Source organism: Lepidochelys kempii, chromosome 14 (assembly GCF_965140265.1).
Source record: "Lepidochelys kempii isolate rLepKem1 chromosome 14, rLepKem1.hap2, whole genome shotgun sequence".
Taxonomy (NCBI): domain Eukaryota; kingdom Metazoa; phylum Chordata; order Testudines; family Cheloniidae; genus Lepidochelys; species Lepidochelys kempii.
Window position 1 is genome coordinate 39,084,714 of NC_133269.1, and position 142,349 is coordinate 39,227,062.

At 49.9% G+C, this 142,349-nt stretch overlaps 2 protein-coding genes and 1 pseudogene across 7 annotated transcripts; all 3 read left to right on the forward strand.

Moving 5' to 3' along the window:
* The first annotated feature begins 7,830 nt into the window (after positions 1 to 7,830).
* Positions 7,831 to 84,385, forward strand: LOC140897512 (zinc finger protein RFP-like; annotated as a pseudogene).
* On the forward strand, positions 50,968 to 65,405 carry LOC140898061 (butyrophilin subfamily 1 member A1-like). 2 transcript variants are annotated; one of them, XM_073311518.1, is made up of 9 exons: positions 50,968 to 51,289; positions 52,677 to 52,943; positions 54,257 to 54,361; positions 55,821 to 55,841; positions 56,360 to 56,380; positions 56,997 to 57,017; positions 59,090 to 59,116; positions 63,311 to 63,343; positions 64,885 to 65,405. In XM_073311518.1, the coding sequence occupies exons 1-9, from the start codon at positions 51,028 to 51,030 to the stop codon at positions 65,394 to 65,396; spliced, it is 1,269 nt and encodes a 422-aa protein (XP_073167619.1). In that variant the 5' UTR covers positions 50,968 to 51,027; the 3' UTR covers positions 65,397 to 65,405. The 2 variants fall into 2 exon arrangements, with proteins under 2 accessions (XP_073167619.1, XP_073167620.1); XM_073311519.1 differs by lacking the exon at positions 63,311 to 63,343.
* An 8,053-nt stretch (positions 84,386 to 92,438) lies between the features above and the next one.
* Positions 92,439 to 115,170, forward strand: LOC140898047 (butyrophilin subfamily 1 member A1-like). Of its 5 annotated transcripts, XM_073311476.1 has the most exons (16): positions 92,439 to 92,767; positions 94,963 to 95,082; positions 97,417 to 97,770; positions 99,741 to 100,022; positions 101,416 to 101,520; positions 102,508 to 102,528; positions 104,420 to 104,440; positions 104,886 to 104,906; positions 106,791 to 106,811; positions 107,257 to 107,277; positions 109,178 to 109,198; positions 109,646 to 109,666; positions 111,499 to 111,519; positions 111,952 to 111,972; positions 112,682 to 112,714; positions 114,381 to 115,170. In XM_073311476.1, the coding sequence occupies exons 2-16, from the start codon at positions 94,983 to 94,985 to the stop codon at positions 114,896 to 114,898; spliced, it is 1,581 nt and encodes a 526-aa protein (XP_073167577.1). In that variant the 5' UTR covers positions 92,439 to 92,767; positions 94,963 to 94,982; the 3' UTR covers positions 114,899 to 115,170. The 5 variants fall into 5 exon arrangements, with proteins under 5 accessions (XP_073167577.1, XP_073167578.1, XP_073167580.1 ...); XM_073311477.1 differs by lacking the exon at positions 102,508 to 102,528; XM_073311479.1 differs by lacking the exons at positions 107,257 to 107,277; positions 109,178 to 109,198.
* Positions 115,171 to 142,349: the final 27,179 nt, after the last annotated feature.

The following is a 142,349-nucleotide window of genomic DNA, read 5'->3' on the forward strand; positions in this document are numbered from 1 at the left end:
ACAGAGTGTTTTTTATTTGGAGTGTTTTGTAAATACTGGTTAAAGTTCATTGAAGAGTTTTCTTATTTCTTTCTATATTGGATGTGGTGGAAATGGCAGTTAAAGCAGGATTGCGTAATGGATGATTTTGGATTTGTAATAATAAAAATTATAATTAACATTTGTAATGCATTTTTATTTGAAATCGGACTGAAATATCATCTAGCTGTTGTGTACAAATCTGTTCTGAAAATTTCGTGTCTCTATTTTATCTGATCGCAGAAACATTGGTCAGACAGATGGACGGATGGACAAACTAAATAATTAAGCCTCTGTTTTAAAAAAAAATGCTTAAAAACATTAAAAAGAAAAAAGGGGCAAATGTTTCCCAGTTTACCAAAAACCTCAGCCTAGATCTGCGCTGGGGGTTTGGGGGTGGGGGCGCTGATTGCATGGTCTGCTTAGGGCACCAGTTGCTGGCAGCTAGTCTAGGGCCGCCCCTGCCTTTAGGTAGCATTATCCAGTGGGGCCATGTATATGCCCTGAGCCTCTGTGTGCTCCTGTGCAAGGGAATACAAGGGGGAGCGTTCCTGCCGTTCCCTCAGATCCCTCTGACCATCTGTGGAAGTAAGTCTCAAGCTAGTGGAGTCTGATCTGCTGAGCAATCTCCAGCATTCTAATTCCTCCTAAAAATATCTGAAAATTCAGAACTCCTCTAAATTACCCCCCTTCATCGGCATACACCCTGAAATCCTCATCTGCATGGAAAATCTGTGACCAAACCCCCTCTCTGGGGCTCCCTCTTTGTACGGGGGGAGGGGGAGGAGGTGTCTGTACATGTGATGGACTCTAAGATGGGCTTCAAGCTGTGCTATCATGGGTTGGTCTCATCCCACTGAAAGACAGACAGAGCAGATGTCTATTCTACCTGGGAGAATCTCACGTCTCAGACAGGTGCTCTGTCCGCCTCTCATTCTCCACCCAGACCAGAAAATCATGGGATGCCAGACTGAAGCTCTGTCTCCTGAAGCAGTCGCTGAAAGTAGCTTCAGACTCAGAACAAGTGGGCCCAAGTTCTCTGATAACACCGGAGCCATGGAGCAGGTGGGCGAAGCCTAAGATGACAATGGATAAATCAGCTCTGAGTTAGCCACCAACACCGGCAACAGCATTGCTCCCAGCGATGATTCTCTCTGTTTTTTGTGCTGAGAATGGCCTCCCAATCTGCAAAGCAGACTGATAGAGGGTGCCCAGAATTCTGGGGTCAAGGTTGGAGAAAAAGATCCATATCCCCACACACATAGACATGGGAAGGTCTTGAAAGAGAAATCTTTCAAATCTCACCTAGGTTGACCAGACAGCAAGAGTGAAAAATTGGGACAGTGGGTGTGGAGTAATAGGTGCCTATATAAGAAAAAGGCCCAAATATTGGGACTGTCCCTATAAAATAGGGACATCTGGTCACCCTAATCTCACCAGTGCACATTACCGAGCTGCAACCACATGGGCAGTGTGATTAAATATCTGTAACAGGGAGCTAGTTTCTCACTTTCAACCTCCAAACTGGCCAATGTATGATGATGCCAGCAACCAAAATGTGTGACAACTGTTCGCAATGTGGAACAACTGCAGTTTGTTACATGTCAGACCAGAGGCTACAGATTATAACAGTTTAACTATGGTCTAAATGAAATAAAGCATTGAAAAATCTCGGGGGAAAATTATGACTTGCAACCACAAAATCACCCTGTCTATTACTTGAGTTTCAGGAGTAATTGCTATTGTTTCTGTGGCTCAACCCCAGGGAGGGAGGACTGCTTGACACACATTCTGCAGCATATACAGAAAGAGGATGCTGACACCATGATCTTATGGTTTACTCTTTATGATTATGCTATCTGTTTAAATACAAAAATGATACATGCAAAGATATAAGTATCGTCTCTATATTGTCTGTATTCCAAACTTATGCTATGCTTCTGGGTGACACCCCAGACAAGTTGGTGTCAGCTCTGCCTAGCCTGCTTGATGGCCCATTAAGAACCATGAGCTATACAACTGACCCACTAAGAGAAGGCAGACACGCCTTGTGACTCAGCAAGGTATGCAGGGACCTGCCTGTGGACAGAACTCTGAGGTTTTTCCAGGCCAGGTGATGGACAGCTTGTCTTTCGGACAAAGAAAGACAGACCACATGGCAAGAGACTATAAAAAGCTGCAGCAGCTCCTCCATCTGGATCTGGGTTTGTCTGGACTGTGGCCGGGGGCAGGTGACATTTATCGATGCTGGTGCCGAGGCCCCGATCTTCACTTTCCCTCTCTAGTCTCACGACTCCTAGTCTCTATGACCTTGGAGGACTCCCATCTACCCAGCCCCTGGCCCCTCATCTCTATGGCCCCTGGAAGCTCCTCCCCCTCCCTCCCTGCAGATCCAGGAGGCAGAGGGGGAGGGGGAGGAACCCCTGGGGCTGCAGGAGGGGCAGAGGGGCCCTGAGGGGCAGAGGCGGGGGCTGGGCAGGGGGCAGAACTAACAGCCGGGCTGGGGGCAGGCAGAGGTGGGGACCCAGCATGAATCAATCAGGGTTTTGGGAGAAGCTGGAAGCTCTGCAGCAGCTGGGAGTATTTTGTGCAGATCTGTGGGATTAGATCTCGCTGGGGCAGCAAGAGGGGAAGGCAGAAAATCAGGGGAAAGAAGGGAGCAGCCAAGGGGGATGATCTGTGGGGGGGAGGAGAGTGGGAAAGACACAGGAAAATAAACAGGGATCACAAGTGAGGGCTAGAAAAATGCTGAGTAGAGAAGGAGAGTATGAAAGAAAAGGGAGAAGGAAAGGGAACCTGAGAGGGACAGAGGGATTTATGATGTGTTACTGAAAGTGAGACTGTAACTCATTAATTCCCTATATTAATTCCTGGGCATTGGTGCTATTTTAGTGCCATTAAGCAAACTGCTCTGAGTAGCTGTGGATCTCCTTACAATATGCTGTGGTCATTAAACTCTGTCTTAGCTCCTTTTCCTTTCCTGCTTTCCACCTACTTATTGTAAAATAAAAACACTACAAACAATTCTTGTTTCCTTCACCTTCATGTCCCAGCCGTAATTGTTGTGGGCAGCTCAAGAACGTGAGGTCCAACCTCAGGGCAGTTACAAAGCAGGGCACAAACCCCCCACTGGTTGTCTGTTCTGTATTTAGATTTCACTCACCAGGTATCAACCGTGAACCCCTCAAGCACTAAAACAGCCTTAAGACGGGTGGCGGGTGAAGCTTCCCCTGGGGGAGGCTAGTTCCCTGTCCCACCTCTTGCAACCCCATTCCACCCCCGTGCCCCCCCCAGGCCCTGTCCCCACTTCACCGCAGGCCCTGCCCAGCCACCACCATTCACTGCATCACTCTCCTGCCCATGTGAGGGCAGCGTTGATAAGGGATGCAGCAAGGGGGGAGGGCTCTTGAGGGGGAGGAGGGGTGAGGAAGGATGCGGAGCAGGTTGGGGGTCTTACGGGCAGGGGATGGGTGAGAGGAGGGACACGGCAACGTGGGGATCTCACGGGGCGATGGAGTAGAGGAGGGACATGAGTGAGGTATGGGGAGTCTCACGGGCAAGGAGATGGAGGAGAGGAGGGACACAGTGAGTGATGGGTAGAGGCATCTTGTGGGTAGGGGGGTGGATGAGAGGAGGGACAGGGTGCGCTGGGCAGTCTTGCGGGGAGGGTGGAGGAGAGGAGGGACACAGTGACCCGTGGGCTGGGAGATCTTGCAGGGGCTGGGGGATGAGGAGGGATGGGGCAAGTGGCAGTTGGCGGGGGGATTTTGTTGGGGGGGTGAAGAAAAGGAGGGTCATGGAGAGCAGTGGGGGAAGGATCTCACAGGGGATGGGGTGGAGGTGAGGAGGCACACGGTGAGCAGCAGGCAGGCGTTTCACGGGGGGGTGAGGAAGTATGTGGTGAGTGGCAGGCGGGGGGGGTGTGGTCTCGCGGGGGTGAGGAGGGATGTGGCAGGCAGGGCCCTCTGAATGAGACACCCATGTGGAAAGTTGGGGGTAGTTAATTCAGATAGGAAAGCAAGACGTGATATGGATAGTATCAGAAACCACCACTGGTAGCTAAACCTGATGGCTAAATTTGATGGGGCTGTTTTTCACACAACCCCTGGCAAAGAGCTATGAAAATTTTGCGGGCGGGGGAACCAAGGTTGGAGGGGCACCAGCAAATGATACCCCTGTTTGGAAGGGGAAAAAAGTAAACTTGTGAGAATGAAGGACAGCGAAGGCTTTGAAATAGGGTGGCCACCACTGAGGTACAAAAAATCAGGATGTCCTCAGGCCATAAGCCTGGCAGTATCTACTGATCACCTTACACATGTCCCAGGGCAGCTACCTCCAAAAAGCATATGCTTCAGTGTTCACAAAATGGGAGGATTAGTTACAGACATTAGGTTTATTATTTTTAATTAAAAGGTATAAAAAGTTCATAATATTGGAAGTCCAAAATGGTATTAATTGTCATAGGAACATAAAGCCATTTCAGATATATGGAACCTTTCAGAGCAGTAAGTCAATCAAAGGTTGCAATTTCAGCTTGCAAGGTACAGCCTGTATCCAGAAACATAATGTAACCGTGTCCTTAGCTGTATTCAGTGCAATTGTCATTGATACCAGTGTCATGTGTGTCTAGATAGCCAAATATATATCACCAGTGTTACCGACTCTTGCCATTTTACCAAGAGGGTGGCATTACCATTTGGTGTTTTTATTCTGAAAGCACAAGCTTCTGGAATCAAATGATTGCTTGAGAATCACAGTTTTCACTAAGTATACCAATAAAAAAATTTTAACTTGTGGTTTTGGAAAAAAAGTGAAAATGTGAATCTAATGCACCCCTAAAGGCTCAGAAACAAAAAATGAAAAGAACCCCAAACTTACTTGGTTTTAAATCATAATTCTTTGAGGCATGATGTACCATATGATTTCTTGGGGTTATCACTACTGTATATCTATGTTTAGTTAAAATTACAGTAGAAATTTGCCTCTGAGAGAGATTTCATACAAGAGTGTGTTATTAGGTTGACCCGAGTGGATGGCTGATGTTGAAGGCCCTGCGCACTGTTCTAGTTGAGAGCAGAATTTGATGATGAGTCTGGTATCTTTCATACAATCTAGTGTATTTACAAAGTATGTAGGAAGTTCTGTTTCCATTATCTAAGGAGGCACCAAACCATCCCACCCATCCAAAAAAAACCTCAGAAATCTTCCTTTGCTCACTGCTCCAAACTCTCTCAGTCAACTTGTGACTGGGTGCGCGTGTGGACGCACACACACACACATGCAACACAAAAATTCCAGAGTGGCCTCGGGTCTTCTCTTTGCTATTGTGTCTTGCTCTCATGTGTAACCGTTAACTTGGACAAAGGGAAGCTGCTACATTCATCCGTTTAAGGGGCTTTAAACCAACAATAGGCCAGTGCCCTTAGTGAACACGGGCGAAGTAAGTCAATCGTGAACCAGGTAGCACAAGGACATACCTCTACACAGTCTTACCCAAAGTGATGGTGAACTAAGAACAATGAGAGTAATAAAATAAATAATTAAAAGGGGTGAAACTGCATTTACCGGGGATTAGATAAAAGGGAGAGCAGCACAAGCCATCAAACACTGCTCAGGGGATTCTGTGCCCCTGCGTAGGCACAGAATTCATGTGCCATCCAGAATTTTCTTTTTCTCTGCAGAAAATACATTCTGCCAGAGACGTGCTGCAGTTACACCTTTCACCCACCAGGGGCCACTGGGGGGGCAAGGGGGTAATTGCCTAGGGGCCCAGGAGATTTCAAAGGGCCTGCGGACCCTGGCTGCCACCACTGCGGTGGTCCTGGTAGCGGTGGCCGGGAGCCCCAGGCCGTTTGAAATCACCCAGGCATGCTGCAGGGCTCCTATGCGCACAGGCTGGATGGGTGCAGTGGCAGATTAAGGGGAGGAGAAGCTCCAGACCCCAGCAGGAGATGCGCTGGGCAGGGTGGGGATAAAGGAGAAGCCCCGGACCTAAATTCCCTCTCAGCTATGCCCCTTCCCTGACCCCCACCAAGCCTAGCCTGGACCTGCTCTGGCTGGGGGACAGATGCCCCCAGCCGAGCCCCTGGAGATGCTGTGACCGTAGAGAGGCACCTCTCAAGTGGCCCCGAGCTGGAGCCGGTGAGAGAGGGCTGGGGGTAGTCCCAAGGGCAGCCAGCACCCCAAACCCTTCATCACCAGCCTGACCCCTAACCCCACATGCACAGCCAGAGCCCTCACCTGCCCCGCACTCGAACCCTATGCCCCAGCCCTGAGCCCCCCTGAGACCGCTTGGCCCCAGCCCTATCACACACCTCCATATTCGTGCACATAACAAAAGTCATTCCGCACATGGACATAAAAAATTACAGGGAACACTGCCACGGACCCCGGCAGAAGCCGCGCAGGGTGGGTGGGAGAAGCCCTGGACCCTGGGAGAAGATGTGGGGCTGAAGCCCCCAGTTCAGGACCCCCAGATGCCCTAGCGGCAGAAGCTGCAGGGCTAAAGCCCTGACCCCCCTCTATGCGGAGCTGGCCTGAGTCCCTCTCTCTCCCGTGCCCCCTGCAGGGAGCTGGCTCTCACTCTCAGGCTGTGGAGTAATTCAGCCCAAATCTGCTCACCTTGGTATCGCCATTTCTCCCATCACCACACAGCCATGAATGGATTCAGCCTAGGAGGCAGGGTCAGCATTAGCCCCATGTGGCAGGTGGGATCGAGGACACCCAGAGGTGACGTGAATTGCAGCCTTGGGAAACAACGGAGAGGGGCTGCCGCCGAATTGCCGCCGGGGCTGCTGCCGGAGTGCCGCCCCTTCAGCAGGGCCACCCCAGCCACCAGCTTGCTTTGCTGCGCCTGGTTCACGGCAGGGAGGTTGTTGGTGGGGGGGGCCGGGCGTTGTGGTTTGAGGGGGGGATAGCAGTACCTGCAGCAGGGCAGCATCGATTTAACCTGCCCTTGCCCTGCTGGCCTGGCAGTTGCAGTGCACCGGGGCGGGGGGGCTGTTGTGGGGCAGCTGGGGTCGGGGGGACACACAGGCTGTGTGGGGGAGGGGCAGGCGGAGGCTGCAGCAGGGTTTGCGTGAGTTGGGGGGGTTGGCACAGCTGGGCTGGGGGTGGCTCGACTGGGCTGGTGGGGGGAGGGGAGTGGCACCCACTGCCCTGTGCTAATTATTGGTCAGTCTTTGGTTATCTGGGGTGCACCAGCCTGGGAGGGGGTGTCTGTTGGGGATCTGCTCTGGGTGTGTACTGGCTGCACCTCGGGTCGGCTCCCCTGCTTTTTTTTTCTGTTTCTTTTTTTAAAAAAATATTAAAAGTTCTGCTCGGTGTGTTGGCCTGTCTTTCTCTTAGTGTTGGTTGGTGGGTCCTGGTGGGCACGCTGGACTGGTGGTATCGTGTGGGGGGGAGGGGGTAAGAGGGGCAAAGGGGACACTGGCTGTGTGGGTTTCTGGCGGGGCACAGAGAGGTGTTGCTTCAGGGGGTCCCCAGAGTGTATGGGGGGAGGGATTTGAATGCAGAACGAGTAGGGGGTGCTGGTATATACAGTGTGTGGGGGTGTATGGTGGAGGCCTTAGCATGGACAATGTGTGTGTGTGGGGGGGGGGGTTGCATGGGGCCCAGAGTGGGGTGGAGGCGTGGGGGTCTGGCTCTGGCATTGTGGGGGCCCTGGCTGGGGCAGTTGGGGGGCCAGGCTTTTGTTTTTTGTTTTTATTTGGATTTTTTTCACCATCAGTGCTGGTACAGCACCCCCACCCCCAGCCTGCCCCTCCCTTCCTGATCTCACGAAAGTGAAAGTAACCTTGTCCCACTGCCCAGAGAGAGGGAGCCATGGCTGCAGAGAGCCCCGTGGAAAGTCTCCAGGAGGAAGCGACATGTCCCGTCTGTCTGGAGTATTTCACAGACCCTGTCACTCTGGAGTGTGGGCACAATCTCTGCCGAGCCTGCATCGCCCAGTGCTGGGAGGGACCCGACACAGCCGCCTCCTGCCCTCAGTGCAGAGAAACTGTGCAACAGAGAAACCTCAGGCCCAACAGGCAGCTGGCAAATGTAGAAATAGCCAAAGGGGCTGACTTTTCAGGCAGCGAAAGGGGGCAGGGTGTGTGGGGAACACCAGGAGGCTCTGAAACTGTTCTGTGAAGAGGATCAAACCCCCATCTGTGTGGTGTGCGACAGATCCCAAGTGCACAGAGCTCACATGGTGGTTCCTACAGAGGAAGCTGCCCAGGAGTACAAGGTAGGGAGTTGCTGTCAAATGTAATGGTAATAACTTTGGTTACAAGGTTCATTTCACCGGAAGTTGCCTGTTGCAAGTGTATCTGCATCATTCAGCTCTCCAAAGCCTTCACTGAATGGGAGATACTACTGAAAAATAGATGATCTGGGAGAGTGGCAAGAAGGGCAAAAAATACTCTTTCAAGATACCTGACATGGGAGACTTTTATCTAAGAAGTGGAATCCTTATTAAAACCAGCTTCCCCTGGTGAAATAAGGGAACTTTTTTATTATAGGTGCCGACCGCGTGGGTCCTGCTGTCAGGCCCTGCTGATCAGTGCCTCTCCGTGCCTCCCGCCTGTCAAGCTCAGCTGTGGGGGCTATTGAGGGGAGAGGAGGAGGAGTAAGCATTGGCACCCTCCGGGGATGGGGCAGAATGGGGTGAGTAGAATTGGGGTGGGGCCTTGGGAAAAGGGGTGGAGTCGGGGTGGGGCCTGGGCAGAGCCAGGTGTCAAGTCCCCTCCCCCCAGCACATTGGAAAATTGCTTTTTACAGAACAGAAGCGGTTAAATGATCAGTGAGGCTTGACTCACAAGAGCTGCAGGCTGGTCTATGTGAGAATGCTGCCTTCAGGCTGGAGATGGGGAAGTTACAAGCTGTTGATCTTGTTCCTGATTTGTATCATAGAACTTATTATTAGTTTTATTTGGATCACAGCAGTCCCCACAGCCCCCAAATGAGATCTGGGCCCTGCATAAAACACAATGAGGGACAATGCCCACCTTGAACAGGTTGCAGACGAAGTAGACAAGAGGTGGGGAAGGGAAACTGAGGCACAGAGAGGGCAGTGACTTGTCCATGGTCATGCAGTAGGTCAGTGGCAGAATTGGGAATACAACCAAGATATCCGAAGGTCCAGTCCAGTGCCCAAACTGCTCGACCAGCCTGCCACCCCACAACAGCACTGAGCAGTGATGAAGCGCGGCCATTAGGAAGGAAAGACTCTTTGACAAACATCCCAGGCCCAGCAGGGAGATGAGGTTTCTCATTGGGATGAAGGGGTTAAACTCAGATGCCGGCACAGGAGGTGACTGTGCTAAATAATGCACGGACCTTCCCCCCCCCCCAGCACCTTGAATCCACACACAAAAGGGCTCCAGACAGCTCAGGGGTCCATGTCATTTACCACTGGGATTACACTGGATTGCAGCAAAACTAACCCCTGGGCTGTGCTGACCTGGGTCAGTCTGACCTGTTCTGTGGTGTACATGGGCAAGGACCAACCACAGCGGTTCCATGAGTCCCACAGTGCAGCATCTTCAAATCTCTCAGGATCCACTGCTTCGGTGATCTTTCTAGGGACTGGGACTGTAGAACCTACCCGGAAGGCATTGCTGCTGAGAGTGTTCAGGACAGCACTAGGGCAAAGCCCAACCATTCTAACAACAAATTAGCCTGTCTAATGGGGCTTGGCCCTAATGCTTCTTAGACCACGTCTGTCCAACCAGTGCAATCCCCAGGGCTTCAGGGCAGGAATTCAATGGGGACTTGGCTCCTGAGAAAATCCCAGCCCATATTTTGAGACTGATGTTTTCAATCTGGAATACCAGGATTTCAGGGCACATTGCCCCTCAATCAATTGCTTATAACATTTTCAACGAGCGGGTGAATTAAATTATATATTTTAGTTTTCTTTTTTTAATACCCCATGGAGCCCCTCAGTCCCCACTCCCACAGCAGCAGGATTTGTAACATGGCCTCCCCGGTCCCCCACCATTATTTCTGAGGCCAATCACTGTTGGGGGACTTGACACACTGTTCCATCAGGTACACAAATGCTTACGAGCCAGATTAGAGGTCAGAGTTCAAGGTTCTGTGCCTGGCTCTGTTGTGCAGTGGTGCTAACCAGATCATATCTATTTTATGCATTCAACCCAAAGGCAGTAGGAATGAGCGGCTAGCACCTGGGTTTTCCATATTGGAGAGCTGGGTTCTTTTCCCAGTTCCACCTGAAGTGACCTTGTGCAGCCTCTCAAATACTTTGTAATTGGGGGGAGAAAGTGTCTGATACTTCTCTGCTATCTCGGGCAGGGGATCTCGTGTTGTATTTGTGACACGAGTTGTGATGTGCATGGAAATATAAAGAACAAAAAAGAGAGGTGACATTTGAAGTCAAGGCTTCTAATGCTGACTTTGCTGCATGTTTGCTGGCAGAAGAGTCACACGTGTGTCTGTGAATACCTGTCTCCTTTTGAAGCACGACAGCAAAAGCAATGGAAAGCAGGGAAAATAGTGAATTTTCCACTAATCCAGTAATTTGGGAGCTCTGCTGGCCACATGATGCTGATCTTCCTTCTTGCCAGTTGGGAACTTGTAATTCAAAGGCAATTACAGTGTGGAAAATACATTGCTCATGTGACTCTGACAGACCAGCTCAGAGCAGAGCAATAGTTCCCTTGTGTCCAAATATCAAAGAAGGGTTAAGTGTATCGATGTGTATTCACGCCAATTCACTGGTGCAGACAGAGATCAAACCAGAGATGTTAAGGGTATTGTTTTTACTTGTCTAAATCTTGTTGTTTATTATTACATTACCTTTCCATTCTGTAGGCCTTGGTAATTAGATTAACACACACTTCAATTTAGGGTTGTGTTAAGATGAGAAGATGTCTGATGTGGAAACTTCATGAAAACTAATAAAGGCTGTTTGTTGTTATCTTACATGTAGATTGCATATACCCCTGTAATTACATTTCCATTGTATATTTCTTTGCAACTAAATAACCCATTAAATGTAGATGAAACCTTGTGGGATACAAATAAAGAAGCGGCCACCTTCCCTGCCAGGGGTGAACCCTGCAGAGCTGTGACCCAGACTTTGAAAACCGCTGATTTAAATCATGTCTCTTCAGATCCCCACCACACCACTTCAGCTCTGGGAATAATTGTTGGGCTGTGTGTGGGCCAGCTGCTGGAGGGAACATGACACAGGCTGTGCTAATGGCTTACACCAGTGTTTGCCAGTCATCAGCAGAACATTTGCGATCAGGGCTCTGGTCTCCTGTTGCTGGCTCTGGTGTGGTGTAACTGTTAGCAACAGGTGAGCCAATGAACAGATACTTGACACTTTCAGCCAAGGCCGTGGGGCTGAGTAGCTAAGACCTGGGATTCCATTTGGAGACCCTGATTCTGTTCCCCGCTTTGACTTCAGTGACCTTGTGCAATCTCTGTTCACTTATTAGCAAAATGAACTCATGGCCTCTAGCTTGTTTCACTTTCCCCCAGCCCTTGTTTTGTGTGTGTGTGTCCTTGTTGTTGGAGAGCATCCCCGCTCTCCCATCCCGCTGTTCCACTAAACAGTCTGGGAACTGTCCCATTGGCACAGTCAGCTGCAAGTGACATGGGATGAGGGATTCATCTTTCCAGCCTCCACCTCAGCCCCTGGAGGCCAAAAATAACTGCATGTCGCATGTGTCTGACTGATGACTGCAATTCTCAGGCAATACGTTCACCATAAACAAAAACCCAGCAGCAGTGAGATTCTCACCCTGAGCCCATGCACCAGAGCTGACAGCATCTGGATGCCATGAAGCAGCAAGGCTGGTTAGAAGCAAGTTTACAGCCATGTAACCAGTTTGCCTTACACAGGGGTAACAATGTATCTCATCACAATGTGAGTCAGGATCTGTAATAATATTGTATCTGGTTGCTCAGGAAGTAACCAGCTGCTTCCCCAGGATGCCTCTGCCCAGCTAGCCTTTCCCATCGCAGCTGCAGCTCCCGTTCTGGCTCCAGAAGGCCACTCCCCAGATTCCCTCTTGATCCTGATCTCAGATCCACTCTGCCACAGACGAGTTCTGGCTGCAGGGCCCAGCCACATGAAACAGCAGCAGTATGAAGGCGAGTGACTGATGGCTACAGATCTCCAGCCATGCATTCCCCAGCAAAACAAGGAGCAATGACAGCCTTCCCCTTAAGGAAAATAATTTCAGCTCACACCATCCAGCTGCAAGAACATACAAATTCCACAGTGTAGTGCATTAAATAGTGCAACATTGTATCCAACTTTACAGCAGCCCCGGTTAACAAGCCACATCTCTGGCAAGCTCTCCTTTCTCACCTCAGCTGGATTTCCATTTCTGGCTGGTGCATGTCCTCTCCACACTGGGCAATAAACTTACACTGGGGTGCAAGGCTGGGGAGCTGGGGGATATTGGCTGGTGCCTTTCTCTGTGTGATGTGTGAGTGGCTCTGGGAGCATTCAGGCAATCCAGCTGGGTGTGGGGTTCCACCTATTTTTGTGCTGAGTGATGACAGCTCCCAATGGGGTTTACTGCTTCAAAGCATTGTGAGAGACAGCCCAGGCTGGAGACGTAAGGGGCCACAGTGGTACCCCGGATCCAGTTTGCACGCGGGGGATCCTGTCACAAGGGGAGCACTACGTCAGCTGACCAGTCAGGACTTAGAACTAACAACTTACGCAGTTTGGTCCCTGTTTGATTTGTACCTGAGAACAGAGAGAGGTTGGGCTTTAACCTTCGACCTTACAGCAATAAAGACACTCCCTTCACCATAAACTCCAGTGTAGCGTACAAGGGCTGTTTATTACTGAAGTAATTAAAAGGGGAATTTTCATTTGGCGCAGGAGATGAAAAATATAATGGTTGTTATGACTGTATTAAACAGGGCCGGATTAGCTTTTTGTGAGCCCGGCGCCAAACATATTTGTGGGGCCCCCTGGGGAATGAAGGGGCCAGGGGTAAGAGCACAGTGGGCAGGGTGCATTTGATTTAAATCATGATTTAAATCACTAGTCAGGAAGTCTCGATTTAATCATGGTTTTCTATATAAATGTGCATTCTTGTTTGTTGTTACAACCTTAATACATATTCTTCACAACTCAGAGATCGATGTAGGTTTCATTTTTAGAAGGTACACACTATACATTTTTAAACAGTGATTTATTTTGAAAACTTTTCGGATTAGTTTTACAGCTATATTAGAAAATGAATGATTGGTTATTTCATTTACCAAAGGTAATTGAAGCAGATATTTATTGCCATTGGGAGGTGAATGATCTCCAATTCAATAGGTTAATCATTAATAATTGGAGGATTTTCTTGCCAGGCTGTATTAGGAGGAGAACATCACCAGACAGACATTTAAATTGTTTTATTTAACGAAAACAACGTTAAGTATTCTGGATTTTTTTCTTCAACAGCAAACATATAATATTTTAACAAAAAAGCATATGTCCCTCACTTCTCACATTTATCTCCAGACTTCTTCTCCTTGTCCAGATCTATTCTGCCCCCAACAGTCTTCTATTCATTGAACTTTTTGAAACTTTGCACTTTTAGAGAGAGGTACAAAGGGATTGACTCCATGTACACAAATTTGCAGAGGGACAATAGAGGTGAGGTCAGTTATTTTTCACCTTTACATATTATTTATTTATTTTAAAACATTTTTGCTGTTAACAAGCATGTTACCTCTGGAGACACAAATCCACAGTTTGAGAACTGAAAAATTAAGCATCTCTGATGGGATCTTCTAGACTGAGCACTGAGTCCCATTGGGTAGATAGAAAAATTAACCTAAATAATCTATACAGAAGCCTGTGGAACCCCATAAGATTGGGTCCCTAATCCATCAACTATTAGAACTCATTTACAAAACTTTTCTCAAACATTCCATGAATATATTGTCTCATACGATAGAAATATAATTTATCATCCCTATTCCATGATGAGCGATCTTTGAGCTATAACCTATCTTAATTAAAACTATCTTTAGATAGGTTTTTTTCTCAAAAAGCATTTTATCCAAAAAATCCAATTTTTTAATTTTTTTTAAATCATTGATTGTTATCCACCCTGACAGCGAGGGGGTGGGGGAGGATTGGTCCCCAGCTGGAGCGAGGCAGGGGCCAGGGGCAAGACGAGCACAGTGGGGCACGGAGGGAGGATTAGTCCCTGCTGACTGGAGCAAGGCAGGGGCTGGGGGCAAAAGCACAGCGGGGCGGGAGCTAGGGTTGGTCCCTGGAGCGAGGGAGGTGCCAGGAGTAAACTGCAGGCGCAGCAGGGCTGGGGAGGGGTAAACAGGATCCCTCCCCCTGCCCACTTTCTCCCTGGTCCTAGCGCTCCTCTCCGGGCCCCCACAGGCTGCTTGCCAGTGACGGGCGGGGGGGGGGGGGGTGGGGGGGTGGAGAGGCTACAGATTATAACAGTTTAACTATGGTCTAAATGAAATAAAGCATTGAAAAATCTCGGGGGAAAATTATGACTTGCAACCACAAAATCACCCTGTCTATTACTTGAGTTTCAGGAGTAATTGCTATTGTTTCTGTGGCTCAACCCCGGGGAGGGAGGGGTGCTTGACACACATTCTGCAGCATATACAGCTGTTTACTAGACAGCAGACTGGAGATCAGGATTCCTGGGTTCTCTCCTGGGCTCTGTTGTGGTGTTGTGGTTAGTGATAGGTAACCAAATACCATATAGACCATTCAGAAATCCTGATAGGCAGGTCTGTTGGGTGGCTATGCTGCTATGGGTTAGAACATAAGAACAGACGTACTGGGTCAGACCAAAGGTCCATCTAGCCCAGTGTCCTGTCTTCCAACAGTGGCCAATGCCAGGTGCCCCAGAGGGAACGAACAGAGCAGGCAATCATCAAGCGATCCATCCCCTGTCGCCCATTCCCAGCTTCTGGCAAACAGTGTTCAAAACAGTATTCTCTTCCTCCTGCAGTGACCTTGTGCAGCCACTTGTCACAGGTCTGGTTGAGTGTCCCCACCGACCAGAGTGCTAGGAGGGGAATCCAGCCCCTGGATCATGGGGTGTTTTAAAGCTTCCCTGGGTTTCAGCAGGACGCAGTATTTTGGCCTCCTTGGTATGTTTCCTGGGCAGTATGTCTCACTCTCTTACCCATTCATGGAAATGAAGCTCCTCAGCCCACCTGCCTTAGGCTACCGTCCACCACTGACCCCCAGGCTACCCCAGTAGCTGAAACACACCTTCTCCCAGCATCCCATCTGAGGGGTGAGCCTGCTGGGTTACAGGCTAACTCTTTCAGGGGCATGTGATAAGTGTAGCACATAACAGACTAACTTTGCACAGGACTCAAACACAGCATTGCCTTTTCACAGCAGAAGCATCACACAGACCTACACAAAACCAAACCCTACCCACATGTTTCCTCCCTACTCCAGAGCACTCTTTGGGCTGGGGTCAGAGTTCACCCAGCATCCTTCTGTTGCCATGCATCCCTTGTGTGCTGAAACCTGGAGGCTTCTCCCCCAGCTCTTCTACTCTGACCTTGGCCAGTCCTTACCACTTCTTCTCTCCTGCCCAATGCTTCCTGTTCTGTGTGGCTCTCTGGGAGTATTCTCCTGACCTACCCTGCTTCTGTGGTTTTTAAAAGCTAGCATCACACCTTGGATTTCTGCTCCGTAACATTCCATTCCTCCGACACCAGCCGCCTGTAGAGGACAGGTGGAAAACAGGTTTCCCTTAGGGTACAATTGCTAGGTAGCATAACAGTTGTGTGGTCAAAGCACGGACATTTAGGTTAAGCGCTTCCTATTGTCCTCTGTCTGGTGTGTATCAGATGAAGGTGCTGCCAGAAACAGTGGAATTCACAGACACGTTCAAAAATACATTAACAACCACTCACAACAGCAACCAGCATTCATAAGGTGTAAAGGCAGATTTCCCAAAATATCACACTTCCCCGCTACCTTAATGGTGAAGCACGGAGAGAACATGTCTAATGCTTAACTGCTTTTGAGGGGATATGAGGTTTTATCACTAACAAAGATTAGGATGTTCAGGACAATACAAGCACAAACCTGTAGAAATGAGATTCAAACCCTCACACTCGTGGCTTCTAGTGCAGTGGACTGCAGGGCACTTGATAGGGGTGTCTCCTTTCACAGGTGTCTGTGTCATGGCATCTGCCTTTGACATGCAACAGAAGGCGCCTGAATGAGGAACATTCCACAAACCCCAAGAATTTGGAAGCTCTGCAGGGCACATGGCGCTGAGCTTCCATCTTCTTTCGGGCTGATACATCACGTTCAAAGGCAGCTAGAATGGAATGAACTATAGATTTCTTCCCCACAGCAGCAATTCCAGCAGTGGCCTCAGGCATGTTAATGGCAGGGGAACTGCTGCAGGAGACCATCTCTCTCAGATAAGGGACAAACTGGGACAAAGTTGAAGCTCTTTCACTCCCAGTGGTATAAGGGGTGTGATTTGTATCTGTCTGCTCCTGGTTTAAATCACTAGGGCCTGGCATCTGGCTGCCAAGGAGCAGCAGGGCTCAGAGAAACATATTTACAGCAATGGAGCCAGTTCTCACTTCCCAGCTGCACCAATGTGTCCAATCACAGTGTGATTAAATAACAGTAACATTGGCCGAGAATGTGTGCAAGGAGCCAGACGTCTGCCAGAGCTGGAGAACTGTGTCAGAGCAGAGCTAGTCACTAAACCCAGAGCAGCCCCAGGGAGAGCCAATGTCTTCAGGAGACTGGTGCCAAATGGGGAAGGAGGAGGAGGCAGCAGCTTGAATTCCTCAGGCTCCTCAAGCTTTGACCTTTCTTATTTTTCTCGGATGGAGTTTCCAGCTCAGCAACTTCACCAGACATTGTTTGCTTTTCTCTTCCAGGCAGGGTTTTCTAGCTCTCCCCAGCACCTCCTGCCACTGCTGGGCAAGAGAAACTGAAAAGAGAAAGGATGAAGGAGGAGCTAGAAGAAACTAGCTGGAAAGATATAATATTTTAATGATGGGTTCAGATGTTAATGATAAAAGCGTATGTCATAAATATAAAGGGAAGGGTAACCACCTTTCTGTATACTGTGCTATAAAATCCCTCCTGGCCAGAGGCAAAACCCTTTCACCTGTAAAAGGTTAAGAAGCTAAGATAACCTCGCTGGCATCTGACCTAAATGACCAGTGAGGAGACAAGATACTTTCAAATCTGGACGGGGTGGGGGGTGGGGGAACAAAGGGTTTGTCTGTCTGTGTGATGCTTTTGCTGGGAACGGATCAGGAATGCAGCCTTACAACTGTTAGTTAGTACGTAATCTAGCTAGAAATGTGTTAGATTTCCTTTTGTTTAATGGCTGGTAAAATAAGCTGTGCTGGATGGAATGTATATTCCTGTTTTTTTGTGTCTTTTTGTAACTTAAGGTTTTGCCTAGAGGGATTCTCTATATTTGTTTATTTTTTCTGCCTCTTTCGCTCCCTCCATAGCTCTCTGGTGTGATTCCAGTGCAATGAACTGTAATCTGTTGGGGATCTTGGGGCAGTTGGCCTTTACATGCCCAGGCTCATTACATTTAAAACATCGTCCAGCTGATGGGTCACTGGGGCAAGGTGGGTTGCTGGAGAATGGTGTGGCGGGACGATAAGGTGTCTGGAGTGTTCCTTGGTGTGTAGCTGGGGTCTTGGGCTGCCCCCGGTAGTAGGGTGTGGTCTGAGGGTTCCCTTCTGGTATCCGCTCCAACTGTGACCAGGGTCGTTTCTCTCTCCTCCCTCCACCCATTTTGTTCCAGTTTGTCCCGCCTCTCTGGCAGTCTGGGACTGCTCGTATTGATCAGCATAAGAAGCAAGACTTTCTGCTGAGTCCATTTTCTTATCCCATAAACACTGTTTTATATCCTCCTTGGATATATTCAGGAATTGCTCCTGAGTCATCAAATCACACATTCCTTCAAAGCTAATTACACCCCTTCCTTTGACCCATTTATCTAACAGATCCTTCATCTGGTTTATATAAGCCACATTACTTAGTCCAGGTCCTCTCTTAAGGACTCTAAATTTTACTCTGTAAGTTTCAGGTGTAACTTGAAATTGCTTTAAAACCAAATCCTTGAATTTATTATAGTCAGAAGCCTCACCAATAGGCATCTTATTGACTATGTCCAGAGCTCTTCCAGTCAATTTTGCGACCAATGTGGTCATCTTGTGAGCTTCAGGAATTTGATGGAGTGTGCACAGTCTCTGAAAGGTGAGAAAATATTCAGCAATATCACTGGATTCATCATACTGTGGACATAGTTGTTCCCATTTGTGGATTGTTGGGGAAGGATTGTTAGGGTTATCCGGTATATTCTGCTGAGCCTTTGCCTTCTCTATCTCCAGTGCATGCTTCCTCTCTTTTCCCTTTGCCTCCATTTCTTTTTTGTCAAGGTTCCTTCCTCACTCTGAACTCTAGGGTACAGATGTGGGGACCTGCATGAAAGACCCCCGAAGCTTATTCTTACCAGCTTAGGTAAAAAACTTCCCCAAGGTACAAACTTTGCCTTGTCCTTGAACCTTATGCTGCCACCACCAAGCATGTTAAACAAAGAACAGGGAAAGAGTCCACTTGGAGATGTCTTCCCCCAAAATATCCCCACAAGCCCTACACTGCCTTTCCTGGGGAAGGCTTGATAAGAATCCTCACCAATTTGTACAGGTGAACACACACCCAAACCCTTGGATCTTAAGAACAATGAAAAAGCAATCAGGTTCTTAAAAGAAGAATTTTAATTAAAGAAAAGGTAAAAGAATCACCTCTGTAAAATCAGGATGGTAAATACCTTACAGGGTAATCAGATTCAAAACATAGAGAATCCCTCTAGGCAAAACCTTAAGTTACAAAAAGACACAAAAAGCAGGAATATGCATTCTATCCAGCACAGCTTATTTTACCAGCCATTAAACAAAAGGAAATCTAACGCATTTCTAGCTAGATTACTTACTAACTAACAGTTGTAAGGCTGCATTCCTGACTGTTCCCAGCAAAAGCATCACACAGACAGACAAACCCTTTGTTTCCCGCCCTCCCCTCCATATTTGAAAGTATCTTGTCTCCTCATTGGTCATTTTGGTCAGGTGCCAGCGAGGTTATCTTAGCTTCTCAACCCTTTACAGGTGACAGGGTGTTGCCTCTGGCCAGGAGGGATTTTATAGCACTGTGTACAGAAAGGTGGTGACCCTTCCCTTTATATTTATGACAGTGTAGCTAAAATATAATCATATTTACTTGTCCAGAGTCAGAGACAGCCCTGTGTGCAGTGGCACATTAGGGGTTTGTGGGGTCCTGGGCCAGAGCAAGTGGGGGCCTCTCCCCACCCCTTTTGCCTGCAGTCTCCCTCCCCTCTCCCCCATGCTCCCCGCCAGGAGCACCGGGCAGATGAGCGGGTCAGGGCATGGGAGCGCTTCCAGTGGTCCCCCAATTGGCTGTGGCCCCTGGCATAGGACCCATTGGTCCAGTGACTAATGTGCCACCCCCTATGTGTAGGGTTGCCAACTTTCCCGGACCGGACACCATTTTGCATCAACGGCATCCAGTCAGTCTAGTCTGAGAGAGTTGGCAACCCTACCTGTGTGTAACTGTCAATACTCTTTATTGAGAGGTATTATGTCTGTGATGTGGTTTAGTAAATATTAGTGTGACGGGTTGAACCCCACTCCTGGGCTGCCACCTCAGGCACTGCGCCAGGCCCGCCAGCCTTCCCCAGCACACACACAGGTAGGGCCACACCCAGCTGTAGAATCACACAGAGACTGCCATCAGCGCTGTGGGGGGAGCCTCTGCTCAGGGAGTTGCCCAGCACTCAAGTGCACAAAACCCTTCTGGAGTATGAACCCACAGTTATATTGTCTTGCGCTGTATAGGGAGCTACACAGCGTAAGCTCATGAAATTTGCTCCCTCCCTTAATGTGTGGGGAGAGATGCACAGCTCCTTTTCCCCCCCTTATGAATTTGTATGCAAATGTAACACTATCAGACTGGGTATGAATAGAGACTGGGAGTGGCTAGCTCACTACAAGAAGTAATTTTCCCTTTTGATATTCACACCTTCTCATCAACTATTAGGAGTAGGCCACATTCACTCTGATTGAATTGACCTTGTTAACACTGGTCCTCCGCATAGTAATGTAACACACCCATCTTTGCATGTGTATATATACCTGCCTGTGACGTTATTGACTTGAACTGGGGCCATATAGAACATTGTTGCAACCAAGGTCCTGTAGTGGCACCAAATCTTGTATAAAGGGGGTCATATAAGGTGTCTAAGACGAGGTTATGGTTTACTGGTTAGGATTATGCTATCTGTTTGCATGTATCATTTTTGTATTTAAAGATATAAGTATTGGCTCTGTACTGTCTGTATTTCAAACTTATGCTGTGCTTTTGGGTGATACCCCAGACAAGTTGGTGTCAGCTCTGCCTAGCCTGCTTGATGGCCCATTAAGGACCATCAGCTATACAACTGACCCACTGAGAGAAGGCAGACACACCTTGTGACTCAGCAAGGTATGCAGGGACCCGCCTATGGACAGAACTCTGAGGTTTTTCCAGGCCAGGTGATGGACAGCTTGTCTTTGGGACAAAGAAAAAAAAGACCATATGGCAAGAGACTATAAAAAGATGCTGCAGCTCCTCCATCTTGTCTTCAATCCTGCTTCTGAGCTCTGGAGGGACTTTGCTACACTGAAGCTTTGAACCAAGGACTGAAAGACCCATCCCAGCTGTGGATGTTCTCTAGAGACTTGATTTGAACCTGCAGTTTATTCTATCACTGCTGCAAGCCTGAACCAAGAACTTTGCCATTACTGTATGTAATTGACTCCATTTAACCAATTCTAGCTCTCATCTATATCGTTTTCCTTTTATGAATAAACCTTTAGATTTTAGATTCTAAAGGATTGGCAACAGTGTGATTTGTGGGGAAGAACTGATTTGTATATTGACTGGGGTCTGGTCCTTTGGGATCGAGAGAAGCTTTTTTCTTTTACTGGGGTATTGGTTTTCATAACCATTTGTCCTCATAAGGAGTGGCACTGGTGGTGATAGTGAGAACCTGGAGTGTCTAAGGGAATTGCTTGTGTGACTTGTGGTTAGCCAGTGGGGTAAAACCAAAGTCTTCTCTGTTTGGCTGGTTTGATTTGTCTTGGTGTGCACAGAAACCCCAGCCTTGGGCTGTAACTGACCTGCTTTAAGCAATTTGTCCTGAATTGGCACTCTCAGTTGGGTCTTGCCAGAACTAGCATCGTTACATTGCCAAACTAAAGTTTCCACTTCATGCATCTGATAAAGTGGGTTCCAGCCTACCAAAGCTTATGCCCAAATACATGTGTTAGTCTTTAAGGTGCCACAGGACTCCTCGTTGTTTAGATCAAAGCTGATTACTTAGCAAACAAACAAACAACTCCCACAATCTAAGCTTAATATACTAAAGAGGTTGGTTAAAAACAGTGGATTGTCATCTTAAGTGATGATGCATACAGGTTGGCAGATTCACAAGGCACAAGCTGCATTAGCTTCACAGCTTGGGTTTCCCAGGTGTTTCATTCACAGGCTAGAAATCCTTCTAACCTGCATTCAGCCCTTCTCCCCAGTTCAGTCCTTGTTTCTCAGGTGTTTCTAAGTGTTTCTTTGGGCGCAGAGACAGAGAAGAATCATTGATGGTGTCACTCCTTCCCCTATATAGCTTTAGTATATGGCAGGAATCCTTTGTCTCCTAGTCTGACCCACACCCATCCCAGTGGGAAAGTACCAGGTTAAGATGGTGGCCAGTGCCAGGTAACAGGATTACCTGACCTTGCAGTGTCAAAGGAGCCTCCTAGGAGACTTCTCAGGAAGGAGGGAGATTAGTATCTTCACAGCTCTATTGTCCTTCCTAATGGCCCATCCAGGTTGAGTGCTCACTGTCTAGTGGGCGTTTCCCAGGTGCAAACACAGTTGTAATTGCTATATAGTCAATATCTCTAACTTTAGATACAGAATTGATACATGCATACAGACAGGATAATCATATTCAGTCACCATAGTTTTCAGAGTAGCAGCCGTGTTCGTCTGTATTCCCAAAAAGACCAGGAGGACTTGTGGCACCTTAGAGACTAACCAATTTATTTGAGCATGAGCTTTCGTGAGCTACAGCTCACAACACTGGATGTATTCAGTACCTTTCCAAGGACATCTTACATGACCCATGTTGCATAAAACATATTTTAGTTACACCATAATCATATAATAATAACATTTCTATGAAGAATGCGGGGTGCAGTGTCACTATTAGTATTTCCAACCGATCACTTATTCCGGGACAGAACGTTGTTTGGTGTCCGGTCAGAACTCAGGATTCCTTAATGCTATTCTATTCTCTAACTTCTCTTTTCGGCCTCAGACTGAGTCTTGTCCCTACGGAGAGCCAGGGCTTCAATCTTCTGATGTTACAGTCATGAAGAATGAGGTTCACCCTCTACCCCAGTTTCGCACTGCAAAGGTATTGTTCATATTATTCCTAACTGTCCACAGGGGAATATTTATTCTGGTGACATAATGTAGAAGGTGATGATTATTTGTGACATTTACTACAGTTCACCCAAAAGCAAGAGCCAGTCTCTTCACAATCACTCCTGTATTCAGGTCATTTGGAGCCCCAGAAACTTTGACTCTTCCGGGCCGGCCAGTTCTGTCTCAGCAGCCACGTGGCTGTTTCTTTAAGAGGAGATTCTCAGATCCCACCCGGGGTTGCTGCCATTTCCGAGTCCCTCTGTTACTTTCGCTTTCACACTCAGTAGATGCTGCCGGCGGACAGTACGTTTATCCCTGTGGAACAAGAACAGGATTCTTTAAACACAATAAAATCAAAACGTTGGGCTGCAAACTCAGCAGCAATCAGTAAAGTTTCCTGGCCTGCTTGTTGTCGGTAGTTTTCGAGCTGTCTGTGGGGCTGAGTCCTTTTGCTTCTGATGTTTTAAAGGAAAAAACGTCCAGTTTTGCCCAGAATCAATGGAAACAAATTACTTTATTCATTTTGAGATCAGTGGGAATTAAGCATGTGCCTAAAGTGAAGCACCCTTTGAAATGTGCTGAATAGGAATGGACTTAATGACTAAATCTGGGCCAGAATCTTTAATGCAATTAGACAATGAGGGGATGTCACCACTTGTAGCTTGGTACTGGTCTTCTGTATGCGTGTCAAGGGATCCACAACAACCAGAGTGATCAGTTTGTACACATTGCATTGTTGTCCTGTGATAACTTAATGTTGCCTCCTGTCTTTGTGGCCACAGAGCTGTAGAAGGGTGGCTAGCAGGGGTGATTTTATGGTCCTGTGTTTAGGGAAGATTTGATGGCATAATGGCAAGAAAGGCCCACGTTACAAACTGTGAGACAGGTTATTCCCTGTGTGAAAAGCTGTCAGCGGGGAGAATTCATGAGGGTATCTCTGGGCACGATTATAAAAAGGGGAATTATTTTTTTCACCCCAAAAATTGCGTGATTTTTGTTTGATTGACTTGAAATGTTTATGGAACTTTCCATTGAAAAAAAAAACAGCTTGAAATAATTTGGAAAAAAATGAATGGACACAAACACTTTGATTTTGGGGGAGTGGGTTTCAGGACTTTCCCATTTTCTCGCCCTCACTCATTTTTTTTTTTAAAGAAATGATGCATGAGAAACATAATAGTAATAATAATAATAAATATTTTCATTCCTTTTAGTTTGAACTTGTCATTTGAAATCTACTCGAAATAACATTCATTTTGATTTTTTTTTTTAAATCAATCACAAGAAAGCTTTTGTGGTTATTTCTGCATTGTTCTGAACGCCATTTTTTCATTTATTGTTTAATGAAATATATTGAAATATATTCAAGTGGTGTCAATTCTCTCATAATTTTATCTTGAGTCTTGAAATATTTGATATTTTCCTTAAAACCCCAGCTGTTCTTGTCCTGTGATTATGAGAGAATTTCAGTTTTAATGTTTAAAGAAGTTTCTAGCCCTTGTGATTGCAGAAAAAAGCGAGAGAATATGACCTGAGTGTGACCTAAAATCTCAGATACCAAAAGGCAACTTTAAAAAAAACCCACATGTATTTTTTTGTGTGTGTGGAACAGTAGAGATCCATGAGTGAGGGGATCTCCTCCATGAGCAGAGATCTGGATTTTGTTACATGTTTTGTACAGTGCCTTGCTGAAAGGGGTCCTGATCAGTGACTGGTGCCTACATGCTTTGGCAATAAAAACAAACTATCATAACGTGTTCTGTTCCTATATATTTCCCACCTGCTATGTTTTTTATGTTCAGTGTATTCAACTTTACCTATTACATTCGCTAATTGTTTCCCATGATGGGAACAGAAAAATCTGTGTCGGGGGGGGGGGGGGGGCGTTATGGGATTGTTGTGAAGAAAAAATTCTAAAGCTGTCATTCTAATCACAAGAAGGAAATATGCTGACACCTACTATTTTAGGGTCAGATTATTTAAACCTCTCAGTATTGGTCTAACCTTGCTGCCCCTGTTAGTCATTTCAAGTTTTCTCATTAACTTCAGTGGGGCACAATTAGGCCAGTACTCAATGATTTTCAAAATCCTGCCCTTAATTCTCTTAATTCATATTCAGGGGAGTTCATTCTCTCTCTCTTTTTTTTCCCAGGTCATGGGACATTAATATCATTTTACACTGATCTGCTCTTTTTTGTGCAGACTATGGGATGACTGCTGTTACTGCATAATATGCAAACGAGTTCACCTACTATTTTAGGGTCAGATTATTTAAACCTCTCAGTATTGGTCTAACCTTGCTGCCCCTGTTAGTCATTTCAAGTTTTCCCATTAACTTCAGTGGGGCAGAATTAGGCCAGTACTCAATGATTTTCAAAATCCTGCTCTTAATTCTCTTAATTCATATTCAGGGGAGTGAGTTCCTTCTCTCTCTCTCTCTTTTTTTCCCTGGGTCATGGGACATTAATATCATTTTACACTGATCTGCTCTTTTTTGTGCAGACTATGGGACGACTGCTGTCACTGCATAATATGCAAACGAGTTCACATAACAATGCATTTATCCCTATTTTTATTTAATGTGTCCTTTGCAATCTTCCGTTCCTCAGACTCTAATATCCAGCTTGTCCTAATCACTGCAGCCTACTCATTAAGTTATACTGTTGTTGTGTTCTTTTTACTCTTCCTGTTGTCTGGATGACATTTCAATGAAGATGAAGGTTCTCTCATTCTGCCACAGCTCCGGATTCATCTCCTCTCTGCCTGGTTTTATTATTTATTTTCTACCTGTTTATGTTCAGAAGTTGGAACCAGGTAGGAATCCTCATGGCCTCTGCTGCTTCCTATAGTTTTTCGTTTAGGCCCCAGGCCTGCAGTGCCTTACAAATGGGCTGAAGTTTATGCACTGCGAGCAGTCCCATTGAAGTCAAGGGAAGTAATCCCAGTGTGTAAATGTAAGCACAGAGCAGGAGCGGGCCCTTACTTGTTGTTTTTTAGCTGTGTTTCTGTTGTTGCTGGACTATTTGATCTGACCTTGGGGTAATTTGCAGTCTGCTTGTTCATCCATGTCTTTTGTAAAGATTGCCAAGAGGGCCCAGCTCATTGGATGGATGTTCTTTTACTGCGGAGTAATACAAACCTAAACCATTAAAATGATTAGGTTTTATATTTATAAAAAGAGCCCATCACTCTCTCTTTAGTTGCAAATACAAAGGTGAAGGGACCAAGAGCAGGTTGGTTGGTTGGTTGGTTTTGTTTGGTTTGTTTTATAAACACCTTCCTGCCTCCCTAAGCCTTCAGGACTAATAACTCCCCAACACACTTTATCTCAGTTACATCCTCTTCCATCCATTCCCTTCCCGACAGAAAATGGACTCTAGATGTACCAGACCAATGGGGTGTTACAGCGCTGAAGATCCTTCACTGAAAGCTTCCCACCACCATTCTTCTCCCACTAAAACCAGTGAGACTGTAAGACTGAGCATCCCAGCTGCTCTCTGCCACCCTTGTATCACATGAGGAGAGAGGTGGTTGCCTGGTCCTAAACCATTCAGTGCTTCATGTGTCAAAAACCAAACACATTGAATTGCACCAGAAATATACTGGGAGCCAGAGCAGATCCCAGCGCTAGGGTCACAGAATCCTGTTTGAAGAGCACAGATAAGGAAACAGGAGGTGACAGTCTGCAGGAACTGCCAACTAGTCCTCAGGTGATAACGGGATTCCCACACTGGAAACCTGAGCGCACCGAAAGCTGGCAAGGCCCTGAGGTGCTGATCCAAATCCCATTGAAATCACTGGGATTCTTTCCATTGATGTCAGCAGGATTGGGATCAGGTTCCCAGCCACTTAAAATATCCTCCACTTTCCCTAATTTACCGGGCCTAATCCTACTCTCTAGGCAGAGCACGCTACTGCCAGTGGCAGCAGAACTGAGGGGGCAGATGTAAAATATTTTTTCTCTTTGAATGACTTTTCTTTTGTGTCCTGGTCAGGGCCGGATTTAGGGACAGGGGACTGCCTGGTGCGCCGGGCTTGGGGGGTGCCAGGCTCAGGGTGCTGTTTTTGTTGTTAGCGATAAAAGGGAAAATAGAATGTTTGAAGTATAATGCCCCTAAATGTGGCCCCGTTAACGTTCTAAATCTGTCACCTGCTGTCACACTGTTTAATACTTGTCCACCCAGTGTTGGTGCGCAGTTCAATTTCTTGATGTTAGTACATTTCGGTTATTCTTAAAACTAAGACGTTTCTATAAGATTTACAGATCCTAGTCTGCAAATGCATCATCTTATGTGAGAGAGAGAAATCGTGCATCAAAGTCATGAAATGAGCTACAAATGTGATTAAAACATAAAGTATTCAAAGGTTTAACAAATGGAGGGGGGTTGTCAAAGATGCTCCTCGCCTGAGGAGTCATTTGATGTGGGGCCAGCCCTGGTCTTGGTACCTCTAACAATGCAGGTTTCAGAGTAGCAGCCGTGTTCGTCTGTATCCGCAAAAAGAACAGGAGGACTTGTGGCACCTTAGAGACTAACCAATTTATTTGAGCATAAGCTTTCGTGAGCTACAGCTCACTTCATCGGAACTGCCCCCTGTCCCCTGACTGCCCCCTGGGACTTTCTGCCCCTTATCCAACCCTCCAGCCCCCTTACTATGCTGCTCAGAACAGCGTGCCTGGCAGCTGTGCCATCCGGCCAGAGCTAGACATGCTGCTGCTCTGCCCTGCAGGAGCGTGCAGCCCCGCCGCCCAGAGCGCTGCCCATGCAGCGGTGTGGCTGCGGGGGAGCGGGAACAGTGGGGGAGGGGCCGGGGGCTAGCCTCTCCAGCGGGGAGCTCAGGGGCCAGGAGGACGGTCCTGCAGGCTGTGTGTGGCCCGCGGGCCGTAGTTTGCCCACCTCTGATCTACATCCTTGGTTTCTTGTTATAATTTTGCACTGTTCATGAACTTCTTGAATGCAATGCGTTCGTCTTTGGTGGCTTCTCGTGTGTCCGGGTAACACCCTTGGACAGATTGGCGTCAGCACTGCCTAGCCTGTTGATGGTCCATCAAGGGGCATCAAGGGCTGTACAGTAAACCCATTGAAGGACCAGGGACTACACCTGATAAATCTGCGAGCCATGTAGGGTCATGTACAGTGAAGCTTGTATTTGGGACAAAGGAAGTACAAGCCTCATGGCAAAAGAACTTTATTAAGATGATTTTAAAATAAAAAGAAAACGGTACAGAGTTTAAGCATCGAAGTTTCTGGTTATCAGGGAATAACATACAGATTATCAAGGGGTGCGAAGTTCGGTTATGCCAATTTATTGTAAATATAATAAAATATAATCACACACTGCTATGTCACTACTTACTCCTTACTTATCTCTATATACATTCATACGTTCATTCATACAAGTTCTGCATAGCGGTTATAGTTACTAGCCTAGAAGTTGCCCGTGACAGAGCACTGGCCAGGTAGCCTGTACACGAGAGTGGAGCCGAGTCTGTGTCAGATGCGCATCCGATGCTCCTGGAGGGTGGTGGCAGAACCAGAGACTCAAAGTTCTCCATTCTTAGAGTCCATTTTTATAGGAATTTATTCCTATGCCAGTCCATGGAAATTGCTTTGTCATATTGTTAGTCATGACGGCTCCAGGATGGCTGTCAGGTGCTCATCAGCTTTCTTCATCCATTGAATCGGTCGGCTGGATTACAGTTTGCCCTCCTGGGGTTCTCTGGTTGTTTCCACCTGCGCCTTCTTCGGCCGATTGACACCGAATTCCTAGGCTGGCACTTCCCTGATTATTCAAAACCAATCATTCATTCACATACATTCTTTACTTTTAATAAAAACACATTGATCATTTCACTGAGTATTGTTATTTATTTGAGACTCCCTGTCTCTTAACATTCTTTTAACATTCCTGATACAAACTATAGAGGGTGGGAGTCTCTATACGATATTTCTATGAGCGCCGCGCCAATTAACGGCTCTCCTTGGTTGTTGTTACTTTATAATGGAGATTGACATTTTTTGTATCCGTTTACAAAGTAAAGTCAATTGAGCAGAAGCAATTGAGAGGGTAAAGTCAATTGACTAGTTTTCGTTGATAAGCATCATCTCAATTACAAGCAAGGGAAAGTATCAACTCAGAGAGAGTAGAGTCAATTGAGCGGTTTAGGTTTGTAAGCGCCAATCTTAATCACAAAGTATGGCTTAGAGGTAATTAACAGCTCACAGGGTACTTAGAGTCATTTGACAGTTTGCAAGCTTTAACACAGACACCATCAGCAGCTATGGACAGCTGCAAATTAATATTGCAGAATTACAATTATTTCAAATAGGAGAATTACAAATATTAAAAATATGCCGACATCATCTCCATTTTGTCTTCATTCCTGCTTCTTATCTCTGGAGCAACTTTGCTACAAACCAAGTTCTGAACAAAGGACTGAATGACCCATTTAAGCTGTGCATGTGGTCCAGAGGGACTTTCAAGCCAGAAAACTCACCAATACCGCTAAGAACGTGATATATGGATGTAAACAGGGTCCACGCTGCCCCCCTGGGTATTCTACCCCTTGGCCCCCCTCTTCACTGAGTCAGGAACACTTCAATCCGATGTAACACCCATGCTCTTTATTCTTGATAGGTTTCCCACCGCCAGTTCCCACCTATACACAGGCTTCACAGCTACTTTTCCTACAGTAACAGACTTGTCGGCGGCCATGGCCCCTCTTCTCTGGCTTCCTCCCAGCCTTTATAGCTCTAGGCTAATGAGGAGGGCAGGTGTTGCCAGTTACCCAGGCAGTCACAGGGCTATCACCAAGCCCCAATCCATTCCCCTTGACTGGGGCTGGAGTGGTAGAAGCTGATGAAGGGGTTCCCAACCAACACCCTGCCCCAATGGACTTTGAAGTATTTGGGTGCTTAACTAGTCTCTTCTTTTTCCTTTTTCCTTTTAGTTTTAGACACTAAAAGATTGGCTGGCAGTGAGGTATTATGGGTGAGATCCAAACTCATATTGAACTGGTAATGTGGCTGGCTCTTTGGGGTCAGAAGAACATTAATAAGTTCTCTCTGTACTAGACCTTGTGGCTGATTGGGAGCCAGGGAACTGGAATGCAATAAAGAGGCTGTATGATTCCTTTTTTGTTGCTTTGTGATAATCAGTGTGGGGGATGAGAAGCATAGTTTGTGACTCTTGGGGAGTTGAACTTCAGTGTTACACACTAGTCCTGTGAGTATTTGCTCTCCTTTTTGCAGCCTGCCCTGACCATGGTATTTCCGGTGAGGGCTACCCCAGGTGTTCCAGGTCACAAGTTGTACCTGAGGTCTCGCACCAAAGACAACACTTGTAGCCAATCCTATAGTAAATGATCTGAGGATTTATGAACTAAGAAAAGAAATTTGAGCATTTTTTACAAGGTTAAAGCAGGTAAACATGAGAGCACAAATGCGTCTAACAGAAGCTGCTGTAATATGCAAGCTCCATATGTCCTTTAGGGCTAACCCAGGCCAAGCCCTGGGGAACTCTTGCTTATGCTTAGAAATCTTCACCCCTCAGAGTTCAAGCATCCTAGAGACAACAGTTTCTTTTTGACAAGGATTTTATTCCTGTCCCCCCAGAGGTCAAGCTGATGGAGACGTGCACAAACCCTCGTCCCTCTTCATGGGTGTGCGGGGAGCAATCAACAAAGTCTTTTGTCCACTGATGTTCCATTATGGTTTGTCTGGTGTCTACAGGCCTTCTTTTGTTGGAGGGGAGATGACACCTCTTGTGGTAATCTAGTATTTCACCCTTGGTGATGCTTCCCTCCTCACTGGGTTTACAGTTTTACAGCAAATACTTTTATAGTTACTGAGCAAACACTTAACTATTACCATATAACGAGGGATACAGATATAAATGAGGTTAACGCAGGTAGCTACTCACAAGCATTTTGTAAAATCTAAACACGTTTTCATAAATTGAATCCCTATTTTAACAAAACTAACACACTGGGTTCCAGGCAGGCATTTTTCAGTGAGGCCTAGGGGTCTTGGTGTAAACCGGTGCTGGGTTTGCCAGCATCACACCTGCAAGGGAGAAAGTATTTGAACAAGAGTCCCGCACTTCTCAGGAGGGTGTGCTAACCACTAGGCCAGTGTTTCTCAAATTGGGAGGGCCTCACCCAAAAGGGGGTCAAAGGCTAGGAGGGGGGGGGGAGGGTTGAGAGAGCACAAAAAATATTGCAGTAACCAAGGCTACAAGTGGGTCCTGCAGGTCATGGATTCTGTGATTTTTACATGACCTCTGAGATTTCAGCCCTGTACAGCAGGACTTTGTGTTCAGCCCCAGGCATCAGGGCTTGTGCTATCAGCCCCACACAGCGGGGCTCCGGCTTCAACCCCACATGGCGGGGCTCAGGCTGTCAGCTCCAGGTGGCAGGAGTCAGGCTGTCAGCCCCGGGCAGAGAGGCTCCGACTCAGCTTTACACTTTTTGAAAGGTTTTAGCACTTTTGACTGCAGGGATAATGATTATGTTTCATTTAGCATGTATAATGGATCAGATACTGACTAGTAATAGACAAGCCAATGAATAGACATTATATAAGCAATGTTGGCCTGATTTAGTGGGGTCAAGAAGACCATTGATTAGCCCTTTTGGAAAGAAGTGCAAATGAAGCCCTCTTGACTTACTCAATATCCTTGCTATTCAGGGTTTGGAATGGCCCCAAATGGTCCTGATTTGGGTACAGAGCAAAGCAGAGGTCACTGTGACCTGCCAAACATGCTCAGGGTAAACAAGGAAAGTCCCTGTCAAATAATAAGATCAATAGCTTTTCTATCATTGGTAAGCAGATAAACATGTTATATAATCTAGTGTATGATGCGGAATTTCATATTTGGTCACAAATATTATTAATAGTTATACAACAAATCAGTGGAGGGGTGTCGACAAAATTAGGGGGTCAGCTTGGGTATAAAAAGAGTGCACTGAGATTTAAGGTTTTGCCTTTGTTTGTGTAACGCAGCCAATTCCCTGGATTGTTGCACCCCAATTGATCACTGGGGTGTGGCGCTCTGTGCCTGGGCTGAAATAAGCCTGTCCCTTGGATTTCAACTTGGAGTTAGCAGTGGTGTTTCTCTGCTACAGCAAGCAGTGCTTGTCTGCTTTGCTAGGGTTGTCAGGTAACCTGTGGGCCCAGTTGTTGGTCCTGAGATATCCTTACAGCTCCCTCTGCCTGGCTGAAGTGCCACCCTCACCCTTCCCTTCCCAAACGGGATCCCCCTTCCCTGGAGATGAGGGGAAGGACCCTTGGGCTAGGTCCCACCTTCACTCTAGACACCTGTCCCCACCCCCCATCTTCTCCAGCCCCTGGACTGGGTTCCCCCACTTACCTGGAGCTGTTCCCTGCAGGGCGAGTGTTGCTGGAAGCTGGTAACTCCTCCCCTCCCCTCATCCTCCACAGTGCTGGGTTCTGGGGGATCAAATACTGAGGAACCAGGAGGATGGGTTTGGGGGAGAAAACTGGGGATTGAATAGTTGGGGCTGGGAAGCAGGGGGAGCTGGGTGCTGGGCTATCGAGTGTTTGGGGATGATGGGATAAGAGGCGAGGGAGAGCACAGGGGTAGAGAGGTGCTGCCTCTCCTCACTCACCCCTCTGCCCCATCTCCCTGCCTCTGCTGCATTCAGAAAGCAAAATTAAGAGAGACTGATTTCTACTGATTTGTGGGAAGCCTGGAGATCCCGCCTCTGCTGAGTCAAAGTTCTGTCTATGGTAGGAAAAGTGGTTGGGATTAGTTAGGATGTCTCCTCTGGGATCCTCCACCATTTATCCTTGTCTAGACTAAGCCTGAGCATCTTATTTATTCTGATCCTCCCATGGGCAGAGTGATTGTTAGAGTCACAAGTTCTCCCTTTGGGCATTGATTGTCTCCTTCCCAGGTATTCTCACATTGCTCCACATAATGCTGAGAAGCGTTGCGTGTTTGTACATTTTCTCCCTTATAGACCAGAATTAAATAGAGTCAAAAAAAGTTGGAGTGGGGATAGTCAACTGTGGTGTTTTTAGCTTCTGTACTATTTGAGGGTGATGGGGTGAGTCTGAAGGATTCCTTCCTTCCCCCAGCACCATCACGCTCCATCCTTGACACAACAGCCTCTGTCCAAGCCTTGGAGAGTTTTATCCTCTCCTCATTCTACCCCTCCACCTCCCAAAGTGTCACTTGTTGCCATGTCCTTGGCTCTCCTGGCTTCAGAAATATTGCTTTGATTTGTTTGATCCTAAATCAGCCTCCTCAGGGCGGTCACAGACCTTGAGGGGGGATTCAAATGAACCCCAAAGCACAGTTTGAGCTTTCTGAGGCCAACTGTACATGAGGAATTTGGGTTGGTATAACTACATCACTCAGTGGTAGGAGAGTCCACACTCCCTGAGCGATGCAGTTTAACCAACTTAACCCCGCATTGTAGAGTGCTATGTCAACAGAACGGTTTCTCCCATCAACATAGCTACTGACTCTAGGGGAGGATGGAGTACCTACGTCAATGGGAGAAACCCTCCGTTGGCATAGGTAGTGTCTTCCCTGAAGCGCTACAGCGGTGGCCCTGCAGTGTTTTAAGTGTAGACCTGCCATGAGCTTAAATCCCAGTTTCCATCTATTGGTAAAGTGACTTCTGGGCTTTTTTCATCCGGCTCCAGATCACTTGTAGATGGGAACCTTTTATTTCTTTCTCTCATGATGATGATGCTAAACCTTCTGTAACTCATGACCAAATCGTGAGGTGCTGAGTAAAGCAGGGCTCAGGGGGGAAAAAGGTGAACTTTATTTCCTGATTTTGAGTCAGAAGGTTCTCTGAGATTTCACTTTATGAACGAGAAAGTATTTTACTTTCCCAGTTGTGACCCAGGGTGCCTGAGGTAGCCCACACTGGGGAGCTGCGGACCCCCCGCCTGCCCTGGGCAGGGGGCCCTGGGGGAAGGGACATTGGCTAGGGACTACTCGTGGGCCCCCACACACCGGGCAGGTGGAGGGCCTGGGACCCCCATTCCCACTTCCGCCTTGGCCGGGGGCAGGACCTCAGAGGGAAGGGGGCAGGGGCAGATCCATGTAGGGGGCAGGGCTCCCTTATCCCCCACTTTTGGGAAGGTTCCCCCACCCCTGCTCTAATAACTGTATCCATACAGTCATGGCTTCTGTTCTATTTCAAGTCATCGAATCATAGCAGATTAGGGTTGGAAGAGCCCTCAGGAGGTCATCTAGTCCAATCCCCTGCTCAAAGCAGGACCAACACCAACTAAATCATCCCAGCCAGGTCTTTCTCAAGCCAGGCCGCAAAAATCTCTAAGGAAGGAGATTACACCACCTCCCTAGGTAACCCGTTCCAGTGCTTCACCACCCTCCTAGTGAAATAGTGTTTCCTAATATCCAACCTAGAGCTCTCCCACTGCAACTTGAGACCATTGCTCCTTGTTCTGTCATCTGCCACCACTGAGAACAGCCGAGCTCCATCCTCTTTAGAACCCCCCTTCAGTTAATTGAAGGCTGCTATCAAATCCCCCCTCACTCTTCTCTTCTGCAGACTAAATAACCCCAGTTCTCTCAGCCTCTCCTTGTAAGTCATGTGCTCCAGCCCCCTAATCATTTTTGTTGCTCTCCGCTGGACTCTCTCCAGTTTGTCCACATCCTTTCTGTAGTGGGGGGACCAAAACTGGATGCAATACTCCAAGTGTCCTATTGTCTGCTGGCAATGCTCCTACTAATACAGCCCAATATGCCATTAGCCTTCTTGGCAACAAGGGCACACTGCTGACTTATGTCCAGTTTCTCATCCACTGTAATCCCCAGGTCCTTTTCTGCAGAACTGCCGCTTAGCCAGTCGGTCCCCAGCCTGTAACGGTGCATGGGATTCTTCTGTCCTAAGTGCAGGACTCTGCACTTGTCCTTGTTGAACCTCATCAGATTTCTTTTGGCCCAATCCTTCAATTTGTCTAGGTCACTCTGGACCCTGTCCCTACCCTCCAGTATATCTACCTCTCCCCCCAGTTTAGTGTCATCTGCGAACTTGCTGAGGGTGCAATCCATCCCATCATCCAGATCATTAATAAAGATGTTGAACAAAACCGGCCCCAGGACTGACCCCTGGGGCACTCCGCTTGATACCAGGTGCCAACTAGGCATTGAGCCATTGATCGCTACCCGTTAAGCCCGACAATCTAGCCAGCTTTATATCCATCTTATCGTCCATTCATCCAATCCATACTACTTTAACTTGCTGGCAAGAAAACTGTGGGAGACTGTATCAAAATCTTTGCTAAAGTCAAGGTATATCATATCCACCGCTTTCCCCATATCCACAGAGACAGTTATCTCATCACAGAAGGCCATCAGGTTGGTCAGGCATGACTTGCCCTTGGTGAATCCATGTTGACTGTTCCTGATCAACTTCCTCTCCTCCAAGTGCTTTAAAATGGATTCCTTGAGGACCTGCTCCATGATTTTTCCGGGGACTGAGGTGAGGCTGATGGGTCTGTAGTTCCCCATGTTCTCTTTCTTCTCTTTTTTAAATATGGGCACAATATTTGCCTTTTTCCAATCGTCCGGGACCTCCCCCAATCGCCACAAGTTTTCAAAGATTATGGCCAATGGCTCTGCAATCACAGCAGTCAACTCCCTCAGCACCCTTGGATGCATTAGATCTGGACCCATGGGCTTGTGCATGTCCAGCTTTTCTAAGTAGTCTTTAACCTGTTCTTTAACCACTGAGGGCTGCTCACCTTCTGTAATGATGCTGGCTTTGATGGGACCCAACTGAGAGTGCCAATTCAGGACAAATTGCTTAAAGCAGGGAAGTTACAGCCCAAGGCTGGGGTTCCTTTGCACACCAAGGCAAACCAAACCAGCCAAAGAGAGAAGACTTTGGTTTTACCTCACTGGCTAACCACAAGTCACACAAGCAATTCCCTTAGACACTCCAGTTCCCCAGTATCACCACCAGGGCCACTCGTTATGGGGACAAATGGTTATGAAAACCAATACCCCAGTAAAAGAAAAAAGGTTCTTTCGATCCCAAAGGACCAAGCCCCAGACCCAGGTCAATATACAAATCAGTTCTTACCCACAAATCATGCTGTTGCCAATTCTTTAGAATCTAAAATCTAAAGGTTTATTCATAAAAGGAAAAAGATATAGCTGACAGCTAGAATTGGTTAAATGGAATCAATTACATACAGTAACGGCAAAGTTCTTGGTTCAGGCTTGTAGCAGTTGTAGAATAAACTGCAGGTTCAGATCAGGTCTCTGGAGTATGTCCACAGCTGGGATGGGTCATTCAGTCCTTTGTTCAGAGCTTCAGTTTGTAGCAAAGTCCCTCCAGAGGTCAGAAGCAGGATTGAAGACAAGATGGAGGAGCTGCAGTAGCTTTTTATAGTCTCTTGTCATATGGCCTTTCTTTCTTTGTTCCAAAGACAATCATTCCAGCACATGGCAAGAAAAAGCCTTAGGGCTTGGCTACACTTACATTTTATAGCGCTCTAATTTGCTGGCTCAGGGGTGTGAAAAATCACCCCCCTGAGCGCAGCAAGTCTGAGCGCTTTAAAGCCGGGCTCCCAGTGCTTGGAGCTAATCCCCTCGTGGAGGTGGATGACCAGGAGCACTGGAAGAGCTCTCTCCCAGTGCTCACACGTGACCACACTCACACTTCAAAGTGCTGCTGCGGGAGCGTTCCCACAACAGTGCTTTAAAGTTTCCAGTGGAGCCAAGCCCTTAGACTTCTGTCCATAGGCAGGTCCCTGCATACCTTGCTGAGTCACAAGGTGAATCTGCCTCCTTTCAATGGGTCACTTGTACAGCTGATGGCCCTTGATGGGCCATCAAGCAGGCCAGGCAGTGCTGATACCAAACTGTCTGGGGTGTCACCCAGAAGCTTAGCACAAGTTTGAAATGCAGACCGTATAGAGCCAATACTTATAACTTTAAATAGAATAATGATACATGCACCCAGATAGCACAATCATAATCAGCAAACCATAACCTTGTCTTAGACACTTTATTTGACCTCCTTTATACAAGATTTGGTGCCACTACAGAACCTTGGTTGCAACAATGATCTATACGGTCCCAGTTTGTGTCAATAACATCACACCTTCTCCCCATACTGTGTTGCCCGGTGCAGCAGTCTGGGAGCTGACATTGGGTACGTCTACAGTCCAAAATTATTTCGAAATTATTCTATTCGAATTTTCAGAAGCGATTTTATACATTCGGTCTTGTGTGTCCCCACTAAAGCGTGTGAATTCGGCGGAGTGCGTCCACAGTACCAAGGCTAGCATGGAATGTCGGAGTGTTGCACTGTGGGTAGCTATCCCACAGTTCCCGCAGTCCCCGCCGCCCATTGGAATTCTGGGTTAAGCTCCCAGCGCATGATGGGGCAAAAACATTCTCACGGGTGTTTCTGGGTGTGTGTCGTCAGTCGCTCCTCCCGCCGTGAAAGCTACAGCAGACAATCCTTTTGTGTCTTTTTGGCGTGCAGACGCCATACTGCTTTCAGCAGACGGTGCAGTACGGTGCACCGCTTCTCTCCTGGTACTATGAATCCATCTCACATTTCCTCTCATCTTTCTATGTCATCTCTATAAGTATCTACTCTTTCTCTTCCTCATCAACTGCTTCCGCTGCCAACTCTGCTTGGCCATCGTGAACTGAGCGGCACAGCTTCTGCCGCCAACTCTGCTCTCCTACGTTTCGCTCCCTTTTTCCAGGATTACCCGTGCAGGCGCCATAGCGCGGCAAGCATGGAGCCCGCTCAGATCTCCGCTGCTATTTTGACCATTGTAAATACCTCACTCATTATCCAGCAGTATGTGTATACCTGCAAAACCGGGCGAGGGAGCGACGACAGAGCGATTACGATAGTGATGAGGACATGGAAACAGATGTTCCTAGAAGCACGGCATGTGGCGATTGGGAGATCATGGTGGCGCTGGGCCTGGAACACCGATTCTGGGCCTGGGAAATAAGCACAGACTGGTGGGACCGCATAGTGTTGCAGGTATGGGATGATTCCCAGTGGCTGCGAAACTTTCGTATGCAGAGGGCCACTTTCATGGAACTTTGTGACCAGTGATGAGCTGGAGCTGGTTCGCGAGAACCGGTTGTTAAATTTAGAAGCCCTGTTAGAACCAGTTGTTCCGTGAGGGAGAACCAGTTCTAAAAGGGCTTCTAAATTTAACTGGCCCAAAGTGGTGCCTTAGGCACCGACTCCATGGGTGCTCCAGCTTTGGAGCACCCACGGGGAAAATTTGGTGGGTGCAGAGCACCCACCAGCAGCTCCCCGCCCCACCCCCAGCCCCAGCTTACCTCCGCTCTGCCTCCGCCTCCTCCCCTGAATGCGCCGCCCCGCTCTGCTTCTCCGCCCCCCCCGGCTTCCCATGAATCAGCTGTTCGGTGGGAAGCCCGGGCAGGTTGAGAAGCAAGCGGTGGCTTCCCGCTCAGGCCCAGGGAGGCAGAGCGGAGGTGAGTTGGGGCGGGGGGGGGGGCGCGAGGAGGGCCGCCCGCTCCGCAGCAGATACCCTGTGCGCACCCCCCCAGGTTAACTGCTCCCCACCCCAGCTCACCTCCGCCACTCTCGGCCTGAGCGGGAAGCTGTGGCCTGCTTCTCAGCCCTCCCCGGCTTCCCGCCAAACAGCTGATTCTCGGGAAGCCGGGGGAAGGGGCGCGGAGAAGCAGAGCCGGGCAGTGGGTTCAGGGGAGGAGGCGGAGCGGAGGTGAGCTGGGGCCGGGTGCGGGGTGGGGAGCTGCCGGTGGGGGCTCTGCGCCCACCAAATTTTCCCCATGGGTGCTTCAGCCCCGGAGCACCCAGGGAGTTGGCACCTAGGGCGCCACTTTTGATGTGATCAATGGGGGAGCAGTCGCTCCCCCTGCTCCCCCCTAGCTACACTCCCCTGCCCCTAGGAGTCAGAGGGACCTGCCAGATGCTTCCTGGGAGCTGCCCCAGGTAAGCATCACCGGGCCTCCCCACCTCTCCCCCTGGCAGGTGCCTCTGGCTCTTAGGGGTGGGGTGGGCACCCACTATGGTGGCCCATGAGACCCTCCTGCCTGGTTCTGGGGGCAGTCAGGGGACAGGGGAGGGAGATGGATGGGGCAGGGATCCTGTGGGGGGGCATCAAGGAATGCGGGGGGGTTGGATGGGGCAGGAGTCCCGGGGGGCGGGGGTGGGCAACGACCCCCTCGTGGGGAGAGGAGGGAACCCATTGTTAAGATTTTGGCAGCTCATCGCTGTTTGTGACTTGCTATCACCTGCCCTGAAACGGAAACACACCAAGATGAGAGCAACCCTCACAGTTGAGAAGCGAGTGGCCATAGCCCTGTGGAAGCTTGCAATGCCCGACAGCTACCGGTCAGTTGGGAATCAGTTTGGAGTGGGCAAATCTACTGTGGGGACTGCTGTACTGCAAGTAGCCAACGCAATCATTGACCAACTGCTATTAAGGGTTGTGACTTTGGGAAATGTGCAGACCATTGTGGATGTCTTCAATGCGCTGGGGTTCCCTAACTGCGGCAGGGTGATAGACGGAACCCATATCCCTATCTTGGCCCTGGAACACCGGAGTGGCCAGTACATAAACCGCAAGGGGTACTTTTCCATGGTGCTGCAAGCTCTGATGGATCACAAGGGACATTTCACCGACATCACTGTGGGATGGCCAGGAAAAGCGCATGACGCTCGCATCTTCAGGAACTCTGGTCTGTTTGAACAGCTGCAGGAAGGGACTTACTTCCCAGAGCAGAAAATTACTGTTGGGGATGTTGAAATGCCTATAGTTATCCTCGGGGACCCAGCCTACCCCTTAGTGCCATGGCTCATGAAGCTGTACACAGGCACCCTGGACAGTAGTAAGGAGCAGTTCAACTATAGGCTGAGCAAGTGCAGAATGGTGGTAGAATGTGCTTTTGGATGTATGAAAGTGCGCTGGCGCAGTTTACTTACTCGGTTAGATCTCAGCACAACCAATGTTCCAATTGTAATTGCTGCTTGTTGTGTGCTCCACAACATCTGTGAGAGTAAGGGGGAGACGTTTATGGCGGGGTGGGAGGTTGAGGCAACTCTCCTGGTGGCCACTTTCGCACAGCCAGACAACAGGGTGATTAGAAGAGCGCAGCAGGGCTCACTGCACATCAGAGAAGCTTTGAAAGCCAGTTTCATGACTGGCCAGGGTATGGTGTGACAGTTGTGTTTGTTTCTCTTGAAGTTACCCGTCCCCTATATATATGAAAGGAAATAAAGTCACAATTGTTGAAAAAACGTTCTTTATTATTTGTTGCACAACACATTGAGAGAAATGAGAAGGTAGACTGGGGGAGGGGGAGGGTATTGGGTTGGAGGGGTGGAGGAGGAGGAAAGGACAAGTCCAGAAACCAAATCAAAATTTTGGATATGCCAGCTTTCTGCTGCTTGTGCAGTCCTCTGGGGTTGCGTGTGTGGGTCCCTGTAGGCCCCCCCCCCCCCGTGTTCTTGGGCGTCTGGGTGAGAAGGCTATAGAACTTGGGGAGGAGGGAAGGTGGTTATACAGGGGCTGCAGCGGCAGTCTGTGGTCTTGCTGCCTTTTTGCATTAGATCCACCATACAGCGGAGCATGTCAGTTTGCTCCCCCATGAGCCTGACCATAGCATCCTGCCTGCTCTCATTGCACGCATCCCTCCTCTCTTCGTGTTCATTTAACGCTTTATGGGACTCCACAATTGTTTGCCTCCATGCATTCAGCTGGGCCCTATCAGTGTGGGAGGACTACATGAGGCTGGCGAACAAGTTGTCCCGAGTTCGTTTTTTCCACCTTCTAATCTGGACCAGTCTCTAGGATGGAGTAGATAGGGGCTGTGTTGAAACATTTGCACCTGCTGGAGGAGAAAAAGGGAGGGTAGTATTTCAAAAGATACATTTTAGAGAACAAAGGGGATGCTCTTTGTCAGTGAAACAGGCAATTCATAGTACACAGCACATGTTCTTTCTGTACAAGGTCGCATTTTGCCTCTTATACTGAAGTGCCTGCGACTTTCGACTTTCATGTGAGTAAGCCATCACACGCTGCAGGGCAACAGAATTCAGCTGCAGGCAGCCATGGTAAGCACTAGGGGCACACGGGGTTCTGCTTCTTCCGCATTCATTTCAATGCTTTCAAACTGCCGGGCCCCCTTTCCCGTAGCAAGCAATGCCTGGTGGGTTTGCCATATAAAAGGAGGGCCTGCGGGCTCTCTGGGATGATCGCTTCACACAACACCCCCCCCCCACCCCACCCCCCTGCATCCACCGCATGGCTCCGATGAGGCTCTGAGCAGGGATGAGCCCTTTAAACTAAATGCGAACAGCTCAGCACGGCTGGGTTTCCTCCCACCCCCCACCGGGTGGCTCTGATCAGGCTCTCACTCACCAGAAGTGCCTTCTCCAGTGTCATGGTCTGGGAGCCCGCCTTGGGAGTGGGGGGAGGCTGTTGGCTCCGGTGTTAAGAATAGTTCCTGGCTGGGGGGGAAACTGATTACCCATTTGCTGCCTGTGCACTGTCCTCCTCCTCTTCATCCTCCAATAACTCATCCTCCTCGCTCTGTGCAACTCCCCCCTTGCAGGTATCCACGGACAGTGGTGGGGTAGTGGTGGCGTCACCCCCCATAATTGCATGCAGCTCACGGTAGAAACGGCATGTATGGGGCTGTGACCCAGAGCGCCCGATCACCTCCCTGGCTTTTTGGTACGCTTGCCTGAGCTCCTTGATTTTTGTACAACACTACTCTTGTCCCTGGAGTAGCCTCTTTCCATCATGGCCCTGGAGACTTTAGCGTACGTATTTGCGTTTCTTTTTTTGGAACGTAGTTCTGCCATAACAGATTCATCTCCTCAATATGCAATGAGATCTAGTACCTCCCATTCGGACCATGCTGGAGCTTGTCTGCGAATCCGGGACTGTGTGGTCTCTTATGATGGTGGACTCTGCAATGGTTGTTCTAACTCCGTAATATAAAAGAGGTCACTTAATAATGTATTTATTCCTTTTTTATTTACTGTGTCCTCTTTAATGCTTGACTTTAATGATTTAATGTTAATTGGTGTTATGCTCACTATGATACTTTTCTTTCCTCCTTCTTCCTGTTGTCTAGATCAAGTGACAGTGAAGAAGATGAAGATTCTCTTATTCTGCCACAGCTCCCGAGCCAGCTCCCCTCTCCCTGGTTTTATTGTTTTCTTCCTTATTTGTTATGTTCACAAGATGGAATCAGGTAGGAATCCGCCCTGTGTCTGCTGTTTCTTAGAGGATTTATTTAAGCCCCTAAAGTGTCTGAACAAAATACTTAACTCAAGTCAGTGGAACTACTCACAATGTGTAAATTTAAACACACAGCAAAATCAGTGTAAGTGGGGAAATGGTCCCACTATTGTGGGGAACTTTCCTGGCTTCTACACGACCCCGGTGAAATGGGCTAGTGAAAGGATCTGAGTCCTCGCTCCCACTCCCTTCACCCACAGGCCTGCCTGACCTCGAGGGCTCCACTTCCACTCTCCTGTCTGGCAGAGTCCTCATAACCCCAACAAAGCTGGGCCCAGGATTCTGCGGGGGGCTTGACCCCCAACCTTGTTGTGGTCACTTAGAGCAGCGGCTAGGGTGTCCCTACTCTGGGGGGCTCTCTCTGCACTGGACACTTCCCTAACCCACTGATCATTACATACAGTTTAAAGCAAATACAATTTATTAGACAGCAATCAGTTTTGAAAACATAAGGAAAAATGGGAAAGGTTAAAGGAAAGCACATAACCCTGCTCTGTGGCAAGGAACATCACAACCAGCCATCTCTGGAATGGAAGGGACGTTCACAATCTGTTCCTCACGCGTCCCAGACCTCCTTCTCAGGCCCTGGCTGTGCTGCAGGGATGCTGCGGGTTGGACACTTGCTCTGGCGGCAGCCACACACCTTCAGGCTCTAGGTGGCAGGACCCTTCTTCCCAGCATCAGCCCACCCCCATAGGGGTTATGACCCCCCTCCCAGTCTGGCCTGCAGGGACCCTTGACTGATGGAGTCTCCCTGGGTGGGCCCTCTGCCCAGGGTCCCCTCTTCCCCTGCTAGCCCTAGCTGCTCACTGCACCCGACACCAGACTACACGAGCCCCCAGCTTCATTCTCCTCTGTGCTGTTGCTGCTCTGCCTCCAACCCCCTGGGCTGCTTCTCTGGATTCTCTGGCTCTGGTTGCTGAAGCTCTCCTCCCAGGACAGGTCTGCTCTGCGGGCTGCTTCTGTGACTCTGCCCCCAGCACTGACCTGCTCCCTGGCTGGTTCTCTGGCTCCCCAGGTCAGCTTGGGCCCCTGCTCTCTCCTTAGCACAGCCCCACTCTGTCTGTCCAAGGCGATTTCAGCTCACACGGAGGATGGGACCCCCTTGGCCACCTGACTCGCTCCTTAGCCTGCCCGCCCTGTCAGTCAGGCTGACCTGGAGCATTGGCCTTTCCCCATTGCTCCTGGGGACTGTCAGTGTCAGGGTCCTGATTTCCCATCAACCCTTCCCTTCCTTTTGATACTGGGAGCTAGCCAACCAAAAACCCTCACTGAGTTTTAGTAATGGGCCAACAATCCTCTTACATTCCCCCTTGCTAAAATTCTGCCACTACAGCCACAATATTCACACCGGTACATCAAGGCCCCATGTTTGCAACGTACTGTATACCAGCATCATGTCATATACAAAATTAACAAAAGAACATTCAACATATTTAACATTCGATGTCTACTTCTTCCTACTATACAGGATAATTTTCATTAAAACACTACATAGAACCAATAACAGAATTATCTCTAAATTTAACAGGCAGTACACCCTTAGTAGTTCTCTGGGACCTTCTTCAGACTGATGGTTCATTACCGACAATTTCTATTTCTCTGTCCCTGGTAACACCAGGTCAATTTGAGGGATCTGGCCATTCTCGTTAGGGTTTGGGTTTGCCTCGATATTCAGTTTGTGGGACTAGAACCATCCCCCAACTGATTTCAGTCTCCTCAGGGCACACTGATCTATGCTTCCTGTGGTCCCCGACTGGACTAAGAAGGCAATGTTCTAGCTGGTCCCTATGCACTACACTTTCAGGACCTCCTCATTCAGGCCGGATGGCGTCAACTGGCAGCTCAGGATTGTTCTGAGCGACTACAATGTGGGGATTCGACTCCCACTTCTGTATTTTATTAAGCCCTCGGTATCTATGGTTATGAACTGGTGCACAGTCACTAGGTCTGATGAGAGCTCCATTGTACTTGCAATCATAAGTCCTTTTCCTACTTTGGGCTGTGTCTTTAGTTGTGCTGAGAGCAGCTTCGCCAGCTGTCTTTGGGCTGTCATGGACACCTTTGACCCAGTCATGGAAATTGGTCACCTCAGCCTTAGAAAAGAGTTCTTGATGCTTCTCTGGCAACGCCCTTAAGTTAGCCACTTGTGCAGGAACCAGCTCCTTGAGCGCTGCTTGAACTGGAACTGGCAGTCTCCCACCACATCTTTCTTGACGAAGGGTAACTTGTTCTCCTTTCTCCCTCCTTGTCACCTGCAGCTCATTTTTATTCTTCTCAAATGTTGCCTTCACCTGAGGGATCAGCTCCTCAGGCTGGTGTACCTCTGCTGTTCCGTTCCGAGGATTCAACTCCAGAGCCTTCACGCTTGAGTTTAGAAGACTCACTGGTACTCTTCCTTTGATGGCACTAGTCAGAACATTAGCTGACTGGACTCCATGAGGTAGGCATGACCCAGATGTAGGCTCTACCAGCACTCGATATTTGTTGAACCCAGCAGCATTCATCAAGGATCTTCCATCTCCAAGGAGGGAATAGTGGTCTTCCCTTTTCTGCCCACTTTAACATTTCCAATCTTCATTGTGGGGATCAGGGAACGATTCTGCCTCTCCACTGGAGCCAGTAGTCTACTCAGAACAGCATTCTTCGTAGAGTGCTCATGACGGTTCATCCTCCTGGTTCCTTCTCCTGGCAAGAGCAGCTCCTTCAGCTTACTAATGTTCATTCCTAGAATCCCTGGGACTCCTTCTTCCATATGGCTCTCTTCAGAGGCTTTGTCTTTCAGGATGAAGATGAATTTCCCTGGCAGTGTCTGGCCCATGTACTCTGTCTGCTTCGAGGCACCCCACCACTGGGATTGCCACTCCATTAACTGCTGTTAGACATACAAACTGTGTGCTGTGCATGGTCAGCTTTGTCCTTCAAATATTTTTGAAAATGTGACTCAGTAATGGTGGTGACTTCTGAGCCAGCATCTAACAAACATCTGGTCTTCACTCCTACTATACATACTTCAGCAGTTAGACAGTCTCCAAATGCTCGCTTACAGAAGTTGCTAGATATGCTGGCACTGCCCACATTCCTCTCAACACTGCATGCAGAGTGATTTTCCACAAGGACAGGCCTAGGAATCCTTCTGCCACTGCTTGGCCTTCTACTGTAGATGGACCACTCACTCCTGGTGCCCCATTGGTTTTGAGTGGCTGGGACTCTGCTCTCCTTCTCAGTGGACATTCTTGGCTAGTATGCCCTGGCCTTTCACAAGTGTAACAGTTGTACCTTCCCAGCTCATCCTTCAGTGGGGATCTCGGGATCCCGATGTCCTTGGATACTTTGGCATACTAATGGGATTTTTTTCTTTCATCAACTCGGTCATCACTTGCAGCATCTCCTCCTGTTGGACCGCTAGTTTTTCTACATCTTCACTTAAACTTCCCAATGTTAATTGTGTTTTGGGGCAGGACCTTTTCCCCATTAGTTGCATTCACTTCTTGTACAGGGGTTTGGCATGAGTTCATGGAACTTCTTACCAGGCTCTTCCTTAAACCTCCTTTTCATTTCACGGCGGAGGGAATCATCCCGGAGCCCCAGCACCAATTGCTCTTTCAGAACCATATCTGGGTCTGGAACTCGTCAAGGTTCTTGCCACTTTGCTCATTCTCTCCTGGAGATCATATGCATATTATGCCCAGTTTCACCAGGCTCCTGCTTTCACTCAAAGAACTCCTTTAGTCGGGTTCCAACAGTATCTGAGTGTGATGTGGTATGGAATATGGGTGACCATTTTAAAATATCATTGACACCAATATTACAAAATCACAATAAATCATATACAAGATATGCCATGTAAGGCATCAGTAGCAATGTTATAATTTGCTAAATATGATCATCATGTTTACAGGTGTGTATCATCTTTGTATCATAAGCTATAGATATGTGTGGTATATTTGTGTCTCAAAATTGTGCTGTGCATCTGGGTGACACTCCCAGGCAGACCAGCATCAGCACTATCCAGCCTGCTTGGTGGCCCATCAAGGGCAATAAGCTGTACAATGAACCATTGAGAGAAGCCAGGGGCTCTGCCTATGAGTCAGCAGGACATGTAGGGACATGCCTGTGGACAGGGGACTCCAAATACCTTTCCATGCCCATGTGCTGGGAGCTTGTGTTTGGGACAATGGATGTACAAGTCACATGGCAAAGGATATAAAAAGGCAGCTATATCTTCCCCATTTTGTCTTCAATACTGCTTCTCACCTCTGGAGTAAATTCTCTACAAACGGATGCTTTGAACAAAGGACTGATAGACCCATCCAAGGTGTGGATGTGTTCCAGAGGGACTTTACAAGCTAGCGAACTCACCAGTGTTGCTAAAAACCTTATATGTGGAGTATGTATGTATGTATCTGATTGCTTTCACCATTTAACAACTCTCTTCTCTTTCATTTCTTTTCTTTTCTAATAAAACTTTAATTTTAGATACTAAAGGATTCATAGAATCATAGAATCATAGAATATCAGGGTTGGAAGGTGTCACGGAGTCCCTGGGCGATGCTCTGGAACTGCTCCCCATGAAGCCAGTCAGGACTCTGGGGTAGTCGCCTTTCTGTGAGCAGCCTGTCTTCAGGACACACAGCTCACACTGCTTCCACCTTCCTGGGTCTGACCTCGGAGCATTCAGCATCCTCTGCCCCTCCGTGCGCTTCCCCCAGCGAGTCCACTCAGGCGGGGCTCCTGGGGAAGCCAGAGGGTCCTGCACCCCAAATCCGCAGTCAGACGGGACTCTCAGCCAGCCAGTAAAACAGAAGGTTTATTAGACGACAGGAACATGGTCTAAAACAGAGCTTGCAGGTGCAGAGAACGGGACCCCTCAGCTGGGTCCATTTTGGAGGGCAGGGAGCCAGACAACCACGTCTGCACTTCACTCCATGTCCCAGCCAGCCCCAAACTGAAACTCCCCCCAGCCCCTCCTCCTCTGGGCTTTGTTCCTTTCCCGGGCCAGGTGGTCACCTGATTCCTTTGTTCTCCAACCCTTTAGCTCTCACCTCGCAGGGGGGAAGGGCCCAGGCCATCAGTTGCCAGGAAACAGGGTGTCGGCCATTCTCTCTGTCCAGACTCCTGCACACACCGGCCCTCTAGGGCTCTGCAATGATCATACACCCTTACCCCACCCCCTAGATACTTAAGAACTGCCTAGGGGAAACTGAGGCACCCCCATACTATTCAGAGGAAACATTAAGAAGAGTCCCACTTCGTCACATCTCTCCCCCCTTCGAGATCGAACTGAGCGGGGTCACTTTAGCCGGTGACCTGGGGAAGTTCGAAGCCACCAACGTTCCCATGGATGCCCCAGCCTTCCTTGGTGGGAGTTACACCAGGCCCTTCCAGTTTCACGCCCTCCCTTAGGTCAGGGGTGGTCGATAGCACTCGCAGGCCGCATGTGGGAAGGTTTATGCAGCCCATGCCCTTTGGCCACCCCAAGAATGTCTCCCCATTGACCATCACATTCTGCTCCCACTGGAGATCCGAGGGGCCTGGCCCCAGGAAACTCCACACAGACATACAGGTTGGGACCAGGAGTGGGAGCCTGTCCACAGCCCCAACCATCTGGCTGACGGAGTCTATGGCCTTGGGACCCAGCAAGGGAGCTAGACACTGGGGCTTTTCCGCAGGGTCCCCTTGGTTCAAATCGCCAGCCTGCTCAAAGGCAGTGAGGTGGGCATCCACATCCCCCCACTCCTTAACCTGGGGCAGCAATTTAGTCTCGAGGTTCCCTGCGGAACTGGCACCCCAGTGTCTAACCCCACTCACCCCGGGGAGGTCCCCTAGGCCTCTCCACCCCACCACCGCCAGTTCATGCTGCTGCTGCTTCTGCAGCTCTTTCTCGGGCTCTCGCTGTCTCCCACAGTCCTCTTGCTCCCTCGGACTCAGCTCCAATCCCGTCCATCTCCGATCCCCTGATGGGGAACCCGATCGTGAAGACCCTCGTCTGGTTGGGGACTGGAGTCTTGGGGATGCCGGCTACCACTCCAGCTGCTCCCAGATCCTGCTATAGCCCCATTTGGGGTCAGGAGTCTGTTCCTTCGAGCGGTCATCCTCCTCCAGCTGCACAATTAACTGTGCTTTGGTGAACTTTCCAATGCGGAACCCTCTCTTTCTGCACAGGGTTACAATGTCCTTCTTAAGGAGACGGTGACAGGCCATCACTCCGCTCTTCCCAAGTTGTTGTGGACTCACAGGCCTGTGTACTCTCAGCTCCCCACGGTTTCCAGGGAGAACCCCTAGTGTGCCAGCCCTTCTCGAGGTCACCACCTCTTTGCCAGGGTCGAGCTGCAGACTCCTCTGCCCCTGGGACCGCTCACTGCAATCCCCAGGGGAACCCTGTTACTGCAAAAGTCCTTCTCTCTCCCCGGGCCAAGCTGCAGGCTCCTCCGCCCCTGAGACTGCTCACTGCAGTCCCTAGGGGGACCCCATTACTGCACAGTCCTTCTCGCTGGTCACACACTCCCAGGGGTTAACCGCCCCCCGAAACCGCTCCTCTCTGAACCTTCAGCAGGCCTGGTCCTCGGCAATCCCCCTTCGTGTTACTGCTCCCCAGTCACTTACTGCAGGAAGTGCCATCCACGGGGTGCAGTAGATCCCACCGCTACCACCAGTTGTCACGGAGTCCCTGGGCGATGCTCTGGAACTGCTCCCCATGAAGCCAGTCAGGACTCTGGGGTAGTCGCCTTTCTGTGAGCAGCCTGTCTTCAGGACACACAGCTCACACAACTTCCACCTTCCTGGGTCTGACCTCGGAGCATTCAGCATCCTCTGCCCCTCCGTGCGCTTCCCCCCACGAGTCCACTCAGGCGGGGCTCCTGGGGAAGCCAGAGGGTCCTGCACCCCAACTCCGCAGTCAGACGGGACTCTCAGCCAGCCAGTAAAACAGAAGGTTTATTAGACGACAGGAACATGGTCTAAAACAGAGCTTGCAGGTGCAGAGAACGGGACCCCTCAGCTGGGTCCATTTTGGGGGGCAGGAAGCCAGACAACCACGTCTGCACTTCACTCCATGTCCCAGCCAGCCCCAAACTGAAACTCCCCCCAGCCCCTCCTCCTCTGGGCTTTGTTCCTTTCCCGGGCCAGGTGGTCACCTGATTCCTTTGTTCTCCAACCCTTTAGCTCTCACCTCGCAGGGGGGAAGGGCCCAGGCCATCAGTTGCCAGGAAACAGGGTGTCGGCCATTCTCTGTGTCCAGACTCCTGCACACACCGGCCCTCTAGGGCTCTGCAATGATCATACACCCTTACCCCACCCCCTAGATACTTAAGAACTGCCTAGGGGAAACTGAGGCACCCCCATACTATTCAGAGGAAACATTAAGAAGAGTCCCACTTCGTCACAGAAGGGACCCCAGAAGGTCATCTAGTCCAACCCCCTGCTCGAAGCAGGACCAATTCCCAGTTAAATCATCCCAGCCAGGGCTTTGTCAAGCCTGACCTTAAAAACCTCTAAGGAAGGAGATTCTACCACCTCCCTAGGTAACGCATTCCAGTGTTTCACCACCCTCTTAGTGAAAAAGTTTTTCCTAATATCCAATCTAAACCTCCCCCACTGCAACTTGAGACCATTACTCCTCGTTCTCTCATCTGCTACCATTGAGAACAGTCTAGACCCATCCTCTTTGGAACCCCCTTTCAGGTAGTTGAAAGCAGCTATCAAATCCCCCCTCATTCTTCTCTTCTGCAGGCTAAACAATCCCAGCTCCCTCAGCCTCTCCTCATAAGTCATGTGTTCTAGACCCCTAATAATTTTTGTTGCCCTTCGCTGGACTCTCTCCAATTTATCCACATTCTTCTTGTAGTGTGGGGCCCAAAACTGGACACAGTACTCCAGATGAGGCCTCACCAATGTCGAATAGAGGGGAACGATCACGTCCCTCGATCTGCTCGCTATGCCCCTACTTATACATCCCAAAATGCCATTGGCCTTCTTGGCAACAAGGGCACACTGCTGACTCATATCCAGCTTCTCGTCCACTGTCACCCCTAGGTCCTTTTCCGCAGAAAAAGCCCCCTTTTATTGGCTGGCAGCGTGGTCTTTTGGGTAAGATTCAAACGAGTATTGATCTGGTAAGGTGGCTGGTCTTTTGCGGGAATCAGAAGAACATTTTGTAAAGTGAACAGAGTTTTAAGTAACTTCTCACTGTACTGAACCTGTTCACTGATTGGGAGCCAGAGACTGGAATGCAGTAAAGGGGGCTGTGATTTTTTTTTTTTAGCTTCTTGATAACCAGTGTGGGGGATCAGGAACAGTGTTTTTTGACTGGTTGGTGAATCTAATTATAATGTAAACCACTGCTTTTGGGGAGAATCTGCTCTCCGTTTTGCAGCCTGCCCTGCCCTTGGCATTTCCAGTGTGGGCTGCCCTAGGCACCTTGGGTCACACTGAACATCCTACTTTACATGCTTGCATCCTCTGTGACCCAATCCTTTCTCAAACACCAAGGGAGCCTGGCCTGAAGCTGAAGAGATTTTGGCTCAGTGAGGCCAAGGCAAAAACCGAGTCCCAGAGTTGGAGACTCTTTACTGAAAATGTCCCAGCCATGACTCAGGCCCACTAAAATCAGCAGGAGGGGGGCAGAGGAGGAAAATTGTGTCATAGAAGGTGAGAGGTGATGTCCAAAGAGGCTGGATCCTAAAACACAAGGGTGATATCCGAAGAGATCTCTATTGACTTCAGTGGAGTCAGGTTTTCATCTTTTCATCCTTCTCATATTAAAACCAACAATGAGAATTACATCAGAAATAAAGTGAAAGCCGGAAGAGATCACAGAGCTCAGGTACACAGTGTATATACTCTGGTCACCCTGCCTGTTCATAGGGCACTAAAATGGCTCTATGGCATATCAAATTAATATAAAGGGAGTTGTCACTGACACCCATACCTGAGCTGGCCTGCCACTTTCTACTATAAATGCCTTTTTCGCTTGCTTGTAACTTTGTCAAATTTCAAATATTCAGGTTGAAAATCTGCATGCCAGGTGTCTGCCTCACGCTGAATTTTGGAAAGTTTAAACCTATTGAATCAGTCATGAATATATTTTTTTCCCCGTCTAAGCTTGTTCTCTTTTTGCTTTGGTGTATTTCACAGCCCAATTCAGCGTGACCTGGTCACCCTGTCACTGCCATTGTGGGTGAGACCATTGTGTTACCCTGTCACCTGACCCCCAGGATGAGCGCTGAGAACATGGAGGTGAGATGGTTCCGATCTAAGTTCACTTCAGTTGTGCACCTGTATCAGTATGGGAAGGATCAATATGGGCAGCAGATGCCAGAATATCGTGGAAGGACGGAGCTTTTGAAAACTGGCATCACGGATGGGAATGTTTCCTTGCAGATTGTTAATATCAGAAGCTCAGATGAAGGACAATACAACTGTTTTGTTCAAGATGGTCCTTTTGATGAAGAAGCCATATTGGAACTGAAGGTAGCAGGTCATCAGCTCTTGTCTGTATTATCTCAGCCTGGGCTGCAGTTTTTGTTCTTTTCTACTGCAACAACTGTGACTAGCAACTTCTGAATTATTTCTGAGTAACACAGTGTGACTAGATTTCAGCACACGACCACATTCAGACACTTTGGAAAATATGCTGAAAACTTTCCCAACATTTTATTAAAGACATTTTCAGAATGGTCAAGAGACTTCCTTGCCCAAAAGATGTTCTTGATTGACTTCAAAAGGAGGGAGAGAAAGGAGGGAAAAGACTTTTCTAGGCAAATATATGCGTGGTTTACACTAGAAAAGTAGGTCAGCTTAACTATGTCGCTCAGGGATTTGAAAAATACACGCCCCATGAGCGACAAAACTAAGCTGATGTAAGTCCCCATGCAGGTAGGGCTGGGTCAACAGAAGAATTCTTCTGTCAACCTAGCTCCTGCCTCTCAGAGAGGGGTATTACCTGGGACACCAGGAGAAGTCCTGCCCTTGGTGTAAGTAGTGTCTACACCAGGGGTGGGCAAACTACGGCCCACGGGCCACATCCGGCCTGCAGGCCCGTCCTGCCCAGCCCCTGAGCTCCCAGCTGGGGAGGCTAGCCCCTCCCCTGCTGTCCTCCCCCCTCCCCTGGAGCCACGCCGCCACGCAGGCAGCTCTGGGGGGCGGGGCGGCGCGCTCCAATCGGGCCGCGCGATTCCCAGACACGCTGCTCTGAGCGGCGGGGTAAGGGCAGGGCCGGCTCCAGGCACCAGGGTTCCAGGCAGGTGCCTGGGGCGGCTGTTAGAAAGGGGCGGCGCTGTTCCCCTGGCGGCGGCAATTCGGCCTTCTGACATGGTCACTAGTGGTGGTTATTTAGGGGTGTAGTCAAAATCAGTTGCAGCTTTCTCATTGGCTGAGGCCTCATAAAGGTGGGGTGGGGGGGGAGGAAGAAGTTATGTATTTACCGCTAGCAGATGAGGCTGAGCGTTTGTCCCCTGCTGCTCTGACACAGGAACCATGGAGCCAGTTAGATTTATTTATTTATTTTAAAAGAGAACAAACAAAATGTTTATCCAATATACTAAAAAATGTCTTTTTGAAAAATTCATATCCCATTAGGTATTTAAATGAAGTGGCCAGATTTCCAAAGGTGTTCAATGCTCCCTTGCTCTTGGGTGGAGAGGACAATATCTCGCACTTATTCAGTGAAATTATTTTAAATATTTGTTCACATGTTTTCCTGTGTCCATGCATATTGGGAATTCTGAAATTCCAGTGTTCATTTATCCCTTCTGTATGAGCAAGTGATCTCGAGTGGGAGTAATAGATCCACAATGTATCACTCATCCTTTTAACTTTCAAGTTACCCCATTGGTTTATCACACATTTATGTAATTTTCCTCTAGGTTTGGGCTCCAATCCTCTCATCTCTGTGGAGAGTCACCAGGATGGAGGGATCCGGATGGTTTGTCAATCAGCTGGTTGGTATCCAGAGCCCAAGGTTCTATGGCGAGATCTCAGTGGGCAAGAATTACCATCACTTTCTGAAGCAAAATCCCTTTTTGAAACAGAAAATTCTATTATTATAAAAGAACGTTCAAACCAGAACCTGTCCTGTTTGATCAGGAACACCGTTCTCAATCAAGAAAAGGAATCAACGGTTTATATAGCAGGTCAGTTACCAGCTAAACCCACACACTGAAATCACCTCCATCAGAAACAAAACAAACCATAGGAAACAAAGAACTGAAGCATGTGTGGTGCATATTTTACAACCTACCTAAAAACAAAGAAGTTCAGAAACGGGAACCTTAACAGGGTCACAACTCGGGCAATCTGATTGCCTTAATTTTGCACATTCAGAGTTATCAGAGTTTTGGATTTCATGTAAATTTAATCTTAACTCTGATACTCCTGAAACTCTTTCTTTAAAAAAAAAGAGAGAGAGACTGATTTTTTAGAAGAAATATTCACCAAACCTTGAAAGAGTTTGTTCCTAAAAACTTAACTTCCCCTCAGTGATTTTTTTGAATGTAGCAATTTTTATACTATGGTTTGTTTGCTACCTTTTCTATAAGTGAAATGCCACCAAATGATGTGGGCTTGTTTCTGTTGACATTCAATAGGACTTGTGCTCATAACTCACTTTGCCTTTGTCTACACACAAAAGCTGCCCTGATTATCTCCTGAGTTATTGATGAAACCCCTTGTTTGAATGCTCTTATTTCAGATTGAATGTCCTACATATTTAGCGTAAGTCAGTTCCTTACTGATTTATACTAAATGGATAAAGGACACTATTAAGCTGATTGACAAAACCTTAAATTGTAAATCAGTTTAGTTAAATTGGGGCAATCCTCTTACATGTTCAGCTGTGGAACCAATGTAAGAATGACTGAATGAGTTATACCAATTTCACGAAACCAGTGCACAAACCCTGTGTGGAGAAGGCCTTAGGCATGTTTGAAATGCCCACCCTGGCTAGATGATGTAAATGCTGTAAACACAAGAACAGCAAAAGAAGATGAATCAATTTGTAGCACTTAATGTTTGGTTTAATTGCAATTATGATTCATCGAAATAATTGGGGAAATGATTAGTGACGCACCAAAATATTCTAATGACTTCTGCAATTTCTGAATGTTGCTGAACAGTGAGGACCAAATTGTTTGCTGGCATAATTCCACTGAAGTCAATGCGGTTTTGTGAGAAGAGAATTTGCCCCTGAACTCAATAAAGCTCTGAAAAGCATGAATCAAACCAGGCCTGTTCATTCACTGGTTAATCAGTGCTAAAGCTGTGTTGGTTGGAGTAATTTTTAAAATCAGGTCTTGGTCTTTTATGCAGCATTGGGGGGTCATGTTTTCACTCTTATCTCACATACGTCCTGCTGGGAACTATTTATGTATTTACGTGCAATAGGAAAAACATTAGTTTTGTCCCTGCTTCCAAACTAATGCAAATCCTGGTGGGGTGTATTTTTCAGATTCCTTTTTCCCGAGGGTGAATCCATGGATGGTGGCTCTGAGTGTGATTCTCCTGGTTTTGTTTGGTTTCATTGGCCTCACTGTTTATCTATTTAAAATAAAAGGTAAATGTCACAGGTAATTTAGTGAAATTAACAAGAAATTTTCTTCTAATAAATGGAAAAAGGGAAGAATGAAATTTTACACTGGGCCAAGCAGGGGAAGCACGGACCTACCCTGTGCTTCCCTCAGCAGCACAGGGAAGAAAATGTTACTAAGATTCCCATTTGCTCTAGGGGGCAGTGATCTTCATCAGCCCTTTACAGGCACAGAATATTTCTCCCCCAGAACTGCCTCAGTTAAGCTGAATGGAGCACTTGGGGAAGATTGATCCAAAACCTTCTCCACTCCTCACTCTTTTCTGCCCACTTTCCACCCAACTGTGCAGTTATTCCTCCTCAATCCCCATGGACTTTGGGAATTAGTTAATGTCTTTTTCCCTCCTCTAATAAGTAAATATTTTGTACAGAGTTGGGTCCCCATAAAGATTGTGTGTTGTTTTATTTTGGGAGCAGTTGTCTGTGATTTCATTTACTGTTAAAAAGAAATTGGAATGAGACAAAGCCTGGCAAATTTCATCCCAATAGATAATATTAAAAAAATATACACAGTAGAAAAGAGGGTTCTGAATAGACATGAGCTCCGAGCCTTAACCTGAGTTCTGACTATGGTGAGAAACAAGAAGTCAGAGATGGAGAAGGGAAACCTTTTTCTCCTGGTGTAGAGAACATGAAACCCCTCAAAGGCTCATGAATTGTATAATCACTGTGCAACTTTCACGAAATGCAGACAACTGTATAACCAAGGCAAAAATGCTCCTAATAATTTATATTTATTTCTGTTTATTTTTAATGGAACGGGGTGTAGAAATCTGTAAATGTTGTGCTCTTTCCTCCAACAAGTAAAACTTTTGTCCAAATTTGTCTCTTCATAAGGGTATTTCTTTGTTTATCTGTGAATTTTTGGGGTGGAGTTTTTTTAACCAGAAAAAGATGAAAGCCCAGATACTGCGTCACTAACATCAGTTAGATCTTTGCCATTGACTTCAATGAGTGGAGGATTAAGCACTGAAAGCACAAGTCATATCGTTAAAAAATAATGGTGATAATTTGAGGGCCAGAAATTCCAGTCCGCAACCCCAGAGCTCCCAGCACAGTCAATGGGAATGTGAGAGAGAATACAAGGAAGCAGGATTGGGCTCTAATGGCTAGATTTTTAAAGGTATTTGGTCAGTTAACTCTCACTGAAATCAATGAGAGATAGGCTCCTCAATGCCTTGAAAAATCAGACCCTAATTCCATAAGAAATTCAAAACTTTCAGAATTGTAAATCCTTGAAAATAGTCAGTTACTGTTGGACACTGAACTCTAGTGTGGCCACATGGTTAGTAAAACATGAATGAAATGTTTGGTATTTAGGGGCCAGGCGTTCATATCATCAAAACACTCCTTGAAATCCCCATTAACTGGAAATCTTCTTAAATAACTTGTATTTAAATCTGTTTGCTTTATTTCATTTCTTCAGGGAAACATCTTGGAGAAATCAGTAAGTTCAATTTTTCTCCACATAGAACCTTTTCCATTAAGTAGTTTGCTGTTTATTATTTATGATGATAATTATTAAAGAGAAATCAATTTGAAAATCACATGAAATATCAGGGATAATATTTTGATAATTATTCAGTATGTGGGTAAGAGAAAACCAGAAAGAAAATGTTCTTTGAAATGTATCTTCTCTGAGGGTGAAATCCACATGGTGCTGGAGGCACCATGACATGGGGGACCAGGAGGACTCTGTGCCCTCAAATGTCCTCTTGCCTCATCTGACAAGTAAATAATTTGGTCCAATGTGGATCTTGTGTGTAATTATATTGGAGGAGGAGTTGTTCATTTTTTCATTTAATGTTAAAAGGAAATTGGGATGAGATTAACCCTGATCAATTTCACCCCAAGTGGTAATATGAAAAGTGAGGCACGATGTTCAACTTTCACAAAACTCAGACAACCGTATATCCATGAGAAAAATGCTCCTAACAATAATTTATATTTATTTCTGTTTTTTAGGGAAACGTGATACAAAAATCAGTAAGTGTTGTGCCCTTTTCTCCAACAAGGAAAACTTTGTACTAATTTGTTTATTCGTGTTTTATTTTTTAAAGGAGAAAAACATGAATGCCCTGATGCTGCACCACTAACATCACTTAGAGCTGTGCCTTTGATTTCAACGAGTGTAGGATCCAACACTAAATGCACAAGTTACATCACTAGAAGAATAATGTTGATAATTTTAGGGCCCAATATTACATTCCGTGCACATCTAACGCTCCCAGCAAAGTGAATGGGAACATGTAATATGCAAGGCAGCGGGAATGGGCTCTAAGGGTAGCTTTTTAAAGGTATTTGGACACCTAATGCCAATTGAAATCAGTGGGAGTTAGGAACCTAAATACCTTTAAAAATCTGGCCCTAATTCCCTAGGGAATTCAAAACTTTCAGAACTGTAAATCCATGCAGATAATGAGTTATTTTTTGATACTTTACTCTAGTGTATACACAAAATGAGCCCAAATGTCCACACCCCAATTTTCCAGGCCCCCAGCCCATGTCTTGTGAGCCTAGTTAGCTGCCATGGGTCAGTTGGGGGTATTCAGCTGCTTTGTAGCCACACTCTATGGGGCTTCGCAGGTGCTCCGTGTCCTAGATGATCTTCAACGTGAACTTGGTAAGTGTTTCTATTACTCGAATGCAGCCTTTTCCGTGCTATTGAAACTATCTCTGGATCTATCAATCTCTCACCCTTCTGCCAGGTGGAGTCGGCAGCACCAAGGACTGGGTGCAGTGTGAAGGGTTCCTCTTAGCAATACAAAGCAGAAAAACCTTAAGACCCCACCCAATAATCTGGGCAAATTTCACTCCTGAGCCTCTATAATGGCCCCTTTAAGGCTTATAGCGGCACAGCCGTACCCCTGCAGCTGCCCTGCAATGGGCTCTCCCGTGTAGCCGCTCTATGCTGACCTCCCACCAGCATAATTTAATCACCCCCAACGAGCGGCAGTAGCTATGTCGGTGGGAGAGTGTCTCCCGCCCACATAGCACTGTCCACACCGGTGCTTTTGTCGGTGAAACTTTTGTCAGTCAGGGACATGCTAGTGTAGATACAGGATAAGAGACAAAACTTCCCACTCACCCGCCCTGAGTATAACAAAAGAAAACTTTTATTACAAGGCAAAGGGAACCCAGCATTGTTTTGGGGAAACACCACAGCCATGATTCAAAAGCATGTGACCCTAAGCAAACACCGCTGGGCACAATACATTGGTCAGTGTCCTTTGCCTCAGTTTCCTACCTTGCCGTGTGAAAATCCAATGAGCGAATGACCTGTAACACACCACTCCCCTCTCCTGCCGCTGCAGCCCACTCACAGATGGTTGTTCTTAATCAGCCAAGACCCAGAGTTCAGAGGTGCCCTCACATGGATTCACCTCCCACCTCTGAAAGGCATCTGTGTGTGTGTGTGTGTGTGTGTGTGTGTGTGTGTGGTGCTGGGGGGGACATTGAGCAAGGTGTCTGCTGCTGCCTGCACCTCTGCAACTGGCTTGCTGCTGCTGCTCTCGCTGTCACCACTGGCCATAGGTGCCGACAGCCCTGGAGCACCCACAAGGAAAAATTAGCGGGTGCTCTGCACCCACCCACAGCCAAGCTCCCCCCTCCCCCCAGTGCCCAGTGGCGGCCTCGCTGACCAACTCTTCCCCTTCCCTCCCAGTGCCTCCTACCTGCCGCAAAACAGCTGTTTCACGGCACTCAGGATGCTTTGGGAAGGAAGGGGAGGAGCGGGGATGTGACATGCTTTGGAGGGAGGAGGGGAAGAGGCAGGGTGGGGCTGGGGACTTCAGGAAGGGGGTGGAATGAGGTGGGGTGGGGGCGGAGCAGGGGCCTCTGTAGCCTCCTACCTGGATGGCTCACAAACAGCCTCCACTGGGGCTGGATTCTTTAATTGATTTGCAGATTAAAACCAAGGCCTTAGACTGGCATCAGAAGGGGACTGGGAGCCAGTGAAGGGACTGGAACATGGGCCTGATGGGTTCACTGTGGCCTAAGCCCTGGAGAAGGCCGGCAGCTGCATTCGGTACCAGCTGGAGCCTTCACACTCAGCTGTGGATTCAGTGATCGACAGTAACCCGGCCTGGCGGTGGCAGAGGCAGGGATCACTGGCCAGATTCTTGCTCCCAGGAAGAGGCAGAGTTTCCTAGGGCAGATTGGTGGGTAGCGATTGATATATCGGGGGGTCACTTTATCCCATCTAGTGTAGACACGATACATTGATCCCCGAGCGCTCTCCCGTCAACTCCAGTTCTCCACTGCTGCGAGAGGCGCAAGCGGAGTCGATGGGGGAGCAGCAGCGATCGACTCGCCACCGTGAGGACGCCGAAGTAAGTCGACCTGAATACATCAACTTCAGCTACGCTATTCCTGTAGCTGAAGTTGTGCATCTTAGGTCAATCTCCCCCCCTTCCCACCACAGTGTAGACCTGGGCCTAGTGAGCTGGGATGTTTAGACACTGATGCTACCTGGTCACCTAGTCTTTGCACCTCGACTTTGGTGAATGGGGGCTGTACAGATTCAATGAAATGAAGGGCAGAGTCTCATCTCGTTCTTCAAAATGTGTCCTTTCTTCTCATTCACTTTGCTCTTGCCCGGGTTCAGCTTAAGCCAGCTGCTCTTCATCCCAGAGCCCTGGTGTTCCTGCATTCGCTCAGCTGAGTTCTCATCCCTCTCTCTGTGTTTGGTTTCAGACTGGAGAAGAAACATCGTCTGCCCAGGTAACTACAGCTCCTATTGCATCGATATCCAAAGCTTCCCTGCCCTGAGACTTCCAGTCCCCTTTTGTCATACAGTTAATATTTTACACTAGCTCTTTGGGGCAGGGATGGCTCTGTACTAAGGTGAAAAGACTCAAAGATTTGTGTGGCCAACGTTGTGATTTTGGGCGCCTAAGGAGCTCTTTTGTGCCCACTGGAAGCTCAGAGGATTCTCAGCGAGATGCTGTTAGAGTCCCTGATGGGGCTGGAGGCTCAGGGCGGGAGGGGTGGAAAAAGGGCTTAGCCGGGGCCAGGTTAATGTCTAGGCTGCTCATTTCAATTTTCAGAAGCCCTAACAGGGTTGCATGTGCCCAGACAGCTGCTGCTGCTGCTCTAGCCGTGGCACAGGTACATGGCAGCCAGCAGGGCGTAGCACATTCACTGCACACAGACCCCCATAGGTCACACACAGAGATACCGAGACCCCATCACACACTGACTGCAACCCCCCAGACACACGGCAGGATCCAAGCTGCATGAGAAGCCAGTAAGGGCACAGAGAGAGCCAGTGTGCGCTCTGGAATTCCTTGGGGAAGATGCGGCAGGAGAGGAGTGGTCTGGGGAGGGGTGAGGTTAGGGAGTGGGAGAGGAATAGAGGGATGCACAGGGGATTTCGGGAGTGGCCCTGTGAGGAATGATTCTTCTTCCAGGGGCCACAGCTGAGGTTGGCTAGTCAAGTCCAGTGAAGGCTGTGAGGTGGTTCGGAGGGACCTCTCTCCTGCCAAGCTGTGTGAAAGGGAAACCTGGTGGGATATGAAGTGCCCTGGTGATAAATGAACATATCATGGAGGGAAAAAATTGAGCGACTCATTCACATTACAGGGTTTGAAAATAAGTGCATCAGCAGCTCAGGGCTTGGCTACACTGGCAGCTGTAGAGCGTTTTGGGTTAAACCAGCCTTCGGAGAGCGCAGTAGGGGAAGCGCCGCAGTCTGTCCACACTGAGAGCTGACAGCGCAGGGGCGTGGCCACATTGGCGGCGGCATCGGGAGCGGTGCATTATGGGCAGTTATCCCAGCATTCAAGTGGCTGCAGCGTGCTTTTCAAATGGGCGTGGGGTGGGGTGGAGTGTGTTGTGTGTATGTGGGGGGAGAGAGAGTGGGTTTTGGGGTGCTGAGAGTGTGTCAGCACGCTGTCTGTAAGTTCAGACCCCGCCTCTCTCTCCAGTTACTCAAAGCAAAGAGCAGCTGTTTGTTTTTTTTCTCCGAGCTGATAATCAGCCGGCTCCGAAATGGAGCTTCGAAAGGGCCACTTCCGCATTCCAGCTGGAGTTCTCAACAAAGACAAGAGCGGTCACTTCAGTTAATGGGATGATGGGACGTTTCCGGAGGGCAATCAGAGCGCTGTAATGTTACTCCTCGTCCACACTGACGCTGCAGAGTCTCACCCAATACGCAGCAAACCTTATCCCTGCCGGGGAGGTGGAGGACCAGCCGCGCTCTAGCCAGGGAGTCGGAGCGCTCTTCGTGCCTTGCCAGTGTGGACGGGGAGTGAGGGAGAGCGCTCTGGGCGGCTCTATTGCGCTATAACGTGCAGGTGTAGCCAAGGCCTCAGTCATGCAACCTGGAATTCACTGTGGCCAGCTTGACAAAACCCTCTGCTCACTGCGCAGCTCTGGGGAAAAGGTCAAACAAAATCTGAGAATCCATAAAAGGGGGATGGTGAACAACATGGAGATATTATACAGCCGTTATAGAAATCAGTGTTTTGCCCTCATCGGGAGTACTGTGTTGGGTACTTCTCACCCCACCTCAGAAAGGGTACCGAAGAAGAAAAGGGGGCTCAGAGAAAGGCAATGAGAATCAGCACAAGGAGAGATTGAGAAAACAGGGGATTTTTACCTTTAAAAGAGAGGCACAAGAAGGGACATGATACAAGTACAGAATATTGCACAACCCCCCTGAACAGAAGATGATTTAGGTTGAAATGTAAAACACTTGGTAGTTAGGAAATGCCAGTTTTATGCTGCCCTGTACGCCCTTAATTCTCACCCCTTGTGCATCCATCCTGGGCAGTGAAAGAATGAGGCAGGGGTCCTGTGGCAAAAACAGTGTGTGATCATGGAATTGGAGATTGTATCATAAAACACACACACGGGACACCGGCTAATGGGCCAACCCCAGGGACACAATATGTTGCCAGAGAACAGCAGGGTAGCGGGAGTGGAGAAAGGAGCTTTACAGGTAATAACAGCAGAGGTGAAAGGAAGCCGATACGCCCTGGTACGGCCCTACTGGCAAGCCGCAGCGGTGAGTTATATGGGCTCATGGCTCCAGCAATATTGAGGGCCCGGGGGCCCGGCTCCACCAACGTTCGGGGCCAGGTCTCCCCCCCGGCCCCACCTGCCTCCCCCCCCCATGCCTCCCGCGAGTGTCCCCCGGCCCCCCCTTGTTGCCCCCCTTGCACCTCCCTGGGCCCCAGAGCAGAGTGTCCCTGTCTCTCCCCTGCAGCTCCTTGCTACCTCCCTGCATCATCTGCTGCCGCAGGGTCCTAGTGCCCCCATTTCACTAGTGGCAGGGCAGGCTGCCCTTCCCCTGCCCTTCCCGCTCAGACCCTTTCATTTCCCGGCGGGACCCTCCACCAGCACAGGCCATCCCTGCCCCCAATCACCGCTCCTGCCCCATGCTGGGCAAGGGCTGAGTGAGTGAGGGGTGTGTGTGTCTGTTAATATGTGTCTGCTGAGTTAGTCTGGTCTTTGCCAGAGTCAGACAGGAAGATGAACCATCCAGCTTTGGAAATTAACAAGAGAGCAGAGGAATATGAGCCAAAGAAATGGACACACGTTATTTGCTTTTGCTCATTTTTGCACCACAAACCACATGCTTGCCAGAGGGTTTTCTTTATCTTTTGCTTGTGCTAAGAATCAGTGGACTAAAAGAGACATCTGTGCTGGCCACACACCCAACTCCTAAACTATACAGCACAGGCTGGGACGGGACAGATGGGTCAGTGAAGGAGGTAAAAGCCTGAGCAGTAGATCAGGGTCCACAGGCTCGGGAAGGGTAACATGGACATGAGTTTGGTGGTGGGGAGAGAAGACTGGACTGAGACTCCCAGGATCCTTTGGGAAATGGGGCCTTGGCACTTTGGGGATTTTGAAAATTGTACTCCAAGCCAACAAGCTCATGCTCATTCTCGATCTTTAGTTAAGGAGGGTGACCCCTGACCCCAGTAGACTGTCTGCAGGGACAAAAACCTGTTACAGTGGACAACTCGGAAGGGAAAATATCAAATCTTCTCCTATGCCCCAGCCTTTATATCATATTCACAGGAGCCAAAAGAAAACCTTTTTCTCCTATCCAGGGCTGCCGACGGGGGCGAAGGGGAGACAAAAGGGGCAACTGCCCTGGGGGCTGGAGATTATTAAGGGACCGTGGCAGTGGCCAGAGCTCCGGGCCCTTTAAATCACCGCCAGAGTCCTGGATGGCAGGCCAGTCAGCACTGAAGGGCTGGGTGACGGAAACTATCCCTCAATTCTGTTGGCAGCTCTGCTCCCATCCCTTTTAAAATTCCCCTTCATGCTTCAGGCCTACTCCCATTGAATTCCAGGGGAGATTGGCCAGCCACATGAATGGCAGCTGGACCAGGTCTTTGTTAGCAGGCTTGCAGTGTCACTTCAGAGTGTCAGAAGGGAAAGTCTAATTTATGATTATTAATAATTATAAAAGTGATAGAAATCCTGCTAAGGAAAAAAAGAGTCTGTTAAAATTGTAGCCACTGACAGAGAACTGCTCACACGTGTATTTGGGAATTGTTTACTTTATGATGAACTCTACAACTTAGCTTTTTCCCAGTGTAACATTTTATACGCATAAGGGGCCACTCAGTCATTCCCAGAACGCTGGACATTTCCAGACTGTCGGGATTGGTTTGGGCCCACCCGTGTCACCCCATCCTCATTGGCGTGATGGTGCATGTGAGGTTATGCCACATGGGGGACACCATTTTTCAGAGATGGAGGGGGCGGAGTGATGTCCCCCATCCAACACTGGACAAAAGCAGATCCATTTTAGACCCTGTGCTGGATAGCGGACAAACCTCTCAAACAGAGGCCTGGCCATTTTAATCCCAGATGAGTGGCCTCCCTCTATACAACACTAATTTCTGTTCATATGCTTGTTCAGATGAGCACTCATCTCTGATTCTGTGTTTTCAGGGCTGGGAAGTTCTGCACCACCTGTACAAGAAGGTAACTGAAGTTCAGATTCTATCAATGTCCCAAATGTTAGAACGTTTTGCTTCTTTCCCCTGACGGTGGCCGTGGGAGGGGAGTTCATTGCTCAGGGCAGAGCTCACAAGCGTCCTGCATTTCACAGCACGTCGGGAGGGGAGGGAGGTTGTGTAGCCATGGCCTGACATACAGCAGTAAATCCAGACACTATTGTGTCTACTCCTCCTGTCCCTCCTCTGCCTTCATGTGCAGTGCGACGTACAGAGCTTGCTGGGCTCACTGCCCAGCCTGGCTGCAGAGCCACTGACATGTCCTAGCCCCTATCACGGGGCCAAAGACACAGCTCCTTCTACCCGCCAGCTCAACAGGGCTGTTTTTGCTCACATCCCCCTCCCTGCATGGGGGCCAGAGCCATGGTCTGTGGAACAGGAGCAGACTGAATTATGGGTCTGTTCTTAAATGCCCAGCAACTGAGGATTAAAAATTCAGAGTTTGGAAAGAGAGGAAATGAAGTGTAAATGCTAAAATTCAGAGATTAGAGAGAGAAACAAGATATTTCAAGTGACAAAATGGGGAGGGGAGGAAACAAAATATGCCCAGTTATGAGAACCCTTGTGCTAGAGTACAGGGAGAGCACAGTGGGAAATCATGAGAGTGCAAAGAGGGAGACACATCGGGATTGGGAAGGGCCCAGAGATTGAGGGATGGGGCAGCATGTGGAAGGGTCTGGAGGACAGGCAGTGCCTGGCAGGAACAGGAGGGTGGGGAGAGCAGCAGGCCGTCAGCTGAATGGGGCTGGTGGGGAGGCAGTAGGAGTGGGGCAGGTGGAAGGGCCTGGAGGTTTGGTGATGGTGGCTCCTTGGAGGGAACAGGCTGGTGAGTTGCTGTTTTCACACTCCCAGCAAACTCTCTCTAACCTTTCACTTCCTGATGCCCTGGGCCTCTCCTGCCCCATCTCCTCCTCATCCAATATGGTTTTCTCTCCCCTCTGGGATCCCTTCCTTCATGTCTCCATTCACCTCTCTGCTTGCTCTCCCTCCTTCCCCTGCTGCTCCTTCTCCCCCAGCACTCCCCTTGCTCTCACGTAGGCTGAGGGTGCAGGGATGGGAGGCATCTACTCTCTCCCCATAGCAATGATCTCTCTCATCTGGGAACGTGGGGTTTAAGATGGGAAACTGCATGGAGAGGTGAGGCGTGTCAGTGAGCACTCAGGAGAGGGAGCTCAGTTTCTCAACATTCTGTGGGCCCCCCCATGACACCTCGGTCTCTAGTCCCCTCCCTGGAGAGATGTGGAGCAGGACAGGAAAGAGCCTGAGTCCCAGACCTGGCTCAAGTGACCCTTTGGCTGCATGGCTGGTCCACCTCTGCCAGGGGCGTGACTCTCCGCTGCACTGTGCTGACCTCTCAGAGCTGCTCCCCATTCAGAGCTGAGGGGTAAATCCTGGAGGAAGGAGATTCCCTGAGTCACTCCCCAGCTGGGGCAGATTCTGTCACTGACGCCATCAAACCATCCCCCAGAGCCGAGCTCTGCCCCTCACACTCTGATTCTCTCTCCCCAGCGAATGTGACTCTGGATCCAGACATGGCTCATCCCAAACTCGTCCTGTTTGAGGATGGGAAAAGTGTGAGATGTGGAGACACAGAGGAGGATGTGCCCAACAAGCTTGAGAGATTTGACTATTGGGAATGTGTGCTGGGCTGTGAGGGATTCACCTCGGGGAGACATTGCTGGGAGGTGGAGGTGGGGGGTGAGGGATACTGGGCTGTGGGGGTGGCCAGAGAGTCAGTGGGGAGGAAGGGAGAGATCAGCCGTAGCCCTTATGGGGGGATCTGGGCTGTGGAGCAGTGCAGGGATCAGTTCCAGGCTCTCACCTCTCCTGTGACCCTCCTGCCCCTGAGCCGGGCCCCCAGCGGGATCCGGGTTTGTCTGGACTGTGACCGGGGGCAGGTGACATTTATCAATGCTGGTGATGAGGCCCCGATCTTCACTTTCCCGCCGGGCTCTGTCCGTGGGGAGAGAATCCGACCCTGGCTCCAGGTGGGGGGATCCCAGCTCCGTCTGTGTCCCTGAGACCCACAGCAGAGGGGTTTCAGAGTAACAGCCGTGTTACTCTGTATTCGCAAAAAGAAAAGGAGTACTTGTGGCACCTTAGAGACTAACCAATTTATTTGAGCATAAGCTTTCGTGAGCTACAGCTCACTTCATCGGATTCCTACTGTGGAAAGTACAGAAGATATTTTTATACACACAAAGCATGAAAAAATACCTCCACCCACCTCACTCTCCTGCTGGTAATAGCTCATCTAAAGTGATCACTCTCCTTACAATGTGTATGATAATCAAGTTGGGCCATTTCCAGCACAAATCCAGGATTTCTGCCCCCCCCCCCCCAACCCACTCTCCTTACAATGTGTATGATTGCCCTAAAGAAAACTGTTCTCAGTAGCTGGGGATCTCCTGGGCAGGCTCCTGCGGTCATTAAAGCTCCTTCTCTGCTCCTTTTACTTTGCTATTTTGCAGCTACTTACTGTAAATAAACCATTACAAACAATTCTTGTTTCTTCCACTTTAATGTCCCACCTGCAGGTGCTGGGGGCAGCGTCATGGGATTTGCTTCCAAACTTGGTTGTGTCCCCGCAACCCCCACAGGGAATATTGTGCCCCTAGGAAGAGACTTTGGGTTTTACTGGGATGAGACACTCTCCAGCCTGTGCTGGGTCTCTGTCCTGTGCACACCCGTGTCAATCAGGAATTGCTCAGCTGCGCTCTGCAGAGAGGTGGCTGGTTGCACAGGGGACAAGCCATGAAGGGACTCGGGTGTTGCAATGCTGAGCATCACAGTTAGTAACTTTTAGGCAGCGAGACAATCACAGGAACAGCAGCACTGTGACCCTCAGAGCTGAGTCAGGGGCCTGAACTCCCGAGATAATGCATGGGCAACACAGGCCCCTTTCCATGCTATTCACAAAAGCCAGCTCAGTAGGCGGGGAGCCATGTAAGCTAACCAATGGGAGATGCCGACAAGGGGGGAAGGGGTGTCCTAAACCACAACCATCTCACAGATAGGTGCCTAAATCTGGGCTGCTGAGGGGTGTCTGTCTCTGCTTGGCAACCCACAAACAGGAACCCACCCCCTGACATCCGGGGCCTCCAGTCGCGGCTGTTGCCAGTGCCTGGTAGTGCTGGCAGCGGCTGGGAGCCCTGGGCCCTTTGAAATCGCCCCAGCAGGCTGCAGGGCTCCTCGGCGCACGCGCTGGAAGGGTGCAGTGGAACATTAGAGGAAGGAGAAGCCCCGGAGATCAGCAGGAGCTGCACTGGGAGGGAGAGAAGAAGCCCATGACCCCGGCAGAAAATGTGGGGCTGAAGCCCCGACCCCCATGTTTGCGTAGCTGGTTTGAACCCCTCTCTCACGCTCAGGCTGTGGAGAATTTCAGTCCAAATCTACTCACCTTGGTATCTCCATTTCCCCCATCACCACACAGCCATGAAGGGATTCAGCCTAGGAGGCAGGGTCAGCATTAGCCCCATTTGGTAGATGGGATCTAGGACACCCAGAGGTGAAGTGACTGTCCCAAGACTAAGCAGGGAGTCAGTGGCAGAGCAGAGAACCAAACACAGAACACCTGAGCCCCAAGCCTGTGTCTTAGCCACTGGGCCACCCTTCCTACCCACTAGACAGAGCCACCAGGAGGTGGGGAGCAGAGAGAGATGAGAAAAAGGACAAGGGTGAGAAGCAAGAAGGGGGAAACATCAGGAAGGAAAGCAAGGACTTAGAGAAGAAACAAGAGGGAGGGAAAGGGGCAGGGTGAGCGATAGGAAGGGAGAGGAGAAAAGAAGAAGGGAGAGGGGAAAGACTCCCCACTGCTTGTGCCTCCCATCCACCTTCTTCCCACGGTCATCAGTGTCCCTCAGGTCCCAAACAAGCCCTACGCCGGGGTAAAGCACAGAGTGAACACAGTGTCTTTACTCAGGGGTGTTAGTGAAGACAGCGTGTAGCTGAGTACAATGATTTTAACATGCTGTAATTCATGGGAATGTAATGCTGTCGTTCATTACTATTTTAATAATGATGGCATTGTTAGGATACTAATGATTGACACACATTCAATAACTAGAATATGACCAAAGTGTATAAATATGCTGAAAATTGTCAGTTTGGGGGGGAGGCTGAGCCCCCCCCCACCCCCAAACACACACACCTCACCCTTAAGGCAGGAGTGGCAGAAAGGAGTGAGCAGTGGGTGGAGGCACTCAGGGGAGGGGACGTAGGGGGAGGGGGCAGAGCGGGGGCAGGAAGAGGTGGAGTGGGGCACAGTGAGGGCTTGGCCTTGGGGAAGGGGGTGGAGCCAGAGTGGGGCACCCACCGGCCAAACCAAAAGCCAGCACCTACGGTGCGTGGGGTGGTTCCAGCGGTGGTGGCGAAGGCAGGCGGGTGGGCATGCGGAAGCCCTGGCCGTGCCGGAAGAGCGCCCCCCGCAGGGCAGCCGGCAGCTCGCTGGGCACCAGCCAGCGCAGGCGCAGCACCGCCCAAATGTCCGGCGGACGGAGTCCACGGGGGCGCGGCTTGTGCATGCGGGCACCAGCGGGGGCCCTTTGACTGTTCTGCCCTGGGGCCCGGAATTGCTTTGGCAGGACTGGGGGGGACTGTGCTCATGTCCTGCTTGGGGCCCACAGCCCGGCTCCGTGTGCGTTCCCATAGCTTGCCCTCTCGGTCCATTTCCCTTTCTGTTCACTCTGCTGTGTTAGATCAATGATGACACCCATTTAGGGGGCTTCCCTTGGGTAACTGATAGATTTACTGTCTGAATTCTCACTGGCACACCACTGCCAACCCCAGGCATTTAAACATCTTTAGTCAGGCCAGCCCCTGAAATCATGAGATTTAATAATAGTAAATAGTAGCAGTCTCTTATTTGCCTTTTGGTTTCTCAGAGCTTTAGATTGCACTCAGGGCCCCCACATTGGGGGCGGGGGGGGAGGGTACACTTTACTGTGGCTGGGAGACCATGGGGGGGCCCAGTCCAGGCTGCAACCCCCTGACCATGTGTGGGAGGGGGCCCAACTTACAAGTTTATACTGGGCCCGAAAAAATTACTTCCTTTGTTTAGAAGTTGCAGTGCAGCAGGGAGAGGGCAGGGGAGGGCGGACACACAGGCTGTGTGGGGGAGGGACAGGCGGAGGCTGCAGCAGGGTTTGGGGGAGTTTGGGGGGATTGGCACAGCTGGGCTGGAGATGCGGGGGGGGGGGTGGCTCCACCAGGCTGGTGGGGGTAGGGAAGTGGAACCGACTATCCTGTAATAATTATTGGTCAGTTTTGGGGCCTCTGGGGTGCACCAGGCAGGGGTGGGGTCTGATGGGGGTCTGCTGCTGGAGTGTAATGGCTGTACCTCAGGTCGGCCCGGGGCTGCGTGCTTTTTATTATTAATTATTATTATTTATTATTGTTAAAAGCTCAGCTCTGTGTGTGTTCGGTCAGTTCAGAGTAGGGATGCTTTATAAATATGAAAGCAGGAAATCTGTCCCCCAGCCCCCACAGGGAATATTGTGCCCTAGGAGGAGAGTTTGGGGTGTACTGCGATGTGTCACTCTCCACACACAGTGAGTGCGGGAGGGGAGGGGGCAGGGAGAGGAGCGAGGTGGTTCTGGGATGTCACCTGCCTTATAACTTTTACCCGCAGGATTAGAGCCCTGAGCTGGCATGTGGGAGACCCACGTTCAATCCCCCTGTCCAGCTGTCTAGAGTTGCTCAGGAACATGAGGACCAATCTCAGGGCAGGTACAAATCAGGGCACAAACCCCACACTGGTTGTGAGTTCTGTATTTAGATTTCATGTATCAAGTGTGAACCTCTCAAGCACCATAACAGCCTGAACATGGAGTCACAGACAGTCCCCTTGGGTTCTCCGGTTTATCTTGCTGCTTTTCTGCCTCCTCCCCTGCTCCATCTCCCCGCTCCCCCTGCCGGGGCTGCCACATTCCCAGCAGCAGAGTCGGGGCAGCTCCTGGCCACAGGTGTTTCTGGTTAAAGCAACCAGCTGCTCCATCCTGCCCACAGAGAATGGTGGAAGACGTGGAACAGCAGACAGCCTCTCCCCAGCCCAGGAAGAACCATTAATAGAAACCTTCCCACCCCAAGGCAAAGGGAGTGGGACGTGGCAGCACTGGAGGGAGAGACTCTCCCTAATCCAGAAACAGGGAGAAGCATCCAGGAAAGAGCCCCCTTCAGCCGAAGGGAAAACCCCGAGGGGGAGACCTCTCCCTTCATGTTTCTGATTTTAATATTTCAGATATGTAGAAATATTCACCAGCACCCACCTGGTCAGAGTTAAGGGTATTTGCATGCTGGGCAGTGAGAAGGTTTCTGTTTACTGGTGTGTGCATCCCAGACTGCAGTAAGGGGAACCCAAGCTTCTGATCCCCAATATCCCCAAATAATTCAAGCATCTAGGACCAGAACAGAGCCCATGCACTGCTCCAATCGTGGGGTCCTTAGGCACATTCTTGGGGGGCTCTCTAGCCTGCTACCTGAGCTGTGAAACCCGCTGCCTAACCCCCTGGAGTAGAGCTGACCCTCCAGACTCCTGCATGCCGAAACGCACCATCTCCCAGAACTCCACACCAAGGTGAGAGCCCGCTGGTTTCAGCTGAATTCTCTCTGGAGGCGCGCAGTGGTTGTGAAGCATTTGGCTCTGTCTACACTGGACAGTTCAAAGCACTGCCTGGGGACCGCTCCCACGGCCGTGCTTTGATCTGCCTGTGTGGTCACCCGGGAGCGCTGGGGAAAGAGCTCTCCCAGTGCTCCTGGTAAACCAGGTCAACGCGGGGAATAGCTCCGAGCGCTGGGAGCTTGGAGTTCAACAGAAAACCAGAAAGCATTGAACACACACACAGACTCTTTGCACACGTCCAACACATTATTGCTCTTTCACTTAACCAAATAAAGCACCAGAGAGTTCAGATCATGTAGCACAAAACAACCAGCCTAACTCCAGTGCCCGTCACTAGCTCACCCTTCCCATGGGAGTCCTGGGCTCAGGAAAAGCAGGCAGGCACCCCTGCCTCATGAGGCTGCTGCACGCTGGGAGATTTTGCTCTCTCCTTTTGAGTTGGAGACAAAGAGCGGGATCCAGGAAGGGACTCAGGTATTGCAATGCTGAATATCGCTGAATCTAAATCGCAGCTGCCTAGAAAATCACGGGAATGACCCTAAGCCACAAAGCCTGAGTTATGGGGAGATGTAAGTGCCTTAGAATGGGACCCACAAAAGTGAGCCTACTAGGCAGGGAGCTGCCTAAGGTAGCCATTGGGAGATGCTGAGCAGAGGGGTACTGTATAGTCTTTTTGAAGTGGGGGCCACTTTGGCAAGAAGTCTTCAATGTGAGAACCACATCAACTCTCACATTGAAGGGGATTTGGGTTTGGGAGGGGGTGAGGGGTGGAAGCTGTGGAATGGGGGTCAGGACTGGCACAGGTGGTAGGGGGTGTAGGAGAGGGTATGGGATGCAGGAGGCGGTATGAGGGGCTGGCTCTGGGAGGGGGCTCAGGACTGGGGGTGCAGGAGGGAGTATGGGGTGCAGAAGGAGTCAGCACTTACCTCGGGTGGCCCCAGCCCTACACCACTCCCGGAAGGGGCCAACGTGCCCCTGTAGCCCCTGGGGCGGGGAGGAAAATGTGGTTCCATGTAGCTGTGAAGAGACTCTGATCTGAGCTTGGAGAGATCATAAGGTTTGCATTGAAAACCGTTTTAGCCACAGTTCCCCGTTCCCGGCCAATGGGATCTGTGGGGGTGGTGCTTGCAAGCACGAGCAGCGTGCAGATTCCTCTGTTCCCCGACCCCTACCACCCTCTCAAGGAGGTGGGGGCATGCTGGCCACTTCCGGGAGCAGCATGGCTCCGGGGCAAGCAGGGAGCCTGCCTTAGCGGCAGCCCCACTCCACCACCGGAGATCACGATAGACAGGGAGCCACCACTGGCTAGGCACCTCCCTGTCTCTTGATGCATTTTGTTACTAATGTAAAATTCCCAAAATACAGAAAAATCAGATGCAACTTTTCTTAGGATCAAATTTGGAGCTGTTTGGGGAGTTTCTAAGAAAGAGGGAGATGAGAATATGGTGTTTAACCAGAGTGGGGAGAAGGAAAATCCAGGAACTGCTGGTAAGTGCCATTGTTACTCACTAATAAATCTGCACAGGGATGTTATCAGTGCTCAGATCTCTGTGAGTAACGGGAGAGTTACAGTGAGTAACATGCTCCCCCCTGTGAGAGGCTATTTGTTGTTTCCTCTGTGCAAAGTAATTTCTGTTCTGGCTTAATGGAAACTAAACAGGAGAAAGGAGAATGGAGGAAATTATATTTACTTACTGAATAATCCAAATAGTTTTCTTTAAAACGTGAACAATTTGAACCATCTTTATGAGAAATCTCAATTCCTCTTCAGCTAAATCACTCTATAATTATAGCCAGTTGACATTTTTCACACAGAAATGTCTCTCACCTGAAAGTGAGGCTTCAGCAAAATCACGGTTTCCCTGGAAATGTTGCTTTTTACGACATGACTCTAGATTCTGATCAGGAGAATCAAAATGTAATTGCAAACAGTTGAATCATTTCATTTTCAGTCTAAAATGTCCATCCACATTTTTTGTTTCCACATTTCTGCAGGAAAACATTTCAGAATAGTTCGTTTCAAGAACATTTTCAATATGCTGACATTTCAGTCTGATTGGGAGAGGGAAGTAACTGCGAAAAGTCTAAATTTCACACAACAAGAAAATTCTGTTTTCTGACAAACTCTGCCAGCATGGTGCAGTTATCAGTCACAGTGCCAACTTCTCCTTGAGTCTCTCCGAGATCATCCCAGCAGGAGAGCGTGTGCAGCTCCCTGCCCTCCCGCAAGTGACCTACCCCAGTGACCGTTCTAGGCACTGATCCGATGGTGACCCTGTGCCTGGTCGTACTCTGCTGCTCCCCCTGGTGTTGGGCGCTGGGAGTGCTCCGGAAGCAGCATCTACAGGGGACTCTCGCGACTGAGCCTAGGTCACAACCCAAAGAAAGGTCAAAGTTGAACCCACTGGTTTGCAATGAAACGCTCCCTCCTGCAGAAAAGGGACGATAATTAACTAGCCATTGGAGCAGGGTCCTGCATCCTGCATCTTCTACCTCCCAGTGCCCTGACCCCCAAGACTAGAGTCCTTGTCACCCTCTCGCTCTGACCCAGGGACTATTTAATTATTTAGCCAGAGTGGAGCAGTTTGATCAGAAGCGATTGTGGGGGATCCTCACATCAGAATATCCCAGATCCCCGTGGTTAGGGCAGTCACCTGAGCTGTGGGAGACCTGTGTTCAAACCCTTCCCCCCCGTCAGGCAGAGCAGGGAGTAGAACCTGAGTCTCCCGTATGCCAGGCGAGTGCTATAAAGGAGCCTCTGCCAGCACCTCCCCTGAGTTTTGTCTGATCCCTGATCCAAAAGGGGTGCTCAGCGCACTGCTACAGGATTGGGCCCCTCAGGCAAGAGAGGCTTTCCACTGCCGGCCTTCTGCTTGGAGGATCCTTCTGGGGTTTAGGTGAGAGGCAGGTGTCTGGACACCGAGAAGGAGGCAGCAATGCCCAGGCCCAGAAGCAGAAATTTAGGAACCTTGGGAAATTTTACCATTGAAATGTTGGTGCTGAGTGAATTTAGGCCCCTGCAGAGTTAGGGGCAGCCAGGCAGAGGTTTTCTGGATTTCAGTGGCACCTAATTCTGTGAGTCAGGGGTTGAAACCTGGACTTTAGCCACCTAAGTCCCACTGGGGATCTGGCTCGTCACTGCTCCGTGCATCTGTTTCCCATCCGTGAAATGGGGAGAATGTCACTTACCTTCACTGTAAAGTGCTTGAGCTCTACAGATGAACAGGGGAGGATGAGGGTGATGAAATGGCCCTTAAGTCTCTACGTGTCCATGACCTGCCATCACAGGGAAAGACAGAAGCTTAGAGGCAGGAAATGGTTTCTCATTTTGACTCTCTGGGCTGGTGTGTCCAGGACCAAGAGCAATTCCTGCTGGCCAAGCTGGGGGAACTGGACAGGGAGACTGGGAAGAAATTAAGTGAAAATGCCACCAACTTTTCCGAGCCAATATCTCATCTCAACAAGCTGATCAGTGAGCTGGAGGGGCAGGGCCATCAGCCAGCAAGTGAATTCCTGCAGGTGAGACTGTTCCAGCCACCCAGACTCCTGCACAGAGACAGGACAGCTCCTGAATCCTGGGCCCTGGAGTCCAGCACTGAGAGATCACAGCGTAACTCGGTGTGTGCATGGCAGAGACAGGAATTATTACTGTTCTTTGCAGAATTATAGACCTGCAGAAGTTAGAGGTGAAAAGCCTCATTTCCTCAGGAGAATCGATGGCTTTGGGGCCAGGGCAGGGCCTCTATTTCCAGTGTTTGTAAAATCCCTTCTGATCCCTGTTGACGCCTGGTGGTTACCGTTTCACTGGTTAGCTAGTTTTGCCATATTTTTTTCCCTGCAGACTTTACTGTCCCTGAATAGTCTTGTTTCTTTGGCTGCCTCCCACATTCCATTCCCAGGACAGGTTGGTTTATCCTCAGACCTCGGGGCAACCCCCAAGGGAACTACTGCCTGATTCTCATTCCTGCACTCAGCGTTGTCAGGGCCGTCACAGGCTGGTGCTGGCCTTGAGTTCAGTGGGCCAGACCCAACCATCCATTTTTCAGCAGAACTCCCCAGTGTGGTGAGAGCTGCATGGATAACACATCATGCTGGTCCTGCCATGAGTGCAGGGAACTGGACTTGACGACCTCTCCAGGTCCCTTCCAGTCCTATGATTCTATGTAGCCATGTGGTCTGCTGGGCTGGGGCCTTTCACGGATTTTATTCCGCAACTGCCAGCACATGGTTTGCTGAAATCTCATCCCCTGATGCTGCTGCAAACTCTACTCGCTTCCCTCACTCTGCATTTGCTGAAAGGAGGATGTAACTTACCAGGCACAGAGCCATCGCCCTGTATCCCAGAGTCCAACAGCCCCACCCCACTGTGAGACACATTAGACCGAGCGCTCTTCTCTCTCCTTTTTCCCTCTAGGACGTCAGAGGCACCTCGACAAGGCACGTGGCTCCTTCTCACTCCCCCTCACACTTCTTGAGCCTGGGCAGGGGCTTGGCCACTAGGTGAAAGCCACGTCTCCCCAGGGCACCTCAGCACAGTGTGGACAGGAGCCACATTTCCGCTACTTTCACTTTGTTCAAGTTAACCTTGAGGTTCTCGCCCTGTGAACAAAACGGTGGATTTACCCATCCTGTGGGAAAGATTATGAACTTGTTACATCCCTGGGGGCCTGTAGACACTGGGGATATAATATGGGCCTTACACTGCTAGCTCTCTGCTTACCATAGGCGCTGACTTTTATTTTTCCCTGGGGGTGCTTCACCCCTGCTCTGCCCTGAGGCCACACCCCCACTATGCCCCTCCCCTAAGGCCCTGCCCTCACTCCGCCTCTTCCCACCCCCACTCTGCCTCCTCCCCTAAGGCCTTGCCCTGTCTGCCTCTTCCCACCCCTGCTCCAACCCCTCCCCGAAGCCGCAGCCAATCTGCAGCTCGCTGCTCTCCGCCCTCCCCCAGGCACCTCCCCTACCCACCAAACAGCTCATTGGCAGCCCCGCAGAACAGCTGTGGCTGGTGGGTGCTGAGCTGCCCTTGTATTTTTTCCGTGGGTGTTTGAGCTCCGGAGCACCCCTGGGGTCAGCCCCTCTGTTGCTTCCAATCATGGGACTGAGCAGTGACCAAGTATAAACAGCAACTTACAGTGAGACTTAGCCCATGTCCTGCTGTTAAAGGGCAAGTCAGTGAGGCCAAAATTTACAGCAGTGGCCTGATTTTGGGGTGTCTGGGTTTCTCTCCTCGAAACACAGGACTTCAGGGCTCATGTTCCACCCGCATTCGCAGCTGCAGCCGGAGTCAGTGGGTGCTGCCGGTGCCCAGCCCCTTGGAGAACCAGCCCCTCAGCACTTAGCTCAGTCCCCAGATTTGGACCCTGAATCAAAAGACATTCTTGACATTTGGACCCAGCCCGTCATTGTGCTCTGGCTCCTGTGCCGGCGAGTGTGGCTGTTTGTGCCTCCTCCCCAGCAGCTGCAGGCACAGGGAGTGCTCCTGGGAGGGGCGGGAGGGAGTGGGGATGGGGCATGGACAGGCTGGAGGAGGAAAGGGTGGAAAGGGACAGAGGGGTGTGGCCAGGGTGAAGCTGCACCTCTTGTACTCTGCACCCTGGCAAAGCGCCTTAGGACCATTAAACCAGGGATGCAGCTCTGGCTGGAGCTTAGGACTTGCCTAGGTGCTGCTAAGGTCTGCATTGGCCCTTGTAGCCACTGAATAGGGGGCCTATTGAATCAACCCACTCCCTGCCTCAGTTTCCCCATCTATACAATGCCTGTGTGTCTCTTTGCATTATAGTCTATGGAGGATGAGGGTCCCATGGTGCTGAGCGCTGAGCAGACCCGAAAAGCTTTCAATTCAGTGTCCCAATCTTGAAAGGTAGCGTCCCAATGATGCCAAAGGGACTAGCGTGGGTAAAGTTACAGTCACAATTTACTGAGAAAGGGGCAGAGCACAAAAAGGCCACCCCAGCTGTCTACCTAAATCTCTCTAAGTAACCAGCTGCACACAGTACATCCGACAACCAGGGGAGAGAAATTACAGGTACTATATGTACCATGCCAGTCTCTTTCCTTTCCGTAACCCTGTACCAAAGCACTGAATCTGCTCTGCTCTGCAACGCTGAGTGAAGACTCAGGTACCTAAGACAGCAGCAGGGGAAAGGTGTTTGAATGATGCTTGCAAATCTCAAGCCATGAGGAGACCAGCAAAAGGTCAGCACTTCACTCCGCTGAGCTGCAACGTCTAGTAAGCACGTTGTTAACCTGCTGCAGCGCTGGACCCGGGTAACCAGCTGAATCCACAGCAGCATCTCTGCGCAGCACGGCTTCCCCGCCACAGCTGAGTTCCCTCTCTGTGTCCCCGATGGCGGCTTCCCAGACTGCCCCAGGCCTCCTCCGTCTGTCCCCACATCCCCTCCTGCAGCCGCAATGGGCAAGTGGCCTGAGAGGTCTCTGTTTATCCCACACCACGTACCCTGCAGGCCCCTAGTGCGAGCTCCCCTCACACCAGCTGCCCTCGGCCATTGGGCCCCATCCCTCACCTGGGGGACAGGAGCTTGGTCTCCCTGCAGTCCCTGGTCTCTCTGCCGGGACTGACAAACTGGGAGAAAATGGGAGCAGGCCTTGCTGGGCGTGGTTGTGTGACAGGGTCACCTGCCCCCTAGGGCCCAGGCTGAGATCCCAGCACATTCCACAGGCCCCTGAGCCGCCAGCAGATGGACTCTCAGCCTCCGTCCCTGTGGTGGTGGGGGAGGCTCTGGGTCATTGCTCTGGGGGAGCTGCTGGGGGAGGGAGGAGATTTAGCTCCTCACAGACAATTTTAACAGTTCTAAAGCTTCAACTTTTTGAATCTCAGTGTCTAGTGTCATTGAATAGTTCTGGTCTGACCACAATATTGTCTGATCCGCCCCATAATTTCCCATAACCGTGAACATTGTAATTGGAATGAAATGCTTAAACCCCAGATTGTTGTGCAACTGTGAGGTTTAAATCAATAAATATAAAAATTGCTTAAAATAAACATTATCTGTCACAATTATAGATTATAAAAAAAAATTCTGCCAAGCCTGACTATCATGCCTTAGACACACAGCTCCTGCTCCTCTAGGTTCATCCTCACAGGGGGCTGCCTCAGTGACCCTCCCCACCAGCACAGGGGCTGATTGGAGGCCGGGAGCCCTTTGCGGTTTTAATTACAGGCTAATTTCACTGAAAGTTACCTGTCAGGGGTGTGATTCATCATTCAGCTCTGTAAAGTCTTCATTGTGAGGGACATACTATCACAAAATTAATGATCTGGAAACAAAGAGGCAAAATATCAAGTCTTGAAAGCAGGATCTACCCCACTCCTTTCCCGAGGCCCCACCCCTTCTATACCTACCTCTCTCCATTGCTCGCTCTCCTGCGCCCTCGCTCACTTTCACCGGTCTGGGACAGGAGGATGGGGTTCAGGCAGGGGTGCAGACTCTGGACTGAGGCTGAGGGGTTTGCAGTGTGGGAGGGGGCTCTGTGCTGAGCTTAGGGCAGGGGGTTGGGGTGCAGGAGGGGTCAGAGTGTTGGGGTGTAGGAATGGGTACGGGGTGCTGGCTCTGGGAGAAGGGTCAGGGCTGGGGCAGGGGGTATGGGGTGCAGGAGGTGGTATGGGGTGCTGGGTGAAGGGGGGGTATGGGGAGCTGACTCCAGCCGGGAGGCACTGATTTACCTCAGGCGGTCAGTGATGCAGCGGGGCTAAGGCAGGCTCCCTGCCGGCCCTGGCCCTTCACCATTCCCGGAAGGGTCCAATACACCCCTGTGGCCCCTGGGGCAGACGTGGCTCTGCGCACTGCCCCTCTCTGCAGGCACTGCTCCCGCACCTCCCATTGGCCACAGTTCCCCATTCCCGGTCAATGGGAGCTGCGGGGGCAGTGGTTGCAGGCAGGAGCCACGTGCAGAGAACCCTGCCCTCATCTCAGGCTGTGGGGGCATGCTGGCCACTTCTGGGAGTGCCGTATGGCTGGGGCAGGCAGGGAGCCTGCCTTAGCAGCAGCAGGCAACCCCGCTGCACCACCGGAGATCACGATCAACTGGGAAGGTCTCCAGGATCGACTTGTCGATCACAATCGACGGGTAGCTGACCACTGGTCTAGCTAGACAAAAGGCAGGGAAGGGAAACTGAGGTACAAAGTGGGGCAGTGAGTTGCCCACAGTCACCCAGCATGTCAGTGACAGAGCTTAGCATAGAACCCAGATCTACCCAGACCCAGGCCAAGACCTGAACCACTTTGCCATGCTGCCATCTTAGCCTCAGCCCCACCCAGGAATGAAGTGTGTCCGTTCGGAGGGAAAGATGCCTTGATAAAGGTCCCAGGCCCAGCAGGGAGAGGAGGTTTCTCCCGGGGATTCTGAACTCCCGTGCTGCTCCATGAGGGGTTAAACTCAGATGCTGCCAGCCTGCACCAGAGGAGATCACTGGGCTGAACACTGTGTGGGACCCCGAGCACCTTCAGTCCGCACACAACAGGGCTCCAGACAGCTCAGGTCGACGCCAAGTCCCACTGGGATTACACTGGGTTGTAGCCAAACTAACCCCAGGCTGGAGCTGACCGGTGCCAGTCTGACCTGTTCTGTTGTGTACGTGGGCAAGGCCCAGCCAGAGTGGTTCCATGAGTCCCACCAAGCAGCCTTTTGAAATCTCCCAGAATCCACTGCTTCCGGGATCTTTACCAGGGAATGGGACCGTGGGGTACCTGCCCAGGGGGATTGCCACAGAAAGGGGTCAGGACAGCACTGGGGCAAACCCCAACCCGTTCTTCATACAAATCTGCATCATGTGTAATTAGGGTGATCACCGAGGCATCCCCAGAACATAGGACATGCCCAGGCCTGCCTGTCTGGGCCCGTCCTCACCAGTATCAGTCGCCCTGTGTGGGCCCCACCACCCCCTTTTTCAGCGTGCCGCCCACCTGCATCATTGTGCATGGAGGTGCCACCCCCAGCCCCGCCCCCACCCTCACAGGTGTCCTGCATCCTCAGTCTCCTCCTCTCTCTCTTTTGCACCAGACAAAGCCACGTCCAGTGCTGGGTCCCTGCCGGGCAGGGATAGGGCTCCACCAAACTGGGACCGCGCAGCTTCAAACCAGACGAGTGGCCTCCCGACGTCTCATGGGGTTTGCCCTGGTGCTTGGACCAGCTCTGCCCAACCAGTGCCGTTCCTAGGGCTGCAGGGCTGAAATCCCAGCCCATATTGAAACCCTGGTGGCTTCTGGGATTTGTATCACTTGGTTCGTTAAACCTTCTACAAAACAGGTTTATTGATTCACCCCCATGTGATTCCAGTGCCCTGTTATGCCCTGTCCCACTAATCAATTCCGTAAAGCTTGGTTATAATTGAGCTCTCTCTCTAATTACTAAAAAAGACTGAATCTGAATAGGTAACAAGTCTGAATGTGACACACTCCCAGGCTCCATTTATGAGGTTTCATCTCCTTGGTGGCCCTGATGTCACAAAGTGATTAGAACCACAGTCATCTTGGGTTTCGGGTGCAATAACACCCACTTCCAAGCACCTCTCAATTTTCCAGATGAAACCTCCCAAAACATTTCTGTTTCTTCAGGAAAGAATCCAGGCCCATTTGAAGACTCTGAGGGAAGAGAGAGAAAAGCTCCTGGGATTGAAAGCGACTGGAGAGGGGAAAAGCCTGGAGTATCTGGTAAGGTGCCTGTTGTTATTAACTGGCAGGGACTGGCCGTGAGAGGTCTGTTTGGAGGCAGACTCCTGTGTGGCCTTGGGGAACATGAGCTTGTGTGTGTTTCTCCCTGATCATGGATTGCTGGGTTAGATTCACATGTAGAGAAGCCCTAAGCTTCCATTGCAGTTGATGAGTTAATGTCTAGCCCTTAATGACAGGTTTCAGAGTAACAGCCGTGTTAGTCTGTATTCGCAAAAAGAAAAGGAGTACTTGTGGCACCTTAGAGACTAACCAATTTATTTGAGCATGAGCTTTCGTGAGCTACAGCTCACTTCATCGGATGCATGCCGTGGAAACTGTAGCAGACTTTATATATACACAGAGAATATGAAAAAATACCTCCTCCCACCCCACTGTCCAGCTGGTAATAGCTCATCTAAAGTGATCACCAGGTGGGCCATTTCCAGCACAAATCCAGGTTTTCTCACCCTCCACCCCCCCCCACAGATTCACTCTCCTGCTGGTGATAGCCCATCCAAAGTGACAACTCTTTACACAATGTGCATGATAATAAAGTTGGGCCATTTCCTGCACAAATCCAGGTTCCCTCACCCCCCTCCCAAAAACCACACACACAAACTCACTATCCTGCTGGTAATAGCTCATCCAAAGTGACCATTCTCCCTACAATGTGCATAATTAAGGTGGGCCATTTCCAGCACAAATCCAGGTTTTCTCACATCCCCCCCACCCCCATACACACACAAACTCACTCTCCTGCTGGTAAAACCCCTTCAAAACTGACCACTCTCCAAGTTTAAATCCAAGTTAAACCAGAACATCGGGGGGGGGGGGGGGGAGAGAATAGGAAAAAACAAGAGGAAATAGGCTACCTTGCATAATGACTTAGCCACTCCCAGTCTCTATTTAAGCCTAAATTAATAGTATCCAATTTGCAAATGAATTCCAATTCAGCAATTCCAATTCAATTGGAATTCATTTGCAAATTGGATACTATTAATTTAGGCTTAAATAGAGACTGGGAGTGGCTAAGTCATTATGCAAGGTAGCCTGTTTCCTCTTGTTTTTTCCTACCCCCCCCCCCCCCCCCCCATGTTCTGGTTTAACTTGGATTTAAACTTGGAGAGTGGTCAGTTTTGAAGGGGTTTTACCAGCAGGAGAGTGAGTTTGTGTGTGTATGGGGGTGGGGGGGATGTGAGAAAACCTGGATTTGTGCTGGAAATGGCCCACCTTAATTATGCACATTGTAGGGAGAATGGTCACTTTGGATGAGCTATTACCAGCAGGATAGTGAGTTTGTGTGTGTGGTTTTTGGGAGGGGGGTGAGGGGGTGAGAGAACCTGGATTTGTGCAGGAAATGGCCCAACTTTATTATCATGCACATTGTGTAAAGAGTTGTCACTTTGGATGGGCTATCACCAGCAGGAGAGTGAATCTGTGTGGGGGGGGTGGAGGCTGAGAAAACCTGGATTTGTGCTGGAAATGGCCCACCTGGTGATCACTTTAGATGAGCTATTACCAGCTGGACAGTGGGGTGAGAGGAGGTATTTTTTCATATTCTCTGTGTATATATAAAGTCTGCTACAGTTTCCACGGCATGCATCCGATGAAGTGAGCTGTAGCTCACGAAAGCTCATGCTCAAATAAATTGGTTAGTCTCTAAGGTGCCACACGTACTCCTTTTCTTTTTGTCTAGCCCTTGTGGCTCTCCCAGAAATCCTCCCCAAGTGAACTGAATGTCCCCGTGAGGTGCTGTCCACTGTGTCTGGTCATTTTGTGCATTTTTTAAATGTTTGTTTCTTTTAACTCCCCAGGTGTCTCTGTCAGTGTAGTGCTGAGTCCTGCCTCCTGCTGCTCTGGGTCTGAATTTCCAGAGACCATAAATAACAGAATAAGCTGACCATGACAGGCATGGAAACGTCCCTTTCAGAGGGATACCGGGGCCAAAGGGGAAGGTGTGAGAGAATCCCCTGCCTAGTACACACAGGGTAGAGTCACATGTCAGAAATCTTCGGATTTTCAAAGGAATTCAGCCTCCTGCACACTCAGCTCTCCATGGAACAGCCCCGGGCTCCATCCATGTCCCTGATCAGCCCTTGCCCTATTTTCATACAGAAACACACACAAACGGAGAGGCAGAAGATTGTGTCTGAATTTCAGCAACTGTGGCGGCTCCTGGGGGAACAAGAGCGACTCCTGCTGGAGAAACTGGACAAGGAGATTGTGAGGATCCAGAGTGAAAATGCCAGTAAACTCTCCGAGCAGATTTCCCGCCTCAGTGAGCTGATCAGTGAGCTGGAGGGGAAGTGTCAGAAGCCAGCGAGTGAATTCCTGCAGGTCAGACTGAATGAGAAACACAGGTGGGTGCTCCAGGGCAGCCAGCTCCCCCACTCAGTGCTGCCCGCCGGCAACCCTGCCAATCAACTCCTCCCCCTCCCTCCAGCACCACCCACTTGCTGCGATCAGCTGTTCCACTGTATGCAGGAGAGGCTGGGAGGGACTGGGAGGGAGTGTGCTCACAAGAGGAGGCAGGGAAAAGGCAGGATGGAGGTGGAGTGGGAGTGGGAAGAGTTGGTCTGGGGTGTGGCATTGTGGGAAGGGGTGGAGTGGGGCATGGGGTTGAGCACTGCCAGGGACAACTGGAAACCGGCACCTGTCATTAGAAACAGGCCAGATGCTCACACAGGGAAGGGAGGGCTCCTGAATCCTAAGCACTGGAGTCCAGCAGTTCAAGATCTTGGTGCAACTCGGCATGTGCATTGCTGACACGTGACTAACTATTATTCTTTGCAGAGTCACAGACACAAAGATATGAGAGATGGAAAAGCCCCATTAGCTGAGGAATCCATGGCCCTGGGCAGGGCCTCTCTTCCCCCATACTTCCTAAATCCTTTCCCTGGAATCCCCTGTGTGTTTGTCAGAGGGGACTGCAAGTCTTTCGTCTCTCTCTCCTCTAGGATATCAGAAGCACCTTGAGTAGGTACGTGGCTCTCTGTAACACTCCCTCACACTTCACAACACTGGGACAGAGCTTGGGGATGATGTTAGAGCCACATCTCCCCAAGGCTCTCCAGCAAAATGTGTGGGAAGATCACATGTTGGATATGAAGCTCTCTGATCAACTTCATCCTGGGGTGCTCATTCTTGTACAGAAGACTCTGGAATTATCTATTCAGTGGGAAAGACTGACCTCAAGTATTTCCTAGAGATGTCACATCCCTGCGGACTGGCTGCGTCAGGACTATGAGGATGGAATATGGCCTGTCATTGATAGGGCATTGGTCACCGTTCAGCCCCCCAAGGCAGTAGTGGTTAAGAGTCTTTCCCATCTGAGGACTGTTTGGAGTCCTGTGTGGAATGAGCTCAGGAGGGGGGAGTTGGTGTCGGTCTAGTTCCTAGTGGACAGATTTCTACAGCACTTCAGCTGGGGAAGCTCCTGTTGCTCAGAATATGGAGGCCAAGGAGTGAATTGGCCATGGAGACTTGCTCCCCTTTTGTCCCCAGAGCTGATCTCTCCAGACCAGAGTTTAAGAACATTAAGGAGTCCTTTGAAAGGAAGGTTGTACGGCCATGGGCTGTGTTGCACTTGCTCTGAGGCTGGGAGAAGTCAAGAAATTCTAACTCCAGGCCCATTAGAGCAGCGACTCACTAGCCAGAACTTATAATGAGCCACACAATGAAATATAATCACGGGAAATTGTTTCTCTCCAGGTGGGAGAAGGGGAAGTTCCAGCAGCCAGAGGAGATTTCTCCTGAACTGGAAGAGCGAGTCAGTGGTTTCTCCCAGAAAACGATTGCGCTATTCGAGATTCTGGGGAAGTTCAAAGGTACCCAGAAGGGATCTAGGAATGGAAATTGGGAAGAGCCTCTGAGACTGTGGGAAGAGAATGGTGCTGGTCAGTTGGTTCACACTTAGAGGATGCTTCTATTTAATTGTTGAGTGAGAAGGCCAGACATTTGGGTCCAAGACACTCAGATTGATTAATTTGAACGTATATTTCTACCAAAAGCATGCTTTGCCATTACAATTACTGTTAAGGTAAGAAATGACTCCAAAACTTTAAGGCCAGAAGGGACCATCACAATCATCCAGTCTGACCTCCTGCACATTGCAGGCCACAGAATCTTGCTCACCCACTCCTGCAATTGACCCCTAATCTCCAGCCATGTTACTAAAGTCCTCAAATCATGATTTAAAGACTTCAAGTGTAACAGGTTGAGCACTCACCAGTACAGCACCTCCTGCTGGTCAATCCAGGAATTCGCTCTCCAGCTCCGGAGCACCCCCTGCTAGATGATGTCTCTCCTGCCTCAGGCCCCCCATGTCCCTCGTGGACCCCAGTGCCCCTTACCTTGGGGTTCTGCCCACAGCAGTACCCCCACACTCTGGGTCTCCCCTCCCAGGGGAACCTCAACTCCCTATACCCACCTTGCCTCAGTGGCTACTGCCAGTCATCATCTAGCCCCTTTTCTCTGGGACTGATTGCAGTCTGCAATGGCCACTCATCATTAGCAAGGGGGTTTGACCTGCTGCCTTCCTAGCCCCACCTGCCTTCCGGCAGCCCTAGTACCATCCCTGGCCCTTAGCAAAGCCTCAGCCTGGGGACTTGCCAGGCCAGAGCTCCCCAGGTCTGCCTGCCCTTCTCCAGCACTGCTCTGTCTAAGGTACCCTGTGCTCCCTACCAGTCTGATCCTTCTCACTCCAGCCCTGCAGTGAGACTCTTGCCTGCTTAGCTCCCAGCCCTTTTCTCAGGGCCAGCTGTGGCCTAATTGGGTGTGGCCCCAGCTGTGGCAGCTAGTCTGGGCCAAATGGGCTGCAGGGAAGGAGAAAGCCCCTCCCCCATGGTCAGGGATTCCTCCAGCACAGAAGCCCCTGGTGCCTCCTCCCCAGCAGCTGCAGGCACAAGGCAGGTTCCTGAGAGGGCCGGGAATGGGGTGGGTTGGTGAGGGTGGGGTGGAAGAGGGAGGGGGTGGTGTTAGCAGATGTGCCCGTTACTTTGGGGTACGCTCATTGATTAGGGTTACTCTCCTGGGGGGGCGGGTTCTGTAATTCTATTAATGAACTGCTTGTGTCACTTGTGTTTTTATATAGAGCTCTATTTCTCCCTTCTGCAAGTCCCCTCCCAGTGGAACTCTCCTGCAGGACCTAGGTTCCCCAGGGCTGGCTTCCGCCAGCTCCAGAATCAGATGAACACACACACATTTTAACAGAGCAAGTCTGAGTGGACCAGTTCAATCAGCACTCTCAAGCTGACCCCTTATATGTCCCTGGACTCAGTGGGCTGGGTCAAACAGGATTTCCAAGCTGCCCTCCCTTGTATACCCCTGGGCTTAATGGGCTGGGCCAAGTAGCACTTCCAAGCTGCCACCCTTATACGCCACAGGTACTGCACCGGAATAGAGGAAGCCTGAGCCGGCTGGGTTGAACAGTCCTTCCAGGCTGCCACCCTGATATGCCCCTGGACTCAGTGATCGGGGTCAAGCAGCACTTCCAAGCTGCCACCCTTCTATGCCCCTGGACTCAGTAGTCTGGGACGAGAAGCACTTCCAAGCTGCCACCCTCGTATGTCACAGGTTTAGCACAATTGTACTGGTAGGAAGCCACCTGATGAGCAAACCCCACAGTATTTTTGGGCACTGCAGGGATCTTTAGCTTAAGTAAGAGGAGCGTTGCTGCAGAGTAAATGGGGAAGCCAAAAACACAAAAGAGTCAAGTTCAGAGAGAGAGAGAGGGAGGGGAGCAACCAGCTTAACCATAAAAGTTATTTATTGAATAATAGTGATAACCACACAAGGAGAGCCTAAACAAACACAACAGTTACATTATTAAAGATTACAAAAGTCATACACCTCTACCCCGATATAATGCGGTCCTCAGGAGCCCAAAAAATCTTACCGCATTATAGGTGAAACCGCTTTATATCTAACTTGCTTTGGCCTCGAACATTTTGGTTATTAATAGTCACTTCCCACCCCCTGACTGACCCCTCAGAACCCCCGACCCATCCAACCTCCTCCCCGCTCCCTCTTCCCTGACTGCCCCGACCCCTATCCACACCCCCGCCCCCTGACAGGCCCCCCAGGACTCCCACACCCTGTCAAAAGCCCTCGTTCCCCATCCCCTGACCGACCCGCCCCCAGAACCTCCAAACCATCCAACCCCCCTCCCGCTCCCTGTCCCCTGACCGCCCCTCAAGACCCTCTGCCCCTTATCCAACCCCTCAGCACTGGCCCAGCACCCTTAACACGCCACTCAGAGGAGCCAGACACTGACGCGCTGATCCACTGAAGCACACAGCTCCGCCCCACAGAGCGCTGCTTTACCGTGTTATATCCGAATTCGTGTTGTATCGGGTCACATTATATCGGGGTAGAGGTGTATATAGAAAACTATACCTGATCAAACAAGTCAGGGTTAAAAAGTTGTACCTGAGGTAGAAAAGAAAACAGAGAGAGAGAGGTGGGGTCTCACCACTCCATGAAGCTTGGACTGGTCGGGCTTCCCAGGTGATGGGGGTAGCTCAGGGTCCTGAGTGCTGGAGACAGGCAGAGCCCCCAGCACGACCAGTCAGGAGAAGATGAATTCCCAGTGGAACTGATGCAGATTTTGGAACCAGGCATCAGAACACTTACTTGAGTGTGGGTTGGGGTTTTTGTAGGGAAACAACAATGATTCAAGGGAGAACACTAGATTTGTTTCTGGGTAAACTGATGACTCAAGGGTTTTCTTTAGGCTAGACAACAGGAACTGATCATTCCTGGCTATGGGTGGTGTTCCTTCAAGGGAGCTCACAATGCAACTAGGCTGCTTCAGTATTTTGGATATCAGTCAAGGATTCATTACTAGAATTTGTCTGATAACTGCTGAGCTGGGTGTGTGCCGGCGTAGGTTCATTAACATCTGGAGCAGAGATCCCCTAGGATGCAGGGCTTCCCTGCTTTTCTGCTCCCAGAGTTCAGTGCGGAAATCTCTGTTCTCCATTCTGTATGCCAATGCCGATGCCTCCCTGTCCCGTCTTTGATGCAGATGAGGCTAGGGGAGTTGCCTTAATCTTGTCACTCTTGTCAGGAGGGGTATAGGTGTGTCTCCCACCGCCTTTTCATTGCTTTCTGTAAGTCTTTCCTCTGATCGGTTTTGGTTCAAGCAGAGGCTGGGGGTTGGGGGGGCAGGGGGAGGATGTCCTTCATGAGTCAGACAGGCTGGATACTTCGCCCTGGTTTCCCAAGAACACAGAGCTGACTGGTATCAGTGGACAAGGGATAGAGGGATGTGGGCAGTGTAAAGCTGGGCCTCTGACACTCTGCCCACTGGCCAAGACACACGGGGCCCATTGTCAGAGGGAGGTAGCTCTGGCTGGCTTCAGAACTTCCTCAGCCTGGGCCAAAGTCTGCACCGGCCTCTGCAGCCACTGAATAGCAGAGTCTCAAATGGCCCCTCCCCTCTCTCCTTTTGTTGGTAAAGGGGTGAATCTGTCCCATTGAGTCAACCTTCCCCTGCCTCAATTTCCACATTTATAAAATGGTTTTACTATTATTTCTATTTCTGCCTATGGAGGATGAGGCCCCGTCGTGCTGCTCTCTGTAGAGACGCTGAGGAAACAGACCCAACAGCTGACATTTAGCACCAGAATTTCATAAACTCTCAACATTGCGTTAGTGTCAAAGGGACCAAAGTGGGTAAAGTTACTTTTATGCCAAAGTCTTTGTATGATCTGGGTCTAGGCTGTGACAAAAGGCAGTAAGTGAACGAGACAAACCAACTGGAGTCTGAGGGGTGAGAAGGGATGACGAGGGAAAAGTAAATCTCACTTACAGATTGTGTGTCCTCGGATAGTTGTGAGGCTGCAAGGATGCTGGCTCCACTGCTGAGAGGTGCGTGATTCAGAGGGGGAATAGGTTTCAGGTTTCAGACCTTTTTATATGAAATACCTGAGTGTGTCTCTGTGCCTCTCTGCTGTTATAAATATGACAGTCTAAAATCTCACCTCTCTTATCCTTTCTCCCTCCAGACACTCTGCTATCTGACTTGAAGAGAAAAAGGGGAGAATCGTTTGGAGCACACAGACAGGATGAGTTTGCAGATGAAGATTGTCTTTAAATTATGAGAAAATGCCAGAGAAAACATCTTCATGACATTGTAGCTAGAGTTTCCAACCAAACTGACAGCAACCATGACACTCATAGCCCTAAAAATAACATATTAAACGGGAAGGAGATCCAGGGGCCCATGTCTCCACACATACACTTTTAAAAATGAGATGACCAGGACAGTTTTCAACATGGGCATAGTTTGGGGGAAGGGGGCCACGTTTCCCCACACACACTGCAAGTCTTGGGCAGGCGTGGAGCATCGCAGGCAGTGTCTGTGCTTTGGGCAGGGCAGCTGATCAGCTCCTCTCTGTGTAGCGCAGCCCCTGTCCGCGGCACCAACCTCTTCCTGGTGCTGGCCTCTTGCAGTGGCCCCACCCCTGCTCCTGTTTCCTGAGGCGCTGCCCCCTGGCCAGGCCAGAAGCCAGAACCGGGCCACCACCCAGGGAGCCCAGGCTGCACTAGGGAGCCCTGGACCCTCCACCTGCCCGGGGTGGTGTACCCCAGGGAGTGGGGACGTGGGCCGGGGGCTGGTCTCAGAAGCCCCTGGACCCATGTCCAGGGCAGGTGGAGTGTCAGCGACTCTCCATAGCGAGCAAATCTCCCCGCCTGGCCAGGGGGCAGGGCCTTGGGCAGGGCCATGGAGTGGGCAGGGCCACACAAACAGTCCTGACACCAACCTTAGTGCTGAGTTCAGACCTGTTCTGATGAACAGAAACATTCTTAACTGAGTCGCACCCGAACACAGCTCTCTGACACATCCCTCTGCTTTACCCTGGTGCAGGGAGTCTCCCCATCACTCGTCTCCAACATCCTGCCTTTCCTTTGGACGGGGCTGGGCTCTTCCATTGGAGCTGCTCCCCGCTTCCTGGATTGGGAAGATGCTCTTCCTGTGACGCTGGCAGCTCCTCCCTTCTCTCTGGGCTAGGGATGGGGCTACCTCACCCAATGCCACCTCCTACTCTCTGGTTTTAAGCAGCTCTTCCTCACTGCTGCACCTTCCTCTCTGTTCCCTGGCTTGGGAGTGGAGGCTGCATTAGGGGAGGGAGCTTCCCTCTGGGCTTTAAAGCTGGTACCTGCCTCCTCTGCTCCCTCCTCAGTAAAAGCTTCTGACACTTCCTGGCTGTGTCTGTGGCGCTGGGAATGGGGCAGCACGAGCAGCGGGAGCTGGGAGCTGAAGCCTGTGAGATAAATGAGAAACTAATGAAGTGGGACCCGTTACAAAGACTGAGGAGCTGCAGTGACATCTCTGCTCAGACTCAGGTGCCCAGGACAGAGGCAGCTCCCTGGGATCCAGGCCTGTCCCAGCCAGGACGGGTCTGCTGGGGAGTGTAAGAAATGGCCCCAGACTCCCCTAGGGCTGAGCTCGGCCCCTCACGCTCTGATTCTTTCTCTCTCTCTCCAGCGAATGTGACTCTGGATCCAGACACGGCGCATCCCCAACTCGTCCTGTCTGAGGATGGGGAAAAGTGTGAGATGGGGAGACACATGACAGCGACAGCCCAACAACCCTGAGAGATTTGACACTGAGCCCTGGGTGCTGGGTGTGAGGGATTCACCGCAGGGAGACATTGCTGGGAGGTGGAGGTGGGATGTGGGGGTGGCCAGAGAGTCTGTGGGGAGGAAGGGAGGGATCAGCCGTAGCCCTGAGGGGGGGATATAGGCTGTGCAGCGGTGGGGGGATCAGTTCCGGGCTTTCACCTCCCCTGTGACCCCCCTGCCCCTGAGGTGGGCCCCCAGCAGGATTCGAGTTTGTCTGGACTGTGACCGGGATAGGTGACATTTATCGATGTTGGTGACGAGGCCCCAATCTTCACTTTACCGCCGGTCTCCGTCCCTGGGGAGAGAATCCGACCCAGGCTCCAGGTGGGGGGATCCCAGCTCTGACTGTGTCCCTGAGACACACAGCAGAGGGAGGAACCGGAAATCAGCCTCTCTAGCCTCATGGACTCCTGTACACACCCATGTCAATCTGGAATTGCTCAGCTGTGCTCTGCGGAGAGGTGACTGGTTGCACAGAGGACAATCCATGAAGGGACTTGGTGTTGCAATGCTGATGCAATGTCAAAGGGCCTAGTTTGTAGGCAACCAGAAAATCACATTCTGCAAAGCTGAGTCAGGGGCCTGACCCCCCTAGACAATGCAAGTGGGCATCAGAGGCACCTCACAGTGCGATTCACAAAAGCCAGCTCACTCGGCGGGGAGCCATCTACGCTAGACAAGGGGACATGCTGACAAGGGGGGAGGGGTGTCCTAAGCTCTGCCCCCTCTCACAGATAGGTGCCTAAATCGGGGCTGCAGGGGGGCGTCGGTCTCTGCTTAGCAACCCACAGACGGGAACCCAGCACCTGATGTTCAGTGGCTCTGGCACCTGAGGCGTTTCTTGCTGGAATGAGTCAGGCACCTGCCTCGCTCCACACACAATGTGAGTGTGGGGGTGGGGAGAAGGTGGAGGTGGGTTTTGTGATGTCACCTGCCTGATAACTTTTACCCCCATGGTGAGAGCACTCAGCTGGCATGTGGGAGACCCAGGTTCGACTCCACTGTCTAGCATAGCTCACGAATGTGAGTACCAACCTCAGGGCAAACAGTTACAAACCAGGGTACAAACCCCACGCTAGGTATCAAATGTGAACCCCTCAAGCACTAGAACAGCCTGAACATGGAGTCACAGACAGTCCCCTTGGGTTCTCCGGTCCATCTTGCTGCTTTTCTGCCTCCTCCCCTGCTCCATCTCCCCGCTCCCCCTGCCGGGGCTGCCACATTCCCAGCAGCAGAGTTGCGGGAGCTCCTGGCTACAGGTGTCTCTGGTTAAAGTCACCAGCTGCTCTATCCTGGCCACAGAGAACGGTGGTGTTAAGGAAAAGTTAGCACATGTGACTTCATTTTGGTTTGGGGCCCACCATTGTTTAAATGCCAGCACATCATACACCAGGAGGAGTAATCCTTAGATATTGAATCCCTGTGAAAATCCTCCTCCTTGTCTCCAGCCTGCCTTGACTCCCAGTATCTGATTTTTGTCAGTCTCTAACTCCCTGTCTCTTGGCCTTGATGTGAGCCCTTCTATCCTGATAATAAAAGTTACTGATGCATAGCTTTAGGACCATGCTGTGTAATTAACATACTGATATAGCAGGAGGAATGCACCAAGCAGGGATAGGTGGTAGATAAGACAAGGGTTTGTTTATTGGCTAAGGTTTCCGATGCACGAGGGCAACATGCTTTGCTAAAAGGTATATAACCTTTGTATAATCTGCATTCAGGGTCCCCTCCTGGCTAACAGGGGGGCACCACGCTCGAGCATAATAAACTTAGTGTTTTTTGGGAACTCTGCAGTTGTGGACTTTATTTCTGTGCCTCAGCCTAGATTCGAACTGTGCGTGACCTATCAGGTATAATTCGCAGCACTGGTGTGCATGTCCTATCAGGTATAATTCGCAGCATTTGTGTGCGTGTCCTACAAGGTGTAATTCGTAACAGTGAAGATGTGTAACAGGAGACAGCCTCTTCTCAGCTCCGGAAGAACCATTAATAGAAACCTTCCCACCCCAAGGCAAAGGGAGCAGGAGCTGGCTGCCCTGGAGGGAGAGACTCTCCCTAATCCAGAAACAGGGAGAAGCATCCAGGAAAGAGCCCCCCTCAGTCCAAGGCAAAGGGATGTGGCAGCCCTGAGGGGGAGACCTCTCCTTTCATGTCTCCAGAACCCACCTGGTCAGAGTTAAGGGGTTTGGATGCTGGGCACTGAGAAGGTTTCTGTTTACTGGTGTGTGAGTCTGTATCTCAGACCTGGTGAGGTGCCACCGAACGGCAGTAAGGGGAACCCAAGCATCTGAGCCCCAGGATCCCCAGATAATTCAAGCCTCTGGGACCGGAACAGAGCCCATCCACTGCTCCAGTCTTGGGGTCCCTAGGCACATTCTTTGGGGACTCTCCCCCTATCTGAGGTGTGAAACCCGCTGCCTGATCCCCTCGTGTAGAGCTGACCCTCCAGACTCCCGCGTGCTTAAACACACCATCCCCCAGAACTCCACGCCAAGGTGAGAGCCTGCTGGTTTCAGCAGAATTCCCTCCGGAGGCGCGCAGTGGTTGTGAAGCATTTGGCTCTGTCTACACTAGACAGCAAAGCACTGCCTGTGTGGTCACCCATGAGCGCTGGGGAGAGAGATCTCCCAGCTCTCTTGGTAAACCAGGTCGACGCTCAGAGCCTGTCTACACTGGGGCTTTACAGCGCTCAAACTTGCTGCGCTCGGGGTGTGTGCATGATTTATCACACCCCTGAGCCAGCCATTTACTGCGCTGAGAATTGCCAGTGTAGACAGGCCCCTTCACACACACAGAGACTCTTTGCTCACGTCCAACACACTATTGCTCTTTCTCTTAACCAGATAAAGCCCAAGAGCGTTCAAATCACATCGCACAAATGACCAACCTAACTGCAGTGCCCGTCACTAGCTCACCCTTCACTTGGGAGTCCTGGGGGCCATCTGGGCTCAGAAAAAGCAGAGTCCGTTGTTCAGGTGACCCAGTTACCTGAATCCAGGCCTGATTTCAGAGAGAATCTGCTTCCTGCTTTTGCTGAGTCTAGTCAACTAAATAGCAACAACCCACGCCCCCCACACCACCACCAACAAAGCCCCTTTTGTAAACACAAAGTTCTGGTCCCCCCCCAACTGGCGGCCCCGCGGGCCTGGGGCTGTGTCTTTAAGAGGAGACTCTCCCCTCCCCCCGGGACAGGGGTTGGACTGAGGCAATTTCCAGTTTTACTTTCACTGTCCCCGGGCGAAGGTTGCGAGCCCAGCGCACGTTTATCGATCGGAGCAAACCCCCGTTTCTGTTCACAACCTTCCCCGGAGAATCCCTGAGACAAAACTGCAGCTCCTCGATCGCCAGAGTGAGCTGAGCCGCCTCCGTGACCGACGGGAACAGCCACCGAGCATGGGACTGTCCCAGCCAGAGGAGCCAAGTCTGGCCACACCCGGGAGATGTTAAACTTCTCAGAAGACCCAACCAGGTGGGTTAATTTGCTCCAGAAGGACTGTTTCTAACGTCTAATGCACCAGCCTTATTGCTGGGACAGATTATTCAAAACACAAGGAGTAAATAATCCTGTGAGAATTTGTTTCTCTCTTTCTGGGAACTTGACAGTACATCTACGTTCAAAGTGAGGGACTGTCACATACATTGCGGATTGTTTTCACAGCAATGTAACACGAGACTTTTACAGCTTGTTGAATTCGTCATTTCTTTGTTTTCCTGAATTTTATTCAAGAGCAGTGGGCCCAAGACTGTTCTTGGGGGAGATCTGTAACTTTCTCTATTTTGAATACAGAAAATTTCCTGCACCAAACCCAGCGGCCATCAGTCTAGTTTTCTGCCTCTTGACTGCGGGGAGGGGGTGAATCCTTTTGTTCTTGTAAAAAATACAATTATGCTCACAATCAATCGAAGCAGAAAACTGCCTCCTTTTCTCCTCCTGAACTCAGTGGGAAGTGAGCATGTGCCTCAAGTTGATCCTGTATTCAGGAGTGTCACTGAGTAGGGACTTCAGGCCATACTAAACAAGGGAAATGTATACATTGTGTAACAGATTATCTCCTCCTGTGTGAAAAGCCATTCAAGGGGCAATATCATGAAGAAATCTGTTGGGGTACAGCTATTTACCAATTATGTTTTTGTTTAAAACAATTTGCTTATTTTTCAAATTTCAATCACGTATTATTGAACAAAAAATTAGATTTTAGTTTTTCTTTTTTCCGTTTTCATTTTTGCTCCCTTTCCTCCTTTGAGACAGGATAAGGGATGGGCGAATAAAATGTTTTTATTCCGTTTGATTAGGGTTTCTCATTTTGAATCAATTTGAAATATTTTTTTTTCATTTAGCATCATTTCATTGAAAAATTAGAAACATTAAAATAATAGGAAATCATCAGTTTTTTAAAAAAAGTCTAAAAGCCATTTTCTATTGAAAAAATCATTTTTGTTCAAACATTCTTGACCAGCTGCAGTGTTGTCAACTCTCATAACTTTTTGTGATTTTTATTTTAAGTCTCACAGTATTCGGTAATTTTCTGAAAGCCCGAATGCTCTAGTTATGAGTTGATGTGAGCATCTCAAATTTCATTTAAAGTAAAAATGAATTTCTAGCTTTTATGGTTGGAGGGCAAAGTTTAAGATTAAGACCTGAGTGCACAGTCAGGGTTCAGAAACCAAATGGCAAAAAATAGGAACTCAAAATGTATTTTTTAAAATATTGATTTTTTTAAGTCAATCACTTATATTTTTTGACCCAATTGTGATTTTTTTCAATTATGTGTGTGCATGATGGTGGGTGGGGGAGAAGAAGGGAGGAGAGGATTTTTTTGGATTGATTTTCATAAGGAAACAAACATGATAAAGCACAAAACAACCACAACAATGTACAACTTGCATATGTTCCCAAATACCACATTTTTCATGGATGCTCTAATAAAATTAAGCAATTATACAGTTTTACAGCTTATCAAAGGTACAAGACCAGACAGTCATAGGCATGGGAAGCAGGGGCGTGGGGGGTACTACAGCATCCCCAGGTTTTACATGGGGCTCCACTCCCGGTCCCGTGCCTGGGGCTCCCTTCCTGGCCCCGCATGTGGGGAATCCACTCCTGGCCCCATGTCCGCCACCTGCCTCAGCCCCTTGACCCCTGTCTGTGTCCCTGCACTCCTGGAGACACAGCCCTGGTCCCAGCCCCAGCTCTGAGGGGAGGGGGTGGAGGCCATGGAGAGGGGTAAGGGAGGCATGAGGTGAAAAGTGTGGTCGGCAGTTTCACTGGCTTTCAGCACCCACACTTTAAAAACTGTTCAAGTGCCACTGCAGACAACACAAGACAACACAAGAATCTTTCTCTCTCACACACACACACTTTCTCATTCCTTAAAACTTTTTTCTCCATTCATGGAATTACTGCCAACTTCACCACTGCTATGACTTTTTTTTTTTAGTGTGGGTTTTGTACAGATGGGAAAAAATCAGACCCATAAAGGAAACACATTTTCAATTTTAATGCAATGGCTGTTCTCACTCCAAATATGAAAGAGTTCACTTAACAATGCATTTGTCCCTTTTTTATTCACTGTGCCCTCTTTGATGTTTGACTTTAATAATTTAATGTTAGTCAGTGTAATGCTCACTATGGAAAGTTTTTTCCTCCTTCTTCCTGTTTTCTAGATCAAGTTCCAGTGAAGAAGATGAAGGTTCTCTCATTCTGCCACAGCTCCAGAGCCAGCTCCCCTCTCCCTGGGTTTATTGTTTTCTTCCTTACTTCTTATGTTCACAAGATGGAATCAGGTAGGAATCCGCACTGTGTCTGCTGTATCTTAGGGGATTAATTTAGGCCCCTGAAGTGCCTTAACAACATGCTTCACTCAAAGTCAATGTAACTACTCACAGTGTATAAACTTCACCCCACAGCAAGATCAGCACTTTCATTATTCAATTTTTGCCCTGATTGTGTTGCTCCTGGGTGATTTTATTTGCTCCTGGGATAGTGCCCAGGTCTGTTTCTTCACACAAGTATTTTTAAAAGATTGTCAAAGATGCCCAGGGATTTTGATGGACACTTACTGAAGAGTTTAATAATAACAATAAGAAATAAGAAAATCAAATAACTTAGTGGGTTTCAGATGTAAAAAAAAAAAAAAATAAGAGCCATAATTTGAGACTAATGTGTACAAAAACAAAAGAAAAACCAGAATATAATGATGTTGTGTGACTTTTTTTAATTGGGCCTGTTAGCTAATCCATATATGTTAGGTGTCGTGTACACTGTATTATTAGGCATTATATGCATGGTAGTCCCATAATATACATATGTAACCCTTCTGCCCGTCAGAGTTGGCAGCAACAAGGGCCGGGTTCAATATCTAGGGGTTCCATTCCAATAACACAATGCAAACCGGCTCGAGCCCCCACCCAGTGACCTGGGACCAATATATACCACCCCCGCTGGGCGCCTCCAAGAGGCAATACTTCCCCTCTCGCAAGCACATAGTCTGAGTGTAGCAAAAGTCTTTTAATAACAGAGAGAAACAATGTGGCATTATGTTGGGGAAACACCACCAACAGGATTCATAACACAACCCATGAGCAAAAACAACCCCACCCCAGGCAAATTGGGGCATGCCCTTTTCCCTTTGGTTCTTGAGTCCAGCAACCCCAAATCACCCAAAGTCCCAAAAGTCCAATGCCCCAAAAGTCTCTGTCCCTGGTCAGGGCAGCCCCAGAGTTCGAAAGTTTATCGGCGGAGCTTTACCTCCCAATCTGGGTGGAAATGGGACAGGGGTAAGAGGCACCTTACGTGATCTGAAGCTGACCGCCCCATAGCTCCATAGCGGCGCTCCGCTCCGCCAGCCGCCCCACGAACTCCTTCGCTCAGCTGCGCTCCGCTCCGCCAGCTGCCCCACGAACTCCTTCACTCAGCTGCGCTCCGCTCCGCCAGCCGCCCCACGAACTCCTTCACTCAGCTCCACGGCCCACAAGCAGCTCCTGCCATCCACACACTGCTCCGCGTCGAACTGCTTCACCAGCCGTCCCGCAAATTGCTCCACAATATATCTTCAGGCTCCCCCACTACTTAACACAACACTCAGTGATTTCAGCTCTTAGGTGAATTCAGCTTATAGTAGGGGAGCCCCAGTGCTGGTGCACTGTCAGCCCAAAGTGAGCTCAGCAGCCTATAACTAGACTTCTAATGAAATCAAAATTAGCTCTGATATTCCACAGTGGAGAGAGGAGGAAGTGCAATCAGCATGTAAGGCCCTCACCAAGGGGCCCATGCCACCAAGTATTAATACTTGTCCCCAGTCTCTCTCCATTCACACAGTTTTGGAACCCATGACCCTTGCCTAGCGAGTGCTACTTAGTTGATGGTGAATCCCTCCATCATAACAAAAGGCCACGTACAGTTCCAAGCACAGTTCCCATAATCAGGGTAATAGCAATTTATTCTTCCTGCCCCAATAACAGAGACACTGGGGATCCCACAGCAGCCAAAGTGACCATTTGGGCAGCTATGGTCTCATTCTAGGCGTGGTGGGTGTGCCTATGCAAATGAGATCGGCCCCTGAAGTTCTTTTCCACAACTTGCCACACCTCACCACCAGATGTCAGGGTGGAGCTCATCCTGACACTGCTTACACATATGAGAGAGAGAGAGAGAGAGGGAGAGAGTTGGGAAGTTAACTTGAATGTTTTATGTTCTCCCCACAATTCTGTTCACCAATATTGAATATCCCACTTCACAATTCTGAAGTTAGTGTTCACAATAGAAAATAGGAAGTCTATCAAAGCCATGAAAGGTGTGTCCTAGCATTGGTTGGGATGTACCTCTACACCCACCTGGTTTAGAATGTGGTATCCAATCCTGTTATCAGCTCCAAGCCCCATCTCAATGCTGTGTGCTGTGCCATACACGCAGGCTGAGTTCTTAGAGCCGCAGTCCCACTGCCCATGAGCGCTCCTTTCTCTTAGGCATTCGGGCTGAAATGTTCCATGCCAGGTGTTTGTCCCTGGCTGAAGTTTTTGGAAAGTTTGTCTGAAATGGAACCTCTTGGCCGTGTCCTTCATATCAAATTGCCATTTTCCTCTGACCTGCTTTTTGTTATTGTTGCTGTCCTGGTGCAGTTTCAGCAAAATTCACAGTGATTGGACCTGATCACCCTGTCACTGCCATTGTGGGTGAGGACATTGTGTTACCCTGTCACCTGTCCCCCCGGATGAGTGCTGCAAACATGGAGGTGAGATGGTTCCGACCTGAATTTGTATCCTTTGTGCACCTGTACCGTGATGGGAAGGATCAGTATGAAGAGCAGGTGCCAGAGTATCGGGGAAGGACAGTGCTTTTGAAAGCCGGACTCACAGATGGAAATGTTCACTTGAGGCTTCTCAATATCAGACGCTCTGATGAAGGACAATACCACTGCTTTGTTCAAGATGATACTTTTTATGAAGAAGCCGTATTGGAACTGCGGATAGCAGGTCAGTGCCTTGTGTCAGTTTTAGCTTTGTGTGGTCTTTCCTATTACAACTGTGACTCCCTACTTGTGAAATATTTTACAATAACACAGCATATCTAAATTTCAGCATACAGCCACTTTCATACTTGGGAAAATATGCTGAAAACTTTCCCAAAATGTTATTAAACACATTTTCAGGATGGCCAAGACACTTTCTTGCCCAATCTTGATTGACTCCAAAAGGGGTCTTCAGTTAAGAGGGAAAGGACTTCTCTACAAATATGGCTTTCCAGTTGCTCTGCAGTCATTTCTAGGATGTGTGGCTAAGGTAGGACTGACAGACATTTATGGCCTTCTAATGGGTTGGTTGTTGCTTTGGGGTGTAGTTAAAATGAAATGGAGTGTTCTTATTTGCTGATACTGTATAATGGTGATGGTGGTGGTGGGTGTGATGATTTCTCCCCGGGGTACCACCTGGAACTGGGGTACAGCTGAGCCCCTGTCTCACCAATCTGGGTTCCCTCTTGCACTGTGACATTATGGCAAGCCGTAAAGCCCTCCACACTTGCACTCACACCAACATCCAGAGGCGGGACCACACCCAGCTGTGTTCATGAATGCATCTGGCCAGGCACTCATGAACCAACAATAGCGAGGCTTCAGCCAAAACACATCCCAGCACCCCAACCTGGGACCCACCCTGGTCAAAAGCCTGACCAGTAAAGATTATTACAGTTACCCAGTTTTCCCCTCCCTCAGTGTGGAGAGGAATATTCACAAAATCTTTGTTAACTGAGCTGAGATTTTGCCCAAACACTTCTCTCAAACCACACTGTTTTACGTTAAAAAAAAAAAAAAAAGAGAGAGAGATTTATTAACTACAGAAAGATAGATTATAAATCAAAGCAAACAGATCAAAGTTGATTATTAAGCAAATAAACAAAAACCCAGTCTAAGCCTAATATACCACACAAGGTTTGAATCAAACAGTGTCTCACCCTTTTAAATAGTACAAGCAGTTTGTAGATGTTTCATACATAGGCAGGGTTTCCATCTTTCCCACCTGGGACCAGCACTTCCCCAGTTCAAAGTGTGTACACTTCCAGAGGTATATCCAGGAGTTTAGTTATGGGGACAGTGAGGCCCATTGGTGATGTCACTTCAACCTTTTACAGTTTCTTTCATATGGCAGGAACCCCTTTGTTCAAAGCCAGGTTCCCAGCCCAGTTTGTGGAAAAATATAGGTACCAAAAAGGAATTCAGTATTATGTTATCTAGTCACATGCACCCGCATTCTTGATGAGTCATGGCAGCCATTATTCATAGGTTGTCTGAAGTGTCCCACGGTGAGGACAAGACTTTTCCATGGCTCATTGTTTTCGCTGATGGGCCATTCGCCCTGTCTAACTTCTTCACTGTTGTACCTGAAAGGCTAGTTATGGGTGTTACCCAGAACAATAACATTTGAAATACAGATGGATAGTCAATATTCATAACTCCAGATACAAAAATGATACATGCATTCGAATAGGACAATCTTATTCAGCAAATCATAACTCTTCCATTCACACCTTATTTGACACATCTTGCACAAGATGCTACATAATTATATCATAATCATATGCCAATTTGATTTAAAAAAATAATTAGTGCATTAGATAGATATATTTATCAGAGTTTCAAATGTTCAGATCCTATTCAGGTATCTACGTGGTCATATCTCCAAAGGTGCTCAGCACTCAGTTGCTCCTGTCTTGAGCCAACAGTATCTCCCACTGACTCAGTGAAATTATTTTATATATTTGTTCACATTTTTGTGTGTCCATGAGCACTGGGATATCAGACATTCCAGTATTCATTTATCCCTTCTACTGACTACCCGCATGAATTAGTGCATTCTCATGTGAGTGAGGGATCCCCAAACTGTCCCTCATCCCTTCTGCTTTATAAATTAATGTATGGAATTAACACCCTTATATATTTTCCCCTTAGGTCTGGGCTCTGCTCCTCTCATCTCTGTTGAGGGTCACCAAGATGGAGGGATTCGGGTGGTTTGTAGATCAGCTGGTTGGTACCCAGAGCCTGAGGTGCTGTGGAAAGATTTCAATGGGCGACATTTACCATCACTCTCTGAAAAAACATCCACAGGAGATAACAACCTGTTTGAAACAGAAACTGCTCTCATTGTAACAGAACATTCAAACCAAAACTTGTCCTGTTGCATCAGGAACACCGTTCTCAATCAAGAAAAGGAATCAGCAGTTTATATAGCAGGTCAGTCACCATCCAAACCCCACACTGAACTCACCACCACTAGAAACCAAACAAAATATAGGAAGAAAAGAACTGAAACATATGTGGTGGATATTTCATAATCCACGTACAAACACAGAATATGGGAGGCTGGTGTCTTTACAGGTCACAGTTTAGGCAACTTGATCCCCTTAATTGTGAATATTCAGACTATACACATTTTTAGAGGAAACTTTCATTCAATCCACTGATTCAGTAGGTTCCTGTAACCTTAAATTCACCTTAATTTTTTGGAATGTGATAAATTTTGTACTCTGGCTTGATTGTGATCTGTAGAGCCCTGTAAACCCACAGATATACATCCGTAGATACCCTCATCATTTTGGGGGGTTTGCAGATTGGATGCGGATACCAATTTTGTATCCACACAGGGCTCTAGTGATCTGTTCACTTCACCAACTTCATTACTTGTGTGAAATATCACCTAAGTCATGTGATATTGTTTTTCTGATGTTCAATGGGACTTGTGCTCCTTAATTACTTTGGTCTGGATCCACTAGAGGACTCATTTTACCCCTTGTCTACACACAAAAGATGCACTGATTAACTAGTTAAGCAATGCCACCTGCTTGTGTGAAAACTCCTTGTATAAATTTCAGAGTGCCCTTTATTGATTTAGCTTCAGTCAGTTTTTTATCAACTTCAACTAAATGGAGATAGAGCACTATGAAACTGATTTATGATTTAAGGTTTTGTGCATCAATTTATTTAAATTTGGTGCAACCCTGATATGTTGTCAACTCTTGAACCAATTTAAGAATGACCCCATAAGAGGGTTGGCCCAGGTTCTCGAAATCAGAGCACAAACCATGTGTAGAAAAGACACCAGGCACATTTGAAAATTCCATCCTGTTTAGATGACCGAATCACTGTGAACACAAGAAGAGCAAATGGAAATTAGTTAATTTGCTGCACAAGTGTTTGGACAAATTGTGATTATGATTTTTCCCAATATTAGGAGGTAACAGTGGATGTTTCAAAAATATGCTAATTAATCTGGCAGCTTCTGAATATTGCTTGCTGTTAAGGGCCAAATCCTTTTCTGGTATAACCCTATTGGAATCAATGGGGTTTTATGAGCAGAGAATTTGCCCCTGATCTCTATGGCCCTCTGAGTAGTAATGAATCAAATCCGGTCTGTGTTTTCAAGGATAAATCAGTGGTAAAGCTGTGTTGATTGGAGCCATATTTAAAATCAGTTTCTGGACTTTTGTGTAGTGTGGACATGGCCATTCTTTCACTCTTAGCTCACACAAATCCAGTTGGGTACTATTTCTGTATTTGTATGAAAAAAAAATCTGCTTTTAGTCACCACTTCCAAACTAAGGGAAGCCCTGGGTGTTTTGTTTTTCAGATCCCTTTTTCCCGAGGGTAAATCCCTGGATGGTGGCTCTGAGTGTGACCCTGGTGGTTTTGTTTGGTTTCATTGGCCTCACTGTTTCTCTCTTTAAAATGAAAGGTAAATATCAGAGGGAGAAATATACTATAAATAAAGGTTTTTTTCTAATAAATAAATAAGGGCAATTTAGAAATTTAACTTAAAAAGGAATGTGTGATCTGCTGATCTGGTCCTAAAAAAAGAAGAAGAATGCTCCACTTTCCCCCCAGCCCAGCTCCCATCCAATTGCAACTCCACTCCCCGCCTGCCCTGCCTCCAGCCCAACTCTGCCCACAATCCCTCGCCACTCCCAGCCCTCTATTTCCAGCTCTTCCCTTATCCCCAGCTCTGCTTTCAGCCCAAGCTCCTGGACTCAGCCAACTGTGATGTAATGGAGGGGGGAGGAGGGGCTGAGACAGACGCTACTACTGGTAAGTGGGGCTCGTGACAGGAAAAGTTGGGCACCACTGATCTAGTCTGATCTCCGTAAGAGGAGTTTGAAGAGAAATAATCTCTCAGTCTTAACGGTCATACTGATGAAAATGAGAAATAAAACATAAGAAAAGGGAAACTCCTAACCAACAATATGGATATTTCTCTTTAATTTTTGGGCAAACGAGATATAGAAATTGTCATTATCCGTCCTCTGAAAAGGATTTTTTTTTTTTTTTTGGTAATTGGATCTTCATGTAGGAGTTTGTTTAAATGGTTTGGAGTTATTTGATATTAACTTTAACTTTTACAATTTTGTTGCAATACAAACGCCCTTGTTTGTTTACTTGCTTTTTATTATTATTCTTTCTTGTGGGGTTTAATGTAATTGTATATAATGTGGGGAAGTGCTAAACTGGGTAGATTTCACACCAAAATCTAATTTGAAAAACTGATAAGCAATAGAGTCACCGAGTTTAAGACCAGAAGAGAGCCCTGGATCCTCTTCTCTGATGTCCTGAAAAGGAGGTTGATTTCTCTCAGCCTTCACTGTCATATTGATGATAAAGAGAAATAAAGCATAAGGAAAGGGAAACACCTAACAAAAATATCTATTTATTTCTCTCTAAATTTTAGACAAACGAGATAAAGAAATAAGTAAGTGTCATTATCCTTCCTATGACAAGAAACTTCTTGTACCAGTTTGGATTCTAATGTGGGAGTTTGTGTAGCAGTGGTGGAGGTGTTTGATTTTAAATTTAACTTAACATTGCTGCAGTACGGAGCCTTTTTAGTTTGCTTACTTTGTTATTATTATCAGTCTTTTGGGAAGATGTGTGTGTGTGGGCGGAGGGCGGGGGTCAACTTTAATATAGTTTTATAAAACATGGGGAAAGACTAGAGAGGATGAATTTCACACCAAAAGTTAATTTGAAAAATTGATAAGCAATACAGTTAAAGAGTCTTACTGTTTAAGACCAGAAAGGATGACTGGATCCTCTAGTTCAGAGGTCTTCAGACTGTGGGGCAGGCCCCTAGGGGCATGTGGAGGAAATTCAAGTGGGTGCAGGTCCGCAATTAACTCTTCTGGGGGCCTGGGACTATTAGAGTTTTTGGGGCCCCCTAGGCTCCGGGGTACGGCCAAAAATGAGGGATTCAGAGTGCAGGAGGGAGCTGTGGATTGGGGCAGGGTGTGGGTGTGGAAGGGGGTGAGGGCTCTGACTGGGGTTGTGGACTCTAGGGTGTGGCTGGGGATGAGGGCTTTCAGATGCAGGAGGGGGCTCCAGGCTGGTGCCAAGGGGACTGGAGTGTGGGAGAGGGCTCAGGGCAGGAAGTTGGGAGGGTGGGGTCTGGGAGGGAGTTAGGGTGCAGGAGGAGGCTCAGGGCTGGGTGGGGGTGTGGTCTGGGAGGGAGTTAAGGCGTGGGAAGGGGATCAGGGCAGGAGGTTGGGAGTGTGGGGTCTGGGAGGGAGTTAGGGTACAGGAGGGGGCTCAGGGCTGGGGTCTGGGAGGGAGTTAAGGCGTGGGAAGGGGCTCAGGGCAGGAGGTTGGGAGTGTGGGGTCTGGGAGGGAGTTAGGGTGCAGGAGAGGGCTCAGGGCTGGGGCAGGAGGTTGGGGTGCGGGGCGCTTACCTGGGACAGCCCCCCTTTGGTGGTGCAGGCCCTGGGGAGGGGGGGCACGTGGCTCCATGCTCTGTCCTGTGCTCGCCTGCAGGCACCACCCACACAGCTCCCATTGGCTGTGATTCCTGGCCAATGGGAGCTGCGGGGGTGGTGTCTGCAAGTCAAGGAAGCCTGTGGGACTGAGCTTCCCGGCACGCGCAGCTCCAGCCGAGGGGAGGGGGGAATGACATGCCAGCGTGTAGAGCCGCCTCCTCGCCAGCGCCGGGCTGGGCTGGAATGCAGGGGCTTCAGTGGCTGCAGCCCACAGCCCTGGGCTAAGGCGGCCCTGCAAAAAGATCTACACTTTTGGCGGTCTGGAGATCTTTTTGCGGGGGCCCCCCTTTGCCTGCAGCCCCTAAATCCCCTCTCTTAAACCAGCCCTGAACAGGTGCAAGGCAGGGTCCCTGCCAGCCCCCATGGGGAGAGGGGAGGGAGCCCCACCCAGCCCCGCTCTGCCCCCAGCCCAGATCCAATCCCATCTGCAGCTGCGCTCCGCCCCCTGCCCCCCACTAAGCTCCGCCCCCTGCCACAGTTCCAGTCCTCCCCCTGCTCCGCCCCCAGGTCAGTTCCTACCAAATTCCCTCCCCTCCCCCAGGCCAGCTCTGCTCCTCCCCCATCCCCAGTTCTGCCCCCAGCTCCCCCTTCAGCCCAAGCACCTCTGCTGAGTCAACTGTGCAGTAACGGAAGGGGGGGCGCCGACAGATTCCATTACTGCAAGGGGGGAGTGATCGGAAAAGTTTGGGCACCACTGGTCTTGTCTGATTTCCTGAAGAAGAGATTGAATAGAAATAATCCGTCTTACCTGTCACAGTGATGATAAAGAGAAATAAACCATAAAAAAAGGAAAACTCCTAACAAACATTATGTGTCTGTCTGCTTAATTTTTAGGCAAACGAGATATAGAAATTGGTAAGTGTCATTATCCACACTCTGAAAAGGATTGTTTTTTGGCAGGGGCCGGGAATTGGATCTTCATGTGGGAGTTTGTTTAAATGGTTTGGAGTTATTTGATATTAACTTTAACTTTTACAATTTTGTTGCAATACAAACGCCCTTGTTTGCTTACTTGCTTTTTATTATTATTCTTTCTCGTGGGGTTTAATGTAATTGTATAAATGTGGGGAAGTGCTAAACTGGGTAGATTTCACACCAAAATCTAATTTGAAAAACTGACAAGCAATAGAGTCACTGAGTTTAAGAGCAGAAGAGAGCCCTGGATCCTCTTCTCTGATGTCCTGAAAAGGAGGTTGATTTCTCTCAGCCTTCACTGTCATATTGATGATAAAGAGAAATAAAGCATAAGGAAAGGGAAACACCTAACAAAAATATCTATTTATTTCTCTCTAAATTTTAGACAAACGAGATAAAGAAATAAGTAAGTGTCATTATCCTTCCTATGACAAGAAACTTCTTGTACCAGTTTGGATTCTAATGTGGGAGTTTGTGTAGCAGTGGTGGAGGTGTTTGATTTTAAATTTAACTTAACATTGCTGCAGTACAAAGCCTTTTTAGTTTGCTTACTTTGTTATTATTATCAGTCTTTTGGGAAGATGTGGGGGTGGGGGAGGGCGGGGGTCAACTTTAATATAGTTTTATAAAACATGGGGAAAGACTAGAGAGGATGAATTTCACACCAAAAGTTAATTTGAAAAATTGATAAGCAATACAGTTAAAGAGTCTTACTGTTTAAGACCAGAAGGGATGACTGGATCCTCTAGTTCAGAGGTCTTCAGACTGTGGGGCAGGCCCCTAGGGGCACGTGGAGGAAATTCAAGTGGGCAGAGGTCCGCAATTAACTCTTCTGGGGGCCTGGGACTATTAGAGTTTGTGGGGCCCCCTAGGCTCTGGGGTAGGGCCAAAAATGAGGGATTCAGAGTGCAGGAGGGGGCTGTGGATTGGGGCAGGGTGAGGGCTCTGACTAGGGTTGTGGACTCTAGGGTGTGGCTGGGGATGAGGGCTTTCAGATTCAGGAGCGGGCTCCAGGCTGGCGCCAAGGGGACTGGAGTGTGGGAAGGGGCTCAGGGCAGGAGGTTGGGAGGGTGGGGTCTGGGAGGGTGTTAGGGTACAGGAGGGGGCTCAGGGCTGGGGTGGGGATGGGGTCTGGGAGGGAGTTAAGGCGTGGGAAGGGGCTCAGTGCAGGAGGTTGGGAGTGTGGGGTCTGGGAGGGTGTTAGGGTACAGGAGGGGGCTCAGGGCTGGGGTCTGGGAGGGAGTTAAGGCGTGGGAAGGGGCTCAGTGCAGGAGGTTGGGAGTGTGGGGTCTGGGAGGGAGTTAGGGTGCAGGAGAGGGCTCAGGGCTGGGGCAGGAGGTCGCTTACCTGGGACAGCCCCCCTTTGGTGGTGCAGGCCCTGGGGAGGGGGGGCACGTGGCTCCATGCTCTGTCCTGTGCTCGCCTGCAGGCACCACCCCACACAGCTCCCATTGGCTGTGATTCCTGGCCAATGGGAGCTGCGGGGGCGGTGTCTGCAAGTCAAGGAAGCGTGTGGGACTGAGCTTCCCGGCACGCGCAGCTCCAGCCGAGGGGAGGGGGGAATGACATGCCAGTGTGTAGAGCCGCCTCCTCGCCAACGCCGGGCTGGGCTGGAATGCAGGGGCTTCAGTGGCTGCAGCCCACAGCCCTGGGCTAAGGCGGCCCTGCAAAAAGATCTACACTTTTGGCGGTGTGGAGATCTTTTCGCGGGAGCCCCCCTTTGTCTGCAGCCCCTAAATCCCCTCTCTTAAACCGGCCCTGAACAGGTGCAAGGCAGGATCCCTGCCAGCCCCCAAGGGGAGAGGGGAGGGAGCCCCACCCAGCCCCGCTCTGCCCCCAGCCCAGATCCAATCCCATCTGCAGCTGCGCTCCGCCCCCTGCCCCCCACTAAGCTCCGCCCCCTGCCCCCCACTAAGCTCCGCCCCCTGCCACAGTTCCAGTCCTCCCCCTGCTCCGCCCCCAGGTCAGTTCCTACCAAATTCCCTCCCCTCCCCCAGGCCAGCTCTGCTCCTCCCCCATCCCCAGTTCTGCCCCCAGCTCCCCCTTCAGCCCAAGCACCTCTGCTGAGTCAACTGTGCAGTAACGGAAGGGGGGGCGCCGACAGATTCCATTACTGCAAGGGGGGAGTGATCGGAAAAGTTTGGGCACCACTGGTCTTGTCTGATTTCCTGAAGAAGAGATTGAATAGAAATAATCCGTCTTACCTGTCACAGTGATGATAAAGAGAAATTAACCATAAAAAAAGGAAAACTCCTAACAAACATTATGTGTCTGTCTGTTTAATTTTTAGGCAAACGAGATATAGAAATCGGTAAGTGTCATTATCCACACTCTGAAAAGGATTGTTTTTTGGCGGGGGCCGAGAATTGGATCTTCATGTGGGAGTTTGTTTAAATGGTTTGGAGTTATTTGATATTAAATTTAACTTTTACAATTTTGTTGCAATACAAACGCCCTTGTTTGTTTACTTGCTTTTTATTATTATTCTTTCTTGTGGGGTTTAATGTAATTGTATAAATGTGGGGAAGTGCTAAACTGGGTAGATTTCACACCAAAATCTAATTTGAAAAACTGATAAGCAATAGAGTCACTGAGTTTAAGACCAGAAGAGAGCCCTGGATCCTCTTCTCTGATGTCCTGAAAAGGAGGTTGATTTCTCTCAGCCTTCACTGTCACATTGATGATAAAGAGAAATAAAACATAAGGAAAGGGAAACACCTAACAAAAATATCTATTTATTTCTCTCTAAATTTTAGACAAACGAGATAAAGAAATAAGTAAGTGTCATTATCCTTCCTATGACAAGAAACTTCTTGTACCTCTTTGGATTCTAACGTGGGAATTTGTGTAGCAGTGGTGGAGGTGTTTGATTTTAAATTTAACTTAACATTGCTGCAGTACGGAGCCTTTTTAGTTTGCTTACTTTGTTATTATTATCAGTCTTTTGGGAAGATGTGTGTGGGGGGGGGGAGGGCGGGGGTCAACTTTAATATAGTTTTATAAAACATGGGGAAAGACTAGAGAGGATGAATTTCACACCAAAAGTTCATTTGAAAAATTGATAAGCAATACAGTTAAAGAGTCTTACTGTTTAAGACCAGAAAGGATGACTGGATCCTCTAGTTCAGAGGTCTTCAGACTGTGGGGCAGGCCCCTAGGGGCACGTGGAGGAAATTCAAGTGGGCGCAGGTCTGCAATTATCTCTTCTGGGGGCCTGGGACTATTAGAGTTTGTGGGGCCCCCTAGGCTCCAGGGTACGGCCAAAAATGAGGGATTCAGAGTGCAGGAGGGGGCTGTGGATTGGGGCAGGGTGAGGGCTCTGACTGGGGTTGTGGACTCTAGGGTGTGGCTGGGGATGAGAGCTTTCAGATTCAGGAGCGGGCTCCAGGCTGGCACCAAGGGGACTGGAGTGTGGGAAGGGGCTCAGTGCAGGAGGTTGGGAGTGTGGGGTCTGGGAGGGAGTTAGGGTGCAGGAGAGAGCTCAGGGCTGGGGTGGGGGTGTGCTCTGGGAGTTAGGGCTTCGGAAGGGGCTCAGGGCAGGAGGTTGGGAGTGTGGGGTCTGGGAGGGAGTTAGGGTGCAGGAGAGGGCTCAGGGTTGGGGTGGGGGTGTGCTCTGGGAGTTAGGGCTTCGGAAGGGGCTCAGGGCAGGAGGTTGGGAGTGTGGGGTCTGGGAGGGAGTTAGGGTGCAGGAGAGGGCTCAGGGCTGGGGCAGGAGGTTGGGGTGTGGGGCGCTTACCTGGGACAGCCCCCCTTTGGTGGTGCAGGCCCTGGGGAGGGGGGGCACGTGGCTCCATGCTCTGTCCTGTGCTCGCCTGCAGGCACCACCCACACAGCTCCCATTGGCTGTGATTCCTGGCCAATGGGAGCTGCGGGGGCGGTGTCTGCAAGTCAAGGAAGCCTGTGGGACTGAGCTTCCCGGCACGCGCAGCTCCAGCCGAGGGGAGGGGGGAATGACATGCCAGTGTGTAGAGCCGCCTCCTCGCCAACGCCGGGCTGGGCTGGAATGCAGGGGCTTCAGTGGCTGCAGCCCACAGCCCTGGGCTAAGGCGGCCCTGCAAAAAGATCTACACTTTTGGCATCTGGAGATCTTTTCGCGGGGGCCCCCCTTTGCCTGCAGCCCCTAAATCCCCTCTCTTAAACCGGCCCTGAACAGGTGCAAGGCAGGATCCCTGCCAGCCCCCATGGGGAGAGGGGAGGGAGCCCCACCCAGCCCCGCTCTGCCCCCAGCCCAGATCCAATCCCATCTGCAGCTGCGCTCCGCCCCCTGCCCCCCACTAAGCTCCGCCCCCTGCCCCCCACTAAGCTCCGCCCCCTGCCACAGTTCCAGTCCTCCCCCTGCTCCGCCCCCAGGTCAGTTCCTACCAAATTCCCTCCCCTCCCCCAGGCCAGCTCTGCTCCTCCCCCATCCCCAGTTCTGCCCCCAGCTCCCCCTTCAGCCCAAGCACCTCTGCTGAGTCAACTGTGCAGTAACGGAAGGGGGGGCGCCGACAGATTCCATTACTGCAAGGGGGGAGTGATCGGAAAAGTTTGGGCGCCACTGGTCTTGTCTGATTTCCTGAAGAAGAGATTGAATAGAAATAATCCGTCTTACCTGTCACAGTGATGATAAAGAGAAATTAACCATAAAAAAAGGAAAACACCTGACAAATATTATGTGTCTGTCTGTTTAATTTTTAGGCAAACGAGATATAGAAATCGGTAAGTGTCATTATCCACACTCTGAAAAGGATTGTTTTTTTGGCAGGGGCCGGGAATTGGATCTTCATGTGGGAGTTTGTTTAAATGGTTTGGAGTTATTTGATATTAACTTTAACTTTTACAATTTTGTTGCAATAAAAATGCCCGTGTTTGCTTACTTGCTTTTTATTATTATTCTTTTTTGTGGGGTTTAATGTAATTGTATATAATGTGGGGAAGTGCTAAATTGGGTAGATTTCACACCAAAATCTAATTTGAAAAACTGATAAACAATAGAGTCACTGAGTTTAAGACCAGAAGAGAGCCCTGGATCCTCTTCTCTGATGTCCTGAAAAGGAGGTTGATTTCTCTCAGCCTTCACTGTCATATTGATGATAAAGAGAAATAAAACATAAGGAAAGGGAAACACCTAACAAAAATATCTATTTATTTCTCTCTTATTTTTAGACAAACGAGATAAAGAAATAAGTAAGTGTCATTATCCTTCCTATGACAAGAAACTTCTTGTACCTCTTTGGATTCTAACGTGGGAATTTGTGTAGCAGTGGTGGAGGTGTTTGATTTTAAATTTAACTTAACATTGCTGCAGTACGAAGCCTTTTAGTTTGCTTACTTGGTTATTATTATCAGTCTTTTGGGAAGATGTGTGTGGGGGTGGCGGGGGTCAACTTTAATATATCTTTATAAAACATGGGGAAAGACTAGAGAGGATGAATTTCACACTAAAAGTTAATTTGAAAAATTGATAAGCAATACAGTTAAAGAGTCTTACTGTTTAAGACCAGAAGGGATGACTGGATCCTCTAGTTCAGAGGTCTTCAGACTGTGGGGCAGGCCCCTAGGGGCACGTGGAGGAAATTCAAGTGGGCACAGGTCCGCAATTAACTCTTCTGGGGGCCTGGGACTATTAGAGTTTGTGGGGCCCCCTAGGCTCTGGGGTAGGGCCAAAAATGAGGGATTCAGAGTGCAGGAGGGGGCTGTGGATTGGGGCAGGGTGAGGGCTCTGACTAGGGTTGTGGACTCTAGGGTGTGGCTGGGGATGAGGGCTTTCAGATTCAGGAGCGGGCTCCAGGCTGGCACCAAGGGGACTGGAGTGTGGGAAGGGGCTCAGGGCAGGAGGTTGGGAGTGTGGGGTCTGGGAGGGTGTTAGGGTACAGGAGGGGGCTCAGGGCTGGGGTGGGGATGGGGTCTGGGAGGGAGTTAAGGCGTGGGAAGGGGCTCAGTGCAGGAGGTTGGGAGTGTGGGGTCTGGGAGGGTGTTAGGGTACAGGAGGGGGCTCAGGGCTGGGGTCTGGGAGGGAGTTAAGGCGTGGGAAGGGGCTCAGTGCAGGAGGTTGGGAGTGTGGGGTCTGGGAGGGAGTTAGGGTGCAGGAGAGGGCTCAGGGCTGGGGCAGGAGGTCGCTTACCTGGGACAGCCCCCCTTTGGTGGTGCAGGCCCTGGGGAGGGGGGGCACGTGGCTCCATGCTCTGTCCTGTGCTCGCCTGCAGGCACCACCCCACACAGCTCCCATTGGCTGTGATTCCTGGCCAATGGGAGCTGCGGGGGCGGTGTCTGCAAGTCAAGGAAGCCTGTGGGACTGAGCTTCCCGGCACGCGCAGCTCCAGCCGAGGGGAGGGGGGAATGACATGCCAGCGTGTAGAGCCGCCTCCTCGCCAGCGCCGGGCTGGGCTGGAATGCAGGGGCTTCAGTGGCTGCAGCCCACAGCCCTGGGCTAAGGCGGCCCTGCAAAAAGATCTACACTTTTGGCGGTCTGGAGATCTTTTCGCGGGAGCCCCCCTTTGCCTGCAGCCCCTAAATCCCCTCTCTTAAACCGGCCCTGAACAGGTGCAAGGCAGGATCCCTGCCAGCCCCCAAGGGGAGAGGGGAGGGAGCCCCACCCAGCCCCGCTCTGCCCCCAGCCCAGATCCAATCCCATCTGCACCTGCGCTCCGCCCCCTGCCACAGTTCCAGTCCTCCCCCTGCTCCGCCCCCAGGTCAGTTCCTACCAAATTCCCTCCCCTCCCCCAGGCCAGCTCTGCTCCTCCCCCATCCCCAGTTCTGCCCCCAGCTCCCCCTTCAGCCCAAGCACCTCTGCTGAGTCAACTGTGCAGTAACGGAAGGGGGGGCGCCGACAGATTCCATTACTGCAAGGGGGGAGTGATCGGAAAAGTTTGGGCACCACTGGTCTTGTCTGATTTCCTGAAGAAGAGATTGAATAGAAATAATCCGTCTTACCTGTCACAGTGATGATAAAGAGAAATTAACCATAAAAAAAGGAAAACTCCTAACAAACATTATGTGTCTGTCTGTTTAATTTTTAGGCAAACGAGATAGAGAAATTGGTAAGTGTCATTATCCACACTCTGAAAAGGACTTTTTTTTTTATAATTGGATCTTCATGGGGCAGTTTGTTAAAGTGTTGTGGAGTTCACTGTAAAATTTAACTTCTACAATTGTGTTGTAATATGAAACCTTTTTTTGTTTACTTGCTTTTTATTATTATTCTTTTGTGAAAGGGTTAGTGTAATTGTATAAAATGTGGGGAACCACTAAAGTGGAGAGATTTCATACCAAAAGCTAATTTGAAAAACTGAGATGTAATAGAGTCACATGTGTGTGAGATCAGAAGGGACCATTGGATCCTCTTGTCTGATGTCCTGAAGAAGATGGTGATTTCTCTCAGTTTTTACTGTCGTATCGATGATAAAGACAAATAAAACATAAGAAAAGGGAAATGCCTAAAAAAATTTGATTTATTTCTCTTTCCTTTTCAGAGAAACGAGATAACGAGATAAGTAAGTATCATTATCTTTCCTTTGAAATGAAACTTTTTGTACCATTTTGGAGACTCATGTGGCTGTTTGTTTAATTGTGGTGGGGTTGTTTGCTTTTAAATTTAAATTTAAAAATTGTTGCAATAGGAAACCTTTTTAGTTATTTGTTTGCTTTTTTATCATCATCATTCTTTTGGGGTTTGTTTGTTAATGTAACTTTATAAAATGTGGGGAAAGACTAAACTGGATGAATTTCACACCAAAAGCTAATTTGAAAAGTTGATAAGCAATACAGTAGTAAAGTAGGTATTGGCCAAAAAAAAATATGGCCCAGGAGGAATTGTGTGAAGGCCCTGGTGGACTATCAGCACCAGAGATGATTATCTTCCCTCCACACTGCAGAGTAGGCATGTAACCAATCTGAAGTAAAGTGATACCTGGGCTCTAGCTTCTACCCAAAGTCTTGCCAGCTAACCTGGGTGCAAAGCACCACCAAACTTGAGTCAGAGTTTTTGTGCTTGTGCATTAAACAGGTTGGGGCAACAGCCAGGTAAGATTCTGGACTAACTCTGCAGTGAAGATCCACCCTGGGAGAGACACACTCATGCAGTCTAGTGGAGGTTCTGATGAACTTATAACTTTCTTTTTCCCTCAGTGTATTAGTTTGCACAATATTGGATTATGCAATACGTGTTCAGATCTGCTCTGCTCTCTATGTTCCTGGTTTTAGGGTGGAGAAGATCTGTGGCACCTATAGAAGAAGGTAATTAAAGATCATATTTTATCAATGTCCAAATACCCGTTCCCATGAGGCAATGTGCCTCATTTTCTTTGTATATGGGAGTGGATGTGATAGTTCAGGGCAGATCTCCCCAGCACCCTTCATTTCACGGCGCATCACAAGCTGAGGTGAGGTTTGTGCCTATGTCCTACCACACCATACTGAATCCATAGCATATTGCATCTACGCTTCCTGCCCCTCCACCGCTCGCATGTGCACTGCACCCTGCAGAGATCTGTGACAGCCGCTGCCACCCCTTGTACGGAACCAGTGGGACATGCACCTCCACAGCCACTTCTCCAGGGGCAGTTTGTTCTATCTCCCTGTGCTGATGTCCGATCTCCAGTGTCCCTTTGTTTCTTCCTTCATCTTTTCCCCCATGAAGAAAGCCAGGAGCTCTGCAGTGACCCCACACTGACCGGGTGAGCAGGGACTGTGTCTGTGTGAGACCCTTGCTCCTGTCTCAAGCAGAGGAACTGAGCCTTGATCACAGACAGGGGCTCCCCTGGCTCCATTATACAGATCTGGGAAGCTCCTGTGATCACCGGTGTGAGCTTGTGTCTTTTCTCCTCTCTCCATCCACCATGACCCCAGCATGGTCCCGTCTCTGGTAAACAGGACGTCAAGTCAGCCTCCCCATTACTAGCATGACCCGCCCCCTCTTTCCACCAGCCACCTATTCTGTACCTCCTCCCTAGTGGCGGATTTGCCACTGGGCCAATGGGGCCTGTGCCCAGGAGCCCCAGAAAAATGGGCGCCTCTGTGCCCCAACCCGCTCTGCCTGCCCAGTGCTCCTGCCAGAGAGTGGGGTCAGGGCTCGGGGGGCTTGCCCCACTCCATCCGCCCAGAACTCCAGCCAGGGAATGGCGTCGGGGTGGGGGGTCTTGCCCTGCTCTGCAGCTGGAGCACCAGGTGGGCAGAGCAGGGCACGCCCCTGCACCCCGGCCCCATTTCCCCAGCAGGAGCGTGGGGAGGGGGGGTTCTGCAGGCAGAAGGGGTGGGAAGGGGCCTTCACTTGCTGCGGCCCAGGGCCTCACAAAACCTTAATCTGTCCTGGCCCCCCGACACTTGTAGCTTCCACCATGAACCCCCTTCCCTTGTTTAGCCCCCTTACTCCCTGCCCCAGGCTAATGTACTTGGGTGCTGTGACTGCTGCTGAGCAGTGACATTCTGGGCAGGTTCAATCCTGGTACCGTGTGGCCCGTTGCTGTCCGAGCTGTGACATTTCAGAGCAGTCCAGGTGCAGTGGGGAGGTCCCATAGCAAAGTCCAGCACAGGGGCAGCTGGGACACAGTGAGAGTGAAGGTGGGGTGGGGGGAGGCTCTGTCAATATTCACTGAGTTGTACCATCTGCTGGGGCTGCCAGAGTCTCTTGTCCCCTCCCCGGGCAGAGGTGGGGGCAGGAGGGGAAAGATTCTGAGTCCCAGGCCTGGCCCAGCTGCTTCTTTCACCGTCACTGACCCGTCTCTGTCAGTGGAGTGACTCTCCCCAGCCCGGTGCTGAGATCTCTGAGGTGACGATGGGTAAATCCTGGAGGAAGGAGATTCCCTGAGTCACTCCCCAGCTGGGGCAGATTCTGTCACTGACGCCATCAAACCCTCCCCCAGGGCCGAGCTCTGCCCCTCACGCTCTGATTCTCTCTCCCCAGCGAATGTGACTCTGGATCCAGACACGGCTCATCCCAAACTCGTCCTGTCTGAGGATCGGAGAAGTGTGAGCCGGGGAGACACAGAGGAGGATCTGCCCGACAACCCTGAGAGATTTGACTCTGTGTTCTGGGTGCTGGGCTGTGAGGGATTCACCTCGGGGAGACATTGCTGGGAGGTGGAGGTGGAGGGTGAGGAATACTGGGCTGTGGGGGTGGCCAGAGAGTCTGTGGGGAGGAAGGGAGGGATCAGCCTTAGCCCTGAGGGGGGGATCTGGGCTGTGGGGTGGGACTGGTGGGGTCAGTTCCGGGCTCTCACCTCCCCTGAGACCCCCCTGACCCTGAGCCGGGCCCCCAGCAGGATCCGGGTTTGTCTGGACTGTGACCGGGGGCAGGTGACATTTATCGATGCTGGTGCCGAGGCCCCGATCTTCACTTTCCCGCCGGGCTCCGTCCCTGGGGAGAGAATCCGCCCCTGGCTCCGGGTGGGGTGGGGATCCCAGCTCCACGTGTGTCCCTGAGCCCCACAGCAGAGGGGGGAACCGGAAATCAGCCTCTCTAGCCTCACGGCTCCTAGTCTCTATGACCTTGGAGGACTCCCATCTACCCAGTCCCTGCCCCCTCATCTCTATGGCCCCTGGAAGCTCCTCCCCCTCCCTCCCTGCAGCCCCAGGAGGCAGAGGGGGAGGGGGAGGAACCCCTGGGGCTGCAGGAGGGGCAGAGGGGCCCTGAGGGGCAGAGGCGGGGGCTGGGCAGGGGGCAGAACTAACAGCCGGGCTGGGGGCAGGCAGAGGTGGGGGCGGGGCCGGGACCCAGCATGAATCAATCAGGGGTTGGGGGGCTGGGGAGAAGCAGCAGCAGCAGGGAGCGGTTTGTACAGATCTGTGTCCTTAGATCTCATTGGGGTCTCCCAGCCTGGGATCAGCAGTTCGGGAAGGGATAAAATCAGGGAAAGAAGAGAGCAGCCAAGGGGGATGATCTGTGACAGGGAGGAGAGACACAGGAAAATAACCAGGGCTGGAAAGTGAGGGCTAGAACAATAATGAATAGAAAAGGAGAGAATGAAAAGAAAGGGAATGTGAGCCGGACGGGGAGATTTATGACGTGTTGCTGAAAGTGAGACTGTCACTCATTAATTCCCTATATTAATTCCTGGCCATTGGTGCTATTTTAGTGCCATAAAGAAAACTGTTCTCAGTAGCTGGGGATCTCCTGGCCAAGCTCCTGCGGTCATTAAAGCTCCTTCTCTGCTCCTTTTACTTTGCTATTTTGCAGCTACTTACTGTAAATAAACCATTACAAACAATTCTCCTTGTTTGTTCCACTTTAATGTCCCAGCTGCAGTTGCTGGGGGCAGCGTCATGGGATTTGCTTCCCAACTTGGTTGTGTCCTCTCAACCCCGACAGGGAATGTCGCACCTCCTGGAAGAGAGTTCGGATTTTACTGTGTGATGTGTCACTCTCCAGCCTGTGCTGGGTCTCTGTCCTGTGCACACCCGTGTCAATCAGGAATTGCTCAGCTGTGCTCTGCGGAGAGGTGACTGATTACACAGGGCGCAATCCATGAAGGGACTCGAGTGTTGCAATGCTGAGCATCACAGTGAGTAATTTTTATGCAGTGAGACAATCACAGGAACAGCAGCACTGTGACCCTCAGAGCTGAGTCAGGGGCCTAAACTCCCGAGACAATGCATGGGCAACACAGGCAGCTTACAGTGGGATTCACAAAAGCCAGCTCAGTAGGTGGGGAGCCATGTAAGGTAACCAATGGGAGATGCTGACGAGGGAGGGAAGGGGTGTCCTGAGCCACACCCCTCTCATAAATAGGTGCCTAAATCTGGGATGCAGAGGGATGTCTGTCTCTGCTTGGCAACCCACAAACAGGAACCCACCCCCTGACATCCGGGGCCTCTAGTCGCGGCTGCTGCCAATGCCTGGTAGTGCTGGTGGCAGCTGGCTGCCCCGGGCCCTTTGAAATCGCCCCAGCAGGCTGCAGGGCTCCTCGGCGCACGCGCTGGAAGGATGCAGTGGCACATTAGGGGAAGGAAACGCCCCGCGTCAGGAGCCACGCTGGGCGGGGTGGGGGGAAAGAAGAAGCCCATGACCACAGAAGAAGGTGCAGGGCTGAAGCCCTGACCCCCCTGTATGCGGAGCTGGCCTGAGCCCCTCCCTCTCCCGTGCCCCCTGCATGGAGCTGGCTCTCACTCTCAGGCTGTGGAGAAATTCAGCCCAAATCTACTCACCTTGGTATCTCCATTTCCCCCATCACTACACAGCCATGAAGGGATTCAGCCTAGGAGGCAGGGTCAGCAGTAGCATCATTTGGCAGGTGGGATCTAGGGCACCCAGAGGTGAAGTGACTTTCCCAAGACTCAGCAGGGAGTCAGTGGCAGAGCAGAGAACCAAACCCAGGACACCTGAGCCCCAAGCCTGTGTCTTAACCACTAGGCCACCCTTCCTACCCGAGGAGGGGGAACCTCCTCTGCGGGCACTAGACAGAGCCACCAGGAGGTGGGGAGCAGAGAGAGATGGATAAAAGGACATGGGTGGGAAGAAAGCAGTGGGAAACATCAGGAAGGGGAGGGAGCAAGGACTTAGAGAAGAAATAAGAGGGAGGGAAAGGGGCAGGGAGAGTGATAGGAAGGGAGAGGAGAAAAGAAGAAGGGAGAGGGGAAAGACTCCCCACTGCTTGTGCCTCCCATCCACCTTCTTCCCACAGCCAATAGGGGTGTTACTGAAGACAGGTTGTAGCTGAGTGTAAGGATTTTAATACGCTGTAATTCATGATAACATAATGATGTCGTTCGTTTCTATTTTAATAATGATGACATTGTTAGGATACCAATGATAGACACACATTCAATAACTAGAATATGAAGGAAGTTTGTGTATAAATATGCTGAAAATTGTCAGTTTTGGGGGGAGGCTGGGCCAAACACACACTCTTCTCACGCTTAAGGCAAGAGAGGGCAGAAAGGAGTGAGTAGTGTGCAGGAGTCACTCGGGGAAGGGGACCTAGGGGGAGGGGACAGAGCGGAGGCAGGAAGAGGTGGAGTGGGGCAAAGTGGGGGCTTGGCCTTGCGGAAGGGAGTGGAGCCGGGTTGCGGCACTCACCAGCACAACCAAAAGCCAGCACCTATGGTGTGTGGGGTGGTATCGGTGGTGGCGAAGGCAGCCGGGTGGGCATGTGGAATCCCTGGCCATGCCGGAAGAGCGCCCCCCGCAGGGCAGCCGGCATCTCGCTGGGCACCAGCCAGCAAAGGTGCAGCACTGCCCAAATATCCAGCGGACGGAGTCCATGTGGGCGCAGCTTGTGCATGCAGGTACCAGCGGGGGCCCATTGACTGTTCTGCCCTGGGCCCGGAATTGCCTGGGGGGACTGCGCTCATGTCCTGCTTGGGCCCCACAGCCCGGCTCCGTATGCGTTCCCATAGCTTGTCCTCTCTGTCCATTTCCCTGTCAGCTCACTGTGCTGTTTTAGATAAATGATGGCACTCATTTAGGGTGCTTCCCTTGGGTAACTGATAGAGATTTATGGTGTGAATTCTCACTGGCACAGTACTTTAAAAATCTTAAGCAGGCCAGCCCCCCTCCCCCAAAATTATGAGATTTAATAATAATAATAATAAATAGTAAATATTTGTATTATTTTATTTGCCTTTTGGTGTCTCAGAGGTTTACACTGCATTGGGGTGAAAATTTTAAGTGTTTCTCTGCAACAAAGAAAGCTAGATACTTCCTTTGTTTAGAAAACAAAAGCCGAGAGTCTCACCTCCTCACATGCTTCCAGGAGCTGGGGCTTCATCAGACATACCAAATATTGCAAGACTCGTGATAAAATCATGAAAGTTGGCGATGCTGCAGCCCCTTTCCACTGAGCCAAAGCAGCATTAGTGTAAATGAGAATTGGGTCTTGAAAACACTGATTCCAGCTTTACCAAGCTTTTAGCTTCTGAGTTTATTATCACAAGGCTTGGAAGGATTAGCTTTTATTCATAAATGTTGGCAAACCTTGCTTTTGTTGTCTACACACAGACCAATGAAAAAAATATTTCAATTGATAATAAATGATCTTTACAAATATGCAAAGTAAGAACAAGGCTGCTTGAGAACTTATTTGAGTTTGATTGAAGGAGAGTGACTCTGCAACTTTTGACAGGAAATGCGACCATCTGTGTTTTCATGGTTATAAAGCTTCAACTTTTTGAACCTTGGTGTCTGTGGACATTAGATCACTGTGCTCTGACTCGCTATTGACATATCCCCCCATAATTTCCCGCAACTGTGAAAACTGAAATGGAGAACAATTGGAAAGAAATGCTAAAACCGAAATTTTTGTGCAATTGTCAAAATTTAACTCAATAAATAAGGGAAAAAATGCTTAAAACTAGCTGTAATGCTATCCATTAATATTCTATACATATATCTCAGTGATTTCTGCCAAGCCTGACTATCCCTCCTTAGACACACAGACTCTGGTCCTTCAAGGGCATTGCCCTCGGGGGACGCCCACCTGCCACAGGGCCCGAGGGGCCCATGTCACAGCGACGCCTGCAGGCTGGAATGTTCCCCGTGGGCTCCTCCCCGCCCAGCAGCAGCCGAGTCAGCGCCAGGAAGGGAAACACCCGGTTCCTGCTGCAGGAGCGGCCCAGGCAGACCCCGGCCGGCCTCACTCAGCTTCTCTCCTGCAATTCATGTGGCCGGTTCCGTCCTGGGAGGAGCCTGGTGCGTGACCTGGGGTGGGCCCCTGGGGGCGGGGCTTCTGCCTTGTTTGGTGGATTGGGTTTTAATTTCCCTCCCGAGAGCGCGATTGGCTCCCGGTTCCCCAATCGGCTTTAAAAAAAGCTGTAAAGGCTCGTTACTGCACCTGCGCGATGTTTGGTTTCGCTTTTGGGATCCTCTGGGTGCTGCTGGCCCCGCCCCTCGCTCCTCCTGCAGCGCCACGTGGCTGCGGGCGCCGGGCTCGGGTGCAGGGGCCTTGACTTGTTCGTATGGGGGTGGGGGGTACTGGCTGCCTCAATCCTGCACTCCCCCCCCCCACGTGGCTGCGCCTGGCTCACTGCAGGGGGGTTCTTGGTTTGAGGGAGGGGGAACAGCAGTAGCTGCAGTGGGGCACTATCGATTTACCTGCCTTTGCCCTGCTCCCCTGGCAGTTGCAGTGCACCTGCGGTGGACACACAGGCTTTGTGGGGGCGGGAGGACACACAGGCTTTGTGGCCGGGGGGGCGGGGGCAGGCGGAGGCTGCAGCAGGGTTCGGGGGAGTTGGAGGGATTGGCCCAGCTGGGCTGGGGACGGGGGGGTGGCCCCACTGGGTTGGTGAGGGGAGTGGCACCCAGTGTCCTCTGCTAATTGTTGGTCAGTGTTAGGGCGTCTGAGGTGCCCCAGCTGGGGGTGGGGTCTAGTGGGGGTCTGCTCCAGTTGTGAAATGGCTCTCTGTGTGCTAGGTCAGTTCAGAGTGGGGATGCTTTATAAATATGGAAGCAGGAAATTTGTCCTCATAGAGAATATCCTGCCCTAGGAGGAGAGTTTGGGGTTTACTGGGATGTGTCACTGCCCAGCCTGTGCAGCTCCTGGCCACAGGTATCTGGTTAAAGCCACCAGCTGCTCCATCCTGCCCTCAGAGAACGGTGGAAGATGTGGAACAGGAGAAAACCTCTCCCCTGCCCAGGAAGAACCATTAATAGAAACCTTCCCACCCCAAGGCAAAGGAAGGAGGAGGTGGCAGCCTTGGAGGTAGAAGCTCTCCCTAAATACAGAAACAGTGAGAAGCATCCAGGAAAGAGGCCCCCTCAGCCCAAGGCAAAGGGATGTGATAGCCCTGAGGGGGAGATCTCTCCATTCATATCTCTGAATTTAATATTTCAGACATGTAGAAATATTCATCAGACCCCACATGGTCAGAGTTAAGGGTGTTTGGATGCTGGGCCATGAGAAGGTTTCTGTTTACTGGTGTGTGTGTGTATCCCAGACCTGGTTAGGTGCCAGTGGACTGTTGTCAGGGGAATGCAAGCATCTGAGCCCTACGATCTGCAGAGAAGTCAAGACTCTGGCACCAGAATAGAGCCCATCCACTGCCCCAATCTTGGGGTTCCTGGGCACATTCTTTAGGGACTCTACCCCCATATCAGCTGTGAAATCCACTGCCTAATCCCCTGGTGTAGAGCTGACCCTCCAGACTGTCGCGTGCTTAAACACACATCTCCCAAACTCCACACCAAGGGGAGAGCATGCTGGTTTCAGCTGAACTCTCTCTGGAGGCACGCAGTAGTTGTGAAGCATTTCACACACAGAGACAGACTCTTTGCACAATCTAACACACTATTGCTCTTTCACTTCACCAGATAAAGCCCAAGAGAGTTCAGATCACATAGCACAAAATGACCAACCTAACTGCAGTGTCCCTCACTAGCTCATCCTTCCCTTAGGAGTCCTGGGGGCCATCTGGGACCAGGAAAGCAGGCAGGGCCCCCGGCCTCATGAGGCTGCTGCATGCTGGAGGACTTTGCTCTCTCCTTCTTATTTGGAGACAAAGAGTGAGATCCATGAAGGGACTCAGGTATTACAATGCTGAATGTCACTGCGTCTAAACTAGCTGCCTAGAAAATCACTGGAATGACACTGTGAGCCAGAAAGCCTGAGTTATGGGGCGATGTAAGTGTCTTAGAATAGGTTACACAAAAGCCAGCATACTAGGCAGGGAGCTGCCTAAGGTAGCCAGTTGGAGATGCTGAGCATAGAGGAATTGCATGGGGAATCTAGGCCCCTCACTCAGCTTTGTGGATTGCAGAGCTGTTCCTGTGACTCTCTGGAGCCCGCTGTCTCTTGATAAATTTTGTTTGTGAGAAGAAAAGGAGGACTTGTGGCACCTTAGAGACTAACCAATTTATTTGAGCATGAGCTTTCGTGAGCTACAGCTCACTTCATCGGATGTCTGTGTATAAATAAAGTCTGCTGCAGTTTCCACGGCATGCTTCCGATGAAGTGAGCTGTAGCTCACGAAAGCTCATGCTCAAATAAATTGGTTAGTCTCTAAGGTGCCACAAGTACTCCTTTTCTTTTTGCGAATACAGACTAACACAGCTGTTACTCTGAAATTTGTTTGTGATGTAAATTCCCCAAAATACAGAAAATTCAGAAGCCATTTTTCTCTTCTAAGCCCTGGTCTACACTAGGACTTTAGGTCGAATTTAGCAGCGTTAAATCGATGTAAACCTGCACCTGTCCACATAATGAAGCCCTTTTTTTCAACTTAAAGGGCTCTTAAAATCGATTTCCTTACTCCACCCCGACAAGCGGATTAGTGCTTAAATCGTCCTTGCCGGGTCGAATTTGGGGTACTGTGGACACAATTAGATGGTATTGGCCTCCGGGAACTATCCCAGTGTGCTCCATTGTGACCACTCTGGATAGCACTCTCAACTCAGATGCACTGGCCAGGTAGACAGGAAAAGGCCCGCGAACTTTTGAATCTCATTTCCTGTTTGGCCAGTGTGGCAAACTGCAGATGACCATGCAGAGCTCATCAGCAGAGGTGACCATGATGGAGTCCCAGAATCGCAAAAGAGCTCCAGCCTGGACCTAACGGGAGGTACGGGATCTGATCACTGTATGGGGAGAGGAATCCGTGCTATCAGAACTCCGTTCCAGTTTTTGAAATGCCAAAACCTTTGTCAAAATCTCCCAGGGCATGAAGGACAGAGGCCATAACAGGGACCCGAAGCAGTGCCGCATGAAACTTAAGGAGCTGAGGCAAGCCTACCAGAAAACCAGAGAGGTGAATGGCCGCTCCGGGTCAGAGCCCCAAACATGCTGCTTCTATGATGAGCTGTGTGCCATTTTAGGGGGTTCAGCCACCACTACCCCAGCCGTGTTGTTTGACTCCTTCAATGGAGATGGAGGCAACATGGAAGCAGGTTTTGGGGATGGAGAAGATGATGATGATGAGGTTGTAGATAGCTCACAGCTAGCAAGCGGAGAAACCGGTTTTCCCGACAGCCAGGAACTGTTTCTCACCCTGGACCTGGAGCCAGTACCCCCAAACCCACCCAAGGCTGCCTCCTGGACCCGGCAGGTGGAGAAAGGACCTCCCGGTGAGTATACCTTTTAAATTCTATACATGATTTAAAAGCAAGCATGTGTAATGATTAATTTGCCCTGGCATTCGCGGCTCTCCTGGATGTACTCCCAAAGCCTTTGCAAAAGGTTTCTGGGGAGGGCAGCCTTATTCCATCCACCATGGTAGAACACTTTACCACTCCAGGCCAGTAGCACGTACTCGAGAATCACTGTACAACAAAGCATTGCAGTGTATGTTTGCTGGCATTCAAACAACATCCGTTCTTTATCTCTCTGTGTTATCCTCAGGAGAGTGATATCATTTATGGTCATGTGGTTGAAATAGGGTGCTTTTCTTCAGGGGACACTCAGAGGTGCCCATTCCTGCTGGGCTGTTTGCCTGTGGCTGAACAGAAATGTTCCCCGCTGTTAGCCACGGGGAGGGGGGAGGGGGTAGGGGTTAGCCACACGGTGGGGGGAGGCAAAATGCGACCTTGCAACGAAAGCACATGTGCTATGTATGTAATGTTAACAGCAAGGTTTACCGTGAAAGAGTGTAGCCATTGTTCTATAAAATGTGTCTTTTTAAATACCACTGTCCCCTTTTTTTTCTCCACCAGCTGCATGTGTTTCAATGATCACAGGATCTTCCCCTTCCCAGAGGCTAGCGAAGATCAGAAGGCGAAAAAAACGCACTCGCGATGAAATGTTCTTTGAGCTCATGCTGTCCGTCCACACTAACAGAGCACAGACGAATGCGTGGAGGCAAATAATGTCAGAGTGCAGGAAAGCACAAAATGACTGGGAGGAGAGGTGGCGGGCTGAAGAGTGTAAGTGGTGGGCTGAAGAGAGAGCTGAAGCTGAAAGGTGGTGGCATCGTGATGAGAGGAGGCAGGATTCAATGCTGAGGCTGCTGGAGGATCAAACCAGTATGCTCCAGTGAATGGTTGAGCTGCAGCAAAGGCAGCTGGAGCACAGACTGCCGCTACAGCCCCTGTGTAACCAACCACCCTCCTCCCCAAGTTCCATAGCCTCCACACCCAGACGCCCAAGAACGCGGTGTGATAAATGAATAAAGAATGCATGAATGTGAAGCAACAATGACTTTATTGCCTCTGCAAGTGGTGATCGAAGGGAGGAGGGGAGGGTGGTTAGCTTACAGGGAAGTAGAGTGAACCAAGGGGTGGGGGGGTTTCATCAAGGAGAAACAAACAGAACTTTCACACCATAGCCTGTCCGGTCATGAAACTGGTTTTCAAAGCTTCTCTGATGCGCACAGCGCCCTCCTGTGCTCTTCTAACCGCCCTGGTGTCTGGCTGCGCATAACCAGCAGCCAGGTGATTTGCCTCAACCTCCCACCCTGCCATAAATGGCTCCCCCTTACTCTCACAGATATTGTGGAGCACACAGCAAGCAGTAATAACAGTGGGAATATTGGTTTCACTGAGGTCTAAGCGAGTCAGTAAACTGCGCCAGCGCGCCTTTAAACGTCCAAATGCACATTCTACCACCATTCTGCACTTGCTCAGCCTGTAGTTGAACAGCTCCTGACTATTGTCCAGGCTGCCTGTGTACGGCTTCATGAGCCATGGCATTAAGGGGTAGGCTGGGTCCCCAAAGATAACTATAGGCATTTCAACATCCCCAACGGTTATTTTCTGGTCTGGGAATAAAGTCCCTTCCTGCAGCTTTGGAAACAGACCAGAGTTCCTGAAGATGCGAGCGTCATGCACCTTTCCCGGCCATCCCACGTTGATGTTGGTGAAACGTCCCTTGTGAGCCACCAGAGCTTGCAGCACTATTGAAAAGTACCCCTTGCGGTTTATGTACTCGGCGGCTTGGTGCTCCGGTGCCAAGATAGGGATATGGGTTCCGTCTATGGCCCCACCACAGTTAGGGAATCCCATTGCAGCAAAGCCATCCACTATGACCTGCACATTTCCCAGGGTCACTACCCTTGATATCAGCAGATCTTTGATTGCGTGGGCTACTTGCATCACAGCAGCCCCCACAGTAGATTTGCCCACTCCAAATTGATTCCCAACTGACCGGTAGCTGTCTGGCGTTGCAAGCTTCCGCAGGGCTATCGCCACTCGCTTCTCAACTGTGAGGGCTGCTCTCATCTTGGTATTCTTGCGCTTCAGGGCAGGGGAAAGCAAGTCACAAAGTTCCATGAAAGTGCCCTTACGCATGCGAAAGTTTTGCAGCCACTGGGAATCGTCCCAGACCTGCAAAACTATGCGGTCCCACCAGTCTGTGCTTGTTTCCCGAGCCCAGAATTGGCGTTCCACAGCATGAACCTGCCCCATTAGCACCATGATGCATGCATTGGCAGGGCCCATGCTTTCAGAGAAATCTGTGTCCATGTCCTGATCACTCACGTGACCGCGCTGACGTCGCCTCCTCACCCGGTATCGCTTTGCCAGGTTCTGGTGCTGCATATACTGCTGGATAATGCGTGTGGTGTTTAATGTGCTCCTAATTGCCAAAGTGAGCTGAGCGGCCTCCATGCTTGCCTTGGTATGGCGTCCGCACAGAAAAAAGGCGCGGAACGATTGTCTGCCGTTGCTCTGACGGAGGGAGGGGCAACTGACCACACGGCTTACAGGGTTGGCTTCAGGGAGCTAAAATCAACAAAGGGGATGTCTTTACATCAAGGAGTATTTCAGGCAGGACTTCACGGAGGGTTCCAATAAGAAAGTCTCCAGGAGGAAGCAACATGTCCCGTCTGTCTGGAGTATTTCACTCACCCTGTCACTCTGGAGTGTGGGCACAATTTCTGCCGAGCCTGCATCGCCCAGTGCCGGAAGGGACCCGACACAGCCGCCTCCTGCCCTCAGTGCAGAGAAACTGTGCAACAGAGAAACCTCAGGCCCAACAGGCAGCTGGCAAATGTCCTAGAAATTGCCAAGCGGCTGAGTTTCCAGGCAGCAAAGGGAGGAGGAAGGGGCGGGGTGTGTGGGGAACACCAGGAGGCTCTGAAACTGTTCTGTGAAGAGGATCAAACCCCCATCTGTGTGATCTGCAGAGAGTCCCGGGCTCACCGCGCTCACAGGGTGGTTCCCATACAGGAAGCTGCCCAGGAGTACAAGGTAGGGAGTTGCTGCCTGTCTAATAGGTGATAACTTTGGATGTTAATTACAGCTTAATGGTGTAACCGTGTCATTCTGCTGTGTGTAGCCTTCATTGCATGAAAGCTGATTTGGGGAGTTACAAGCTGTGGCTGGTATTACTGGTTGTATCACAGTGTTTATTGTTAATTGCATCCCCTAGAGACCCCAGATGAGATCTGACCTCGATTGTGTGGGACTTGCACAAAACCCAGTGGGGGCCAATCCCTGCCCCGAGCCATTTACAGTCTAACTAGGCAAGACAGACAAAGGGTGGGAGGGGAAACTGAGGCACAGTGAGGGGAAGTGATTTGTCCAGGGTGACTCAGCAGATCAGTGGCAGAGCTGGATATAAAAACCTGGTTTTCCAAGGCCCACTTCAGTGCTCTAACCACTAGCTACTCTGCCCCTTTCAGCAGCACTGAGTAGTGATGAAGTGCAGACAGTAGGAGGAAAAGACTCCTTGATACAGGTCCTAGGCCCGGCAGGGAGAGGAGGTTTCCCGCTGGGATTGTTAACTCCTGTCCTGCTCCATGAGGGGTTAAACTCAGATGCTGCTGGCCTGCACTAGATGAGATCACAGGGCTGAACATGGTGTGGGACCCGGAGCACCTTCAGTCCACACCCACAAGGGCTCCAGTCAGTGCAGGTCCATGCCACATGCCACTGGGATCAGACTTATCTTCAGCAAAACTAACCCCTTGGCAGTGCAGACCAGTGCCACTCTGATCTCTTCTCATGTGTTCATGGGCAAGGACCAGCCAACATGGGTCCGTTAGTCCCACCAGGCAGCCCTTTGAAATCTGCCAGAATCCACCGCTTCTGGGGTCTTTGCTAGGTACTTTGGGGAAGCTACCCAGAGGCCATTGCAGGGAAAGGGGCTAGGACAGCACTAGGGCAAACCCCAGCTGTTCCTAATACAAATCAACACATCTAATGGGGTTTGCCCTAGGCCTTAGGTCAGTGCTGTCCAACCCGTCCCATCCCCCGGGGTACAGGGCTGAAAGTCAATGGAGTTGGACTCCTTTGAGCATCCCAGCCGACATGGCTGCCCCCGGTGGTTTCTGGGATTGGTATCACTGTTTGTTAAATCTTCTCAAAAACAGTTTTATAGATTCACCACCATGGGACACCAGTTTTCCACTGGTTCGACTCAATGGAGAAAGTGGATGTAATAACTTCAAACAATCTGAATACAAAACCCGCCCAATTTCCATAAATAAGGTTTCATTTCCTTGGTGTCTCCTTTGTCCTACCAAGAAAAAGACCCACTGTTGTACACAATATTGTTGTAACTGTGTTGGTCCCGGGCTATTAGAAAGACAAGGTAGGTGAAGTAATATCTGCTCATGGCAGCTTCTGTGGTGAACGACAAGCTTTCAAGCTTACACAGAGCTCTTCTTCAGGCTTGGGAAAGAGTGTGTTTCCCAGAGCTGAGTTGTGTGTAACTCTTTTACCAACACGAGCTGGGCCAGGAGAATGTATTGCCGTACCCAGCTAGTCAGTCTCGGAAGACTGACTGTTCTGTAGAATTTTGGGTGGGAAAACACCTCATCCACCCCCTTCAACCTTGAAAATAAACCCACCAAATCATTTCTGTTTGTCAGGAAAAAATACAAGCCCATTTGAAGACTCTGAGGGAAGAGAGAGAAAAGCTGCTGGGATTGAAAGTGACTGGAGAGAAGAGAAGCCAGGAGTATCTGTTCTTCGCCTGTTCTTCGCCTGTTCTTCGCCTGCTGGGACATGGAGCTGGGAGGGATGTTTATTGGTAGATTTCTCTGTGGCCTTGTGTATGTTTCTCCAGGATCATGGGATACTCTCTGTGTGTGTGTGTGTGTGTGTGTCTGCAGATGTGCATATCACAAATGTTCACTCCCTGGAGAAGGACAACAGCGTCTTCTGCAGGATATAAGATGCATTTTAATGAATGAAGAAAAGGAGGACTTGTGGCACCTTAGAGACTAACCAATTTATTAGAGCATGAGCTTTCGTGAGCTACAGCTCACTTCCTCAGATGCATATCGTGGAAACTGCAGCAGGCTTTATATATACACAGAGAATATGAAACAATACCTATTCCCACCCCACTGTCCAGCAGGACAGTGGGGTGGGAATAGGTATTGTTTCATATTCTCTGTGTATATATAAAGCCTGCTGCAGTTTCCACGATATGCATCTGAGGAAGTGAGCTGTAGCTCACGAAAGCTCATGCTCAAATAAATTGGTTAGTCTCTAAGGTGCCACAAGTCCTCCTTTTCTTTTTGCGAATACAGACTAACACGGCTGTTACTCTGAAACCTTTAATGAATGAGTTAATTATGACCCCTTGTGGCTTTCACAAAATTTCTCCCAAACCGCACTGACTATATCCCAGTAGAGATGGAGACAGCCCGTGCAGAGAGATTGGGCCCAAATGGGAAGCGGTAAGAAAATCCTCTCCTTTGTGATCACAGTGTAGAGTCAAGTGTCAGGATGTGAAGAATGGTGGGTTTGGAACCTCAGCCCACAGAGACTCTCATGACAACCCGACCGCTCTCCAGAGCCGGGGGGGAGGGGCTAGTGGAACTCCGGCCCACCAGCGGATCTGCCTACGAAGCTCCTGATTGGAGCAGACGTTCGGCTGCATGAATTACGCCAGCAGGAGTCACGGGAAGTTGTCCAAACAACTGAGTGAACTCCAGATCTGCTGCTGGACTGGACCCTGACACTGGCTTGGCCCTGGTGTTGTTCCTGACTCAGGTTTGACCTGCAGTACTGCTGTCTGACTTTGGTTTCGCAAGGGTGCCTGACTCCGACTCCAGTCCTGATCCCCCGTGTGACTCCAGACACTGATTCTGGCTCAGCCTTTGGCATGACTTCTGAGCTCGACTGTAGCCCCAACCCTTGGTCAGATCCTGACTTTGACTCCAGCTCTGACTTCGGCTGTAGTTCCTGACTTCTGACTGCAGCTCTGAGCACTAGGCCTGTCGGCTCATGGCCTGGTCTCTACACAGATGTGTTAGAGATTGTAAAGAAACTCTCTCTTGTAAGACTGTATGAAAGGTCAACAGGCTCCATCCATGTTCCTGACCAGCCCTTTCCTTATTTCTTATAGAAACAGACAGAAACTGAGAGGCAGAAGATTGTGTCTGAATTTCAGCAACTGTGGCAGCTCCTGGAGGAACAAGAGCGACTCCTGCTGGTCCAGCTGGAAAAGCTGGACAAGGAGATTGTGAAGATACAGAATGAAAATATCACCAAACTCTCAGAGGGGATTTCCCGTCTCAGTGAGCTGATCAGTGAGATGGAGGGGAAGTGTCAGAAGCCAGCAAGTGAATTCCTGCAGGTGAGACTGAGCTAGAAACATCCCAAATCCCAACACAGGGACAGGACAGCTCCTGAAGAACAGGCACCGGGGTCCAGCAGTCAGAGATCTCAGTGTAACTCAATGTGTGCATTGCTGAAATGTGAATGACTATTGTTCTTTGCAGACTCACAGACACATTGATATTAGAGATGGAAGAGCCCCATTAGCTCAGTGAAACCATGGCCCTTGTTTCCCTGTATTTGCAAAATCCCTTTCCTGGAATCCCAAGTGTGTGTCAGGTGGTATGAAATTTTTTTTAATCTCTCTCTCCTCTCTCTCCCCTCTAGGATGTCAGAAGCACCTTGAGTAGGTACGTGGCTCTCTCTCACTCCCACACATACTTGGCAATGCCGCGGAAGAGCATGGAGATGATGCTTGCACCGCATCTCCACAGCAACATGTGGGGGATTTTGGATACAAATCTCTCAGATAAACTTAATCCTGAGGTTCTCACCCTGGTACAGAAGACTCTGGAATTCTCCATTCAGTGGGAAAGACTGACCTCATGTGTTTCCTAGAGATGTCACATCCCTGGGGGAGTGGCTGCCTCAGGATTGTGGGGATGGAATATGGGCCTGTCACTACTGGGGCCTGGATACCATTCAGCCCAAGGCAGCAGTGGTCAAGAGTCTTTCCCACCTGAGTCCCAGCCTGAGGACTGTTTGGAGACCTGTGTGGAATGAGCTGGGGAGGGGGGAGTTGGTGTCTCAGTTTAGTTCCTAGTGGACAGATTTCTACAGCACTTTACATAGGAACCTCCTGTCCCTCAGAGCATGGAGGCCAAGGAGTGAATTGGCCATGGAGGGGGGCATTTGTCTCTGCTCAGTTGCCCACAGATGGGAACCCAGCGCCTGATGGTCGGTGGTTCTGGCACCTGAGGCGTTTTTTGCTGGAATGAGGTTTTGGTGACCAGATGTCCCAATTTTATAGGGACAGTCAAGATTTTGGGGGCTTTTTCTTATATAGGCACCTATTACCCCCTACCCCTGTCCCGATTTTTTACACTTGTCTGGTCACCCTAAATGAGTCAGGCACCTGCCTCGCTCCACACAAAATGTGAGTGTGGGCGTGGGGAGTAGGTGGAGGTGGGTTTTGTGATGTCACCTGCCTTAAAACTTTTACCCCCGTGGTTAGAGCACTCACCTGGCACGTGGGAGACCCAGGTTCGACTCCACTGTCTAGAGTAGCTCCTGAATGTGAGTACCAACCTTAGGGCAAACAGTTACAAACCCCATGCTAGGTATCAAATGTGAACCTTTCAAGCCCCAGAACAGCCTGAACATGGAGTCACAGACAGTCCCCTTGGGTTCTCCGGTCTATCTTGCTGCTTTCCTGCCTCCTCCCCTGCTCCATCTCCCTGCTCCCCCCACCGGGGCTGCCACATTCCCAGCAGCAGAGTCGGGGCAGCTCCTGGCCACAGGTATCTATCGTTAAAGCCACCAGCTGCTCTATCCTGGCCATACAGAATGGTGGAAGACGTGGAACAGGAGACAACCTCTCCCCAGCCCAGGGAGAACCATTAATAGAAACCTCCCCACCCCAAGGCAAAGGGAGCAGGAGGTGGCAGCCCTGGAGGGAGAGACTCTTATCCAGGAACAGGGAGAAGCATCCAGAAAAGAGCCCCTCTCAGCCCAAGGCAAAGGGATGTGGCAGCCCTGAGGGGGAGACCTCTCCATTCATATCTCCAGAACCCACCTGGTCAGAGTTAAGAGGGTTTGGATGCTGGGCACTGAGAAGGTTTCTGTTTACTGGTGTGTGAGTCTGTAGTCCAGACCTGGTGAGGTGCCACCGAACGGCAGTAAAGGGAACCCAAGCATCTGAGCCCCAGGATCCCCAGATAATTCAAGCCTCTGGGACCAGAACAGAGCCCATCCACTGCTCCAGTCTTAAGGTCCCTAGGCACATTCTTTGGGGACTCTCCCCCTATCTGAAGTGTGAAACCCGCTGCCTAACCCCCTCGTGCAGAGCTGACCCTACAGACTCCCGCGTGCTTAAACGCACCATCGCCCAGAACTCCACGCCAAGGTGAGAGCCACTGGTTTCAGCAGAATTCCCTCCGGAGGCCCGCAGTGGTTGTGAAGCATTTGGCTCTGTCTACCCTAGACAGCAAAGCACTGCCTGTGTGGTCACCCGCGAGCGCTGGGGAGAGAGATCTCCCAGCACTCCTGGTAAACCAGGTCGACGCTCAGAGCTGTCTACACTGGGGCTTTACAGCGCTCAAACTTGCTGTGCTCGGGGGAGGGAGGGTGATTTTTCACACCCCTGAGCCAGCAAGTTACTGCGCTAAGAATTGCCAGTGTAGACATGCCCCTTCACACACAGAGAGACTCTTTGCTCACGTCCAACACACTTGTTAGGATAAAGATATTCAGGCCTGTCTGCAAAGGCCTGTACTTTAAGAATTTAGGTGTATTCTTATCACTTGGCTAGTTCTAGAGGTATAAAAGAAGAATCAAAATCACTGTCTGCGGATGTAAGGGCCTTCTCTCACTGTGACAGTCTGAGGCCCTGTTCTTAGGCTAAGGCCTTTGGCTAAGCAGCAGAGGCAGCCATAAGCTGGGAAGCGACTGGTCACCTCCTCACATTCCAAACTAGTCATATTGAAATAAGGTGCTATTGGGCTGTTAGGCACTATCAGGACAGGATTGTATTCCTATCACCTCCAGAGAAAGGGAAGTGCCTAGAAAATGTAAAAGGAAACTTAGTTTGATAGCATCCTGTCTGGCAAGAACTCACTTCTCAATAGCTGGGATGTGAAATCCTCACTTCTGTATTGTCCTATCATTATAGTTCCCACTTTGCTATTATTTGTCTGTATAATCTCTGTCTGGTTCTCTGACTGTTCCTGTCTGCTGTATAATTAATTTTGCTGGGTGTAAACTAATTAAGGTGGTGGGATATAATTGGTTACATAATCATGTTACAATATGTTAGGATTGGTTAGTTAAATTTCAGGAAAATGATTGGTTAAGGTATAGCTAAGCAGAACTCAAGTTTTACTATATAATCTGTAGTCAATGAGGAAGTGCGTAGGGGTGGGAGGGAGGGGGTGGGTGAGATGGGAACAGGGAATGGGGGTAAGAAAATTTGAATCATGTTTTGCTAAAGAGGGAAATGGGAACAGGGAATGGGGGTGGGGAAATTGGAATAATGTTTTGCTAAGGGCAGGAATGGGAACAGGGACACAGGTGTAAGGCTCTGTGGTGTCAGAGCTGGGAAGGAGGATACTAAGGAAGGAAACTGGAATCATGCTTGCTGGAAGTTCACCCCAATAAACATCGAATTGTTTGCACCTTTGGACTTCGGGTATTGTTGCTCTCTGTTCATGCGAGAAGGACCAGGGAAGTAAGTGGGTGAAGGAATAAGCCCCCTAACAACACTATTGCTCTTTCACTGAGTCATTTGCTGTCTGGGCTTTAATCCCCTCCCCATATCGATGGAGCATCTAAGAAGATCACGGCAAATCCAGAAACCAGGACATTGATATCTAGCAACTAACAACTCAGAGGGCTTTCCCCACTTCTAAATAGGGAAGCTTGAGCAACATTCCCCAGTTCAGTAAAGAACTGGAGAGGTGTGAGGTTGGGGATGAGAACTGGCTGCTGGAAGGAGTCGGAGCTCTGACCTGGACTCTAACCAAAGAGGTCAGATGGAGAGACAGACAAAGCTCGAACAAGGAGGTTCGCTACTGCTTGCCTGGGCTCTGGGCTGACCAGAATAATCTATGCTTGAACCTTCATTTCTCTAGGATAATCTAACAACTTCCTATGCAATGTCCAGTTGACTACTACACCCGACTGTTCTGACAACGCTCTTTGAGTGTCTCTGCAAACGCTTGCTCAGGTGTGTTTGTCCCTGAAGCGTGTGCGAGTCTCTACAAGGAGTGTCTCAGTTGGCCCCACTGAACAGAGCTCACAGTGTGAAGTCGGAGCGCTGCAGACCGAGGGCTCCAGGTAAAGCAGGGGGTGAAGCCACGTGGCTTATCTAGGAGGAAGAGCGAGAGGCCGAGGGAGTCTGGCAGACTAAAGAGTCTAGAGACTGTTGTAAAGCTGGAAACGTAGCACCGACCAAGTGAATTCATGACAGAAGTTTAAGAACAACTAGATCCCAGGGCAGGGTTCATCTTCAGCCACTCCCTGCTGCAGTCAGCTTGTACCCAGGGGTGTGCATAAGGGAGGGGAAAGTAGAGGCACGCCCTCCCCCGACCACAATAATCATCATGGGCACAGAGCTTCTCCAACCCAGGGGTCGCAGAGGCAGGGAAGAGCGATCTTCTGCCAGTGCCAGGCGGGGTGGGGGGAAGGGTAGAGCAGGGCTCGTGCTCCCTCCCTGCCTGGGGAGACCATGGCCTTGCAGAGGCATCCTGGCTCAGGGAGAAGGACATAGAGGGCGGCTGGGCAGACAGCCAGGTCCCTGGTTCCCAAAGCATGGAGAGCCTGTGGCCTGAGCAGGCCAGGTGGCTTCCACCAGCTTCTGATCTGCTGGTGTCCCCCTCAGTTTGAAAATCTCTGTGCTAAATGGAAGGCAGAAATCGGGGGGAGGGGGGCGCGTGACCCCCACTTGCACAGCGGCCCATTTTCCTGCCCCCGCTGGCTTTGCACCCTGGGTGGCTGCCCCTCTCACCCTGCACTACTTATGGACCTGTTCCCGTGGCAGAGGCCAAAGGCACCTTCCCCTACGAAGCTCGGAGGGTTGGCACCATTGTAATCACACACATTCAGGCTGCTCTTGCTCAATGTAAACAGGCCTTAATGCGAGCAGTGTCACCATCTCTCAAGATTTTATCATGAGTCTCATTTTATTTGGTGCATTTGCTAAAGCCCTGTTAGAGGGTTTATTCCTTCACCCTCACTTCCCTGGTCCTTCTCACATGAACAGAGAGCAAAAATACCCGCAGTCCGAAGGTGCAAACAATTCGATGTTTATTGGGGTGAACTTCCAGGAAGCTTAAATCCTAGTTCCTTTTTCCTTATTTTCGAATCCCAACTTACTTCCTGTTTGCCCCTAATTTATATAGTAATCTTCTCAGCTATACCTTAACCAATCATTTTACTGAAATCTATCTGACCAATCCTAACATAGTGTAATATAATTCTCTAACCAATGCATAGAATAATAGAATCATAGACTATCAGGGTTGGAAAGGACCTCAATAGGTCATCTAGTCCAACCCCCCGCTCAAAGCAGGACCAATCCCCAACTAAATCATCCCAGCCAGGGCTTTGTCAATCCTGACCTTAAAAACTTCTAAGGAAGGAGATTCCACCACCTCCCTAGGTAACCCATTCCAGTGTTTCACCACCCTCCTAGGGAAAAAGTTTTTCCTAATATCCAACCTAAACCTCCCCCACTGCAACTTGAGACCATTACTCCTTGTTCTGTCATCTGCTACCACTGAGAAAAGTCTAGACCCATCCTCCTTGGAACCCCCTTTCAATTAGTTGAAAGCAGCTATCAAATCCGCCCTCATTCTTCTCTTCTGCAGACTAAACAATCCCAGTTCCCTCAGCCTCTCCTCATAAGTCGTATGCTCCATCCTTCTTGTAGTGTGGGGCCCAAAACTGGACACAGTACTCCAGATGAGGCCTCACCAGTGTTGAATAGAGGGGAATTATATCCCACTACCCTCATTAACTTACACCTAGCAAAATTAGTTATACATGTAAGCAGTGTCAGGATGAGCTCCACCCTGACATCTGGTGGTGAGGTGTGGCAAGTTGTGGAAAAGAACTTCAGGGGCCGATCTCAGTTGCATAGGCACACCCACCCCGCCTAGAAAGAGGCCATAGCTGCCCAAATGGTCACTCTGGCTGCTGTGGGATCCCCAGTGTCTCTGTTATTGGGGCAGGAAGAATAAATTGTTATTACCCTGATTATGGGAACTGTGCTTGGAACTGTACTGGGCCTTTTGTTATGATGGAAGGACTCACCATCAACTTGGTAGCACTCGCTAGGCAAGGGTCATGGGTTCCAAAACTCTGTGAATGGAGAGAGGCTGGGGACAAATATTAATACTTGGTGGCATGGGCCCCTGGGTGAGGGCCTTACATGGTAATTGCACTTCCTCCTCGCTCCACTGGGGAATATCAGAGCTAATTTGATTCCATTAGGAGTCTAGTTACAAGCCGCTGAGCTCACTTGGGGCTCATGGTGCACCAGCCCTGAGGCTCCCCTACTACAGGCCGAATTCACCAAAGAGCTGAACTGACTAAGAGCTGAAATCGCTGAGCGTTGTGTTAAGTAGTGGGGGAGCCTGAAGATCTATTGTGGAGCAGTTTGCGGCAGTGCCTTGTGGACAGGCTGGTGGAGCAGTTCATAGGACGGCGGGAGCTGCTGGTGGGACGTGGAGCGGAGCGGAGGCGAGCAAAGCAGTTCGTGGGGCGGCTGGCAGAGCGGAGCTGTGGGGCGGTCAGCTTCAGATCACGTAAGGTGCCCCTTACCTCTCCCCCCCCCCCCCATCTCCACCCAGGTTGGGAGGTAAAGCTCTGCAGATAAACTTTCGAACTCTGGGGCTGCCCTGACCAGGGACAGATACTTTTGGGTCATTGGACTTTGGGTGATTTGTGGTTGCTGGATTCAAGAACCAAAGGGAAAGAGCATCCCCCAATTTGCTTGGGATGTGTTTTTTTTGCTCATTTGTTGTGTTACGAATCCTGTTGGTGGTGTTTTCCCAACATAATGCCACATTGTTTCTCTCTGTTATTAAAAGGCTTTTTGCTACACTCAGACTATGTGCTTGCGAGCGGGGAAGTATTGCCTCTTGGAGGCGCCCAGCGGGGGTGGTGTATATTTGTCCCAGGTCACTGGGTGGGGGCTCGAGCCGGTTTGCATTGTGTTATTGGAATGAATCCCCTAGATATTGAACCCGGCCCTTGTTGCTGCCAACTCTGATGGGCAGCAACAAGGGCCGGATTCAATATCTAGGGGATTCATTCCAATAACACAATGCAAACTGGCACAGCAGACAGAAACAATTAGAGAACCAGACGGATTCACAATAGAAAAGGTGGGGGCCATAAAGATAAAATGTACAGAAATGAGGGTTTCAAAACCACAACTATTGAGAAGTGATTTCTTGCCAGACAGGATGCTATCAAGCTAAGTTTTCTTTAACCATCTTTCTCTGGAGGGGATGGGCATTATCAGGACAGGATTATATTCCGAACAGCCCAATAGCCCCTTCCTCTGCTGCTTAGCCAAAGGCCTTAGCTTAAGAACAGGGCCTCAGACTGTCACAGTGAGAGAAGGCCCTTACACCTGCAGACAGTGATTTTGATTCTTTCTTTTGTAACTCTATAACTAGCTAAATGATAAACATATACCTAAATTCTTAAAGTATCGGCCTTTACCGACAGGCCTGAAAAGCCCCAGCTCCTGGAAGCATGTGATGAGGTGAGACTCTCGGCTTTCATTTTCTATGCAACGGAAGATTCTCGCCCTCTCGGTTGTCGAGAAAATCTAGAAAAAGTGACCCAAGTGCCACCTACAGGTCTGAGCAACCAAAACCCAAATAGAAACAATCTAATGTTTATTATTCTTACATTTCATAGAATCACAGAAGATTAGGAAGAGACCTCAGGAGGGTCATCCAGTCCAATCCCCTGCTCAAAGCAGGACCAACACCAACTTCATGATTTTGAGGAGCAGGCCAGGGCATGGGAGCTTAAGGAGAGGAGGAGGAGCAGGAGTGGGGCCACTGAGAGGGATCGGGGTTCACTGCCGGTCGGGGGCTAAGGCCAGTTCAACTCCCCCACCAGGAAGAAGCTGTCACTGCTGGCAGGGGCTGCACTTCACATGGAGGGAGCTGATCACCTTCTCAGCTCCCCGACCAGGAAGCGCAGCCCCTGTTGGTGCCATTCCACGTCTGCCCAAGGCTTTCAGTTTGGGGGGTTCACCTGGCCCCTTGCCGCTCAAACAATGCCCATGTTAAAAAGGGGGGGAGCATGGCCCCTTGGCCCCAGCTGGTTCCGGTGCTCCGGTGGACATTGCATAGCTTCCATCCACTGCTACTGGCTCCCAGGAGCCATTCCATGGTGCCCCACACTCAAAGTCCAATCAACACGAGCGCCCCTGGTGAGGACATGCCCCGCCAACACAAGAAGCAAAGTGCAGACAGCACAAGTGATGCAGTTACCATGGCAGCTGCAGGCCGACATAAGTTAGGTTGACTTAATATTTTAACCCTGATATTCTATGATTCTGTGCTTGAGAACTTATTTGAGTTTGATTGAAGGAGAGTGACTCTGCATCTTTTGACAGGTGATGTGACCATCTGTGTTTTCATGGTTATAAAGCTTCAACTTTTTGAATCGCGGTGTCTACGGACATTAAATCACTCTGGTCTGACTCGCTATTGATGTATCCCCCCATAATTTCCCACAACTGTGAAAACTGAAATGGAGAACAAATTGGAAAGAAATGCTAAAACCCAGATTTTTGTGCAATAGTGAACATTTAACAATAAATATTGAAAAAATGCTTAAAACTGTCAGCGACAGATATTTAATACATCAGTGAATTCTGACAATCTCTCTTTAGACACACACTCTGGTCCTTCAAGGGCATCGCCCTCGGGGGACGCCCAGCAGTCACAGGGCCCGAGGGGCACATGTCACACCGACGCCTGCAGGCTGGAACGTTCCCCGTGGGCTCCTCCCTGCCCAGCAGCAGCCCAGTCAGTCCCAGGAAGGGAAACCCCCGGTTGCTGCTGCAGGAGCGGCCCAGGCAGAGCCCAGCCGGCCTCACTGGGCTTCTCTTGTACAGTTAATGTGGCCAGTTCCGTCCTGGGAGGAGCCTGTCGCGTGACCTGGGGCGGGCCCCTGGGGGCGGGGCTTCTGCCTTGTTTGGTTGGTTGGTTGGTTTTGAATTTCCCTCCCGAGAGCGCGATTGGCTCCCGGTTCCCCAATCGGCTTTAAAAAAGCTGTAAAGGCTCGTTACTGCGCCTGCGCGATGTTTGGTTTCGCTTTCGGGATCCCCCGGGTGCTGCTGGCCCCGCCCCTCGCTCCTCCTGCAGCGCCGCGTGGCTGCGGGCGCCGGGCTCCGGTGCAGGGGCCTTGACTTGTTCGCTTGGTTGGCAGTATGTGGTTGCGGGGGGCTTCCTGCCAGCCCTACTCCGCCACCCAGCACCGAGTGGCTGCTCTTGTCTCACTGCAGGGGGGTTGTTGGTTGTGGGGGGGTTGTTGTTTGGGGGGGGAGGAACAGCAGTAGCTGCAGTGGGGCAGCCTCAATTTACCTGCCCTGCAGTGCACCAGTGGGGGGGGGGGGCGGAGCAGGGGGCGGGAATACACAGGCTGTGTGGGAGCGGGGGCAGCAGAGCTGGGGAAGGCTGCAGCATCGTTTGGGGGGGGCGGTTGGCAGGAGTAGCCTGGGGAATGGGAGGGGGCAGCTCCACCGGGCTGGTGGGGGTGTGTGTGGAGTGTCACCCACCATCCTGTGCTAATTATTGGGCATTTGGGGTGCACCAGCTGGGGGGGTCTATTGGGGGTCAGCTCCAGGCTGCACCTCGGGTCGGCCGGCGCTGCTTGTGTTTTCTTTTTCTTTTCTTCTTTTCTTTTCTTTTTTAAAATAAAAGCTCAGTGCTCTGTGTGTTGGTTTGTCTTGGTTTTGGAGGAAGGGCTGGGAGAGGGATGGGAGGGGCAGGGGGGCCTGGAGAGATATTGCCCGAGGGGGACCCCAGAATGTGTGGGGGAAGGAGTTTGAATGCAGAATGAGGAGGGGGTCCTGGCATTGGCAGTGTGGGGGGTGGATGGTGGAGGCCCTGGCATTGGCCCTTAGGAGGTACATGGGGCCCTGGCTGGGGCCGTGTGGGGTGGAGGCAAAGGGGTCTGGCTGGGGCAGTGTGGGGGCAAGGCTTTTGGTTTGGGTTTTTATTTGGATTTTTTTTCACCATCAGTGCTGGAACATCATCCCCACCCCCAGCCTGCCCCGACATTGCTGACCTCAGGAAAGGGAAACTACCCCCGTCCCACTGCCCGGAGGGAGCCATGGCTGCAGCGAGCCCCGGGGAAAGTCTCCAGGAGGAAGCGACATGTCCCGTCTGTCTGGAGTATTTCACAGACCCTGTCACTCTGGAGTGTGGGCACAATCTCTGCCGAGCCTGCAGCGCCCAGTGCTGGGAGGGACCCGACACAGCCGCCTCCTGCCCTCAGTGCAGAGAAACTGTGCAACAGAGAAACCTCAGGCCCAACAGGCAGCTGGCGAACATGGTAGTTCCCCCCACTAGCCCTTCTGAGCCCCACTCTGTGACCCCCCAGCAGCACCATGTGCCCCGCTCTGTCCTAGCCTGGCTCCCTGCGGCTGGGTGTTCTGGCACCGCAGTGGCCTCTGGTGGGTGAACGGTGGAACTACATCACTTCTCTGGCAGAATGTGGTTTCTGTGGGGAAAAATTTCTGCAGACGGAAATGAATTCTGTGTTTCCGCAGTAGCTCAGAATTCCCCCGGGAGTATATATTGCAATGATGAATGTCACTGCATCTAAATTTTAGCTGCCTAGAAATTTACTGGAATGACACTGTGAGCCCCAAAGCCTGAGTTCTCGGGAGATGTAAGTGTCTTCGAATGGGATCCACAAAAGCCAGCCTATTAGATAGGAAACTGCCTCACCTAACTGATGGGAAATGCTGAGCAGAGGGGCATTGTACAGGGGGGTCTAGGGACCTAACTCAGCTTTGTGGATTGCAGGGCTCTTCCTGTGACTCTCGAGTGCCTATTGTCTCTTGATAAATTTTCTTCCTCATGTAAAATCCCCAAAATACAAAAAAACAAAAGCAACTTTTCTCTTCTTAGGATCCAATTTGGAGGGATTTGGAGAGTGCGAAAAAGGAGGGAGATGAGAATAGGGTGTTTAACAAGAGTGGGAAGAAGGAATATCCAGGAACAGCTGGTAGGTGCCAATGTTACTCACCAATAAATATGCACAGGGATGTTATCAATGCTCAGATGTCTAAGTAACAGGAGAGTAACAGCGAGTTACATGTTCCCCCTGTGAGAGGTTATTTATTGTTTCTTCTGTGCAAAGTATTTTCTGTTCTGGCTTCATGGAAACTAAACAGGAGAAAGGCAAATGGAGGAAATTATATTTGCTTACTGAACAATTGAAAAAGTTTTCTTAAAAATTTGAACAATCTCTATTAGAGGTTGCTATTCTGCTGGAGCTAAAGGGCTCCATAATTGGAGTTGACATTTTTCACACAACAATGTCTCACACCTGAAATTGTGGCATCAGCAAAATCAAGAGTTTTCTGGAACTGTTGATTTCACGACATTACCCTAGATTCTGATCAGAAGGCAGAAAATGTAAATTCCAACAGTTGAATCATTTCAATTTCAGTCTAAAATGTCTGTCCACAAAGTCTGTTTCCACATTTCTGCAGGAAATGTTTCAGAATAGTTCGTTCCGGGAACATTTTCAGTGTCTTCACATTTCAGTCTCATTGGGAGAGGGAAGTAATTGTGAAAGGTCCAAATTTCACACAACAGGAACATTCTGTTTTCTGACAAACTCTGCCACCACAGTGCAGTTATCAGTCAAGGAGGTGACAATTTCCCCTTGAGTCTCTCTGAGATCGTCCCAGCAGGAGAGCGTGTGCTGCTCCCTGCCCTCCCACAAGTGACCTACCCCAGTGACCGTTCTAGGCACTGATCAGAGGGTGACCCTGTGCCTGGTCGTACTCTGCTGCTCCCCCTGGTGTTGGGGGCTGGGAGTGCTCCAGAAGCAGCGTCTACAGGGGAAACTCTTGACTGAGCCTCGGTCACAACCCAAAGGAAGGTCAAAGGTTGAACTCACTGGTTTGCAATGAAACGCTCCCTCCTGCAGGAAAGGACTATAATTAACTAGCCATTGGAGCAGGGTCCTGCACCTGCATCTTCAACCTTCCTGTGCCAAGGTGATCAAGTCATTGTCACTTTCTCGCTCTGCCCCAGGGACTATTTAATTATTGAGCCAACGTGGAGCAGCTTCATCAGAAGACATTGTGGGAGCCTCACATCAGACTATCCCAGATCCCCATGGTTAGGGCAGTCACCTGAGCGGTGGGACACCTGTGTTCAAACCCTTCCTCCCCATCAGGCAGAGCAGGGAGTAGAACCTGAGTCTCCCATGTGCCAGGCAAGTGCCCTAACCGCTGAGCTCAAAGTTATAAAGGATCCTCTGCCGGCACCTCCCCTGGATTTTGTCAGGAACCCCATGCAGAAGGGGTGCTCAGTGCACTGCTACAGGATTAGGCCCCACCGACAAGGTAGGCTTTCCACTGCCTGCCTTCTGGTTTGAGGATCCTTCTGGGGTTTACCCATGGGGCAGGTGTCTGGACGTCTAAGGTGAGGCAGCAGTGCTCAAACTCAGGAGCAGAGAAATTTAGGAGCCCTGGGAAATGTTCCTGTGGAAGTGTTGGTGCTGAGTGAGGTCAGGCGCCTGCAGAGTTTGAGGCAGCCAGGCAGAGGATTTCTGCATGTCAGGGGGGTGGGAAGAGGTGGGGCAGAGCAGGCCTGGGAAGAGGTGGGGAGGGAGTGAGGCCTTGGGGGAAGGGGTGGGGTGGGGTGGGGGCAGAGCAGGGGTCAAGCACCCCCAGGGAAATTAGGAAGATGGCGCCTCTGGGCACTGTTATTGGAGAGCCTCTGCTAAGCAGTCTGGGGATGCTCATGAGCACAGTCGGCTGCAAGTGACAGAGGCTGAAGGATCCATCTCTCCAGCCTCCCCCTCACAGCTCCGGGAGGCCACTTCTGTTGGCCAAAAATCACTGCAGGTCACATGTGTCTGACTAATGACTGCAATTCGCAGGCAATATGTTCACCTGCAAAAAAAAAAACCAAAATAAAACCCCAGCATCAGTGAGACCCTGTGCCTGAGTCCATCCACCAGAGCTGACAGCATCTGGGTGCCCAGAAGCAGCAAGGCTGGCTAGAAGCAAGTTTACAACCATGTAGCCAGTTTGCCTTACACAAGGGTAACAATGTATCTCATCACAAATAGGTGTCAGGATCTGTAACAACATTGTACCCAGTTGCTCATTAAGAATCCAGTGGCTTTGCCAGCAGCATCTCTGCCCAGCTCGCCTTTCCCATCGCAGCTGCAGCTCCTGTTCTGGTTGCAGAAGGCCACTCCCCAGATTCCCTCTTGATCCTGATCTCAGATCCACTCTGCCACAAACAAGTCCTGGGGAAAGAGCAGTGCCAGCCTTCCCTTTAAAGGAAGTAAATTCAGCTGACACCATCCAGCTGCAAAATCTTATAAATTCCCCAGTGTAATGCATTAAATAGCTGTACGGCAACCCCTGTAATCAGTCACATGTTTGGTAAATGCTCCCTTATCACCACAGCTGGATTTCCATTTCTGGTCCCAGTTGGCTGCTCCCCAGACTCTCCCAGGCCCCCTCTGTCTGTCCCCAGATCCCCTCCTGCAGCCAGACTGGAAAGGGGCCTGAGAGCCTCGGAGACAGGAGATCTCTGGTTATCCCATCCCCTG

What these genes read in the sequence shown, in the direction of transcription:
- LOC140898061 (XM_073311518.1), top strand. Translation starts at nt 51,028, where the DNA reads ATGAGCGCTGAGAACATGGAGGTGAGATGGTTCCGATCTAAGTTCACT. An exon ending in AAGAAACATCGTCTGCCCAG is followed by an intron (nt 59,117 to 63,310) that starts GTAACTACAGCT and finishes CTGTGTTTTCAG; the next exon opens with GGCTGGGAAGTTCTGCACCA. An exon ending in TGCACCACCTGTACAAGAAG is followed by an intron (nt 63,344 to 64,884) that starts GTAACTGAAGTT and finishes CTCTCTCCCCAG; the next exon opens with CGAATGTGACTCTGGATCCA.
- LOC140898047 (XM_073311476.1), top strand. Translation starts at nt 94,983, where the DNA reads ATGAAGGTTCTCTCATTCTGCCACAGCTCCAGAGCCAGCTCCCCTCTC. An exon ending in ATCAGCAGTTTATATAGCAG is followed by an intron (nt 100,023 to 101,415) that starts GTCAGTCACCAT and finishes TTTGTTTTTCAG; the next exon opens with ATCCCTTTTTCCCGAGGGTA. An exon ending in CAAACGAGATATAGAAATCG is followed by an intron (nt 106,812 to 107,256) that starts GTAAGTGTCATT and finishes TCTAAATTTTAG; the next exon opens with ACAAACGAGATAAAGAAATA.